Source organism: Plodia interpunctella, chromosome 27, assembly GCF_027563975.2.
Source record: "Plodia interpunctella isolate USDA-ARS_2022_Savannah chromosome 27, ilPloInte3.2, whole genome shotgun sequence".
Classification (NCBI taxonomy): Eukaryota; Metazoa; Arthropoda; class Insecta; order Lepidoptera; family Pyralidae; genus Plodia; species Plodia interpunctella.
The window spans coordinates 2,766,775-2,867,978 of NC_071320.1; the positions used below are offsets into that span (position 1 = coordinate 2,766,775).

At 32.9% G+C, this 101,204-nt stretch overlaps 2 protein-coding genes across 3 annotated transcripts; one reads left to right on the forward strand and one right to left on the reverse strand.

The window, feature by feature from the left end:
• Nucleotides 1-1,512: 1,512 nt before the first annotated feature.
• On the reverse strand, nucleotides 1,513-96,014 carry LOC128681500 (homeotic protein distal-less-like). 2 transcript variants are annotated; one of them, XM_053765442.2, is made up of 8 exons: nucleotides 95,558-96,014; nucleotides 79,063-79,554; nucleotides 65,883-66,070; nucleotides 7,322-7,451; nucleotides 6,529-6,716; nucleotides 5,452-5,535; nucleotides 4,184-4,323; nucleotides 1,513-2,869 (listed from the first exon to the last, which is right to left on the reverse strand). In XM_053765442.2, exons 2-8 carry the CDS (start codon nucleotides 79,394-79,396, stop codon nucleotides 2,851-2,853), a joined length of 1,083 nt encoding a protein of 360 aa, XP_053621417.1. In that variant the 5' UTR covers nucleotides 79,397-79,554; nucleotides 95,558-96,014; the 3' UTR covers nucleotides 1,513-2,850. The 2 variants fall into 2 exon arrangements, with proteins under 2 accessions (XP_053621417.1, XP_053621418.1); XM_053765443.2 differs by having other exon boundaries at nucleotides 2,709-2,869; nucleotides 6,538-6,716.
• On the forward strand, nucleotides 33,561-37,132 carry LOC128681499 (uncharacterized). The gene is made up of 2 exons (XM_053765441.2): nucleotides 33,561-33,612; nucleotides 34,506-37,132. Exon 2 carries the CDS (start codon nucleotides 34,510-34,512, stop codon nucleotides 36,982-36,984), a length of 2,475 nt encoding a protein of 824 aa, XP_053621416.1. The 5' UTR covers nucleotides 33,561-33,612; nucleotides 34,506-34,509; the 3' UTR covers nucleotides 36,985-37,132.
• Nucleotides 96,015-101,204: the final 5,190 nt, after the last annotated feature.

The window sequence follows — 101,204 nt, forward strand, 5'->3', positions numbered from 1 at the left end:
CGGATATTGTAAAACCAAACTGTATATTTTCAATGGTAGCAGGCAGAGCTTTCTTGGTTTTGTTTCACTTTGGACACACATTATGGCAAGCTCTTTCCACTATATTTTGGGGTACATCAGATCTCGTTGTTTTTCTCTTATATTCTCATTTTCTGTAACAAAATAAAACATACAAAATCAACACATCGTGAATTTGTTATTGTTAGGTATATAGGGGTTGGTTGACTTATTAGTCTACCAGCCCCAAAGAAAACTAGTCAATCAGCCCCAGACGCCATTTTAGATTTTGATCGCATATATATTCTAAACAAACATGCTTAACAGAAAATAAATCTGTGTATCGGAAAGAGATATCCTTAAAACTATCTGTGAAATAGGAACAATAAACTTCACAACGTATTTATACACGTGACAACAAAAAGTGTATAGTAGGAAAATAATACTTACGTAGGTCAAAATTCGTTATCTCAGCACCAAACAAAAACGACGCGCGTCGGCTACACGGCACTTCGTACGAATGAGCGGGGCACAGGGCTCGTTCCTTGCGCCTGATTGAAGGTCACGAAACACGTGATGCCGGAGTGTTTTCGACGATTAGTCTACCTACCCCTATAGTCAACCATCCCCGGTCTCCCCTATATTAACGTTTCCTACGTAATTTTCATCAAACTTGGGCGTTCGGTTACAGCGAACATGAGTTTCTAACGTGTACACAGATACAAATATTGTATCGGGCGCTCCAAGTCGACTTAAATATTATATTTGTGTTAAAGTTAAGAAATTAAAATTTCTATCTTTTCCGAATAAAAAACTAATATTTTTGACCACTGTTGAACTAAGTGGACTCCACTCTCAGTTCAAATGAATCAATTAAGATTTAATTTTTAATCAAAGGTTAGATTTTTTTAAATCATATTAAACTTTAAGTTTTGTATTGTATTTGCTATTAGGTATTTCAACAATTTTAGGAAGTCAATAATTTTGGTCGATTTCTTTATCATGTAATATCATATAACGATTCAAATCAGAAAAAAATGCAATCAGAACACATTGGAAAATAAAGCTGTAAACCAAAGAGCCGCTGTCTGAATCTTATATATATTTTAAATTCTGCGTAGTAACTATAGTCATGTTATTTTCAGGAAATTGAAAAAAAAAACACATAAACGAGTTTTTCTCTTTTTTATTTGACAAAAGAAATTAATTCACTTTTTTTTCTTATTCCACATTCCTTATTATACATTGTTTTAATAAAGTAATTATGCTATCTACCTATATTTATATGTATATTTATATAACTATATATTACAAAAACATATTTACAATACATTAGTCATCCCGTAAAGTCCCACTCTAGATTAAATTCTTTATATAAGTACTATCGTCTATTTATGATAAAAAATATATCTTGAATGTTGTATATTCGTATGAAGTTGACGCAGTTAAAAATAAAATATGGTTACCGCCATTTAAAGGTGTTTTGAAGAAACGGAAATTAAAAATTCTTTTAGATTTTTTTCATAATTAGCAATACTATTCTCTGATTAACAGAAAATAATCAATACATTTTGATAACATTTATTTTTCAAATTGACCTGTTGGAAATGTAGTAGGTACCTATATTTCATTAAAACTTTTAAAGATGTCATTTTAATTGATTAGATTTATTCATTTTGAATATTGAGTATATTTACATATATGATAATATATATGACAATGAAAAAAATAACGTTGAAATATTTCTATTCTAAACTTTAATGTTCGGAGCGTTATTTAACAAAAATGTTAATTTTTGCTTTTTTATTGTAAATAGACAATAATATTTACGGATATAGGTAATGTGAAGATTACACAAGACATGATAATAGCTAAAAAATTGCGACCGAACATTTTTGCACAAAATAAATACTTTTTTTTTTATTTAAAAATGATTCTAAACTTAAAATTAACTATCACAACAGACTGGTTTTTTGTTCCCGTGTGTAAAATGATTATTCTAAATAAATAAAATTTAATTGAATTAAAGCTTATGTTACGAATTTAAACTGGAAATAATGAAAAATCTACAATAACTTCTGTATTACAATTTAATTGTATTACATTTTGTTATTGATTTATACATTATTTAAATTGTCGAAAGTATTTTAAAAAAACCAAAATATGGATATTAAATACCTAACTGGGTACGGGAATCTTTATTCTTTAAAGTGCTTTAAATAAAAATATATTCTAAAAATTATTTCGTGTTTAAATTGCTACTGCCAAAATCCATTTCTTTTTCTAAAATTCAAATAAATCACAAAATAAGTTTCAGAATATTTTGCACAAAAAAAAAAACAAATCAAAACGTTGTGCTTCATGTGAAAAAGTGTCATTTTTACAGTAAGTATATATTCTTGTTAAAGTATTATATTTACATAAATTGTCATGTAAAATCAAATTTAAATGTAACTTTGTACACTATAATTCATTGCTAAATATACGAAAATAGGAATGTCAAATATGTTAAAATAAACAAATCATTTATTCAAACAGTCTTTTTAACTATAATGTGCACATAAAAATTAAAAAAAAAATTGGAACATCATTCAATTGGCTCAATAGAAATCTTGAACACTGTCTCACATAATCATACTTATAACCTTTACATCGATACCATTATAAACAAATATAACCTATTTAAAATTACTTATGAGAAATGTACAATGCGTTTAATATCTATTAAATAATTTCTTACAGATAGAGTTGGTTGTGCCGAAAGTTTGGGCGCCATTTTGAAATCGGCGCCATCTTGTGTCCGCCATTTCGTGAATTCAATTTATATCAAATATTTTTCTTGAAAGCTGTGTGTTAGACTGCTGGCCATACCCTGTTGACAAAATAATATTTATTAAATACGGATTTCATATATCTATATTTCATTATTCTGTTGATCGTAGATTTATTATAGGGTCGATATCGATATGATTGTTGATAGTGTCTATAATTATGAAAAAGATCAATAGTATCGATACCTATTATTGAGTATCGATAGTATTGAAAACGATTGACAGTATCGGTAGATAGATAGTAAAAACAACCATCTAGGGATATTTAAGGAGTTTCTATAGTATTGACTATAGATGTTATCGGTCGGTCGATATTTTCACTTGTCGATAAAATCGATAGTCCACTATTACCCGACTATCGATAGACTTTCTATCGATCGACATGCATCACTATACACCATGGATACCATACATACTGGAATATAGTCAAATATTTATATATTTATATATCAGCGGTAAAATTGTAGATAAATACCGCTGATATTTATATATCAGCGGTATTTATCTACAATTTTACCTTTCTTTGAATATACCATTAAATGTTATGTAATTAGTATTAGTGGACACATGAACTGACAGACAAAATACATGTTTGCTTTGTTTCAAGTTATACTCATTACACTGGTTAATTATTACTGTATCGACAGGCTTTATATATTATAAAAGCCACACACAGCAGTTAAGTAGGTACAGTTGCCCAACACATGCCGTGAACCAAGGAACGTAACTACTTACTAGACTAAAACATACACTAATAAAACAATTTAACCTATTATAAAAAAATGACAACATTAAGATGAGCAAGCGAGGCTTTAACGACGCAGCGCAGTTGGTCGGCGACTTCGTTTTGCCTTTGGTAAATAGTCTTGAGTACCGTTGTACTCAAGACCAATTATGCGACTATTTATTTACATATCTATATATTATTTTATATCTATATATTATTTTGTGTAACTTGATATTAAACTATCACTTTACGTTAAAGTGATAGTTTAATATCGAGTTACACAAACATATTTAAAAAGTAACTGATAATTAATGTTAAAATAGAATATTCTACTCAGTTATTAGCATGGAATCACGGAAATGTTGACATTAATTGGCTCAAAGGTCGTCCGCGCGAATATAGCTCACTCTCACATATTTCAGCCGTCGAACAGCAGCGCTTGCATTGTTGAGCTCCGGTGTGAGGGGTGAGAGAGACTGTGTGAGTACAGGGCCAAGATCCTAGGACACGAAGTCGGCAAAGCGCGTGTGTCATCTCTTGTTTGCAACATAAACGGTGAATACGTTCCTTCTGCTTGCACAAGCCTGTGTGATTGCTATGTACCTAGTGTAAAAAAATATATGCTCACGTCAGTAATCCAGGATTGGTGTCGGTCTGGTACCAGGAGTACTGGGGCACGTAGGGGGGGTGGGGCTGTGGTGCCCCCTGGTGGTGGAGCGGGTGCGCCCCGTGCGCGCCCTTCATGTCCCAAGGGCCGGGCGGCGCGCCCTGTGCCAAAAAAAATTATACGTTTTTATTTTACATCAGTCTATTTATCTATACAGTGTCTTAGGCTAAATCATGTTGTGTAATCAGAAATTACGTTTTTCCATGAATCAGAAATGGCCTCGTTCAAAGGGAATCATTGTGCCTATTTGCAGATAGAATTTCAGGCATAAGGCAAGCAAAAAATAGTAGTAGTTTTAGCTTTCAGATAAATTTTATATAAATAATTTTTTTAAGTGGAATAGTGTGTCCGTGAAGGCTTAATTTCAGAACAAATCCATTGACTTCGACTTAAATACGTCACGACACCCCATTACCCATAAAAATGACGAAGCCCATACTGAGTGATATTAATCAAGTTAGGTGTGGCCGGCTCGCCCTCTAATATCCTAAAAGGAATATATTGTATTTATATTGCTCCAGCACGCACATCAGTAATGCTATTTGGATACTATATTTATCAATACATCCAACAAAATGTGTGTTACGAACTCGTATTTTTAAAATTATTTATACCTGTACTAGCGGCCCATACCGGCTTGTCTCGGATAAAACCATAATATGCCTCTGAACCGAGAGGTCCCGGGTTCGATCCCCGGTCATGTCATGATGGAAAATGATCTTTTTCTGATTGGCCCAGGTCTTGGATGGATATATGTATTTGTTATAAAATATAGTATCGTCGAGTTAGGATCCCATAACACAAGTCTCGAACTTACTTTGGGGCTAGCTCAATCTGTGTGATTTGTCCTAATATATATAAATATATTTATATTATAATATCTTGGTAACCATAAAAACTCAGGAATCACACTATCTATTAAAAAACCCGCATCAAAATCCATCGCGTGGTTTTAAAGATCTAAGCATACAGAGGGACAGACAGACAGCGGGAAGCGACTTTGTTTTATACTATGTGTATATATATGACAACACTAGAGAATACATTATTTGTTATTTTTAATCTGGATTTTTGCACGCTTCGTATATTGCCTTTGATAAAATTATGTTTCTCAATTAGTATTTGCTGATGAGAATTGAACAAACTTGAAGACATTCTTGTAAGGGGTCCTTCTGTCTTTAATCAATGAAAAAGTTGGTATGGTGTATTAAAATAAGATAAAAGCTTACATATCCGACCCTAGGGTCCCACGACTGCTGGTGTGGAGGTTTGACGTCGCATGACGTGCCGTCCGGAGACCGGCCTGCCGTCGGCTGCAACAAACACATGCTTATTATCTATCTGTCCTACCAATATTATATTATAAATCATCAGTAATGTGTCTTCAATACATTTTCACGCCAAATCTACTGGACGGATTATTATGAAATTTGGTGCACGGGTAGAATATAAATTGGAATAACACATAGGATACTTTTTATCCCGAAATTCCTACGGGAGCGAAGCCCCGGAGCGCAGATAGTTGTATAAACCTAATAGAACATTTAAACTGTAGGAAGTAGATTAAAACTTGCAAGATTTGATCACTGGATCACTTTTCCAACGTGTTACTTTAAATATTTCGATAGAATAAAATAACGTTTACAATTTGAAATGTCTACAATTTCGGTAGGTACTTCAATTGTTTACGTTATACTATAAAGACTTCTTGATAGATCTGAGGTATAAATATCAAAATTTTCACCTGCGTTTTTACAAAAATATCATAAAGTATTTAAAAACTTGAATATAAACATAGTAGCGTAAAATATCTAAAGAACATAAAAAATCACTAATAATGTTAATTATTTTGCTTGTAAATTGTAAAAAACGACCGAATAAGGCTTGTAAAATTGACAAAGTTTTCTTACATATCATATTGTATAAACCTAATAGAACATTTAAACTGTAGGAAGTAGATTAAAACTTGCAAGATTTGATCACTGGATCACTTTTCCAACGTGTTACTTTAAATATTTCGATAGAATAAAATAACGTTTACAATTTGAAATGTCTACAATTTCGGTAGGTACTTCAATTGTTTACGTTATACTATAAAGACTTCTTGATAGATCTGAGGTATAAATATCAAAATTTTCACCTGCGTTTTTACAAAAATATCATAAAGTATTTAAAAACTTGAATATAAACATAGTAGCGTAAAATATCTAAAGAACATAAAAAATCACTAATAATGTTAATTATTTTGCTTGTAAATTGTAAAAAACGACCGAATAAGGCTTGTAAAATTGACAAAGTTTTCTTACATATCCGACCTTGACATCCCAAGCAGGTTGTGGGGGCTGCTTCACGTCCCAGGGGGTCCCGGTGGGGGACAGCCCTGGGGACAGCTCGGACACGGGCGTCGAGCTGGGCGTCGGCGAGTGCGCCTGCGCAGGCCCGCCTTGGTACGCCGATGGGGAGTGCTGCGAACCGCTTGAGCTGCCGCCGCCTCCTGGTTGGGAAAGAAGGAATTAAAAAAAAATATTTTTTAACATAAATTGCAGTTAAAATATGAAAATGTATGAATGATGAGCTGGGTCGATGAAATTGCCGGCAATCATATATCGAGTGTGTTACTGCTAACATGGTGTCAGATTTTATTCAAGTCGCTTTACTTTTTACGACTACTTACCGCCACCTAGTGGCAGGTAGTCACATACACACTAGTGAACTAAACTGTCCACTAGTGTGCAGGTTTCCTCACGATGTTTTTTGTGGTGGTCTGTGAAAACTACTATATATGAGTCAGATAGGTTTACAAACTCATATGGCATGAGTAGGATACGACCTTTCGATCGACAAGCGGGCGTCTTAACCATTACACCACCACTGCTTCAACAATTAGATAAGGATGGCCCAGGACAGAGATGGTTGGCGTAGAAGGAGGTCTTAAACTCAGCAGTGGGCAAACAGACGCGCTACGTCAACGCGACGGAGCATTGGGCTTTAAGCGGAGTCTTGTAATTAGCATAGTTTTTATATATTGAAATATATGTAAGTTTACTCTATATTACGCTGTAAGACCCCTGAAAATAAAATCAATAAATAAATACTTACCATGTAAAAGCTGGTTGTTGGTCGGGGGGCTCCCAGGAGGCAGGCCGAGGCTCGGAGGCTGCGCCCCCACCTGCGCCGCCTTCATCATCTTCTTGTATTTGCTGCGCCGGTTCTGGAACCAGATCTTGACCTGCAACAATATAGGTTATGTAGCTGTTGGTGTTCACACGCGCCTGGGCATGGCGGCCATCTTGGAAAAGAAAATACTATCGCGGTAAATGTGAGCGCTTGCTTACTTCCATGAAATGTTTGGCTGCGAAAGGACAATATTGAAGGTGCCAGTTTCTTCTCCTGCGATTTGAAGAGAAGAGATTTTGAACAGAAGATTTTTCTCATATAGGCGATAGGTTAGCCACATAGCACTCTCTCTCATCTGAGCGTTTTCTAGGTTTCTTCCTCAGCCTTTCAGGGTCGGAGCCCAGGGTCAGCGCCGTTAACAACCTATCATTATTTAATATAAATTTCAATATTAAACCCATCATACAGCTAAATGTGGCCTTATGCATCTACGAAGCCCTAAAAATTATACACTATATGAAGGTACAACAATCTAATAAATTAATAAAAATGGTGAGCATTCTGTCAAACGAAACATTACACTTCATAAAAATAAAAGAATCAACTTTAGGTCACGTAGGTGGCGTCCCACGCAACGCCCGGTGTGAGTATATGTATGTATATGTAGGGTGGAAATGGGAGGGGCCAAAGGGTGACTTGGCCGTTACTACACCGTTATGGAAGTAGTGCGGGTGAGTATCGATACTTTTTTCTATCGATAGTTTTTCGGACAATTTTTATTTATTAAATGATGTCTTCGTAAAAATTTTTAGTCTCGTTAAAAGATTATTTTAAATAGAATTTCGAAAATGTATTTTAGATTGTTCATGTTATTTTATTTGCTAAAATTTAAATCAGTTTGACAAAAATGTAGCAAAAAACTGATCGGATACGGCGACAAATTTCAAGGACGGATGAACAATTACTTATTTCTTAACACCAATGGAGCTATCCAAAAGGGAATACGCTATTACATGTCCAAAACAATGAGAAATGCCAATAAACATTGCACGATCGCTATCACAGTCGTTGAGGACGAATAAGTAGCACGAAAGCATTTCTTGTCAAGTAATTGACACCAGAAATAAATTTATAACGAAATGTCAAGGTTAAACGAAATATTCGAGCCATTGATAATAGCGTATAAAATACATCACGTATGTTCAAATAATTTACTTTTTCTGATGGCTATGAGCCTTTGCTCGGGATAATAAAATTTAGAAGTGTATGCTGAGCCAGGAAAAAATAAAGACAATTGAATAACAATAGGATCGCAGTGCGAGAGGTATATTATAATGGCCGATATAGGCATAACTGTATTTTATGCTATACTATATCGCATTGGTGTTCAACTTTACGAAATGAATTATGAAGAATGGTATGATCAGTCAAATATAGAAATATTTTACCAATAAGTACCTACTCCTTTTCTAAATTTTACAATGTTAGTAGTATTTAATTTTAAGTTTTAAGATATGTTTAACTTTTTTGATGTTTTTTGAATTAATGTACGTAGAGAATTTAGTACGATGTAATGAAAACTTCACCAACTATATTTAAAAAATCTAGAAATTCACTCGAGTTTAAATGTAAAACAGTACTTTTTAATGAAGTTTGTGCTTCAGTCCGATCCAGATAAAACCAGTTTCCGCACAGTGGACTGTAGTTTAATGATCACCAAAAGTGACATATTGTAAGGCAAGATTGACAGGTTATTTAATAAGGCCATAACGACACCATTTGTAGTCAATTAATGTACAAAGTGAATGAGATTTAATGTAATTTGTAAGCTCGGCGAGGTGCGGCCTTGAGCAATCTTACATACTCGAAAAGCTGTTAATTTTACTTTATGATACCCGGTCAATTAAGATGTGCTATAATAAGTTACTTTTGTTTATAAATACATCCATTTTTTGCTAATATGTTTACACAGAGATAAGAAGAGCACATGTCTTTGTTTTTAATTAAAATTTTCATGAAGCGTTTAAAATTTACCTAACAAAAATGATTTCTCTTACTTGATATTGAATTTATAAATGTTGTGATAGAAGTACATGAATTACCTGTCTATTGTAACGTATACATATCTTTTTTTTTTCACAAAATAATACGAACCTCCGTTGCTTGACAGAGTTTTCCTATAAGATGACAAATAAAAAAAAATCAATCACAGTGACCATTAGGTGAATTTAATGACAGATGTAATGGCACAGCGTTATAATACAACCTAATTGACGACATTATCGATAAGTGTCCGGTATTATGGCTATGATCAGAAACTGGTTGTCGAAACGCCTGCTATTAAACTTCAGCAATGCAGTCGTGGTGTTGATATCTTGTATCTACATGGTCGATTAAGTCAAAATGTTGTATTCCACTTTTTTCTCACATTTTGCCTGTCAGTTGCAATTAGTAGCCACAAAAATCTTAGCGTTCGTTTCGTAAAGCCATCTCGTTTTAACAAATGTTTCTACTTTAAACCATAATTGGATAAGATTTTTATAAGAATACTAGCTACATCCCAGGGCTTCATCCCGTATTTTGCGGATTATGTATTATGATTATGTAATATTCTATGTTTGATATTCTGTGTGCCAAATTTGATCGAAATATATTCATTACAATTTGCATAATTAAGCAACAAACAGCCTCACACACTTACACAGTATGATTATTAGAAAATAAGCAGGATTAAATATTATATAGTAACATAATTAACACCGACAATTTCGGCGAAGTGAATACTTTTGCCCAGCAGTACTTATGAGTATAGGAAAGAACTTAAAAGATTTTACACAAAAATCTACAGATACAAAAATAAATATATTTTTGTAACAAAATTATCAACAAAAACAACAACCTAAGAAAATTATCGATATCGATAAAAAAATATTAATAGCCGAAACTATTCCCCCACCCCCGCGCGCCCCACTCCGATTAGCCGGGTCATAGGACACCATAACTTAACCCGTCGTATCTATACTTAATTCACTTAGCTTAAGTAAGATAATAATGTTTGTAGCAGCTCCCATTGTAATTGTTTTAATGTTTTGTTTTTGTTTGTTACTGGCTGTTTTACTTTTCTTTTTTACATTTTCGTCGACGAAAATAGCTGAAGAAATTTAAATAAAGAATCAAAACGGCGAGGTTTGAATTGTGTAGTGATTCGATCGACGCATTTTATTATTTTTTTCTTTTTTGTCGATCGATGGTCATATGATATATAAAAAAATATATTCTCGAAAATAATATAATTGTAAATTGTAAAAAAAGTTTTTAAAGTCAAGAAGACCTTTTTAAATTGCAAAATATCCATGCATTTTTAATTTAGGTAATTGAGATTGAAATTGTCATTATGCCAGTTTTTTTATCAGATACTTATCAACTAAAAATTACATTTCAACAAATAAAATACAATTTGACGTTAGCAAATATATGTAGTTCGCATGATTATCAAAATAACAATAAAAATTTGACCTGCAGCGGAATTGACCAAAAAAATATTCTTTTGTATGTATGTATGTGACGATCTACGGTCTGTCGGTTCGTATGATTGGTTGGAAGTGTAATTATGGATTTGTACCTTGAATATTTTGGTGACAATTTATTATTTCTCCATTGTGATAAAATTTTTGGGATGTTACAACATAGTTGTTAGGTTACGTAATCATATTTTTACTTGCTAAAATAATGATTCGTTATAATTAGAATTTAGCACACATGAAAATGATTTGAAAAATTCTAATTATAATGAAACCAAGAAAGCTGACTTATTTCTTGCTGTCAGCTTTCTTGGTTTTTTCATCAGCCATAAAGCGTTGGAGCCCAAGGGCTACTTTTACTACATCATTGTGTTGTCATTGGTGAAGTGGAATATCAAGGCCTGTTTTCATTCCGTGTCTTCTCATCTCACAGACTTACTAGTTTTCTTACAATATCGACCATATTGCATGAAAATGAGTAAAAAATATTAGATATTTAATAAAAATTAATCAATAACAAAAGTTGTTGCATAACGTGAAACAGTTGTGAAAATAAAGGAAGTCGGCATATGGTGTTGACCGCATTGAAATTGTTCCCCCTGTGAGCACGCAGGAGCACATGTATTTTGGTATTGGTAAAATTTGTCAATTTAATAATGTACACGTGAATTATTTTAAAATTTTGCACATTAAGGAAATAGTAAAAAAAATACCGGTCCATACCAAATTGTGTTACATTGTTGAATATTAATTAAACCGAGATTTTTCACGTAATTGTAAAATTTGTATAAGTCACAGTTAAACAAATTCGAAATTTAAATAATGATTACAATTAAACGAATATATGTCGCACAAACACATCACTATTTAACTACTAAATAAAAAATCGAAATCTTCGTCTGCTTAGAACAAATTGGTATTATATTCCATATTTGAAACGGTTACTGGCATAAAACATTTTATGAATTGATTTAAATTTCGAGTCACTTCTTTTTTGCTGGCATAAAAACATTCAGTTTTTTTTTTAAATTGACGGCAAAGGAACCTTCTAAGTAACATCCTCACTGCGTCATTCGTCAAGCTGCAAGTATGCAGGCCAGTGCATGCGGTATGCAAGTATGCGCTGCGGCTGCACAAAGAGAACGTGTGTGTTTAAAAAAACAACTAAAAAATTTTATATAGTGCAATAGTTTTTATTCATTGTAAATGAAGATTACCTATGAAGCTCGAAATGTATTTTTAAAAATTTATAACTAGAGAAAGTGTTAAAATAAAACGACTTTTTATGAAACAAACTTTTTAAAGGTTTTATTACGAAAATTCTGTTTGAATTGTGTGAAAATATCGTTTTAAAAGTATATAATGATCTATGGTCGATCATACGTAATCTAAAACAGAGAGGTAGTCAGTCGGTTTAGACATTACACAAGGGTTGGCCAAGTCTTATGTTTCTCAAAAAATGTAATATCAAAGCGATTATTCATTAATATAATGCAATAACATTGCTTAATGTAGTCCTTTCTTTTATTTTTACTTAGTCACATTTTACTAAATCGAAAACCGCGGCCACTCTATTCCTTTTAGTCTACTGTGACTCCATTGTAATAATACATAAAATTAAAATATTTTCTACTGAAATTTTTTATGTAGTCTGGTACAATCGATTAAAATATATATATTTTTATTTTCGCTAAATAATAGTGCGCTACGCGGCGCTAGTGTGCAGGGAGTAATCGCATTAACATCGAGCGTCACTCTTAACCAACAAAAACGGTCAAAAATGAACCAAAAAAAAAATATAAAAAAGAAGTGCGCAAAGCTATATTATTGCTACATGACGTAAAGCCCTAGTGCACAAACGTCATCCGTCAAGGCAAAACTATGCAGCACATGCAAGTCCAGTGTGCGCGGTATGCACGCGGCTTTATAAAGGGATGGCGCGAATAAGCCGCATATCACCAAGAAACGACGTCGTGTATTTCGCAATGCTGGACGGCATTATGCCGTATGTCGCCATTAGGACAGGTAAAGTTGAACATTATTTAGGTACAATAGCAATTGATGTAGGCAAAGTTTTGATTTTGGCCAACATTTTTTTTTATTTCTTTGTTTAAGTTGCGATATCTTTTACTAGCTTTTGTCTGCGGCTTCGCTTGTGTTAATTTTCCAGGATGAAAGGTCTAAATGTCCTTCTAACTACATGCATGCAAAATGTCATCAAGATTAGCTGAATAGATAATGCGTGGAGAAGTAACAAACAAATTTACTTTCGTATTTATATATATTAGTTAGGATTAGGATACCTATGTTAACATATGAATATATGTCATAGAATATCTCTAGAATATATGTAATAGTCTCGTTGAGTTAGTATCCCATAAGATAAGTCTCGAACTTACTTTGGGGCGAACTAAGTTTGTGTGATTTGTTCCTATATCCATTAAAAAAGAGTTACGCACATACACTCCTTAAATTATCTACTATATCGCAGGCGTGAAGGCTACCGCGTATGCTTCGTCCTCACGCGACCTCAGCTTTCTCGGCGTCACAGCCTCGAATGTAACTTAGAATATGCAGTGATAAGAGAGAAAAGGATAAATCTTATTATGGATTTATTACACGGTTTAATATGTTTCTTTCAGCTTGGCCGGCAATTTTGTCACCGATGTAACCGGACGATGGATGGATGGAAAATTGTAAAATCATTTCTAATTCCTAACATTCATACGTTACTTATTCATACCATACTGAAACTTGATCTAAATACAGTTATTTGAAATCATGACGGAGTAAAATAATTAATAACCATAGTAATCAATAAAAAATAGTCTTTCAAGCCTCATTGGACATGCGTCTATAATTTCGATAAAGTTAAACACATACTAGTCGTTAATGTTGTGTTGACTTCTAAAAAAACATGTCGGGCGTATGCAAATTTGAGAAAATAAAAACAGTCTTTTGCTTTGTATGTTGTTGATTCTATTCTATATCGACAAATGAAGTATCATGTCTTTATTTCTTACGGGATAAAAAGAGGCAAAACTCGAAGGCTACGTTAATCTGTATGTGGACTTATTTATGGAATTTAGATTAAATAGTCGCAAGATGTCAGTTTCTTGCCTATCAGATGAATCATGAGTTTATAGGCCTTTTCCTTTACAGACTTCAGCTGACACATTTTATGTTGTATCCAAATTCGTATATTAATTATATAGATATAGAACTGAATCTATCCTTACATATTACAAGGCAAAGTCCTCTGCCGCGTCATGTATAGCGAACAGACAGACATGTGACAAACTCAAAAACTACTGCGCGGTTTTCATCAATAGATTGTGTGGTTCCTGAGGAAAGTTCAGGTGTATAACTTATTATGTTTTCGCCCGAGCGAAGCCGGGACGGGCCGCTAGTTTTGCACCTATTGAATGATACGCCATACGATACAATACATTATATTGATTATCTTTTGGAGGCATACCAGCACCACCCTGGTGACCAGTCCTCTAATATTGGGACAGAAGTACACCCATTGAAGCTACCATAGAAATTTTATCATAACTTTAAAATAGAACTATCTAATAATGTTATATTACGTTGATTAAGTTGTATTAAGTTGATGATTGTCTCGCTCTGTGATATACAACATTTTGTTTACTTTACGACGACACTGATGACTATTATAATTGATAATAAAATTGGTTATGACACTATTAATATGTAAATTAGTATTGTAAAGTTACGTAATGATGCAAAAAGTATGTATCGTTTTATGATTATTAAATAAAACTATTAGTTCCCCATAAATACAGCGGAATCTACGAGGAAAACCTTATTTTTAAATATTATAATATATCTCACATGCAATAAGGTTTCTCAATCAATACAGCATAATATATTTTGTAAATTGCAATAACATACAAGCCAATATGAATAATAAAATCTAAATTAAAAATTTACGAAAACCCCGACTCCGAAGTTGCTGGAATCCTCTCATCTGCTAGAAAAGAGCTGTTAGAATCCAAATGGATGAACACATGTTCCGCAAAAATAACTAAGAACACTCTAGATTAAATTCTGTGTTGGGCTGCTACGTCGCCACGCATAGACATACATACACCGACACATATAACTTCCCTCCTATCATTGGGGGTTAAAAATCAGTATCATAACAAAACATTGCCTGAACAGTGTACAATCAATCGAACGGCTCAATCTGTGAATGGCAAAGTAAAATATAAATAATTAAAAGCTAATTAATATTAATGATTGCTCGGTAGCGCATGACGCCGATCGTTTCAAAAAACGGTAGCCTTTAGACGGCATGTTTTGTTTGGACACTGACTGATGTGGAGTGGGTTACTTTTTATTTTATTTTTTAAGCACTCCACACAGCACAATGTTGCAATATTTATAATTTTTTTTAACATTGAACTCTAATTTCCATGTAAAATGCAAAATAGAAATGTAAATAGAATTATTATATTTGTAACTTATTTTATACAGGTTTTGCTAAAAAAAATGAATTATATTTAAATAACATTTACGTATCTTATTATGGATTATAATATAAAACTATCATGTAAATATTTTATTATATTTAAGACTGGCAGCTAACATTTCCCTAGAGGATATATTATTGCATTCGCGATTAGTCCGCCTATGCACACATTTTAGAGTATATTTTTGTTAGAACATTATGTGTGTTGTTTTAAACGATGTCATAAAGAATTAATATTTACATTTATCGGGACGGGATCGAGAAAAACGTTATATTTAAAAAATAATAAAATACAAAAAGTATGTCGTTGCTAGCGAATTAAATAAGATTTAAATAGCTAATGGAGTTAATTAACTTGCACGTTATTATCAATCCCATAAAAAAAACCACTTGTCAGTAATTAAAAAAAAATCTAACAATCTCTACATATTTCTCTGTCCAATACTGCACATGCGTCTTGAGCCTTGGTTGGAAGTCTCGAATTTGCTCGAAACTTGTGTTTTTACATCAAAAGAATTCTTCAATACCAGTAATATATTCGGAGAAACAATATGATAGATAGGTAGATACATAAAAAGTTTGTTTGCATCAAGTGATAGTCTGATACACATACAAAAGATTAAATTTGTAAAATATATACATAAGAGATATATATAAATACGAGATTCCCACGTGAGCGAAGCCCCGGGGCGTAGCTATTTAATAAACAGCTTTAATAAACAGCAAGTTAAAATTTTTATTACAAAACTGCAACAAACAATCACATATGCACTATTACTCACAGATAAAACCCGACTGTATATTTCTTAGAATCACAAGCGAATTCCAGCAACGTTCACAAGTATACATTAACGTACAGTCGACAGCACACCAACCTACCCAAATTCGTTGCAAACTCGCCGCTATTACCGCGCAATAGACGTTCATGCAGGGTAACTTGATGTGCTGTTGACTGTACATCGAATATCGATATTTCATTTTCATCGAGTTCTAACGTCACTGTGAATTTCATTACTTGATAAATGATTCTGAAACCAAAATTTAAGAAATCGAAAGATTTTTCTTAGTATGTTTCCAATCAACGTAAAGTGAGACCGCGAAAAGTGGAAAGCGAACACTGGCTCTGATGTTCAAATTAAATTCAAATTAATTTCGATATATATATTTTTTTCCTTTTTGTCGTGCAATGTTTTTGTTTGTTAAATGTAACGATTTGTACTCGATGCGCACGACACAGGCCTGGCCTAGTGTGGGTCGCTTGTTATTTTATATGCATGTAATTCTTTTCGATAAATAATTCTTAAAATAATTCTTACTAATACAAGGAAAACGCAGAGTTTTTTTGTTAGACGTATGTTTACAGCTGTGATAAATAGGGTTGCAGCCAAACCCGTATGTGTGACTGCACATAGGCTTGACAATGGTTAAACTTAGGTCTAACTGAACATAACCAAGCTATCTTCTTCATAGTCGTATTCCTCATGGCTGAGGGTCGTGGTCATTACGTGGAATTAAACACACACAACAACTTTCTTGGCATTAGTAATGGAGTGGTTTGCCATTGCCTTCTCCATTTAACACACAAATTAATAATCAACCAGCGTACTGGTTTCCTCACGATGTTTACCTTCAAGAAGAAGCAAGATGAAAACTACTATACATGAGTCAGATTGGGATACAAACTCATGTGGCATGAGTAGGATTCGAACCTGGGACCTTTCGATCCATAGGCGGGCGTTTTAACCATTACACCACTACCGCTTCCAAGCTATACTTATGTCTAAATTGTCTAATCAACTGAGACCGGCTTCAACTTGGTTTAGTTGGAAATACCGCATAAAATAGTTGGAATGGGTATTGTACGAGGCGACTAAGGGACAAAGAGTTTAGGCAGCTGATAAGCAACATAGCATTCCCAAGGAGAGTTGACGTCATGATGTAAAATGGCCGTAAACTAACAGCCGAATCTTCAACACTTGAGCGCTGAGCACGGGCTTCGTGTGCAAAATATAGTATCGTTGAGTTACTATCCCGTAACACAAGTTTCGAACTTACTTTGGGGCTAGCTCAATCTGTGTGATTTGTACGTATTATTTATTTTAAACAATAATACCTACTTGCTATATACTTGGAAAATAAACGATTTTTATAATTTCATTACGTTTTAAAAAAGGAAACAAAGCGACGACCTAAAAACGCAGCAAAAAATATGACAGGATTGTCATCGTTTTCTTTACAAAATGGATAATGTTATTGGATAATAACATTATCCATGTTGTAATGAAAACGATGGAATTATACGAAAGTATACAAAACGCGAATGGTTTTTGTGGAAAAGACACGGTTGTTCTGTGGCGCTGCATTATTCAAGGGGCCGACACCTTGACAGAGTTTTTATTATGAATTGATTCGCTACTTATAGTGACGTGGACGGACCTGTTTGGGTTTAGGCGATGTTCAACTTTTTTACCATAAACTGGAAAAATATGTAGGGAACTAATGTCTGGGCACATCAGTACACCTGGTCTCGGTAGAGCAGGCAAACATAATATATTTTTGCCTCCAGAAAATATTCTATCTGATTGAGGCAGTCGCTACTCAACAGCTCATATTACGAATGAGTTTAATAGATCAAAAGGTCAGAAAAGTTTAAAAAATATGTATGCCGATAACAGAGATATTGTGATAATTGATAAACTGTAACAATGCTGGATAACTTGGTTGGTAAGTCCATTTCCAAAAATTATAAAATAAAACTCGACCATCATAATAAACCTTCGCCATAAACGCAATATTAAACTACCTCAAGATAGGTAGCTGTCGAAAAAACATAGCTTTTTTAGCTAAGATTTTACTCAATCGTGACGTCACGTTAGAGTATCATTTAGTATGGAGCATTTGGACGAGACCAAAAATGTGTGACTTTATTTTTGTCATATCTTTGAGAGCATTGTCATTATCACAGTATTTTTTCACTGGCGTTTCTAATGATATAAGAGCCTTCGAATAGACATCGAAAAAAAATTTTCATTCTCTTCAACAAATTTTAATTGGATAACATTGTGTGCAGTGCGACTTAGCTATTTACATCTCAACGTCGATTCTCAATGAGATGCATCTAACAAATCACAGTGCGCCGTTGTGACGCAACGACAACCACACCGCAATGTGATTGGTTAGCTGCATCTCACTGCGAATTGATTCGATAGTGAGAATATTGCAAACCCACAGTTCGTCCTCTGGTTATGAAAGCCAAGGATAGAGTTGTGTGGTGGAACGACAAGAGCATAGCTCTTATATAATACCAGCTCCACACTGTCATCGAACAGTTCGGTAGGTATACATTGCTGGTTTTTCGTTGCGATAAATAAAAGCTCTCATACAAATTACGCAATGTTCACGCATTCGCGTCGGCGTATAACAAAAATAAGTCCATAAACCACCGACACGTTTTCGCTCGAGATCTCACCGACAGTCCGCTATGCAGAGCAAGGAAGCATGCAACTGCAAGCCTACTTTTGGAATACTTTTTGAATGTTGCAATAACAAGAGCACAGTTCCTGGAAAATCAACATATCTCACTAATCAACATTAATCGCGATGTAATCGCGTCTAGTCCTCATCATATAGCTATGAAAATATATAATCACATACCCAATAATATTAAAAAATGTTAAAAAAAGCTAATTTATTTAATAAGCATCTTAAAGCTTTCCTTTTAGGCAAATGTTATTATAGTATCTCCCGAGTTTTTTGATGAAAAAATTGATCAGTAAAACCTTGGATTCCCTTACTTAGATAACACGAATCATATATTTAAGTTAATGGCATACAGCCCTTACGTTTGCTGTGCCCTTGCAGGGCATCACTTGTATTTTTGTTTATGTGACATCAATAAAAAATCTGAATCTGAAAACTCAGGGATCATGAGCGAAGCCTCTACACTATCGGCAGTGCTCCACTCCCTGAAGGAGTTGTGCTGGCGAGAGTAGACAGCTGTCCAGACTCTTCACGCAAAAATGGCCCAAATCAAGAGGTCTGGGTTCTCGTAGGAAAGTAAAAATTGCTTGCATATCATGTCGTTTATTGATGATTATGTATGCCGATGGTTGAAGGCTGGCGAAGATAATGCGATGTGGAACATTTCATTAATTCATACCACAGAACACAAATCTCCAAATCGCCTAAAGGTATCTGACATGATGTATGTAACCTGGTTTCTGCTCTGCGGCTGACGACGAAAGCGGGGATAATATATGATAAATTTTCTTTGCGTTTTATCAAAAAAATCGTCAAGAAATCGAGAAATCAATCCATCGATATATTTGTCCACAAAATCACAATCGAACCGCGTCGGCTCGCATAAAGACATTTCGCGAGTTCTCAGCAGTTTTCACCGACTGCAAAAACGGTTGGGTGCGGTTTTTACCCGTCATTCGGGGAACGACACGGTTAGTGGGTATGTTCGCCACGCGATACGTTCGATTTGTATTTTGTAATGAGAACACTTTTACTCTTAAATTTTATCTAATGTGTCATTATCGAGTAATTCGGCGATTCCAAATTCAAAACCGTAAATAAATCAATTACTATGTAAGCATTTTCGAGCACTATATAATATTCTTAATTTTTTTATTTATTTAAATTTTTTATTATAGGTATGTACTAATTAGGTGCTTAGCAATATCTACCTAGTAGACTGCGGGATATTGTTGCAACGTCCTATCTTTAATATAATTATAATAAAATAATTGAAAACCCTATGAATTGAAGATAATTTGATCACGGAGACACCCTCAATCGTCTAATAACAAGGGTTGCGGAAACAAAACTGCTAATTGAAATTACTGGCTTACGACAACCCTGGGGCGTAGTCATGGCGACCAGAGATAGCTACCCAATTTAATTTTGACATATGGCAAGCTTATTTTGATTTTCGAACATTCTATTTGACAGGTGGGGGCATAACTTTTTTCTTTTCAATAGACTTTGTTAGCACGGCAAGGGTTATTCATTATTTAAAAATAAAATGAATTTTGATTTCCGAACAAGTCCCAATCTGATTCTGCCGATGGTTTTTTTATATATTTTACCTGTGCATTTAGAACGACATAACATTTTTAAATAATCCTGCGTTTAATTTTTTTTTCTTGCGTTCCGAATGTTTTATGTCAAAGTCTTATCATTTAATTAGAAATTAGACTTTCATAGGCAATTTTTCACATCAAATATTATTTGTAATTGCTAAAAATTCACAAACTACCTACTGGATAATTTTGGAACTTGAGAATTTGAGATATGATAATTTACCGTTAAATAATTTGAAAAATCATACAGTTTTAAAGGAAAATTAGCTAATTACTAGTACTGTGACCCCACTTGCGGCTCTATTCAGGATAATTGCAATAAAATAGAATCGCTAATAGCCTCGACTCGAATGTTGATCGTGTGTCGAGCGTTATATTGCAAAGATCATTATTTTGAAACCGGAGCAATACTAACGACCTTTGAAGGGTTCGTTGTATGTTTATTTGTAAACCCGAATGGAAAATATGTTTCTTCTGTGTCGATTCGGCGAATCATATTTGTGAATACCAATAAGATGCCACCGATTGAGTTTATCTCTTTGTTATGTATATCTAAATATGTTTGCTTAAAATATATATGTCTGATATCTATATAAAGTTAGGTCTGAATGTGTTATAATCAAAATTGTCATAAAAAATTAGACTATTACAATGTTTATTATGGTACAAAGCTGTCATTTTTTATAATTAGGTTTTATTGTTACTTGTCGCGCCCGATTACATTTAATAAATTTTCAGCATTTTTTTAAGTTTTACTGGTTACATAGGTTAGGTTTGATGGTATGCATTCACAGAAAATCACAATAAGTAGAAAAAGTTTCATCGAATGCATCGAAAAATCAAAATTTCCGTCTATAAAACTTAAAAAAATGGAAAACTGAAGAAACGAACTTTGATTGCGTGAGAATCGGTATCCTGTAGAAGAAGACACAGATTGACTTAACAAATATGACTCTTCACAAGTCAAACACGTTTATAATTTTATAATAAACGCATACCTCAATGCAGTAAACGGGTAACTAGCCACCTACGTCGATCTGTCATGTTTGTCACGATGACAGGCAAAGATATAAATCTCTATGCGGATTATCTGTTTGAAAACTACAACGATCATAATTTTCCAAGAAAATATCTATTTCAATGGCCTTCTATGCATCTAACAACCGCTACCAGTTTCCTCCGGAGACCCGTACAATTACAGTAACGAAATATCAGGAAATGCAATCTTAATCCCTATCCCCTTCAAAATAAGGTTCACATAGAATAAAAACAGTATGAATTGATGGATAAAATAAGTTTGTCGTCTATGTAATACGTACATTGTATTTTTTATTTTATTTTTTTTTCCGCAGCATTGTTTCTATGTGGCACGCAACGCCGCAATTGTGGTTTTTCTTGAGACGGAAGTCGGCCATAATTATTTTCGAATTAGTCACAAACGTTAGATTTCGGCTGTCTCGTTTTTTGAGCCGTGAGAAAAGCCGGCGCCCGAAATTACAGGTGGCCAGTGACACTTTTTATTGTCTATGCCTATTCTCTCCTGTCAAAATGTTGTAACGTGTGATACGGCCTTAATTACGAATTTTCGAATTTTCGGTGGGAATTCCTTTTTCGAAACACAATTTCTGTTTCATCTTCATTGTTGTCCTCTGTTTTCTTTCGACATTTGATGGCTGCCAGATTACTTTTCAAATATTTGTATTGGACAAATTACGTAAATAATTATTAAATATATAGGGACGGGACAAACCACACAGTTTGAACAAATCACACAGATTGAGCTAGCCCCAAAGTAAGTTTGAGACTTGTGTTATGTGATTATTAACACAACGGTAGGTACTTTATCCTATAACATATATACGTAGATAAACATCCAGAAATCATCAAATTGGGCAGATAAGTATAGCGGGTACGAAGCTGCGTGTAACAGTTATTTAAGTAGTTTATATTAAACTTAAATTAGTTTTTTGAATACCATTACCTAGGACCAATTTAGAATTTACCACTGCTTGTCAGAAATCGATCTAGAAATACTTTTAGATCTGTATCAATAAATTATTTCAAAAACATTAGCATAACCTATAAGGCAGCTGAAGCATTTTATTTTACTATTACCATACAAAAGATACACATGTTTGATGTTTATGTTATGTATTATTATGTCTTGTAGGTATATTGTAATTGTGACATTAACTTGGGCAAGTGGAGCATAATATAACAGTGAAATGATGTTTAAGTGTAATTCAATATTATTTTATTACAAACTGCTTTGCAATTCATTCAATTAATATTTATATAAGTAAGTAGTGAATTTGTAGACGAAGACATTTTAGTTGTACGACTGTAGCTTCAATATGTTTTTATACTGGCCAGTAAAATAAAATAGCTTTAAGTTAATTTTAAAAGTGTTCCATTTGTCTGTCATTCCAATAATATTGACAGTTTCAGTTTTTGGATGGCCAGTAGTAAAAGGTTTTAAATAAAAAAATGGAGCATAAATAATTGATTTATTTTTAAACTAAAAAAAATATCATTAATAATTCTTATTCATAAAAGTACGTATGTTATTTTAATAATTCAAATATTGTAAAGGGAGATAGTTACAAGTTTATATACAGAATAATATAGTTGTCACATTTTATTCCTTTTCCGATATTACCTAGCGTTGCATTAATAAATTAACTTATAGCGACCGGTTTTATGAACCATAGACAATTTGCTGAGCTATGCGTTGTACCCTTGAGATGCCACAGATGACCACACTGACCTAGTCAGTCATATCATCACTTGGCATGAATCAATTGATTATGATAATATCAATTCAATATTAATCCCATTTGCCTGATTTTATTGACTTTAAATGGACTAAAGACAAACCTAACAAATTCATAATCGAACATTTTTGCTTCGTTTTATTTAAGTTCGTTCACCTGCGATCCACACTTTTCATTTAGATAACCTAAAAAACTTTGATTTTGATTTACATTCAGTTAAGCACAAACATGGAAAGTATTTACAAACAGACACAGGCACCTAACTGACATTTTCTTGCGCTCTATTTAAAGGAGATATATTACTCCTGTTAAAGTAAATCCAAAACTCTCCATACTTCAACTAGATGGCAGTAGCCGTCCAACTATCAATGCATATTTAACATCCAATTAACAAGACCTTTATAAACTTACGCGGAACCCCTTTGAAGTTCTAAAATTGAGGCGCGTAGACGGGGCAGGGGTCTCTCATTAGAGTGGTCAACAAGAGGTAATTTATAATGCCATGATTCACAAGGCCGCGTGGAAAATGATTACCATCTAAAAAACCTCTCCATACTCCATGGGCGCCTGGTACTTTAAGTGATTGATGAAGAGTATTAGATAACGTTTGAATTAGAATTTGTATGTATGTTTTGTATGAAACGTATGACTTACACAGATTTATGGTCTGGAAAATGAAATGGTGAAACAAAATATGTAAATTTTTTTGAACGTATAAACAAAATAGGATGTAAAGCGAAGCTTAGGGAAACGGGTTATGCAGCCAAGTAACATTTACTAAAGGTTAATGAGCTAAGATACAAACTATAATTCATATCGATCTAATTAATCTCTTTTATAGATCAAAAGTGGTTTTTCTGGAAATAATCTCTCGGCAATATGCAGTTTTATTAAGTCTAGGTCTAGAATTGATGTGTTGGTGGTCGAATGGTTAGATTATATTATTTATGTTTGAAATGTTTCAGGTTTTAATAATAAATAGTCCACATGTCTGTTGGATACCTAATATCTGTTTGTATATTTTTATTTAATTTACGCCCTTTGCAATAGATAAAATGATTTAAAAAATAATTCCTTGGTAATATAGGTTCATGGCAAAATTACAACGTAGGTACCGTAAAAATTAAAAAGAAAACTCATTCTTTTTTCCAAATTACCGCCAACGCATGGCCCGCTAGGCCGGTTCTGTCAACGATTAACACAATTTTCCCGCCTTTTCGATATAATCCCTTGCAAATTAGGTCGAAAATGGCTGATGTGGATATATGAATGTCACTAGAGTGGTATTTGCTTGCGGTATTTTTGCCGCACGTACCGTGGTCTCGACTCGGCCTAAGATCAGTCATTATTCTGATAATACTCTCTGGCTACGTGAGGGGAAACGTCCAGTCGTGTTTTAGTGATGTAGCAACAATATTATATCGACTTTCTAATAATATTCTTCATACCTCTTCTGGGTAACCTATTCCATCTCTTTTTAAGCTTCTTTCTCAAAAAAATATTTTCTTTTCTTTAAAACAACACTTTTAATAAAATAAATATTTTTCTCAACGTCAGAATCAAGGTCATTGGCATTATTGAATACTAATAATAAGACTAATAAGATGAATTTAGTACGTAAATTCCCGCGAGTAATTTATGTAAAAATAATTAAGTACCTACATGTTTTAAGTCATCATTGAATGTGATTTTGTGAATACTGAGCGCATTATTTTATTTATTGACTGTTCATTATGCGTGAATCATCGTTCATCATATTCAGTTTGTAATAAAATAAAAATGGTTTTTCAACTAATACTAATTATCAAGAATCACGTCACGATTACTGTGTACTTTATCGACTTTCTGCAGACTTTTCTCTCGATACAAACCATCGACAATTACCCATCACTATTTCCACCTACCTACATACAGCCGACGTTTGTAAACATATAATTACTTGGTAGGTCGATGCATATCAAGACACTGCTGTGCGTACCAACGTAGTACTTATAACACTATATTTTGTCACTGTTACTCGTATCTGTTATGTTCTTTTTGTCACAACAACACAACCGTTTGACAGAGGGAAACCGGAAATAATGAAAATTCTGTATTTGAAAAAGTCTATATTATCAATATCCTTATCCCTTGCGATAAACTCAAAAACAACTGCACGGATTTTCACCAATAGATAGTATTATTCCGCGAAGCCTGGATGAGCCGCTAAGATAAAAATAGTTACAATAACAATTTATTTTAATGCCAAGAATACTCTATACTAAGTACAATTTTTGCCATTTATTATTTCAACTGTAGATTTTGTAAAATCCGGCTCGAAGGACCACGCTTTGTTCATGGTTTCTACTTTACTAGTATACGGAACAGTCCTAAATAAAAAAATCATCAACAATCTATTATCACATATTTCTGTAAGGAACTCTATAGTCAGTCAGCTCTGTGTGTATGTGCGAAACCCGTTTCTATCGAGAATGACTGATTGTTGCATTAATACCACTGACCACACAAACACATGATAGCTTAATTAATTTATATTTATTGTAATTCTCTATGAATGGGTTCGGATTCATTTCATTCAGTTATGTTTGGTTTTTAAATGGTGTAAATGGTGATGATCTTTCAAATTCAAATCATTTATTTAGAAATTAGACCTTCAGAAGCACTTTTTCATGTCACAATATTGTAATTACTTAAAAACCTAAAAATGACTGACATTTCGGAAAAGAAATGCCGAAAGGAACTCATTTAAATAGTGTTGTCTCATGGCTTATTTCTTATCGATTATGTTATTGCTATCACTGGTGTTAGAATTAATTCAAGTCGCCTAAAGGTATCAGACATTACTTTTATAAAATGCGATAAATAGACAAAAAGACTATTGTCTTTTTATTAAAAACATATTATGTTTTACAAAGAGAAGGAGGAAACACCAAAAACAAAAATTACAATATTTCAAGGTCAAAAATAATCATCTTCTTTGAAAAGAAAAAAATGACTTAATTGCATTCGAGTTCATGCAAGCGAAATTACATAACTGCATCAACAATAAAAACACGTATCAATTAAAAAGTAAAAAAAAAAACTCGAGCGAACATTTCAAATTAAGAATAAGATTTATGACTTAGCCGCCGCGTTACTGAAAGTGCCAGATTATTGTAATTTGAACAAGTGACGAAACAATTTGTCTTTTTAAAATATTCCAACAGTTATTATTAGATTTTTTTAGATTGTAATCAGCTTTTAGTCGGTTTATAGTGCCTAATTGCGCTAGTTTTGTGTTACGCGAAATTTTGCATAGTCAACGAACCATTTTAATGACGTTTAAACATTCGTTATTGTTTGTGAAAATTGATTCTCTAATTAAGATAAATAATGTTTATTTAACGTTTCTTGCTCAGAAGGTGCTAGTTTATTTAATGTTTTTATGCTTACAAGACAAATCATGACTATTTAAAATTATCTTCATAAAGGGTAATTTTGCGTTTTTGACCTAATGCGGCTGTTAGCAAGTCTTCTCTTCGGTAGTGTGTATCAGTACTCTATATCATGCAGTATAAGTAAGATGTAAAACATAACTGTACCTTTAACTCTCATAAAAAAATATATAGATATATATCGCAAAGCATTAAATGAAAGTAGTAACTAGTACCTAATACTGGAAAATTATTGAAATGATAATTCAAACAAGGAACGTCAATCCACGGTTAAACGAGCGCATGACCTCGACAAAACGGACACAAGTCAAAAACTACAGAAACTGAGTTTTTGAAAATGGAACGCGACGCGCCGCTTCCAAGACTTGACCTCCGAATGTTCGCTTGTAGCGGACGTGGTTCCGCGCGGTGCCTTTATAATTGATGTGCATAAACACGCCGGCCAATACAGGCTGGTTATTATTTCGTATAAGAATAATTTATTCAAAAATTAAAAAAAAAAAGTTTTAGCCGACATTAAGCAGCTGAAAAGTCACTGTAATAGGTACTCAACAATATTTATGACATAGGATTTTATTAGGTATAAAGAAAGCGGTAATAAGTAACTTTTTTTTATTGCTTGTTATTATATTTTTTTATCCCTGTAGATTAGTCCCACTGCTGGACAAAGGTCTACCCTTTCTTTAATAATATAAACTAGTGAATTGTAATGTACTTAATAGATTTATGAAGACATATTAGCGGAACTCACAGTTCAAAATAAGGAAACGAAATAATAAACTAACGAAAAGTTTTAGTTCTTATTTTAAAGTTAAGTAACAAAAAAAATAAACTAAAGTACAAAAAAGTAACAATCAAAATTAAAATGGCGTGTCAAAAATCTTGATATCACAAGTAAGATTGTTCATTTCATTACGTCTCTCCCACGATACTTTGGCCTATCCTCTACAATTGTCTATGGCCGTCCGTGTTCAGTTGTCTTTACGTCATTTATGTCTAATGCTCAGATGTCATTAGTTGACAATCGTACTCACATCGGCTGATATCTCGCAATCTTTAATGCAATTACAATTACCACATAGTTTTGCGGAAAAAACTTTGTTTATGTCTTTCTTTGCTCGAGTGAAGCCATTATAAAATGTTTTTGATATTACAGAGCCTTTATATTTTCTTTTTACTGTTATTATAAACACGTTAAACACTATATATGTGTATATTTTCATAAATATTCATTCAAATGTCAAATCGTTGTTTCGTATGAACTACATCCACAGGTATTAAGTATATATAATAAATCATAGACAGGATCTGAACTGGTATTCTTATTCTTAGGTTTTCTTTTAAAAATAACGGTTATGATAGAAAACTGAAACATCCTCTATCACCAGTCGTAGAAAGCACAAAAATGCTTGTAATTAATCAAACATTCACGAACATCCTATACATACAAACGCACACAGACACACATGCGCCCGCGACGGCGACGGTGCTCACCCAACCGTAAATATATTTTGTACGTACAAAACTGTTATTTTAAAAATAATAATTGATGTGCGCATAGGCATATTGTGAATGCGGCCGCATCTAACAATTGTCAATGGTCTGTTATTTTTTTTCCTTTTGTGCTCTGTCATTATCTTCAACAGTAATGTGGGGGACGAATTTAATTTTTCCATATTTTTCAAGGTTGTGTTCGAGGTATTGTTTGCAGAATGATTTTCCCGGATCCCTGTAATTATATTGACTTGTAGATAGACCCTGTTTGACGCTGCGAGTAAACAAAAGACATATTCCGTAGGCATACGCTAATGCAAACGCTAGTCTGTGGTAATTGTGATCGTGACGAATGTATATAGTTCCTATTGATAATAAAATCTTACTACTCAAGGCTATTTTTAGATAACTTAAAAGATATTTTAATTTTTTTCGGGTAAGGATCCTTAAAAATGAATTCATAGTTTCTTGCGGAAAAATATCAGCGATATTTTTCTATCTTTCTTCATACGGAAAGTTTAAAAGTAATTAAAAACTTCCCTTCGTGGATTTTTTTCGTAATTCCCTTTTATAGTCCAAGCTGACGATAAATTAATTAAATTTGCACGCTTTTTTCTGTTTAAAATGTTTGTTTGTATGTAATCTACCCAACTAGTAGCAAGATTAAGCGAGCTTACACTACTTCCTTGATTTCGAATGAGATAAAATTTTGCATGAACGTAATAGAAATGTATGAATAATGATGACAGTGAGGGATTAAGCACTTCACTCTAAAACTTAAAACGTAAATCGAATGTTACTTTGTAAGAAATCAATTAAAAAAGCCTTCATCGAACCTCTCTATAAACAGTGCTAATAATTTTATGTAAATTAAAACAAAAAAGTCGAATAAAAGAGTTACAACGTTTCTACTTATGGCGCAATCCACATTTTTACGTACATTTTCAAGACAAAGCTATGCCGATGTAATCTTTTTTCGACCTAATTTTAATTTCCCCTCATTTAAAAAACATAAGAGGCAGATGCGAAATTCTCCAAAACCACAAACAAACACAAATTGGAAATTAAAAATGAATATAAAATGTATTTTTACAATGTATTTTTATAACTATTTACCCTTTACCGTCGGTTCATTCAATATAAAGACACTTACACACTGTTTCTTCAGTATTTTTTTACTTATATTTTTTTACAAAACTTATATGTTAGTCATTATTTTTGTCGTATTACTTTTTCAACAATAATTTTAATCGCAAAACGTATGGCTTTTCAAAAATAGAAGTATGCGTCGTCCTTAGCGTGATGTTTATTTTGTGTACCAACGAAAACCCGACGAAAAAATAAATTTGTTAAATAACGGCCATTATATTTGAAGATTTTAATACATTTGAAAATTGTTTCTGATAAAGTAAACAAAAAAGTGGCCAGTATTTGTAATAATATTTCTTCATTCGTAAGACGTTTCGGTATAGCCAAAAACAAATTGCATTATTATTAAATGACGTATTATTAATACCTATGTAATTTTTAATTGAGTTTGTTTATTTTTTCTGTGACCATTCCACCTATTACTTATTTTTTACATTTTACCAATAATGAGTTTTGTAACTATCCGGTTCCCGCCACGACAAGGGCGAGTCATTAAAATCTCATAAATAAAGTCCAGAGTGCACTGTCGACATCTGTTGCGTTCGATGGTAGGCCTAAGGCTGCGTTCACATCGCACGGAAATATTGTGAAATAAATAATTGCCATCTTAAAAAAATCATCAGTTTATTTTGAAAGATTAGTCTAACATTTCTGATAATAAAGTTATTATGATCCTGGGTAAGTGTTTTTTAATTTGCGTTTGTTTTTGCTTTTAATAAATTTCCCCTTATTATCATCACAGTACCTATCCATGCCAATTAGTAGAAAAAAAATTAAGCTAGCAACAGATATAATGATGTAAGTTGCAATTTGAACGATCGACTCGACGAAGACAGTACGAGTATCTATGCTGGCAGGATAACACACAAAAGATGTAACTTCTTTCGTTACAGATTTAGAAGTTGTTATAAATACTTATAGCAAGCTAGCAAATGTATGGAAACTCGTATTAGTATTACAAACCTTCGTGGTTTTATCATTAAATTATTTATATTTTTTGGAACTGTCTTGTCATATGATGAAAAAAGTACTAGTTCTGAATTTATTTCGATCAATTGGTAGTAAGTTATAAATACATATAACCCATATTTATGAAAGAAAAAGCCTTGTCAAACTACGAATACTTGTAATAAAAACAATTTCTATAATATGGAGCGACCCTATTATGGACACGATTCGATTCAGAGCCGACAAAATTAAATTTAATTGAACCATAACATTTTTATTTCGAAATTCTTTCTTTTTTGTGCCTTTGATATTATTCCGCGGGCTTATTTTAAAGATTTCGCGGCATATTTGTTTGACAAGTGCCTTCAACCACTACTACAATTCAAATTATCTGATGCCGAGGACCGTGAGAAGTGGAGGAGAAACAGTAGGAAAGGAGTCTCTGGGCTTAGACGTTCTAAGGTGGTGGAAGAAACCGGGTAAACGCTTATATGAGAGGGAGAATTATTTTACTAAATTGGATCATTAATTTTATAAATGTTTTTATTTTTGTGAAAATGAAACAAATAATGTAAAAACATTGTTAAGTGACAACCAACAAATGTTCCTTCCAACTACGTAGTTATAATAATAAAATGTCTAACACATGCCTAAGTCTACATAAGTATTCATTAATTGGAACACTAGGTACTCATGCAAGGTGTAGAACCAGTTCTGTTACACGTGCAAAATGAAAAATAAACAGGTTGGAAAAAAAAAGTTAATTTGGAAAAAAGCGAAAAATGAAGTTATGCCCTTTCTCAGTCTGCCGCTGGAGATTGAAAAAAAAAATGTCAACAGCCATATTGGATGTGTGAGACAGATAAATTAGCATTTTTATTTAAGTGTAATTACCTAATTTAGCTGTTGTTGTCAATAAAAATGCTCGTATTTGTGGGACAATGCTCATTTAATTTGTATTAATGTAGTCGGAGTAAGAATCGAAGTTTTTGTCCGTATTGTTGTTGAAAACGAATTAAATTGAGGTTAAATGTTTCTTAAAAAGTGATAAATACAATTATTTGGTATTCGTAAGAAGTAAAAGCCAAAAAATTGTTTTTTTTTTACCTTTTGAATGCTATTGATTAACAAAACCTAGGAAAAAGACTAAGAAATATTTGTTAAAATGAAGAAATGCCATTTATTTAAAAATAGTAAAATAAAAAATAAAACCAAAAACAACATCTCCAGTTCTAAGAAATTTAATTAAAAAGAAAATTCAATTTAAATCACGAATGACATCTTCATGATCATAAAAAAATCATAGACAAGGATGATTATAAAGACTACAATTATAATAATAAAGGTGAGTTCGTACGGATGTGCATAAGGCCGATGGCACACTCAAGATAAAGTCGCCATTACCGTGTGTGTCGCCCATGACGAACTATTAACTACTGGGAAAACTATGACAAATAAAAATTGGTTTTATGTTTTGACGTTTCAACTTTTTTTTTGTTACGCGACGATGCCCGCGATAAGGCTGTGTTGAAATAGTTTAGTTGTAATGTTTTGTATAGTTCAGTGTTACCTGGCGATTTGTTCCGTGATAGAGGAAATACATACCTGGAAATAAAAAAAGAAAGCAAATTAGTAAAAACATTATTGATTAAAAGTTAAATGTTATGAACCTACGATTTAACGGATATTCATACTTCATAGTCGTAATCCTCATGGCTGAAGTTCGTGGTCATTACGTGTAATTAAACACACATAACAACTTTCTTGGCATTAGTAACGGAGTGGTTTGCCATTGCCTTCTCCATTTCACACACAAGTTAATAATCAACCAGTGTGCAGGTTTCCCCACGATATTAAAAACAGATGATTTCAAAGTTCCATGTTTAAATTTCAAACCCAAAAGCAGACATTTTAGTCAATCCAATGGATTCGCTTGTATCTTACGAATAAAAATAAAATACCGATTCCAAATTCAAAGTGACATTTGGCGCTAAAACAAACGCCAGAGCAATAAATTCACGTCCAATAAAAAAGCAATTTAAACATTCAAATTCGAAAAGAGAACTCGGTACTCGAAATGCTTTAGTAACCAATTTACGTTGACCTGCCATGCAGTTATACTACCGTTATTTTAAAAAGGAATTTAAAAAAACTTCTTTCGTCTATCGAATTTTTAAAATTATGAATATGGCAATTAAATTGGCACTGGTTACATTTTTTTTAATGCCGACATTATTTATAATGGCGGATAAATAAATAAATGGAAATAGTTTAAAACACGAATTAACACATTTTTATTCAGCAATGTTTTATCATGTTCAAGCTAAACACGCGATTAATTTGCAAGTTGGCGAAAGATATGTATAAAAAAGACGCCGAATTTTTAAACAGACTGTGGCTTAAGGCGGCAATACAAAAAAAAATACTGTTAAAATTATAATATCAATAAATATAGTTAAAACCAAATAAAAATAATGGAACTACTTTTTCTGTAAGTCGGTTATAAGTATACCTACTTAGTCGGCAGGCAAGAAAAGAAAGGGGTCAGGTAAAATTTGTTTTTCGTAAGCACGCGACCGTGACGTCACTGCTTCGGTGGCCACGGCCAGACCGTAGACTATAAAACCTAAGTACCACATTATTGATACGGATTTAGTCGCGTAACGGAAGAAAGATGTTGTTACCAATTTTATGATCAAACTAGGCATGCGTTGACAAGCAAGCATTATGGTATAGAGCAAAATGTTGCCATGTTTTTCGTATTTTTGTCTAGAAATTGGCGAGGATTTTGGAAAAAATGTTGATTTTGTATACCTACTTATAATAAAAAATATATATTAGTATCTATCTAAATATATATCACACAATAACCGAAATTACATAATGTATTTATTTAAAGATTCGCTTCACTTCAAGCAGTTTAGTTTTCACTCACATACTTATTTTAATATTTCCGGCAGCATACTCTCAATTTCTTTATCACAAATTTCGTTACTTATAAAAGAATATAATTATGTATAATTTACAACTCACATAAAAACAAATTGAAAATTTTAATTTTCAACTATACAGATTTCTAATACCTATAAAAATAACACCTGCTTCGAAAATAAATATAACGTAAAAGCTCCTATTAACGACCCCCTAAAATGTGTACTCTATTAACGATCTAATTTTTAAATCACTCATATTAGACATAATATAGGGTTCCAGAAAAGTCATACCTTAAAAATTAGTAACGTATTTTTGTTGGACAACAAAAAGAGTAAAGTTTGTGTGTTTAAATAGCCAGTGAAAAAAGTAATTTGACAGTAAGTGGGACGCGCCCGAAGCGGACGCACGTTTCATAGTGTCGCGTCTCCAGCCACGTAAGTACACCTAAATATTACTTAAGGAAAATAACACACTAAAAATGGATTTGCCTTCTTGCTATCACATTACAACTGTAACGTATATATTCGTTATCTAAACTAACTCTTAATAATAATACTTTTTATTGGTTTTTGTGTTATAAAATCATGTTTTAATTTAAGGTGGTAATAGAATCCAAATTTCAAAACTTGATTCTAATAACGACCCATGGCGTTGTTAAATTTTGAGAACATTAAAGTTTTTAAAAAAATTATCTATTATAAACTACCTCATTTGATTTGATTTTTTTCTTGTTCAATTCTTAAAATTATTTTACTTCTTTAGATCTATTAACGACAAAGCTATTTCTTAAAGTTTTTGTGTAAAACTCGATTCAACGTTAGACAATATCCCTATTATTATAATGATATTATACTAAAATAACTGATATTATCTGAATTAAAGACTAACTGACATTAAAAGAAATAATATAGCAATGAGATCGAATTTAACAGTATTCCATAAAGCGGATATTTTATCTGTTTATTATTAATTTTATTGGTCGCTAATAGAATATTGTAACCTTCATACTTGATTCTATTACCGACTCACAGTTGTAGCGATATTTTTGGTAATATTACAGTACACAAAAACAAAATGTATATTTTTGAACAAATTGGCTTATTTTTTGCATACGTGACGTTTTGAGAGATTTTGTCACAGGACATATTATTAAGATAAATAATATTTGCTATCCAGTTTCATTCACGGCTTCATGGCATTGGCTGTATTTCATATGTTTTCAAATCAAATAAAAAAGGCGGGACGGAATGGGGCTATGTAACTTTTTAAAGCTTCTTTCGAAGAATTAAATTCTATATCTCTTTAAAAATATTGTGTTCTTTTATAGAATCATGGAGCCGCAGAAGCGCAAGCAGTACGCCTCTGCTCAACTAGAAGCTGCGCTTCTAGCTATAAATGAAGGTACCAGCATATACGAAGCTTCAAAAACCTATGGCATACCGAGGACAACTCTGCGTGACAAGAGAAATAATAAATATATAAATGAACATTGTGGAAAACAAACAGTTTTAACGAAGGAGGAAGAAAAAAGACTGGTAGACTGGATTTTTTATCTCGGGAAGTCAGGTTTTCCTGTAACTAAGGATCAATTGTTGGAAACAGTAGCAAAATTGGTGGAAAACTTAAATCGCTCTAATCCTTTTAAAGATGGTGTTCCCGGAAAAGGATGGTTTCTTAAGTTTATGGCGAGGCATCCTACCATTTCAAGGCGAATTACTCAGAATTTGCCTACAAGCCGTTCACATATTACAGAGGAAGCTGTAAGAGCATGGTTCAATCGAGTACATAGTTATTTTGAACAAAATAACCTTCTTGATGTTTTGGAAGATCCTAGTCGGATTTTTAATTGTGATGAGACCGGATTCTTTTTGTGTCCGAAAGGAAAACAAGTTCTTGTCCGAAGAGGCAGCAAGAAAGTATATAGTAGAGTGGCCAATGACGAAAAGGAGTGTTTAACAGTGCTAGTAAATGTGTCTGCAGATGCTGCAATAGCACCTCCCATGGTCTTATATCCATACAAGCGTTTACCAAAAAACATTGTTCCAACTGTACCATCTGGATGGGGTATCGGTCACACTGAGTCAGGATGGATGAATATGGCCGCATTTTATGAGTACGTTGCCAATTGCTTTTATCCCTGGCTGATTCAGCATAACATACAATTTCCTGTAGCTTTATTTCTCGACGGTCACACTTCTCATATATCACTCCCTCTGACAGTTTTTTGCAAAGAAAAGGGAATAATCCTAATAGCATTATTACCTAATGCAACGCATGTTCTTCAACCCTTAGACGTTTCTGTATTCAGACCCGTGAAAGGAACTTGGAGAACCGTTGTTCATGATTTTAGAGTTCAAAACAACTTTGCAAAATTAAGACGAATAGATTTTGCACCTCAAGTGGATATTTGCTTAAAAAAGACTCTTGTATCACAAACAATTAAGAATGGATTCCAATGTTGTGGATTATATCCCTTTGGACCTGATAATGTAAATTATGATAAACTTTTGACAAAAAACGCTAATGCAACAAGTGAAGAAAGTGGAGACAATGCAGATGATATTAGTAGCCATGGATCGAGTACTGTTACAGGCAATGAGAAATCTGTCGACGATACAGAAAAGTTTAAACAGCAGTTTGAACGTCGCTTATCACCTGAAGTTCTCCTAATGTTCCAAAAATCGGGATCGGTATGGAATGGCGATGAGACTTACAAAAAATTATTTGAGTTTTGGAGGGATATTAATCCTATCGACAATACACCTTTACAACAAACTTTCGATAACAATTTAGAATTGGGTGATACCACGCTTGTCAACAATATTGGTGAAGAAGAGACGTTGACTTATGAAGTCAGTGCAAGTGGATGTCTTGTTCCAAACCGTTTTAATACCGTTTCTAATAATGTTTTAATGTTTCCCATGGACGAATTGCTATCTCCAATTATATCTAAAGAATCGGATACCATATCTTTATTGAGCACTCAGCCTGAATCGAATCTTTTGGAATATGTTAATGAGATACCCCCCAAAACAATTACTACTTCAACTGATTGCGTCAAAGAGTTAAACAGTGAAGATCACAATGCAAGAACATCAACTCCTAAACAATCCAATAAAAACTTTAGTGATGAACCTATGCTACTACTGAATAAAAGTCATAGTGACGACACATTGTTCACTACAGTTAATAATGAAACGCCATGTAAGTCAATCCAAAATTCTAGTCATTCAAGGTTTATACCAAAAGAGCTCAATCTTACAACTCCTTTTAAAAATGCTCTATTCTTTCCTAAAGTTGACACTAAATCAAATAAAAGAGTTTCCAAAAAAATTACACCAACTGTTGCAATATCAGATGAGTTCATGGAATACCAGAAAAAAGCAGAAGAGAAAAAAGCACAGGAAGAAGAAAAGAAAAAAATACGGAAAGAAAAATTACAAAGAAATAAAATAGAAAGAGTAAAGAAACAAGCAGATCTTAGGAAGGCAAAAGAAAGGAAAAATATGGGAGCTGTGTCTAAACCAACAAGTGTGAGAAAACATAATACATCAAAAGCGTTGGAAATACGTCGTAATACGACGTCAAGTTCAGAATCTGAATCTGACTCAGTATTAATCCCACGACAAAATAATTACAAAGTGAAAACTAAAAATGCAATACATTCAGGTTATGCTTCAACATCAGCTAGAGTTCTTCCAAATACATCATCATCTGATAATGATGAGTTACATGTACCAAAAACTGTTTCGTATAAACGACATATTATTTTTCCATCTGACTCTGAATCTGATAATATTTTTTAAAACTACTTTATTTGAATTTGCAAACGTTGATTACTGTCTCTCTCTCTTCTCTCTTCTCCTAGCCTTATTAATCCCAAGCATCTTGGGGTCGGCTTCTGTATTGAGCGAATTATAAATGTGTGTACCTATTATAAAGGTATTTTGTGATTGTATTACAGGTAAAAATATTTTTGTTACTGATTTATAATATTTAATTAGTATGTAGGTAATTAAAAAGTAAGCATTTAATTATATGAAGACTGTTTTCTGAGGCTGATTATATTTTTTATTAATTAAAATAACAAAAAATAAGTGCTCTAAGCGTTGCAATAAATAATTATGTTCATATTGTAATAATGTTGATCTCATAACTATTGTTATTATATAATAAATACCTTAAAAACGTTTTTTTATTTTATTTAATAGTATAGAAGAAGTGACAACTTCGTAGCGGTCGGTAAAAGAAGTAGAAAAATCGGTAATAGAATCTTGCCGCATTCTATGGGTCGGTAATAGAATCAACTACTCTTTTGGATTAAATAATTATTTAGTAACTATTGTGTTATTGAATATTGAATTTAAGTACTGAATTGCAAAGAATACTTCGTTGAGATTAATTATAAATTATAACATCTTTCCTAACATAACAGTTTATATCAATTTTTTAAAAGTGAATCATAAGACAGCTAAAACTGGCGGTAATAGGAGCATTTACGTTACTCGAATATTTGAACCTTCAAAATATCACGGGAACGTTGAAAAAAAACCAACGTTTTGACATTTCCGGTTCCTCAGACTGACGTTCCAAAAGCAAATTTAAAAACCATAGACTCAAAAGTCGATGTAACCTTATTAGATGGCGCTAAAGACTAAATTCCAATTATGATTTTTTTCAAACTAACGTTGCGCCATAAAGCGCCGTCTTATTTTGATTTGGGTCCTGTTAGAACAGCAAAAAGAAATTAAAAACTGACGGGTAACAGTTGTTTAGAAGTATGTTTTAATAACTTGATGGAAGCTATGAGTTTCAACATTATTTTTAATGCGTTGTGGTATGACTTTAATTTAAGGTAAACAACCTTCATTTCGTACATCATAAAGTAGATAAGTTCTGTCTTTTCTGTTTGTAACAACATTTTTAAATTAATAAAATGTAGGTAAAGGTAAAAAACTTCGCTCATATTCACAAATAAATGTGAGACAAACCAATTTGGCGTCTTTTCACTGCAATAAAATAGAAGACAAAAGCCCATGACCCCGCGGTATTCAAATTTCGAATTATGAATGGTTTGTAGCGTTTCGGGTGAGTCGGTTTTTTTTTACTCATTTACAATTCTTTTTTCAAATAGAGAATGATTGATAGTTCACTTGATGTCTTTTTTGTCCGTTGCGTCATTAGTAGTTAATAAGTTGTGAACTAGTTCATTTGAGAGTCGATAGAATCGAGAATCGAGTTAGGAAGTACTGGAGGTGGCATTTTTTACATCTGATAAAAGAAATTGGGTGTTGAAAAAATGAGGGGTGATCTTTGGCGGTGCTTTTGTTTTTTTTTTTATGTAGATTTGTTGTGGCTTAGTACTGTTGTTATTCAAATAAGGCGAGATTTTTTCTATTGTCATCAAATCGTATTAAAACTGGGCGTGTGTTTACTCTATAATAAATAAATATATACGTATATTAACTAAATCTGTCTAAAACTTAAGTATATTCACCGATGTATTTTGTAGTAATGAATATAAATCGCACAATTTCGCAATTGATATTATATCATAAATACGAGAGATAAAACGAACGACTAATTAAAGTAAATCGCAAAACACAAGTTAGTAAATTTTATTAAATTAGAACAGAAAACGTTATTATTTAATAATGTCTGGTCAATAAATAACAGATTCGACTGGTAATTGTATACTGGTAAAAAAATCTATAAATTGGCGCGCGCTATCCAAACGCTACGATATACGTTTAATTTAAAAAAATGCTTTTCCACACAATATTTTTATTGCTTTCATACGTAAGTTAGTTAAAGTTCAAATAATTTTAATTGGCTCATCGAGTCGTAAAAATAAATTTGCTTTGCGCCGTATACCGCCCGAACTCGCAGGTGTTTAGCTGTTAATACTCGATTTTGATTTATGGCAACACCAAAACAAATCGATATGTCTAATTGGACCGACTCAAATCCGATACTGAACATTTCACAACACTAAGATCTGTTTCACTGGCCGTAAATATGGTGCCAAGGAAAAAGAAAAAATCCATAGAAAATGATTTGAATATAGTAAAATTTGAAAAATATAATCACAGAGTTGGAATAATATGCAGTACAGTTTTTAAAATTCCCAATTAAGGCCAAACATGATAAAACCAGACTTACATATCCTTATCAATTTTATTGAAAGGTTGAGGTCGGTTAACTTCGACACGTGTTTTGTTCCTGATATGTCACGGACCTTCATTAACACCTTTATATTCAAATTTTAAAAGGATACGATCGATTGATTAAAAAAAAGATTCTCCATCGATTCACCACTGTTCGCGCACATTATAATCTCTTTTTTTAAAAACAAGTGTTAATGGCCAGTACCGATTGCAATGTTCTTATTTTTTTAAGCTGTCTCAAAGCACTGAATTCAAAATCAAATCAATTAATTAATTTAGACCTTCACATGCACTATTTCATGACTAGTTTTATGGTACTTACAGAAATTTCTCAAAAAGCTACAAACTACTCTCTTATGAGTACCAGAAACTGTATCAACTAGAAGTACGGCACCGTCTTGGGCAAGCATCCTGTGGACCAATCGAGCCAATATACTAACCACTGTAATCTGATCCCTGATAGACCACGAAGTTTCCCCTTTAATGTCTATTATACTAAGATACTAGAGAAGGGGAAGGGGTCAAAATAAAGCGGTTGGTTAAACGAACAAACGTCACTTGAGCACATTACCAGCTAATAGGGACTTCCTACTTACGGACCTGCGCGCGCACCGCACTGAGATTTGTTCCAATTTCAAATTTGATTTTGGAACTCGAGCGTTCCGGAATGCGAGGAAAATTCCAGCTGGGTAAACTTAAAAATGTAAAAATAAAAATATTGTTTTTTTTTTATGGTTAAATCACAGGGTTAAATATTTCAATGCTGTAATGCGGCTATTTAATTCGCCTAACATTGGTATCTTCGTTACATTGGTATTCTATTTGGGGTAATAAATCATACATAGACACAACGCAATGTAAATTAATTGCACATTACAGACTATATATAGTCTGCATTCGGTGGCAGTGTGTAAGAGCCCTAATGATTATATGAGCTATGATTCTATGTCGCGTTCCAATTTCAAACTCCTACTTGATTTTTTTTTTACAAAAAACCAAGCAGCCAGTATTATATTTTTCGTTTTCGTTTTAAATGCAATACCGAACCAAGAGCAATTAAAAAAAAAAAGAATCATGACCCGGCCAGTTCCAAAAATTTCAAAATGCGATATTAACCTCAATTAAAATGGCAAAGGTTACTGTTTTCTGCAATACGCAAAAGGTCGGTCACTTTAAAAGTAGTGCTATTTTTTTTAATCGTCACAAGGAATTAAAAAAAGACAAGATTTTTGTTTACATTCTTAATTCGTAGTTATTTTTATACATTTCGTGAAAAAATATCTACTTACGAACTTCTAGCTTTTGTGACAATTTAGTATTTTAATTATGTAATTGAAATGGCGGTTACTTCTAAAATTAAATCTTTTGACATTGGTGTTTTAAATTAGTAAATAACATGCATAAATAAAAGTGATAGATCATCGCGACAAATATGAGAAACTTCATTTGTTAAGTCGATTTAAAAACAATCTGAAATTTATCTATCAGGCGAAAATATACGATAATATGCAAAATTATTATTCATAAAATGGTAGCAAAGTCAATAAAATTAAGGACCTCACACGTGGATCTTTAAAAAGGCACATTATAATTATATGTGGAGAAATAAAAAATGCATTAATGTAAGTATCTAGTTCGACCGATAGTGATTCTATATTTAGCCGGGCTACCATCCTACATCTATACAAAGTTTATCTAGTACGTGGGAACGGGAATGGTCGTTAAGGCCGACTATCAAGGATGCCGAGGATTTGTGGCGTGTGGTCCCGCCCTAGAATAAGACCACTCCATATCCTCCTGTGGATGTCGTACTAGGTGATGGGACACAGCGTTGGCAGCTGGCAGTATTCCCGAGGAGAGTTGATGGCAGCCGAATCTTCAATGATTTAAGCTTCAAGGCGTCACAGCCTCATAGCTAAGAATGTAACATGGAACACGGTATGATTAGAGAGAGATATGTTAATACAACGCCACGATAAGTCATTTATTATTATTTTTTTTTTATTTTTGCACTTTCTACGTACTAGGTAATATTGTATATGCGAAAGTTTTTGAGGAAGTATTTTGTTATACTTTCAAGCAAAATCTACTAAATTTCATAACAATTAAATTTGGTACCACGGGTAGCATATAACCTGGACATAACACATAGAGTATTTTTTATCCCGAAATTCTAACGGGAGCGAAGCCTCGGGCCAAAGTAGGTACAGGTACTTCATTTAAGTTAATTTCGCTTGACAGCAACAAGACAAGTTATTTGAAAACGTTACGAACAAAGTACACGTGCACGACTTCACATGTATAAAGAGTACAGAAAAAACACTTAGTGTCGACATGCTAGTAGTTTGTAGCTTGGAGAACATTAGAAAATTTATTTTATTAATTTTGCCTACAATAACATAAAATTATTATTGTATAAAAATATAGTGGTACTTAATGGTAACTTACTGTTATTAGAAAAAAAAATGTACCTATATTAGATATAAAAAAATAAAGGTCTAATTTTATTTTACTTTAATTTCATGGTTTCATTTATGCCTAATTAAAATTTGCACTTTCGCAGACATAACTGTATATACTCCGAATAAAATAAAATAATAATTCTGATAATTTCTGAAAATTGACAAACATTTTTTTTTTACACAATTAAGTTTTTTAAACTAGCAGCTTGTTGTGTCCCACTGCTGGCCAAAGGGCCTGCTCTTCCATCTTCCAAAAATCTCCAATGATAGCAGTATGCTGCCAACCTTTCAGAAAATCATCTAAGAAACACATACCTAAGAATTTCTAGAAAGAAAAAAATAGCACCACTCGCGATGTAAATATTCTGTTGCGTTTCAAGACGCAATATGTCCTTAATCCCTAATGACACAACACAACATCATTAAGTGCTGTCCTTTCAAACAACCGACTCCATAAAAAAACAGCCAATTAATGAGAAACGGGTAAAAAATATGACCTATCTATAAAGAGCCTCTTTTGCTTCCCACCGACCGCAATATGAGGTGGACGAGGTGGATTTTGAATATTTATAATGTGTCTAGCTATAATGGTTCAATATACGCGGTTAGTAGAAACTGCAGGATATGTAGAGCGCATTTCCATTGTATTAATGCAAAATTTGTAATACGACTGTTTTAAAATATCATTTAGCATCATCACTTAGGCCAAAAATCTGTTGTAGGTGCACAAACTTGAACTATATTAAATGGAGTTGGCGAAGAATTTATTTTAATATAGATATATGTATATATATATATATATCATTCTCTCGTTATTAGGATTATAGCCAAGAACGGAACTGTTCTATACTTTGGACTTTGGGTATGACGATAGCCATAGTCATGGTATATACTGTCTCTGTATATAAAGGCTGCGGTGAAGTTTGTTGTGCCGCTTCTTCTTCACCTGCGCTTTGGAAGCCGGCAGTAGACTTAGTTTAAGTAATTTTTTGACGTCAATAAGTGATGTATATCATCCTAAATTGAATAAAGAATTTTGAATTTGAATTATTCAAAGAAATAAATGTAGTGTAATTGCTAGGATGACTGGCAAAACTTTACGATAGAGTAAAATGTGAATCAGGTGCCATCACTCTATGAATAAATAAAAAATACTTAAATATTTATAAAAATGTAGGTCTAATTTTGATTTCAAAACGGGGCTTTCGGCGGGGTCAAATCTTTTTTCAAATGTCTCAGAAAAAATAACTAAGAACGGCCAAAGAATACCCAATTTGAAAAATGTAAATTCTAAATTCAAAAGTCGACAGTCATAGAGAAAAAAGATCATGCAACACTGGAAACAGCCAGTGACATAGCCACGTGTATGCGGGTTTCCTAGTACTCATGTTTTTATATAAACCCACCACCGGCGCATTTTTTTGTACATTGTATTTTAATTCGTCATGACATTGTGTACACATTGCATTACATAATGCAACTGTTCATCCAGTTTTGAGTAGATCAAATAAAATAAAAAAAATATCTGTCAATGATATACTTTTTCTTCATTTAAATAAAAAAGTAACTGAATAGGTACATTTATCACCTAACGAGTTGATGATAAATTTTATCAAAGCATATAGTGCGTGCGGCTGTGGTGCTGTCCAGTCCATGGTTCACCTGCTATGGTGCTCTAACCGTCCCACAACTTGTACCTTGGAGGACCTGTACAAGGCCAAAGATAGAACAATAAAACTGGCCATATACTGGTCTCATCCATACTAGTATTATAAACGCGAAAGTCTGTGTCTATCCGTTTGTTCCGTTTTCACGGCAAAACCGCTGGGCCAATTTTGATGAAATTTGGTATGCATATAGTTAAAGATCCCCGTTCAAACATAGGCTACATTTTTTCCCAAAAAATCAACCCTCAAATGACTATAACGGGGGGTGAAAGTTTGTATGAAAATCGACTGTTCCGCTTTCGCAGATAAATTCAGATTAATTCAAAGCTAGTATCTTATAAAGCTGAGTTCCTGTCTACATTAAGAAATAAAGACATGATGTGTCCAAATAGGTATTTAGACTAGACATATATACGACAAACTACTAGCAAATGCGAATACCATGCCGTATAAATATTCGTAGTATGATATGAACATAAATATGTATAGCATGTATCCTTATGAATGGAGCAGGCGGGTCTTATGCCCTCGATTCTGTCACAAATTAAAGCAGAAAGAGATATTTTCTATCTCTATTTATCAATTTTTATTTTAATAACTAGCGGCCCGTCCCGGCTTCTCTCGAGTAAAAACATAATAAAATACCCTTAATACTTCCTCAGGAATCACTCAATCTATTGGTGAAATCCGCATGAAAATTGGTGCAGTAGTTTTTTAATTTATCGCGAACAAACAAAATTGATGGAATAATTACAAATATTACGAGTACTGTTTCAAGACATTTTACTTGACCCGGGACTACGCTCTCGTGGGAATTTCGGGACAAAAAGAACTCTATTTGTTATCCCAGGTTATATTCTACTCGTGTACCAAATTTCATTACAATCCGTCCTTTAGATTTTGCGTGAAAGAGTAACAAACATACACACACACATCCTCACAAACTTTCGCATTTATAATATTAGTAGGAGTATTAGTTAATAATCGTACTAATCCTACAAAGTACAGAAATTTTGTTGTTGTTTTCTGCGCTCCAGAAAATCTGTACAGAAACAATATTTTTATGTTCTATACGTTTTTAAGCTACATATGGTATCTAGGTATATTTTGTCTCTATCGCACGTAATAATATTTGACAATAACAGAACGAGACAAAACCCACTTTAGCTTAAAGTATGCTTATAAGTGGTGACGACACGTCAATCTGCTGATGATATTTGTAATATATTTAATTTGTGCAATACTGGCGACGAAACAAGTTATTTGATTTATTAGCTGCATTTTATCTGTTAAAAATTAAAATCAATTCATTAGCAGACTTGGATCAAATGGACTGTAATTTTCTAACTCCTTCATTTCATTTAATTGTGATAATTTTTATGTGTGTATGAAATTAATTAAACTACATTGTATTGTAGCTTTTAAAATGTTTATGTTTAATTTGTATTTTTCATTTAGTGTAGGTAATTACCAAAGTTACATTATTTTTACGGCTAGTTGTTTTCGCTAAAATTTTGACAGACAATTTTTGGCAGACATGTTTTAAATTAACAAATCAAAAAACCGAAGTGCACGACAGTACTGACATTGTCAATAAAAAGACAACGTAACAGGTTGAGCGGCCCGTCAAAATATGTACCACTTTCCCCGCATTAATGCAATGCACTTTATCGCAAACTTACAATGTTGTTTTAATGAATTTCGCTGGCCGTCATATGAATGGCCAGCGAAATTCATTAAAACAACATTTTGTTCCAAATTCGAAAATTAAATTGAAATTTGTCTCTGATTAGAATAATTTATTGTCGGCGATGCTCTAATTTCAAATTTATACGCGTGGCCAGCATTAGTCAAATCAGAATTTGTTCTTATTTTAAAAAACGTAACAGGAACACATGGCTATTTCAATTTTAAACTCGAAATAATTCAACGTAATTTATTTGCAAGACGATAATAAATAAATAAATACACTATACTTTTTAAAAATAATTAAATAGAATTAGTAGTTAACACCAACTTAAGAAAATAGTAATGACTGAATAAAAAAAATACCGTGACCATAGACAATTTGTCAATGTGCGCCTAAAAATAAATATATCATCACATTTACTTGTTGTATAACTAGTGCCGTTACTTTTTCAACTTGGCCGTATCAGTAAAATCATGAGGTTTTTTTACCGGTCTGCTAACGCAACGTGTTTCGCGGACCGTGGAGTTTTGTTTTTGCCTACTCACAAATATTAATTACTTCATTTCGGTTAATTTAGTTCGCCAATTAACATTACGAGATTCAAATTGATCGGATTAGGTTTATAACTAATCTAATTAGGAAGACACGCGCACGTATGTATATTTGCTTTTGCTTAACTCATAAGTAGGTTGCTAAGAATAAGTAAAATGTAAATTATCTATTCCAACTTAAAAACTTCAGTTAGGTATGCCCACTGCAAAATCACGTTCCGTGCTCTGTGGTTATGCCAAATATTAAAAAAAAGAAAACTGAAAGAAAAACTGTCAATCATCAATGTTATTTCTTTTTTTTTTCAGTTCATGGTTCTATTTTCAAAAATGTTGACTGCCATTTCATTGTGTAAATTACCTACCAACGTCATCCAATAAAATTAAAACGATCATAACACTAAAAACAAATCAAGAACAATCTTCATATAGAATTGTTTTCATTTTTTAATTTATGTATTTATTCACATTTGAGCAGTTAACAAATGAATTAAAAATGAAAAACAAGTAATTTATTAAAATTATGTAATCGGCTATCGCTTTTTATACGAATATTGGCTGTTATTAAATTAAAACAGAAAAAATTAAAATATCAATCTATGACGTCATTTGGCGATAGAGATTTTCAGTTTATACTAAGCAATTTTCCTTTATGGACTTTTACGATTTTGGCGATAGAAGCATCTAGCAAATTGTAATGGTTTTCTTTCGATCTTAGATCAGCATGATATACTTTTTAAAACACAGTCTTTGAAACCAAGTTTTGGACAATTCGCACCAAAAATAACTTTAAATTGCTAACCTCCACCTTTTAAAAAATACGTTAAAAACAGAGTTCTCTTGAAAAAGCAGTTTGTCTGTGAAAGTAATGTCAGCTGGTGAACTGTGAACTTTCTTGCAAGGCTGTATCAAAACGCTGACGTGGCCTGATAAGATTAAATTTAAAAAGTTTCGGACGGCCACATATAAAGAAAGTTTTTTTTTTTCTTTCGAATGAAGAGATTTTAATAAATATGCTGGCCACACCCAGCCTTGGTGCGTACTGTGGTTTGCATTTATTCCGTAAGCGAATATTTTTTTCGATATTATTCATTCGGTCGTCGACTGTGTCTGAGCGTAGACTTTTGTCAAATTCAAATATAATTATGTTAATAAATTCGTCTTGGGAATTAATGGAAACACAATCCTCATTTACATAGGAAAATAATTTTTCCTTGATATAAGAGAAATCTCTTTTATGAAAAAAAAAATTTTTTTTTAGACTTCCTGAGTTATGTATCTAACCTGAGCGATGCTCTGTGGTTATGCCAAATATTAAAAAAAAGAAAACTGAAAGAAAAACTGTCAATCATCAATGTTATTTCTTTTTTTTTTTCAGTTCATGGTTCTATTTTCAAAAATGTTGACTGCCATTTCATTGTGTAAATTACCTACCAACGTCATCCAATAAAATTAAAACGATCATAACACTAAAAACAAATCAAGAACAATCTTCATATAGAATTGTTTTCATTTTTTAATTTATGCATTTATTCACATTTGAGCAGTTAACAAATGAATTAAAAATGAAAAACAAGTAATTTATTAAAATTATGTAATCGGCTATCGCTTTTTATACGAATATTGGCTGTTATTAAATTAAAACAGAAAAAATTAAAATATCAATCTATGACGTCATTTGGCGATAGAGATTTTCAGTTTATACTTAGCAATTTTCCTTTATGGACTTTTACGATTTTGGCGATAGAAGCATCTAGCAAATTGTAATGGTTTTCTTTCGATCTTAGATCAGCATGATATACTTTTTAAAACACAGTCTTTGAAACCAAGTTTTGGACAATTCGCACCAAAAATAACTTTAAATTGCTAACCTCCACCTTTTAAAAAATACGTTAAAAACAGAGTTCTCTTGAAAAAGCAGTTTGTCTGTGAAAGTAATGTCAGCTGGTGAACTGTGAACTTTCTTGCAAGGCTGTATCAAAACGCTGACGTGGCCTGATAAGATTAAATTTAAAAAGTTTCGGACGGCCACATATAAAGAAAGTTTTTTTTTTTCTTTCGAATGAAGAGATTTTAATAAATATGCTGGCCACACCCAGCCTTGGTGCGTACTGTGGTTTGCATTTATTCCGTAAGCGAATATTTTTTTCGATATTATTCATTCGGTCGTCGACTGTGTCTGAGCGTAGACTTTTGTCAAATTCAAATATAATTATGTTAATAAATTCGTCTTGGGAATTAATGGAAACACAATCCTCATTTACATAGGAAAATAATTTTTCCTTGATATAAGAGAAATCTCTTTTATGAAAAAAAAAATTTTTTTTTAGACTTCCTGAGTTATGTATCTAACCTGAGCGATGCTCTGTGGTTATGCCAAATATTAAAAAAAAGAAAACTGAAAGAAAAACTGTCAATCATCAATGTTATTTCTTTTTTTTTTCAGTTCATGGTTCTATTTTCAAAAATGTTGACTGCCATTTCATTGTGTAAATTACCTACCAACGTCATCCAATAAAATTAAAACGATCATAACACTAAAAACAAATCAAGAACAATCTTCATATAGAATTGTTTTCATTTTTTAATTTATGTATTTATTCACATTTGAGCAGTTAACAAATGAATTAAAAATGAAAAACAAGTAATTTATTAAAATTATGTAATCGGCTATCGCTTTTTATACGAATATTGGCTGTTATTAAATTAAAACAGAAAAAATTAAAATATCAATCTATGACGTCATTTGGCGATAGAGATTTTCAGTTTATACTAAGCAATTTTCCTTTATGGACTTTTACGATTTTGGCGATAGAAGCATCTAGCAAATTGTAATGGTTTTCTTTCGATCTTAGATCAGCATGATATACTTTTTAAAACACAGTCTTTGAAACCAAGTTTTGGACAATTCGCACCAAAAATAACTTTAAATTGCTAACCTCCACCTTTTAAAAAATACGTTAAAAACAGAGTTCTCTTGAAAAAGCAGTTTGTCTGTGAAAGTAATGTCAGCTGGTGAACTGTGAACTTTCTTGCAAGGCTGTATCAAAACGCTGACGTGGCCTGATAAGATTAAATTTAAAAAGTTTCGGACGGCCACATATAAAGAAAGTTTTTTTTTTTCTTTCGAATGAAGAGATTTTAATAAATATGCTGGCCACACCCAGCCTTGGTGCGTACTGTGGTTTGCATTTATTCCGTAAGCGAATATTTTTTTCGATATTATTCATTCGGTCGTCGACTGTGTCTGAGCGTAGACTTTTGTCAAATTCAAATATAATTATGTTAATAAATTCGTCTTGGGAATTAATGGAAACACAATCCTCATTTACATAGGAAAATAATTTTTCCTTGATATAAGAGAAATCTCTTTTATGAAAAAAAAAATTTTTTTTTAGACTTCCTGAGTTATGTATCTAACCTGAGCGATGCTCTGTGGTTATGCCAAATATTAAAAAAAAGAAAACTGAAAGAAAAACTGTCAATCATCAATGTTATTTCTTTTTTTTTTTCAGTTCATGGTTCTATTTTCAAAAATGTTGACTGCCATTTCATTGTGTAAATTACCTACCAACGTCATCCAATAAAATTAAAACGATCATAACACTAAAAACAAATCAAGAACAATCTTCATATAGAATTGTTTTCATTTTTTAATTTATGCATTTATTCACATTTGAGCAGTTAACAAATGAATTAAAAATGAAAAACAAGTAATTTATTAAAATTATGTAATCGGCTATCGCTTTTTATACGAATATTGGCTGTTATTAAATTAAAACAGAAAAAATTAAAATATCAATCTATGACGTCATTTGGCGATAGAGATTTTCAGTTTATACTTAGCAATTTTCCTTTATGGACTTTTACGATTTTGGCGATAGAAGCATCTAGCAAATTGTAATGGTTTTCTTTCGATCTTAGATCAGCATGATATACTTTTTAAAACACAGTCTTTGAAACCAAGTTTTGGACAATTCGCACCAAAAATAACTTTAAATTGCTAACCTCCACCTTTTAAAAAATACGTTAAAAACAGAGTTCTCTTGAAAAAGCAGTTTGTCTGTGAAAGTAATGTCAGCTGGTGAACTGTGAACTTTCTTGCAAGGCTGTATCAAAACGCTGACGTGGCCTGATAAGATTAAATTTAAAAAGTTTCGGACGGCCACATATAAAGAAAGTTTTTTTTTTTTTCTTTCGAATGAAGAGATTTTAATAAATATGCTGGCCACACCCAGCCTTGGTGCGTACTGTGGTTTGCATTTATTCCGTAAGCGAATATTTTTTTCGATATTATTCATTCGGTCGTCGACTGTGTCTGAGCGTAGACTTTTGTCAAATTCAAATATAATTATGTTAATAAATTCGTCTTGGGAATTAATGGAAACACAATCCTCATTTACATAGGAAAATAATTTTTCCTTGATATAAGAGAAATCTCTTTTATGAAAAAAAAAATTTTTTTTTAGACTTCCTGAGTTATGTATCTAACCTGAGCGATGTGCGCTTCTCTGTTTTCTCCCTGGAAAATTTTCGCGTATTTCCAAAATAAATTCTCATCGGAAATTTTATGGCAATGATATGAAGAAAATTCTCGGGAGTTAATGACAATATTTTTCTGGGGTTTCCGTGTATTCTTGACAATTTCGAGAAAGGCACATCACTCAGTCATGAAAACTCGAAACCACTGGATATAATAGGATATAATAATCATTCTCCTGGATCGAACAACGTAAGCCTGCGGCTTAATTGATACGCTTCGGTGTAAATGCAGTTGCGAGTGTGAATACGTGTGTACTCTTCCAAGAGGTTCGTAAATTAATAAATTAAAAATGCTACGCCCCTACTGATAGCGCGGTCTTAATGATTTTGTTTGATTAAATTCCTGATTAATATAGTGCTGTTAAAGGCATTGAAAGGCTTCAATATATTTGGATTAATATTACCTTAATGTGTAATTGAGTCAATTTATTTAAAAGTTTAAATGTTATTCGAATGTTTTCAATTAAAATCGGTTGACAACATTTTCACATCTACCCAAGCTATTTACGTGAAAACCATAATTACGTTTGATATATAAGTACAACATTTTGGAACATTTTTTCTCATTACTGTTTACTGATTGATAAATATTTATTTTCGCTTTATAAAATCGAAATTTTTTTCATAAATTACTAATACAATTCTTTCCGATGTTGTAAGCCTTAGGTGATGTTCCAAATTAGTAACATTGTTGTTCGCAACAAAAAGAAAACCTCATTACATTTTGTCTTACATCCGGTTTTACAAAATCACAATATTAGAAAACGCTTCATCAATCTTAAAACACGTTCTAGCATTCTTTAAAAGCCTTGTCTTTTGCGTAACATCTAAAAAGAGATGGAGATATGTCGGCGCGTTGGAGTGAACGAGACGGAATGCGTTCGGCGAGCTTCAAGGTAATCAACGTTTACTCGCTATCCGTTTTCCTACTGCGTTACCGTGCGCTATTTTTACTAAGGATTTCTTATACTGTGACGATTTTTTAATCATCGAATCGGAAAAGGAATGGCCAGTGTTTTCTGGTTTCCAAGTAACTCCACGGTTGTCATAAAGGCCTGGTACTTCGTTTGCGGTTCTGTCCTTTTGAAGAAGAAAAATTTCATTGTCTTTTTTTTATCCGACTGCGCGACTCAAAAGAGGGTAATGTTTCTCTGCTGGAATCTTGTTTTATTGATGTTACGAGAAATATCGTCATACATATTTTTATTATCAAATTCATAAAAAAGATAAGTACGTATGTACCTACAATTTTCACATTATATCCCGATAAACATCTTTCATCTGACTCAACTTTATGCCTGGCATCTAGCATAGTCTAGTAGCTAAAGAGCCAAGATTTTTTTCTTGGTTTTTTAATCTATATAAGAAATATAAATAAACATCGTAAAACTAGAAACCTGGCTAGGTAAACTCGTATATTATAAGGCGTATTTAATCACAGGAAACAACTACACTGACACACAGACACACACACATAGCGGCGATAAGTCACTGTCGGTTGTGAGTACAGTTAACAAAAAGAAAATTATGGGAAATAAAGAGAATAAGTAATGTTATTCAAAGAGAATGCTCAAAAAAAACCCAGTGCTGACAAAAAATGGAAATATATCAGAATTTTCTTAGAATATATCCTACCTATCTTAAGCTGAAGATTTAAAAAAGTAATATGGCAAAAACAGTATAATTTTTGTTCGTCTTTAAAATGACGAGATGACAACATTTAGAAAATATGTTTGACACAATTTTGTAACCTAAACTTTTTCGTTTTTATCAGTTATTATTATAAGTATTGAAAATATGCATTTTGTTGAAGTAAATCTATACATATTAAAACCAACTCATACACAATCCATCCATCATACATCAAAGTGAAGTGTACAAAAATAAAATATTACTTATTTTACAAATCTAGCTCGGTAATCATCTGAATAAATTTCACATGATTATTAACAACAAGTTTTAATTGATTAAAATTATTTCTAATTATTATTATAAATTGATGAATTGTTAAATTCATTGCTGTCGCTACTGGCATGTTTTCCTCTCAATAAAATGCATCTAGATCCCAGCTTGATGCGAAATGACTAGACTTGTGATAAAGTCATAAAATGTAGGTACATCTGACGAATCACAAGTACTTTATGTACTTACTTACAAGCAGACATAGCTATATATATTACGCTTAGTATTAATTCGCGTATTTATCAGAATTGTACTCGCTTATCGACTTAAGATTCGAAATATAATTTAATAATTTATGTTCAATTGTTATTTAAAATTTTAAATGTATGTTTGTGCAAAGTTTTGAGAGACAGAATTACTTTCGCATGTATAATATTTAATTAGTATGGATATATGTATCTTTATATCCATACTAATATTGTGTATAATGTATCACTTAAACTACTTACGGGGTGGATAGAGCCGGGGCACGAACTCAAGGTATTTTATTGGTGGATGTGATATACTGAAATAGCGACAGGTTATACCCATCGCCTATGAAAATAAATAACTCTTTGTCTTAATCTATTTTACGAATCCTTTTTGGGAAGAGAAGAATCTGGTGATTACATATTTTTCGATTTAAAGCTCTTTCCCTTAATTGTCATTTACATACCTATTTGAGAGGAGGAGTGACTCGTGGTAGAGACGAGCATGGAAGCGGGGAACATTTTCGAAAAATCAAAAGTAACTGTTCACTGTACAAGTAATGTTATCTTATCAAGTGGTCAGAATGAACTCTGTTTTGACTCGCGCGCAGCGGAGCGGGACAGTTTTTGTACCAAGTCACGCCGACGTCACACGGTGTCCGATCGAAAGACGAGTGTGAAGATATAGGTACCTAGTTAATTTTGCACAATCCTACTTAATATAAAAATAAGTACCATGTCACGTCTGTCTGTTGTGAACGCGATGAACTAAGTACCAGAGGGATTGGTATACGGTCTTCACTAATAGATAGTGTGATTCGGGAAAGTTTAGGAGTATAGGGTGACTTGACAATATTTCTTTGCAAATACCCGACATATTGTGCCTATTATTATGTACAATATGAATGGCAATAAACGATTTGTATTTTCAGTCTACACGCTCAGTCCATGATTCTGAACAATTTATAGTCTTCTCTGTTCATGTTGTACGTCATTACTCTGACCAGCCTGTTACTGTATACACGTCCTCTCAACCTGTCGCCGGTTGACTGTAAGAGATCCCTACATGGGACAAGTCCGCCGTTGTACAATGTATCTTTCTTGTAATAATTTTGATTAATGTACTTGTTTTCGTGCAATAAAGTTATTACAAACAAACAAACTTTTAGTATGGGGGTAATTTGGAAATCGCGAAATAAAAATCAGCTGCGTTCATACAAAATTAAAAGGTAGGTAGGTACCTAACTTTTGGAAAATGTATGGATCAGCTGATTTTGTTTTTCGCGATTTCAATTTGTTGCTTCCATACGAAAAGTTGTTCAGTACCATCGACTGAGCGTGTAGATAAAATAATGCCAATGTATAAGAAATCACCCTGTATATTAAGATTATATCCGAGCGAAACAGATACAGATATAAATATTGAAAAAGTACACAGTAGATTGAGCATCAGTTTCTTGGTGACCAAAGGTAGGTAGTTTGTAACACGACCCAAATCTGTCTGACATATAAAATGGTACGTGCGCGTGTAATACATGTACGATTTATGTGTGTCATTTGCGGGAAATATTTAAAATTTTCAACATCATCTGTGTGCTATGTATTATTTTATTAATAAATATAAAAGGATATTATATAGAAGTCAACAAACTTTTCAAAAATATGTTGGTTTTAATCTTCGCTTTAAACAAAAGAAAAATCTCGAAACAAAATCTATGTGTGCACCGTTAATTCTTAATTCAAACGTGAGTAGTCAATCAATATGCAACCTTATTACAGCGACATAAGGACGCGTTCACACAATGAAGTAAGTTTTAGATATACACAGATAAAAAAAGCATTTAGGGCAAACTCACACGTGATATGCATCTCAAAAGAATTGGATCAGATTTCTTCATGAGTTAATAAAAATTGCAATGATTTAATTTTAATTTAAAGTGTTTTCCCTGCGTAAATTTCATTGCAAAAGGTCTTTAATTTATTCCCTTAGTCCATATTTATTATTTATTAAAATAAGCAAAAAAACCTACAACATTTTTGTAAAATATAATAGGTATATATATAGCTCTAGTGAAAAAAGTTCGTGGTAAAAAGTACGCTAAGTGTTATTTCAAGTTATATTCTACCCATGTACAAATGTGTACAAATTTCATAATAATGTCCAGTAGATTTTGTAAGATGTTTTTAAATCAACACTGGCACAAAAAAAATAGAAATATTTAAATAAAATTACAAAAATAGAAACTCTTGCTCTCCGGCTAGAGAAAAATATTATTTATTAAAAAATATAAACACTGACAGAAAAAAAAAATTAAGAAAAATACAATTTTAAAAATAGAAGCATTTGGGAAGATGACACGCACCAGCGTTTCATTTCATGCTTGCTCCGAGACTAGAAAAAACTAATAATACCATAGACAAAAGTTTGTACGACAAATGTATGCATGCATACACTTTCACATCACTGTCTCCCGTGGTCTGCAATATGCAATTATCCATTGTCAATATGTATCAATTTCCATAGAATCTATTTATCTAGTTCCAATCTATTTCCGACTCTATCTCATTAACTTTAAAGTCCATTTTCTTTTGAAAATTACATGCACTGGTGTATGACTAGTTTCATTTTTTACTTATCAAAATTTAAACCCTATTACGTAAAGTTAAGGTACAATTTTAATTGCAAATAAATAACTAATTTATCTTTCATGTTGAGCAAAAAGGTGCGTTTTTTTTTGCTGTAACGATTATGATCGATTTTTTTTAGTTAAACTGATTAGCTAACTTATAAGGCAATAATGACATTATGATAGTAGGAACGGCTTCTTATTAAATACAAATACAATGATTAGTGACAACTAAGATTTTTCAAAAATGTCGTTTTTGACACAAGCTTGTGACGCATTCTATGTGTGACAAAAAATCATGTCCGGGCAGAAAACCTTTGAAGAGTTCCCACGTCTGGAGCTGTTCCTAGGTGCAACATCTGGACATGCTTATCATAATAATGCATTGTCATCCAAACTAAACGTAACATTTCAGCTCGATCGGTTGATGATGTCTGCTTCAAAATTGAGTCGCAACATTCCACCTGAGACATATTAGGTAAGCATACCTAAATACTTTGCAAGTTACATTAAAGCTTGTAAACATGATAGAAATTAATAATGTACCCAAAAATTATGCAAAAATTATTATTATTTATATATATAGTAAGTATATCTCAAAGAACTACAAACCACTGGCATTTCGGAGCGACCCACTGCTGTGAAGATACAACCTTGTGTACTCGTATATATGTATAGCTGTCTCTGTCTACGGATACAAAAGTCGTACGTCAGGAACACGTCACACGTATACTTTCTACGTGTACCATCTCACGTTAGACGCAATGTTTTAATGCATTTTCCTTGGCCCCACTATTGGGTTTTTTTTTACAAGATTTTCTACTTGCTAATTCATGCATTGAAACTATTGTCACCATTGCTTAGAGATAAAATGGGACTTTTTCTCACCTTGGCACATTAACTTTGATATGTCACGATTTTGACATTAAAGTGCTTATGCACTGGTGTGAAAAATATTGATTTGTAATGACTGTAAAATGACGAATGGTTATGTGTTCGTTAGATCATTCAATGATTATTAATTAATGTTAATAAGAGTAAGTACACGAAGGTCTCGCTGTAACCTTTTATTTTGAATAAATACTTTTTTTATATTGAACATGGAAATAAAAACATATTGAGAAAAGTAGCTTCAAAATTGGATAAAAGCTTTGGGGCTAGCTCAATCTGTGTGATTTGATCTTGTATATTTATTTATTTATTATTTATTTATAAAAATAAAAATAAATAAACAAAAACAGTTTATTAATTTCCATACAATAATAATCATATTTGGGGCTCTTATGCGACGAACTCGGAGTCATCTTCAATTTCACATTTAAATATTTGGCAGTGATTTTACTGACCGTCTGCCTAACCTCAGCCCTCCTTAGAAATGCTATTGTTACCTATCAGCTGCCAAGTTTATATTCTTGAGTCAAAAACACTTAAACTATGTAAACCAAACTCTAAAATACTATCAATTTTTTTTGATTTAAATTAAATATGTATTTAAAATTCTACTTAAAAGGCCGCCCAGAACAAAATGAACAAAGGTCGGAAGATTTAGATGCGAAGGACGAAAACTGGAGGAGGTACGCAACGGACAGGGATGGACGGCGAAGTAGAAAGAGACGTTTGCCCAGCAGTGAGACACTACATACTTAAAAAACAATTCCCATTATTCCTTCCAACCCATGGTCACCGCACAGATTACCATACAATGCTCCATCTCACGTCCTTGACGTTTTATCATTTATCGTGCCTACTGGTCAACATGAATACGATTACTAAGCTCTTAGACTAAGAACGATTGCATATTGCAGTGTATAATTGGTTGTTTTATTTAACTTTTTTAACTTTTACTAGCAGTCCGTCCCGGCTTCGCTCGGGTAATCACATAATCCGTAGTAATATCCTAGAGTGAAAAGATTTGCATTTATACGTTTTTTTTGTTTGTGATGAATAAACTCAAAAACTACTGAATTTTGATTTTGATGAAATTTGGCACAGTGATAGGCGAAACCTTGGAGTGACATAGGGTGCTTTTTATCATGTTTTTAACCGAGCGAGGCCGGGGCGAGCGGCTAGTAAAATATAAAGCGGAATCTCTCACTATTGGTGAGAACTGTATGAAAGTCCGTGCAGTAACGTGTTTTTGAGTTCATCGCGAACCGACAGAGCCCAGTGTCCGCTTCCCTACTGTTTCGTCTCCACTTGGCACGGTCGTCGGCATCCCTAGTTGTCAGACCATTGTCACGCATATCATCCTTGACGACATCAAGCCAGCACTTCTTGGGTTTTTGAAATTGCGTATACACTTTTAACTTAACGACTTAAGTGAAATAAAACTGTACCCATACATAGCTTATCTGTCAGATAACAGTATCCAATATCCTTTAGTTAATGATGGCAGTAACTCAGAGACACTCGATTTCCATTCGATTTTTGATCGATTATTGCGATACGGGAACTCGTTTCATCGCGCCGTTTTTCATTTTTTATATATATATTGTTTTTATATAAAAGTTTTTATTAAGTTTTACATGTCGCCGTGTAATGCGTAGGTAATTTGATAATTACTATGATTTAAAAAATATATATTAGTACAGTCGACATCACATCGACCTACCCAAATTCATTGCAAACTCGCCGCTATTACGAGTACCACGTCACAGAGGTACCTACAGCAGGGTAACTTGATGTTATGTTGACTTGAAAATGTAATAAAAGAAAAAAGTTGTTAAGCAATTATCAACAATATTTGAGATAAGCAAAAATATGATTTCTTCTAGTATATTCAATCCATTTTCAGCTATGCTTTGCAGCAGCTAATAGTCAATAAATAACATTCCCAAAGAGGGTTGACATCAGACAGGCCGCTGGTTGTAAAATCATAGCACATAAGATAAGAGTAGTACTAATTTCTTCCTTCCTTTTCGGGTGTGTTGTCCAGGTGTCGAATACCTACTCACGATGTTTTCCTTCACCGGGAGCAAGTGGTGGTCTATGAAAACTACTATACCTACCCTACATGAGTCAGCTCGGTATAAAAGCTCATATGACACGAGGAGGAACGAACCTAGGACTTTTTTAAGCTTAAGGAGTGGACTACTCTTTAAGCTTAAAAAAGCTTGCGATCGAAAAGTCCTAGAAATCGTTAATTAAACTAAATTTACAAAACGTATTGAGCTTGGTAGCTAACTTTGTAAGGTCAGTTTAGTTAAAGATAAACTATTAATTTCAACTGGAACAAGGATAATACACCAGGCGTAATTAAAAGTTGTACTTAATAGCCGCAGCTTAATTAAGTTTTGACTTGGAACTCAAGTTTTCGAACTTTAAACCAACTTTGCGGGAATTCCCGGAATAACTGTATATTTTGTAGTTACTGAGAATTTAAGAGCTACATTTAGAAATGATGTTGCGAATCTATTATCTTTTAAATATTATTATTATTAACTATATACTATTATTATAAAGACGTAAGCGTTTGTGAGTTTGTATGTTTGAGGAGGGTAATCTCCGAAACTATCGAACAGATTTCAAAAATTCTTTCACCATTAAAAAGTTACGTTATATAAAGTATAGATATGCTATAAACTAAATTTTATCTCAAAATTCCCACGGTAGCGAAGCCCCGGGCAACATCTATATATCATATAATAAAACTACAAGTGGACTATGTTCGTTCGCGCAAAATGTAAAAAGTACTGGATGGAATTTGATGCGGTTTCTCAGTTGTATAGCGGATGATCTAACTTGAAATCTTGTATTGGTTTCATCACAACACGTTGCTTAGAACGCGAGATACTGGTGATACGCGAGTGACAAGGAAAGGACGCACGAATTAAGAGCGGGAATATTAATCTATATCGATAGATGAAAACTAGTATACATGAGTCAAATAAAATAGGTATACATGAGTATATACCAAGGTTTGAATTAATATGAGTATGTTAATTCAAACCTTTCGTTCTTAACTACTAGGCCACGACCGCTTCTTTTTGGGCAGCGTTTATACCACCAAAACGACTGAACATTTCTAGATAAAACCACAAATAAAATAAATAATCTCTCGCATGTCTAAAGATCGCAAGCCCACGTCACCTACATTCTAAATTAGTTCAATTCAAAACAATTGGCGACAGATGGCGTCTTTATCCCGCTATCGTAACATCCGATCAAGGGCTCGAATTGAAAGCAATCTTTCAATTGATTCCCCATTTGAATTGACCTTCTCCCCTTTGAGCTTTTTTATAGCTTTTTAATTGTTTCTATTTATTTTTAAAACGAATGAAACAATAAACGAACTGTATTTTTAAATTTGTATGAATTAATTTCGACCTCTGTAGCTTCAGTGTTCGTCCTGTCCTGCAACACTGGAGGTACCGGATTCGATTTCGGATTTAGTTAAGATAGAGAATGATCTATTTCAGATTGACCTAGTTCTTAGATATTCATTCATCTATACTTTACGTTACATGTACGTACGTAGTAGTCAGTATCGTTGAGTTAATCCTAACTAATATTATAAATGCGAAAGTAAGTTTGTTTGTTACCTCTTCACGCTCTATATACTCAACTAATCTTTTTGAAATTTTGCACACATGTAGTTTGAAGTGTGGAGAAGGACATAGCGACATACCTTTCATCCCGGAAAATTAACGCGGGCGAAACCGCGGGCAAAAGCTAGTATTCCATAAGTCTCGAACTTACTTCTGTGATGAGTGATGTCTGAATCTGTGAGAACAACTCAAAAACTCAAAAATTCTTACACTTCCGTCACTTTACATACTTGAGGTAGCAACATTAATTTGTGAAAACCAATGCTCATTTATTCCCTCGTCTAGCTGATGTTGTATTGAGGAATCATCGAGATATCTATCGATTATGCATGCACCCATCAAAAACTGCTTTACTCGGTAATAGCATAGTATGTATGGCACCGAAAATTTACAACAAAATTCCAAAACAATATAAAAGCTTAAATTTAAATCCATTTAAAAAGCACCTCAAGTCTTTAATAACCGATAAATGTTATACTACTTAATACTTTAAATGATTTCTTGGATAGAATTTAGTTCTAGTATACATTATAATTCTTTTTTGTTTTGGATTTGTAGTGGATAGCATGCTCCTCTTTATTTATTTATATTTGCATTCCTATATTCGGTAAAACGTGTAGGTTTAATTCATTTTAATATCAATTTGTATACATGTACTCATGTTTTTTGGCAAATAAATGTTTTCTTTCTTTCTTTAAAATTCTTGCAATAGCTTTAGTTAAATTAAAAATTAATGCCTTAAACACCAGTAAAGTTGATCAGTTGTTCATTTTGTTGATAGAAATTATTATGTTGTCTCTTTGAAAGTTAACAGTAGAGGTCATGTGAGATGTTTGTTCTAAACGGTAGGTAGTACTTATAGGGCACGGTCCGAAACATATAATATTAGGACAAATCACACAGATTGAGCTAGCCCCAAAGTAAGTTCGAGACTTGTGTTATGGGATACTAACTCAACGATACTATATTTTTTTATAACAAATACATATATAGATAAACATTCAAGACCCGGGCCAATAAGGAAATGATCATTTTCCATCATGACCTGATCGGGGATCGAACCTGGGACCTCTCGGTTCAGAGGCAAGCACTTTACCACCGAGTCGTCAAATATTATTATTACCCTATTTAAAGCAAATAAATGATTTTGATTTGATTATTATAAATGCATCTATACTTATATGTAATTTCACATCATACAACCGGTAGCAACGTGCCTCTTACATATTTACTCTATCGATAGTATATAAAGTCCCACTAACCAATAATACTGGCCAAAGACAACGGAAAACGCTGGTCACCGTCTCAAATGTTAAGAAAGATGACTTTCGAATTTAGAACTGACTACTCCGATTGGCTGTCAAACCGGACCAATGAGGGCTCGTCAAATGTCATGACTTGCGGGTTTAGAGACAATTGTTCAAAAAAAGAACGCAAGAGATGATAAAAAACGCCGGCTTCCGTTAAAGTGGCAGCTCCCGAGTTTTTGTCTGTCCGTTCGCTTTGTGCTCGTGAATCATTGACGGTCGGTATTCTTTTGTCACGTCTGATGACTTCATTTTTTGAAGTCACTAGTGCTGTTGAGTGGTTAACCGGCTCGGAAGAACATTACCCTAGGTTCAAATCCAGAACTTGGCTTAAACTGGTTTTAGATCACATGGTATTTAACTAAAACCAGTTGAATACATAGATACGTAACTTTAATGCACTACGTAACATTTGATGAAGTATAATGTTAATAATAAAGATAAATAAAGTAGAGAGAGTACTTCTATACATTGGTGTTAAAAAAAAAACAAAAACGGGTTGCACTCCGGGAGTGCCGACAGAAGTGAAAACTTGAATATTAACGTTGTGCATTTGTGACGTCTTACGAATTTTCGATCAGGGTCACGTGTCCTGACGCAAGTTTAACATTTTTTACTCATCACAATAAGTGCACAACTAAAGAAGTTTTCACTTCAAAAGTTCAATTTCATCGACTATACGTACAATTTTGTCATGAAATCAAAATGATATATTTATGTTATTATAATTTTAGAGCCAAAAAATGTTTAAGTAATGTTACTACGACTTTACAACATGTACATTACAGGGAGAACAATAACAAATTACAAAATACAAGCGTAACCAACGAAAATTATTCATCTCACATCTGATAACCAACAAATCAAAATGTAATATAATTTTTAAACCCAGTAGCCTTCCCATACATAATATATTTATTTCATTCGTCACAGCGCAAAGTAATTCGAATTACGTTTCGCCGAGTATCATCAATCATCATTCGTTCGAGTCAAGCAGTTTTTCAAGCCGTATGTTTCGCGTTTTCTTTTTAATTTTACCTATTATTTTGTCTATGGTTCTCGTACTTACTGGCTGGTGTGAATGCTCTGGAATAACGGGAGTTCGATATTTAAAATATCTGTTCAATTATTCGAAATTGATATATAGTTTTTTCTTGAAATTAGAAACAATGAAGTCCACAAAAAAAAAACGATGTTACCATGACAAAAAATCGTCAACTTGCTTATTTGATCATTAATGAATGGACGGATGCAGGATTGCTATAGAACAATTACATTTCTTTTAAATCTCGTTGAGTGTTTTCCAACGGTCACATTTTCTTACATTATAGGCAATATTTTCATTTCATATATATTTGAATCTATACAGGACAGGACAGACGGACAACTTTTAGAAAAAAAAACCTAATTAAACCTAATTTGGTACAAAATCATAATAAAGTTACATACCATTTTCATTCTAAATTTAAGCGTAGGTAATAAAATAATGAGAAAAGCGAAAATAGAATCGAAAATGCTGATGAAAAAATACATTCAAAATTAGAACTTCACTAATTAATGTTAGGGCGTAACCCATAATATTTCCAGAAACATTCGATTATTCGATGTTAAAAACTTCTCGATTATCCGTGTCGTTGATTCCCACAGACCTCGAAACATCAGTTACGCCTCTTTCTTTTAATTAAACGAAACCTAATCAACGGTATTCAAATTATATTTACCGTAAAATATTTTACATGTCTACATTAGCTTGAATGTAAAAGAAAAAAAAAACATTGCATAAAAAGGATTCTAATTTTAATGATTCTTGCTGACCACAAACTTTAAAAAAAACTTAGATTGTCTATGATGAGTATAATATGTGTAGTATTATGTATATTCCTTTAACAATGAAATTAACATAACATAATTGTAGACAAACGTTGTATTTCACTGGATTACTTTTTTCAAATCGAACATCATTAAAATACATGGGCCAATTAACAACGCAAGGCCGCAAAAACAATACAATCGATCGACTCTGATCACTGAAGTACTTCACATCACTAACGGTAAAAAATGGCGACCTTATAAGCTTAATCCTAAAGGTGCAAAAAGTGGGAAAACGCAACGCAAGGTAATGTTATGAAATGGTTGCTTCCTCCTGTCGCTATTGATTTTCGTTGCGCCAAAATCAAATCAAATTTGTTTTTTTTTAAGAAACAGAAAAAGCAGCTAGCTACGACGGATTTAAGTTTACACAAATTTGATTAATTATTTTGTTAACTAGATAAAATAAAAAGAGATCTAGAATGATTGAAATGGAGTCAATATACTAATAATATAATAATATAGGATATGTTACACTGAAGCTAGTTGAGTATTTTATTGCTTATTAGTAAATTGAAACCTTTGGAAGCCGGCAGTAGATTTAGTTTAAGTAATTTTTTGACGTCAATAAGTGATGTATATCATCCTAAATTGAATAAAGAATTTTGAATTTGAATTTGAAAATGTTAAAAGCTAAAATGTACTACCTATATTGATTTGTCAAAATAATATTAATTAATATCTACATCTACATCTAATAAAAAAACAGTAATCTATCAAAATGCAATTGTGTTTTTTGTTATAGGAACCTAGTTTAGTAGAAGATGTGAGTTTTACGAATATAACAATCGAAACAACAAGAATACGAGGTACAAACAAAACACGGAAACAATAGGTCGTAAGCAGCACGTTAAGACAAATGCTTTGATTTATTATCTGTCGCAAAAACTATTAACAATCTGCCATTTGATATTAGACCTTAATAATTAACTCATAAGTCACTTAATTGAAGGGTGGTGCTAATGAAGTTCTAGCTTTGAAGTTTGTGCCTTTTTGTTGTGAATGTGGAGTTGTATTCCGCTTTTTTTTAGTTTGATTGTGGAATCGAATCAAGTCGTAGTACTCGACGAAATAGTGAAGGTAAGATAGAACTATCGATAGATTCGAATTATAAAAAATCTAATAACTTGTGACATGGAGAAGTAATTATTTCATAAGACATTATTTTTTCTGTACTGTACGGGTAGGTCTACGAGTATGTTACCCATATTTAGGACTAAGATTTAGAAGAAAAGAAGTATTTGGATAATTATAAATCCCACGTCAAAGACTCATATTAAAATAATATTTATTTTTTAGAATTATTTCCGAAATTGTCACGTCGATCACGTGGGACACTGCAAAACAATTGTTCTATGAAAATATGTTTTTTTTTTAAATTATCTAAGCGTCTATGATACTGACTCATCGATACAAACCCATCACATCACTACCGAATATCGACGCGGGTCCATCAAAGTGCATCCCGCAGACTATAAATGAGAAATATTAAATTATAATAAAATTAAATCTGGCCAGCTTTTTATCCGGTACCCGCTTGAATTAAGAACATTTAGATACGTACCTAGTCTATTTTTTATAATTAAAAATCTTTCAAACACTAAATAATTTCAGAATGCGGAGTAATTCATTTGTTAAACTTGAGTAAAAAAAGAAATACATATTTTCATTTGCCAAATGACAAATTATGATATATAAATATCATTAATTAATATTTGTGTTTATTTTCTTTTTTCTTTACTATCAGTCGAAAATCGGTTATTATGCAAAATCTATGTGTACCTACAGGTAAGTAAGTATCTAGATACTTACTTACTTAGTAGTTGAGGCCTAGGCCTCAACTACTACTTACAATATTTGTCTATTAAACACCATAAAAACAGACATAAAAATTCAACAATTAAAAACATTTCACGGTGTGATTTTGAGCGCACAAAATATTAGCGTGCGTAAGTATTTCAACATAGTCATGTCTACGCCCTCTATAAATCTATGGTCCCATCCCACAGATGCAATACGTATATGACGATTATTCATTCTGCACGGTGACACATAACGAATCAATCTGATACGAATCGAATCGAATCTATGCATCGTTTCCGAACGCACTGGCCGGTTAGAAAAACATAGTCATAGACAAGGCAATGGAATGTTTTGGCGGGTTTTTATTATTTTGTCTCTGTCATATTGTGGCGATTGGTTTTAAAATATAAACTAGTTATATTCGCTGTAATTTTAATAATAGAATTATTAAAATATTTTTTTAATAACTATAAAACTTTAGCTATTTTTGAAGCAAAAAATTGTCGAAAACTTTGACGTTTGTGCAATGAACAGTCAGTAATTCGTAGCGCAATATTCCACAATTATTATTAAATCTATACCACCATATAAGTATTCACAATAAAAATAATTGATAGGTACGAAAAAGCAGGGTGTATCTGCGACAGATATTTAAAAAAAGTCTTGTGTTTTAATTACACGTTAGAATCCACGTCTGCCTAACCACAGACAACATTTCAATTTAATTTATCACTTATTTTTAAAGTAGTAAAGTCTATTTTAAATAAGAAACAGATTTGACGATAAAAAGTGGCCTAACGTACACATACGGCTCGTAATTATATGGTTTGTGACATAATTACTACGTGGCGATAAGTGTTGTCTATGGTTTTTTTTATTCTTATGAAGAAAGGAAACGCCGGTTTTTTTTAATGATAAGAAAAGTTTAACCTAAATTAGAACAGGAAAATGTATTTTTCGTTTTAGAGAAATGCCAAATAACAATCTGATATTTTAAATGAATAAGTAACAATAAAGTTTGAGACAGCGCACTCCTCATTCTGGTGTAAGATTTTGGTCGGTGCTGTTAAACAGCTTGACTTGACTAATTCGCGGTAATTATTTACTAAGAAAGTTAAGTATTAAGCCAAATTGTCACTAATGTATTGAAATAAGAAAACAAAAGAATTCAGTACATAAATTGTAACTCATTTAACAATAAAATATGACATTATATAAAATCAGTAGTTATGTCAGATGCATCCGAAAGAGAGTATCTGTCTTGCATGTAGAGTATTCAATTGGTTCGTAATAAAAATGGCTAATAAACCTGATCTTCCACTTACCTGAGTCTGCGTTAGCCCCAAGCTGGCAGCCAACTCGGCTCTCTCCGGCAAGGCGAGGTACTGCGTCCTCTGAAACCGCCTGTTCAGCTGCTGGAGCTGCAGGCTGGAGTATATCGTCCGTGGCTTCCTCATCTTCTTGCCTTTGCCGTTCACTCGGAGGCCGGGGTCGTCGGACAACCCGCATTTTTCTACGGGAGAAACTGACCGTTAATAAATTTGAAAAAAGAAGGAAGATGATGGAATAGAATTTTTTCTTTGAAGATTGACGTTGGGAATTTTGAAAATAGAACCAATTAAATAAGAGAACATATTAGATTGCTATAAAGTAGTTTTTATGTTTGGTCACACCCAATCCCAAAGTTTGATTGGCAGAGATTGCCTTATTGAATATTGTACCTTATGAAGTCCACCTATTGTTTACTTTTTGAGTTGTGCACTAAAGTTTAAATAAATTATGTTAGGGATTTTGGAAACAGAATAATAAAAGAGATTTTCAGAGATCCATGATAGCACCAACAATTTCCTAGTACAGTTTTACATAGATTAATGTTCTTAGATTATGATAATATTTTAATGATTTTTTTTATTATCCACCGCTCGTGTCAACTTTCCAAATTCGAATCCGAAAACACCCATACATAAATCAGCTCGCACAAAGCGGCCCATAAATCCACAATATAAATATTCAAGCCACACGATGCCAGAATGTTCGCCATCCATTTTGTAAAATATATGAAAGCCGCTACTTGATAATAGTCAGTGGTAAGTTGTAATTACCGGGTTTGTATCGCTCCATCGCATCGGTAAGACCAACAGCCCGACTTTTGGCGGTTACGATGTCTGCATTTTTTCGAACTTCGAACGCGTTTTATTTTTAATCATCATGTTTTTAAATTTCGTTCCAATATTTTTAAGGTTGGTGCCGTTCTTTTGTTTGTCTATGATGTAATTTCACGTCGTGTATATTTTTTAAAAAAGAAGAGGAATTTGAAAATTGATTGTGTGGGATTTTAATGATTATTCTTTATATTTTCTTTAATGATCGAGATCCGAATCAAAATAGAATAAAAATATTAAGAATGTCAATGTCATGATTATTATGTACAACACAAACATTATCTTTTATTTAAATTGTTTATGGTCACAAAAAAAAACATTTCAATCTTCAACATTTCAAACTTTGCCACCAAGCTAGTTGCATGTAAATTCATTCATAGAGAATTAAATCCTCTACCTAGTTTATGATGCAGCCAGTTTATAGTATTAATGTCTCTGTGTGTATGATAAAGTGGCTATTGCAAACAATTTTGCATATCTGTACGGATCGAAACACACGCCGCTATGTTTCCATTTCTTGGCTCTGTTCCCGTTTTCCCAGGATTATCTTTTTAATCTATGCCTCATGTTATTTTTTTAATTTATTTGTGTTGCAGGGATTTTGGCTCTAAAAGAAAAATCTCCGCTACTGTTAAAAACAGTTTATAATGAAACTATTTTATTTTTATCAAAAATAAATTAATTTATTTGTGAACTGAAAACATATTTCTAAGATTTTTTTATTTCAAAAAATTGAATTTAAATTAAAATTTGTACAATTTATCCACTTTATTTCAGAGAATATTTAATATTTTTAACCTGACTTCAAAAATGATTTTGATACGGGTTTTTTTTATTTGATAGTGTGATTCAAGACGAAGGTTCATGTGTATAATTTGTTATGGTGTTACTCGAGCGAAGCCGGTACGGGCCTCTAGTATATTTAATATATTTCCTCATTAACCACTTTCAATGCCGATTCCCATGTCCCATACATGTGTGTATGTATATGTCGGCATTCGTCAAGAACAATGCTGGCCCGGGGCATAGACACACCCACTAGGGATGTGCGTGTTGTCGATAATAGGGATGGGACGGTCGATATTAATCTGTTAATCGACTTCTGAATTTGAATTTGATAAATCGAGTTTATGCAATGGTCCTGCTTGCACATTTTTTTAAGCTGTAACTTGACATGGCAAATTGTTTTGTTTTGTTTATAGCTATATATTGTGTGTCTCTGTGCTGAAAATTATCATCGAGACGTTATAGGTTCCAATACTATTTGAATAAGTATATATTTATTTGCTTAAAAATTCAATCTTTTCTCTTCTTGTTGTAATTTTACATTGAAATCGTTACGAATAGATTTTATACAGATTGTAAGGCAGTTTATTTTACAAAAAGATATTTTTTAAATTGTTGTGGTAAAATAAGTATATTTTATTTTACTATAATTTATTTTCGTTAAGGTGGATTTTTTATTTGGGTAATATTAGAAGTAAATTTTCTTATACGATTATTTCCCGTGGATTAACTACATTAATTCCACTGAATTTAATTCCATTACCATTTTATTTTTCTTTAATCAGTCAAGATTCGTCTTTCGGAATGCCAAAAATTATTCCAGCCAGCATTTTTAAATTTAATATTATTTTATTGAAAACGGCGCATCACTCCGCGCATGCCCCAAACGCGTCCCGCCCACCCGACCGCCTACCGAAAGCCTCAGAAACGAGCCAACTAAAACAATAAAAGATTTAAAAAAAGAAACAAAAAAAAAATAAAAACCCTTTCCAACTTCAACAAAAACGCTCTTTAAAAGTGAGGGAGGGTAGACGGGCGACTTTCAGTCTTTCTTTAGTCGGTATGTTTAAGTGTTTTATCATTGTGTTTTTGTTTATATTAGTAATAAACAGATTTTGTTGGGAAAATAGAATATAATCGAAGTTAGTTCATAAATAAAAGTGAATAAAAACATTATTAAAACAACATCAAATTCAATTAAATTATTCAAAATCATTTTATTTTAAGTAAAATAAATTTCATATTGACAGTTGAAAAAATAAAAACAAATTGCAGTTCAGAAGGCACGTTTCCTAATCACATTCGCAAATCTACATAAAATAGTTTTAAATTCATATATAGGTTAATCATTTTAATGAGAATAAACAGTTGCGTCATGAAAAACTGAAGTAATTATACCTACCTACCAGTCTTAATTCAATGGAGACATCTAATAATAGGCTTTGACATAACCTTATAATAACAGGTCTAGATAGTACTATAATATGTACGTCCATTGTCTAGATCTGATCATTTTTCTATATCCTGCTCAAGATGATATGTTATCTTCGTGAACAAGGTTCAACAATACATAGAAAATAAAAAAAATGCATTTTCAGTGTTCTGTTAAAAATTATGTATGTACCATGTACTAAAAAAATCTAAAGAGGAGAGAAAACAATTTTTAGTTATGACAATGAGGAGAGTTTTAATCTCGCTCAGTGTTTACGTTTTTCCAAAAGTTCAATTTCCATCATAACACAATTTACTATTTATATAAACATTTAACTTATTTATTTTGTTTTTTATATAAAATTATAGTTTTTACATCGTACGTATTTTTTATCTGTCAAAATCCTTATTTTTTAAAATGACAATCTAATCTTGCAATCTTGTCTAAATCTTAGCCAAATATAATATCCATTTTGAATATGAAACGGCCAGTCTACATCTTCATGTGTAAGCAAAACTGGCTGGTTGCATCTTCGAAATAAAAAAAAAAACAGTGATACACTCCCAACGCTGTTTTCACGAAATAGTCGTATGAGAATCAAATTATAATTTTTAATAACTTTCTATACTTATTTAAGAATTCAAATGAACTTTCGCTTCAGTAAGACTTGTTGAACAATATCTAAGTACCTAATTGAAGCAAAAAATTGGTAAAAAAAGCCGGGAGTGCCGGCAGAAGTGAAAACTTGAATATTAACGTTGTGCGTTTTTGACGTGTTACGAATTTTCGCTCAGATCACGTGTCCTGACGCGAGTTTAACATTTTTTACCCTATCACAAAATGTGCACAACGCCGCTAAAGAAGTTTTCACTTCGAAATCTATATTTAAAATCTAGACTAAAAATAGTCTTAGAGCCTAAAATATCGCTTACAATGCGCTGTAAAAGAATTCTTCCGCGTATTTTGATAATGTAGAATGAGCTGTAGAGGTTTTCCCCAGAGACTACAACAAGAAGTTCTTCCTAAAAGGCACGGAAAGCTTTATTCATTGCCGGCAACGCGCGTGTTGCAGGCGTCCATAGGCTGCGGTGACCACTTACCATCAAGTGGGCCGCATGCCTATTTGCTTGTTCAGTAGTATAAAAATGTCAAATTCCAAAATATAAATAGGCTTAAAACATTAATATAAATAATAAATATTAAACATATAAATGTTTACATGAATGTACATGAAAAATATTATGACTATAAACGTCATAATATTTTTCATGTTGACCTGACCGGGGATCGAATCCGGGACCTCCAGTGTACCATTCCGGCATGATGACCACTAAGCCACGGAGGTCGTAATAAATCTATATCTTAGTCCGTTATCACTTATCTAAAAATCCGAGCGCAAAGGGCTGGCCGATAAAAGGGGGGAGTGACCACGGGTCTCTGAGACCCTTAGGAGATTTCTCATTTGGGACAGTCAAGCACAAAAATGATTATAATAAACCAGATAAGGTAATTCAAATTCAAATAATTTATTCAAAAATTAGACCTTCACAGGCACATTCTCACGTCAATTTTTATACTAAATAGTTATTTCTCACATGCTACAAACTACTGGCATTTCGGAACGACCACAACTTCACAACTGAGAAGAAATGGCGAAAGAAACTCATTTGAACAGCATCTGTGTCCCTATCACGCCAGATCGGCTTACCATTCTTGTTTCTTACAATGTTTTTTTCTCTCTAATAATATATAAAAGTATACAACGTACATAGTCAAAGAATATAAGGTATAAGATTTGTCAAAAATATGCAATGATATGATATAATTTCTATTATCATCATCATAATCATCTAGATACATTTCAGTCTGAGATTACACTTCTGAGTTGATTTATTAGCGATCAAACTTTGTGGGATATTATTTTTATTGCCGATAGACATAAGGAGGTACAATTAGTATGTGGCAAGTCCAAAATTCGTCCAAAAAATTGAACCGATTTTGTAATATATCTAGGAAAATACTTATCATATTAAAGTGTTGCTTCACTGACGATGAGGGAGCGAGGTAATTTTTCAAATTTTTTAATGATCAAACGGTAAGTACCTTAAGTGAAGTTCGATCTTAATTATCAGCTGTCCTTGTCGTTTATTTTTTTATATAACTGTAGTACCTAGTCGTAGTAGAATATAAAGATGCACATAATTGAAATAATTATATATACACAAATATGTATTTTATTCTCTGCAATACATACCTACCTACATTTAAAAAGCTTTTATATTCGATTCTGCAAAAGCATTCCCCGTTGACAGCTTAATTTCCATGTAAATATTAATACATGATAATAAGAAAGCAAATTATTTGAACGGAAAAACTGAATCACCTGCTTAAACCAGTTTTAGCTACTTATAACCAGTTTGCTTCCAGTTAGACTAAATAAAAATGGCGCATTAAATGTCACGATATAATTAATGATTATTATTTATATCTCTATAAACAGTGGACTTAAATGATATTTAGATTTTGGATCTTATGGCAAATAAAGGTAAAAATCAGTTTATTTGATATTTTTCATAAAGTATTTTACGCATATTGGGTCCAGTGTACACCGACTGCGTGACAAGTACGCCTGTTTTTTTTTGTAGAAATATATATATTAGACGATGTTAGAGAATTAGATAACATAAACAATACTTTATCCTAATCCTAACTAATATTATAAATGCATTAAGTGCTTAGTTCGTTACCTCTTCACGTTTAATCTACTCAATTAATCGTACTGAAATTTCGCATACATGTAGTTTGAAGTACAAGGAAGGACATAGGATACCTCTCGGAAAAACAATCCTGTTCCCGCGGGAAATTCACGCGTGCGAAGCCGCGGGAATAAGCGAGCAATCAATATAAAATAGAAGGTATATCAGATCAATTAAGACCAAGACATTACACTGGATCAATTTACGAATTGCATTTTTAATCATAGACACTCGAATTTCAAATAACCGTGTGTTTTTCTCAAACACTTTTCTACTCAGCCGTCCGTTGCTTCTAACATTTTACGAAAAACGTCAAATTTCGTCTTAAGTAGTAATTAACCAAGCTTACAGTGTGTTATTAAATATTTTTTATCTGTCCCCTCGGGCAAATAGGACAGTTGTCTTAGAAAAAGGGGAGTAACGTCGTACATAATACATGGTAATATTTTTTTATTGATTATTTCTACGATAAAATACTACTGAGCTGCATTAAAAGTACTTATTCAAGATACAGGGCGTAGACATTGAGTGTCAATGTAATTTAAATATATTTCAAATAAAAATTATGTTTTTCAACATACAAAACTCAAACTTGTCTATGGCATGAAAGCAACGTTCAAATCATAAAGGTAGAAGAAAAAAAAACTGTTTTTTTTTTGCCACAGATATAAGAACAATGCTCTTATATCTGTGGTTTTTGCGACGTCCCCCGTTATGTTTACATCAGTCAACGGATCAACGCAAAAGAACGTAGAAATTGTATGGAGATTCGACGTACGTCAACGCCATGTCAGTAACAAAACCATATAGAAAACAACTGAGTACCACGAAAGTAGTCCATCAGTCGTGGCGCTACTGTCGCTGTAGACAACGATGTGGCCTATGTGTTATTGATAGTTCCTGACATTGTCACGCGCAGACTTATCAGGCGCGCACTTTACTTTTAACGTACTAATCTCAACCTTGGCAAAATCATCGATGGAGTTCCGGGAGCCGGACTCTGACACCACGGGAGTAACGGAAGATGTGAAAACCTGAATATTAAAGTTGTGCATTTTTGATGTCTTACGAATTCATCAGGTCACGTGTCCTGACGAGAGTTTAAGATTTTTTTACCCATCACAAAAAGTGCACAACGCCGCTAAAGATGTTTTCGCTTCAAAAACATACCGCGTCGTCGCAACGGAGCACAAATTGAGCAATGGGAACGGGCTTTACATCTGTCTAACTTATATAACAATCGTACAAATAACTTAATTATCATTGGCGTTGTTAAGTTGATTAATATTAAGTGCTAACGATTTATTATATTATTATTGTTGTTACAAATGGGGGTACTTTTTTATATACCATAATGTGTTTGGATTTTTTTTATTAATATTTTGAATGTGTTTGACCTCCGTCTAGCCTGATGGGAAGCGAAGACGCGGTCTAGGGTGTTACGCGCAAGCTCAAAAAATACAATAAGTATATTAACTTTATTGCCCCAAAAATAACAACAGTACAAATGCATGTATTATGATAAATTGTAAAAATATTTAAAGTGAAATATCTTAGCACAAAAAAAAGAAAGAATTAATTCCATTTTTAAAATAATCTCAAAATATGATCTTTTCGAACTCGAATTGAATTTCGAACATATCTTTGAATGATGTCTATCAAATGTGTTCTGATTTATCTATGTATTTATAAATTACAGTATTCTGCGAACATCCAAATAAAAGAAAAATCGAACACAGCCGATAGACAATCAAACACAAGGCCTTTCCCCTCACAAATACAAAGTAAAAAAAAACAGCGTAACTTGTATTTCGCGTGACGAGAGTTGCAACACAAGGTGACCTATTTTGTTGCTTGAATTAGATATTTATGACTATAGAAATAAAGATTAAAATCGTGTGATGGATGTCGCAGTAAGGATCTTTTCGTGTGGAGGTCGAATATGATATAAATATATAGGGATATTTGCTTACTGTTTCTAAATATAGCAAGGAAAAATTTGTGTTGGTATTATTTATTACAGAAATAAAAAAAAGTCAGTTGAATAACTTTAAAAGGAAAAAGTCATAAAGCTATCCGATATGAGCGCGTCCAATGCTGTTTTGTCATTGGTCAATCATTTAGAACAATCACGTGATACATCCGGTTAGTTGTCAAAGTCACGTCTCACGACAGTGGTACATATTTGGCGATCAGCTAGGCCGAAGGAATTTATATGTTATCTGGAATAATTACGAATAACAAGTATCACAATAATAACATTGAAAACTAGAACTATTTGCGTTGTTGTAAAGATTAAATTTCCCCAATGTCCACGTGCCAACAGTTGTTGGCGAACGAACATTTTAAACACACACAGCTGTGTGTGTTTAAAATGTTCGTTCGTGTGTTCTTCAAATTTGCAAAGCCGTCAATGTAAAAAAAAGAAAACAAAATTAAATCTAAACAAATATACAATAATAATGAATTTAAATGCGATATATTATTTGAAGTAGGTAGAGTTGTTACTTTAGAAATTACTAATCAATTACTACCAACCCAATAAAAATAAATTAGTAAAATTTATCCAGTATCATTATCATAGAGGTTAGAATAGAAGCAAATAAATAAAAAACATCAACTCATTTACAAAAAAGGATTATTTAGAATAAAGAACAGAGCACACACGTATGCTCCAGCAAAAGCATTCATCACTATCGCGTAGGACCACAATTAAACTATTTATTTACAAACAACAGTTTAATGGAGTCCCCTCGTTGTTAGATTTATTAGCTGGAGTTCTGTTACCGCTCTTTGATCCTTTAAAATAAGGCTGGCCACACGTTCAACTGTTTAGATGCGGTAGAACAGAAAAAACGTTAAAAACAGTTACTGCAATAAAGATACAAGTATTTGAGTTTGAGTTTGAAAAAAATAATTGTTTTTTGTGACTTATTTTATAATAATAATAAATTTATTTATTTCAGATTGTCATCTATTCCGTTAGTTGGTAACAATGTTCTTAGCCTAGTGTTAGTAATAAAACAAATAATGAAAATAAAACAGTAAGTGTCAGTATTTATGTGTACCTATCTCTCTTAAATTTAAATAAAAATCACGCCAGATTGTGTTTAAACAAAAATAACTACGAAGTTACTCAACTAATATGTAACTAGAAATTAATTTATAGCTAAAAACTTGTTATCCCAAACAACTGACTTTTTTAGAACCCCCCCCCCCAAATGCATTGCGATGTACTCGTATTTATTATTCAGCGTCGAGTTGTAGAATAGATTCATTGTAATTTCGAACGCTTTAAAACATCGCAGTGTAAGAGCAGCCTTAATGGAGCGCCATAGTATGAATGAAGCAATTATACGACAACCAAAATTAATTTGATCTTGTTAGAGTGCAACAAATAGATTACGACTTTGATGTTCACAATTTATTGGTCCAGATGGGTATATAGAACATATTGTTTTATGTGGCTGTGAAACGATATATTAATTTAACTGTACAGTCAACAGCATATAAATCTACCCGAGATCATTGCAAATTCGCCCCTATCACCAATCATAGACTTGACCACACACAGGTTCAGGTTAGGGTGTAGATGAAACTAATTCTCTACCAAGCTTATTAACGTAGATCGATCTGGTTGATATGCCGTTGACTGTACACGTGTTTTGTAGTCATTTTATTATCAATATTTTTCCTTAAAAAATAAATTTATTTTAATTAATAAATTTATTTAGCATGGTGTTAGGTGATAATAGGTGAAATTCTAGTGAAAAAAAAAATTGTTTATACCTACCAGATATTTCAATTTAAATATTTTTGTTTAAAAAAAAATTGATGGAAAAAGACAGAAGAAAGAAAAAAGAAAGATTTGAAAAAATCTGACACTACAAGTATGAAATTATATGTAGTTGAAAACTGGAAATTTGATGTATATACAAATTCAGAATTCTGTATTTATGTATAACTAAGTAGATATCAAAATAAATTTAAACCAGTCCACTGTAACAAAAATCTTTTCTGCGTGAAACGAATCGCAGATTAACACGGCATGGCCTCCAAATGCCGGGCGCGTTAGAAATCAAGACAAATTTGGAAAACTCACAGCGACCTTCGCTCGTGGAAAACGGAACGTCTAATTAAGACATAACATCCTTTTTGGCGCGCAAAAATCTTTTTTCAGTTCCTTCCTACGTTTCAATTGTCATATTTCGACGGAAAATAGAGCATGATTCATGATTTGAGCTGTCAAAATAGATTGGCTGTGGAGTTTTGTTTCACGCGATGATATTCTCTGATAATAATAATAACCTTAATACAAAATTCACTTGTCTAAATATATTAAAAGACGACTATGAGAAAGTGAGGTTAATCGGCGAGGAAATAAGTAAATAATATTACTGAGGAAATAAGTTATTAATATTATTGATTTTATATTAATTAAAATGACACAAACAACAAGAACCGTAGCTCTATATATATCAATAGCATTATATAGGTACATATATCACTTATCACAGTGCTTTATTATAGTATACAATGTAATTGAAAACAAGTACCTAGCGACTTAATAAGAATCTCAATTATAAAATGTAATTAAACTTGTCAAAGAAGCTATAAATGGGATGTCATAATCAAACAAGTTTTTGACTTTATTGACATGTCAATTTCTTTACCTTACAAAAAAAGCAATAATTAAAACAATACTAGTTCAATTTTCAAATCAAATAATCTACACTCTAAAAAACAAGGAAAAGTAAAATCTGGCCAGTTCTATAAAACAGAATCAAATATTTCCTTCATAAAAAAAAAGAAAATGCTGGTTTGAATACTGCCATCAAATTTTCAAACGTGGAACAGGTGTAAAAAATTCACGCTGCGGCTAAATTGTACGGCAAAAGAGACATGTTCAAATATTAAGCGGCCAGTCACTCGTGTAAGTTTCTGGACTTTGTTTTGACGTCCGTCGATATTAGGCCCGTTTACAGGTTACGATTTATGAATTAACTTTTGAATTTAGAAACTTGCAAAAAATGTTTTTGGCGCACGCTGTATGAAAACAGACAAGGGTTTGGCCTGGACATCAAAATAAAAATAGTTTCAAAAGTCGTTTTGAAAGATTATTTTCTGGTCAAATTTTATAGACAGTAGCGACTCTGTTACCGTGACATTAAAAAGTTGATTTTAAATTAAAATTTCCTTTTACTTAGGAATATTATTGACGACTAAAATTAAATAAAAAATATTTTTTTATGTGTAATTTTCTAAAAGCTTCTCAAGTAAAATACTTTATTTTAAATTTAAAAAAATGTTTGATCTAGCTTTATAACTGTCTTTATTTATTTAAAACTTCATTGTACTTTACAAAATTCCAAAAAAAAAGTACAAATGATGGAATTATCGCCATATGACATGTCTTTCTGTCAAGAAAATACCATAGATTCGTACCGTATAAACGCACCTTCAAACATTAATAAATTAAAAAAGCATTTTTCCTACAACTCGCCCTCACGCCTCCGCTATAAGTATGGAGTAATAATATCAGATCACATAGCACCTCTTTAACAGGTTAAAAAAGCAATTTAGCCAGTAACTATAACTTATTATGTGTAAGTAAATACTGGCGTTGGTAATTGCACGTTTGAAAATATCAAAATAAAATTGTAGCCGTTAAGTGGAAAAGTATATTTTTCGAGGCGTTATTACATGACTATTAGTTTGGTAATAGATTTAAATGTCCAAAAAAAAAGAAGTTGAGAATTTGGAATAAACGTCGGGAATTATAAAATAATACGGAAAAAAAATATAGACGTGACCAAGACGTTAGGAAGCTTAATAAGTATTTTTTTTTGTGAAAAGTGAAAATAACCGTTCAGAAAGCTGAAGTTTATATCAATTTATAAGGGATATTATAAATATATAGGAAAAGTAAGGCCCCATTCGGACGAGCGGAATAGTTACCGTCGCGTTTTTGCTTTTTTTTCGGCATTATTTATTGATATAATGAGGAAGAAGGAAAACATCGTGAGGAAACCTGCACACTGGTTGATTCTTATTAACTTGTCTGTGGAATGGAGAAGGCAATGGCAAACAACTCCATTAATAACGCCAAGAAAGTTGTTCCGTGTGTGTTTCATTCCACGTAGTAACCACGACCCTCAGCCATGAGGAATACGACTATGAAGAAGATTAATGAGGCTAAAGTTGAAATTCGCCAACACGGTATTCTAACTCTTTCTCTTGTTCCCCAGTTGGTGCAATTAAGGTACGAATGGATGGAGAATTGGAGACCGTAGACATTTGCAGTAATTAAATCCTTATCCTTACTAATATTATAAATGCGAAAGTGAGTTTGTTAGTTACCTCTTCACGCTCTATCTGCTCTATCAATCTTCTGGAAAATTTGCGTACATATAGTTTGACGTATGGAGAAGGACATAGGGTACCTTTTATCCCGGAAAAATAACTGTTCCCGTGGGAAAATTAAGTCGCGGGCAAAAGCTATTAAAATATATACTTATGTCCCTTCGGGTTTATGTAAAAATATATTTACCCACTATTTCATAAAAGGTTCACGAAAGGTTAAGTAACACTTATTTCAGTTACAATCTCAGAATGAAAATTTTCTAAGCTTAAATTGAAATATGGTTTGGTAACAAAAAACTTGAAACTACTTAATAAAATAGGTTTTGTTCATGAATAAGGAGGCTGTAATAAATAAAAAAATAAATATATTAGGACAAATCATACAGATTGAGCTAGCCCCAAAGTAAGTTCGTGACTTGTGTTATGGGATACTAACTCAACGATACTATATTTTATAACAAATACATATATAGATAAACATCCAAGACCCGGGCCAATCAGGAAAAGATCATTTTCCATCATAACCAGATCGGGTATCGAACCCGGGACCTCTCGGTTCAGTGGCGAGAACTTTACCATTGCGCCACCGAGGTCGTCAAATGAAATGAAAAAAACCTTGCAAAAGCAAAATATATTTTACAAACTTAAAAAATAGTGGTCAAGTGCGAGTTGGACTCAGCACCGAAAGTTCCGTAAATTACGTCTGACTTTATTATAATTGTATGGTTTTCCGATCTATTCCCTGATGTGTCAAACTGTGGTCTTGCTAAAATAATTATTTAGGTCAATGGGAAGTATAGGTTTGGATTTCCTTGTTATATCGCAACATATGCGACATAAATTGACATATATTATTGCGATCGTGATGACTTACAAGTATTATTTTATTACCGATTAAAGAAATAGTTAAAACCGATCATTAGATATTATTTAGGTACTTATTACTAAATACATTTTTAAGTGAAGAACCCTAAAAATTACGTTAATATAAAAAAAAAAAACTTACCATCTTTAGGCGGACTGGCACATTGAGGAGCGTACGAACTTAAATGATAGCCATAGGTGTTCTGGTGCATAGGAGGGAAAGGGTAACCCAGGGACCTAGGGCTCGGGAACCCCGACGCCTCGTGAGGGTTCTGCTGGCCCCCAGGGCTCCCAAAATGATGAGGGTGTTGGTACCCCCCCTTGAAGGGGCCGTAGCCATGTTGTTGTAACTCAATGAATGCAGATTTTGAAGACACATTTGTTGGTGTTGAATTTGTTGAGTTCGATATATCATGAGGTGTTTGGGACCCCCCTAAATGATGATGTTGGTGGTCTAGCGCGTCTTGGGTCGTCATGGCGGGCTGGGGGGTAGACGGGCCCCCCCCGTCCGTGGACTGGGGAGGCCCGAAGGGATCTGTGAAACTCAGGGTGTTGGGTTTGCTGTTAGGGGATTGAATTCGGGTAATTTTGAGGGATTTCGTCTCCTGGTTATATATTTCGCCGCTTGTGTAGCCTGAAACAAAAATGTATTATTGTATTGAGCACATAGAGATTGAAGTTTGAAGGAAGCCCCTCTACGACTGTCCAAACTCTTTTCAATGATGCAAATTAAATAAAAAAATATACATTTTGTCTGTGGCTTGAAAATACGATAAAAGAAGCTAGTGGGGAAATGGCTTTAGCATTTTGAAATAAGAACCGATCATAATTTATTTTATAAACAAAAATATCTAGAGTTTTCAAATATGGAACAGTAGAATTTATTTAAAACGTAACCCTTATCTGGCAATCTTGGACATTTATTTGTCGTATATCCTCTTTATTGGATCAATTGACCGTGTCGACGTCAAATTGTTTTACAGAAACTCGTATGACCTCCGTTGACCCCGTGGGAGATGGACGCGCTTCATTGGTGAGCCATTGTGTGTGTTTCTGAAGAGTTTTCGATTTTTAAATTACTTTTGTGTAAGAAAGGAACGGAGTCGAGGTAAATTAATATTTAAAAAAGATCGATTCTTTCTTGTTGATTAAATTTAATATACAAAAATAAGTTTTGAAACGATTTTGTGAATTCACAAACATATTATTTTGATAGAATATTTTTCTCCTTTATCTGAACACTCACACAGTCATGTCATGAGGTGTCGGAACCTAGAGTTCGCTATTCTTTAGAACTTCGCTCGTTCTTCGACATCGTTTATTGATTTAATTGTTACTATATATTGATTAATATAAATTATTTCCATGAAGTAGCTTAACTGAATTTATAGATACCATAAACAAATTCCCAGTAAGGCTACATCTTTCCTTATAGACCACCATGGTCTATTCGAAATCTTTAAAAAACCAATCTGACACAACCAATTTACATTTACAACCCCGTTTCTCACAATGTGTTTGACCGTCAAAACAAATGATTCGTTTAGAAATTTGTGGTCAAGCGTGAGCGGTGTTAAGGTTGAGAGTTCAACGCAAAGTTTGCAAGGTAAAAGTTCTCTCATGTTTTTGACATATGTAACACATCGTCCGTATAACATGTTTACGAAATGTGGTGAAATTTAATATGTTTATGTGATAAAATGCACGCCCATAAATTTCTGCTATTTTCCCATATTTTAACTAATATTATGATCTTAGTTGGGTATTTTTAGTTCATAAATATTTTTTTTCGGATGCAGAAAAAAATCTGAGGTTCCAAATTTATCTATATTGAGGTTTTTAACCCTAAAGATGCCCTTTTCGGCACGCTCTTTGTGTTAATTACTACATCTCCCATCTCTTTTTCTCCTCTTGTCTTATGAATATGTCCATCCTTGTCTTTTATTTTTTTTCTTGCGCTCTTCCCGGCGCCTCGAAAGGTCGGGTCAGATCGTTTTGTTTTTTCTTCTTTTACTTTTTTTTATTTGTTCGTGCTGATTGTTCATGTTCGTAATAATAATGTTTAGGAACAACTAATGAGTTTAAATTTTTATTGAAAATTATTGCCGTTAAATAATTGTAGTGCAGATGACTTAATTCTTAATCCATGATATTTCAAATTTCAAAGTGTGTTGAAAATTAAACAAAGTTTCACGTCAAAACAGGGGATTAGTTTATTATGTTTTTGATGTAGGCTACTTCTGACAACGGGAGAAGCAACAGCTAATGTTCAGATATACTATTATATACGTCTATTCTTTTACTTCTCTAAATATGTGACATCCATCCTATTTTCTGAGACTTATCTTCGATTAATTATGTCTCTTAAAAAAAACAAACTATTGGGTATATTAGTCCAGGTTGTGCTTTTGCGTTGTTAAAAAGTTGTTGATTTTTAAATTTGACATGAGTTAGTATGGCCACTTATAAACTAAAATTAAGAAAAAATCAAGGCATTCTTCTTTTAATTGATTCTAATGTTGAAATAAATTTTTTTCATCGTCAATATTAAAAACTATGTTTGATAGAACGTCATTAAGTTTAATGCAGAAATTAACTGCATATTTAGCCAGCTATCTTAGTTATACTTAGTCCAGATTTGAAGTCTAGATAATATGTCAGCCTAGAACTGGTTGTGCGACTAGTTACGTACAGTTATGCAAATATTTATTTATAAATATCAAGATTATTGCCGGTTACTAAGATTTAGATTGGCACATCTCAGGGCAGTGTTCTAGGACCAATATTATTTTTTCTTTCGTTTAAAAAACATATTGTTACATTATCTATTACATTAAGTTCTAGGTTCTGCGTTGACTATATATTTCCTTGTGCATTGGGCTATCATACGCAGCTATCACAATATCTTAAATGTTTGGTAGTACTGTTTCATTTCACAGGATGATATGCGTGTCATTGGTCTGACAATTGAAGATGCCATTCAAAGTAGAAGTTGGATCTTTGGCTCAGATGCAAGCAACCGGGACAAATATTCAGAAAAAAACGAAATTCTCCTTTTTACATTAAATACGCAACTAATAGTTTACATAGAAGATCTTAATGAAGGACAAGAACGAAAGACTTGTAAGTATTGCTTTAGCAATGGTGCTACAGCAATACTTACAAGTCAAAATTTATATAATATGACTGCTATTGAGTCTCTAAACGAAGAAATAAAAACATGTGATGTTAATTTTGCATTGCAGTAAATTGAAACCTGTTAATACTGTCTCTGTCCCTCAGAAACTTGACGATGCCCAGTGAAGCATCATCTACTAATGAATACTTAAGGATATTTTATGGGCTACCAATTATTTATGGGCCCCCATAGGTTCCCATGGTACGTCGCGGATCACTGCTCTTACTAGTTTAATAGTAGGAGGTTATTAAGTATGCTATCTTGGTCGGATCTAGCATTCATGAAACGCTAGTAGTTTGTAGATTTGTATTATCTTTTGTCAAGTACAAAAAGTCTTTGAATAAATAAATAAATAAATATATTAGGACAAATCACACAGATTGAGCTAGCCCCAAAGTAAGTTCGAGACTTGTGTTATGGGATACTAACTCAACGATACTATATTTTATAAATAGATACATATATAAATAGACATCCAAGACCCGGGCCAATCAGAAAAAGATCATTTTCCATCATGACCCGACCGGGGATCGAACCCGGGACCTCTCGGTTCAGTGGCAAGAACTTTACCACTGCGCCACCGAGGTCGTCAGTTTGATGAAACAATTATGTTTTTTAACGTTAGTATAACGGATTTAATGGCTCTTTCTTACGAAGGGCTTGCTTCAACGCTTGCTGATAAAATATCTGATAGTAAGTATATATCGATCAGATAGCGTTCAAAATTGAGTTTCACAAGTGTTAGATAAGGCTAACTGGTCAATCACTTCAGGCAGATTAATGTAACTAATAGATTACAAATGATATTACTTATATCAGAGAGTGGTGAATCAGGCCCTAATAGAATTAGCAGTGGGAAATTCCGGTAGCCAGTTTACTGATGGACATAGATAATAGTCCATTTTGTGATTTACTATTTGGTCCAAAGATGTCGGATTTTTATATACTAAATAACAGGTGTTAAACGCGCACATATCGGAATAAGGACACTGTCAGTGTGTTTTGTGACGGTACTTGGAGGAGAATTAATATGGCGCTAGAATAAGATTCTACCGGACAGACGTCGCCGCCGTAGCTTGCTGAGTCAGTCGCCCAGTGACCACGGACCTTTGTAACTAGGTCCGAAACGTCTGGGAAATAGAAAAGGTATATGCGCGTTTAATACCTGTTATTTAGTATATAATTATGCAACGCGAAAGTTCAAAAGTATGTCGGATCTTTGCTGAGAATGAAACTGCCCCTGCGTCTTAAGCCCTAACGTAGGCATTAACGCAGACTCGGATCTGGGAAACGTCACGGGTTTAATCTATCTATTGTTCATTTGTTTTAGTGCTATAACGTTTAAATAAATAAAGATCATGAGTATAATTATAACGTGATTTTTTTTTGGAGATGCTATATATTCCGGTATAGTTGGCAATTCGAGCGAAACTTTAGAAATGGCATTTTTATAACACTACTTTTAGTTTAAATAACTAGTTACTTTTAAAATAAATAATTGAATTAAGAATTTTCGCCATAAAAACATAATACACGTCCCCAGGTATCAAAAGGTGAACGCGGATTATATCAACTTAAGCCAAAGTTGAAAAAAAATCGCTATTGTCTATGGAAATGTCAAAGTGATAGCTACAAATGTCAAATAATGGCGCGCAAAACACGGAGGGAACGTTGTACCGTTTTTGCGCCATTGATCAATTTCCAATGCTCTATAAAACTTAGGTCTGTGTTGTCACGTGTACGACAGTTGCTATTAATCTAATTAGTTATACAATATGGGGTTATTGTCGTATTATAATCACATTTTTCACGTGATTCCATCACTTACAATGTTAATCTTATGATTTAGAATAGGTATAAATCATTTTTTCGCTACGTTAGTGCAGCAAAATAAATACCGGTAAGCACTACTGGATTTTTTTAATTCTATTTTTATGATATTTTAAGTTTTATATAAGTCTGGAACATTTGAGTTTGTGTCGCCTTAGTGAATTAAAAATTCAATCACAATAAAATGCGATTAGGAAAAACCACACCTCATAACTTTTGTATCCACGATAGTGGCATAAAAACTTTAATTATCAGAGACAAATAGTACTTGCGTGTTTTACAATCAAAAATAACCGATCAGTCACGCACGGATCATACAAATTTTTATAGAACCGCTAGCTAAGCCGGTTCTTTTCAAGTTTTCAACCCACAAGCTTAAATCATTGGAAAATGTTAACAGTTATTGTCTATTTCGTATGGAAATCGTTTGGAGAACTTAAAACTTCGCCCACGTTTAAATAGATTTGTAACTGGCACAAATTATAAATTTTGGCGCCATTATTTTTAGTATAGACTGCCTGATAGTAGGTAAGTCCATGGATATTTAAGAATTGAAATAATTTTTTAAATCTTGATTGGAATGTAATCGAAATTTGAAATTTAGTTTTGAATAATGGAAAAAGATTTTAAAAAGTCTTGTGGCCAGTGTTAATAAGAATAATTTTTCAAACTGCCATGCCAAAAAAGAACGCATTCGTTTTACAATGTTCATATTTCTAAAAGAATTGGCACCAAAAAGGAAAGGTTGGTTTTATTTTTCTTCCAATTTACAAACATTAGATTATAGTACCTCGCAATAATCGTACCGGAGTTAAAACCGTTCCATTCCAGCTAAGTACTGCATGTTAATACAGCTCGTTTCTCCGTGCAATCTATTCGGTTCAAGGCGAGTCGATGCGTCATAGACAAGGTAGATAGGTACACAGTTTTTACGCGAATGCTTACAATCCATTGTGCCATGTTTTAGAACGAATTTTCACCATAGACATTATTAGATTAAATCATCAATAATAAATTTTATAGTGTTGGCATAATAATTGTGACAATTTATTATAATTTATTAAAAGCGTGATTCTTTATAATAAATCGTAGAAATTGTCTGTAAGTCGTCATGCGACGAGAACAATTATTAGTGAAATGATTTATGCCATCTTATTTTTTTTATTTAAAATTATTTTTTTATATTTATTTTAGTGAAATATCTAATAATTTGGACAAGTACCTAAAAATATCAATAACATAATTCTTTTGAGATCCTGCAATATGTACATAAATTTGCACGCGAACGAATTCGCCGCTAGGTATAATAAAGTAAGCCTTAGGTCATCAAGAGGTATCTGTTTGATTGCTCAGTAGTATATAAAAAATCTTTCTTTTTTTCCTTATAAAAAGGGGAACAAGAAAAAATCTCCTAAAAGCTTAGATTTTTTAAAATGATGATGATAAAAATACATCCTGATAGAAGTGAATGCAGTCTGCACTCCTAGCCTATTCTGAATTTCTGATAGAAGAGTTTTAGTGCAGCTAATTATTAAAAACTGCAAATATTAATAGTTAATATATTTGCAAATAACCAATTTAACAAAAAATCCTTTTTAACAAAATGGTGTTAAGTTATGGGCATCCATTAAAAAAAAAAGGTTATTGAAAGATCGATAAAATGCAGTTAAATCATTTGATAGCGTCTTACACGAAATAAAAATAACTTGGAGCCATCAAGAAGCATCATGGGCTCACTTGTTGAATAGTAATCCATAGACTAATTTGTCTCTGCGCAGACATTACGGATCGATTACGTATGTATAAGCAATTTACTTTTTTTTATTGGTTCATCGCACGCACAGATCGACACTTTGGCGTGTTTAATTTCTTAATATTTCTTCGTGCAAATTTTTTTCAAATGTTGACATACATAAATATATTTTACATCCAAAATTTTGATATAACACTGGCCACTAAGTGTCATTTTCACAATATTTTAATATTTTAATAAATATCCTTAAAGTATGTACCTAGTTACTTGATTCTACATTTGAATTTAAAAACAAAAGTAGCAATTGTTTGAAATTCTATGAAATTCCTTTGTATGTTTTTTTACTATAAATTTTTCATTATATTGCTATCAAGCCGGTACTAAATCGTACTGACTATTTTGCCGGTTGTAATTTTTTTTATCACAGCGATCGTCAACTCTCTATGGATGTAATTAGTTGGCAGACACTGAAGATATTAATCTTCAGTACTGTCAGTCTCAATGTACACAGAAAAAATGTAAGCTTGCTATCAAATGTTTGATATTTGGGAAAATTTCAACGAATAAAACATTTTAACTCAAAGCAATCTAAAAATCTGCTGAACATTTTCTAGAAATCATTTTAGAAATGGCCGTAAAGAAAAAGAAATAATTTCATCGATTTAAAAAAATCTAGCTTCAAAAAATAATTGCATTCTTCTTTTGAAAAGTTCCGTTTTATTTTTTCAACTCGCAAATCTCTTTTTTGCTTGAACTTGGATTTTCTTGAAGATGTCACATTGACAGCGGGATTTTCTCGAAGATGTCACGGTGACGTAACAGCGCTATTCTATGATGACATATATATTTTTTTAAATAATTTATCCATCCGACTATACTTGCGTGCGTAGATTCGCGTGAGATAACCGCCGTCCTGGACGGACAAAAACACGTTTCTTCGGAGTCATTCGTGGTGGAAAACTCAGTTTCTAATCTATTACGCAATTCGTTTGTAGCTGGCAACCCTGGCTTGGTGGTCACAGGGAAACTTTTAAACCCAGGGTGGGTTTTTAAATCTCACTAGTTATTGCTACTCGAATAAGAGACTTTTCGAAGATATTTGATAAAGTTTTGTTTTTTTTTTTTTTGTCTAATGGCTCTAAATCCCATCCCGTCCCATCCCACGAATATTATAAATGCGAAAGTTTGTTACTTATTGACGCTCAAATGGCTGAGACAATTTTTATGAAATTTGGTATTGAGGTAGCTGATATTTCGGATTAATAAATAGGGTACTTTTTATGCCGAAAGTACGCGACTCTCGCAGGATTTGGTCAAAAAGGTTGATAGTCAACGGCGCTATGTAAAGAAGATGGCTGGCACTACTGAGTATAAAGTCGTATTTTTTTAAATAATTACGCGGGTAACACCGCTTAATGCAGCCAGTAGATAAATAAAATAAAAAATATTTTCATTTAATATAGTTTGAATGAAATCAAACAAACAAACAAACGAGGAAAGAACGAGACCGAAGACACACATTCTACACTCAGCTTCGGATGACAATGGGCCGAAAAACGTGGATTTCAATTTATATTTTAAGTGTACACAATATAATAAGTTTTTTTTTTACAAAAATGATGTTTTTGACATATGTCAAATATTTTATTGTCATAATATCATGCCCGTGCAGTTTCTGCCGTTTCTGTGTGCACCATCAGGTCATGCTTATCTTATGATAATAGGATGATAACGTCTTATTATTATACGTTATTATCCAATCTAAACGTGTGTACAAAATTTCAGCTCAATCGGTTGATGATATCTGCTTCAAAATTGAGTTACATTATTCTACATACATATTACAAGATAAATAAAATGTAAAAATATCATGGAGAACGAGAGAATGAATAAACATGAAATTGTGCCGAGGCGAGAATCGAATCTTCATCGTTTGACAACAAATGACTTTACAAGTGTTAACATATTATTGGTCATGACAGCAGATATTTTATTTCCATGAAACAGTGCGGCAATAATGTCAAATTTTCAACAATATCTTTAATAAAATGGGTTATTAATGTCATACTTAATTAAATACCCAATAATTTATTAATTTAAACTAATCCTAAAGCTTTAATATTGTATGCTTAATAATATTATGATTGAATTAATTTCGTATTTAATTGCCGCGGCTTCGCCCGTGTGAATTTCATAGCAAAATCTCAGTAATTTTTCTATCGCGTACTCTGTAAGACTGGTGTATGATTCAAATTCGCATTTTTTCTCATTTTCTGTCTCCCGCTGCGTGTCTCATTCCGCAAACTTGTCCAATCCCGCTTCCTGCTATGTAAGGTAGATATCCCGTATAAATTATCTATAACCTAATTGTGAAAAACGCCATCACTCATTCACCAATCGTATACACTAATAGACATACAGCTGACATATTAACCATATAAGGTAGCTTGTTAATCGATCATTGTTACGTACCTTCTTTCAGAATTAATGGCTTCGTTAGCATCGTAAAAACAAAATGGCGGCGGTAATTTTTACGCTTGCAAATGTGTTTCTATTGAAGTAATTTTGATACTGGAGACAGTTGGGCCAAGTGCCTTCTCAAAATTTGTTGGGTGTCTTAAAATGGCGAAAGGGATAAACCCAAGAAGTGCTGGCTTGATGCCGTCAAGGATGATATGCGTGACAATGGTCTGAAAACTAGGGATGCCGAACTGTGCGTAGTGGGAGAGAAAAATAGAGAAATCCAGGCTCCGACGCTCTGTGTCTGTGGAAGAAACCAAGAAAACTCTTACATGAGATAAATGTGGATTTGGGAATCACTTCCTTACAACAAAATGGCCTTTCGCCTCTGTGTTTCTGAGCTTTCCTCTTTTAAACCGCGCGCAACGGATTTTAATGCAGTTTTCACTGTTATTTAGACAATTTGTTTCTGAAATCTTAGAAGTACTTAGAAGACTCAATGCGTGGCCGGGTCGGTTCGCTAGTAATAAGTCCTTCGTCAATTTGAAAGTCCCTGGCCTCTGAGTTGCGCAACCGGGTTTGTTTACCCCGCGTAATGATAAAGACGTGTTATTTGTATGTGTGTCTGTATAATGAAAGAGCAAACAAGATATTGTAATATATATCATAAATATCATTAACAAATTGGAAAAAAATGTTATGTTGTAAAATTAAGGTGATCCAAGTCTAATTCTTTACCAAAATTATATTCCTTTAAAACCTATCTATCAAATGTCGTCGAACAATAGGTACTAAATCAATGACAAATTAACTTCTAATACTGAAGATACGATCTATGACAGACATATGTCAGCGGCCCATTGAAGATGTCGAGTGGCCACTTGTATTGTGACATGTCAATATTTGTCATACTCCGATATTGTTTGGTATTGTACGACTCTATTGGGCTTTATATCAATACATGGTGAGATATTTTTATTTTGTCCGTTTTCTTAACAGTTTTTCGGACAAAAAAAGAAAATTTCATTCACTGTTTCAGGACTAAAATATACTACCTAAGTAAAGTAGTTAAGACTACCTAAGTACTACTCTAATGAAAATACTGTACGTCGGCGTAAGACGTAAAGAGATGAAGAATAGTCTCGATAGCTCAGTGGTCAAGAGCACTGCCCCGGATAGACATAGGCGCGGGTTCAATTTCCGCTTGATTCCAGATTTCTTTCATCTCAATATTATTTTCAAAAATAAGTTAAAAAAACATGTGTGACATGTATAACTCTTGTTCTTGACTTTATCCCACTCATGTGGGCTCGGCACAGTATGTAAGTTCCTTCCATTTCGTTCTGTCATTTGCCATATCCATTGATATTCACTATCCTTCCTTGACACACTCTATCCATTTCTTCTTAGGTCTTCATCTATTCCTGGAATCTTTTACTTCCATCTGTATAACAAATCCAAATCCAATATACAAATCCAATATTATACGAGTAAATGCGAAAGTTTGTGAGGATGTCGGTCTGTATGTGTGATGTTTCTTACTATTTCACGCAAAATCTATTGGATGGATTGTTATGAAATTTGTTACACTGGTAGAATATAACCTGGTATTACACATAGGGTTGGCATTTGACGACCTCAGTGGCGCAGTGGTAAAGTGCTTGCCTCTGAATCGAGAGATCCCGGATAGATCCCCCGTTGGGTCATGATGAAAAATTATCTTTTTCTGATTGGCCCGGGTCTTGGATGTTTATCTATATATGTATTTGTTATAAAATATAGTATCATTGAGTTAGTATCCCATAACACAAGTCTCGAACTTACTTTAGGTCTAGCTCAATCTGTGTGATTCGTCCTAATATATTATTATTATATTATCATAGGGTACTTTTTATCCCGTAATTCCCAAGGGAGCGAAGACGCGGGGCGCAATTGGTTATTCATAAATAAATAAATAAATAAATATATTAGGACAAATCACACAGATTGAGATAGCCCCAAAGTAAGTTCGAGAATTGTGTTATGGGATACTAACTCAACGATACTATATTTTATAACATATACATATATAGATAAACATCCAAGACCCGGGCCAATCAGAAAAATATCATTTTCCATCATGACCCGACCGGGGACCGAACCCGGGATCTCTCGGTTCAGAGGCAAGCACTTTACCACTGCGCCATCGAGGTCGTCATAAATTGCTGATTCATAATTAGATGTCAAAGATAGTTTGCCAAAATTTGCGGATTCTGTATACATAAATTGCTGATTTTAATGAAAGCTCTTATACAAACTACCCAATGATCAATATGATCATGCATTCGCGTAGATTTTTGTTAAAAATTGTGCAGTGAATTAAAAAAATTACCATGAACCGAGTTCATTCACTCAATACCATTAACAATCGTTCTAATATATATCTTTAAGCCAACAGACTATTAAAACCAAAGTTATCGACTGAAAACAACCATTAGTACTATTTAATTCAAGATGGCGGGTCACCGGTTTAAATCATTGATTTGATGAGAAAACTCACTTGTTTGTAATTTATTTATAACGTATAATATTGTCTACCTGATTTAACAATAGGTTTATATAGAGGCTATTGGAATTATTTTATGGTTTCACTACAAAGTATTTTGTTGTGAACTAGGCTTTCATCATCTGAATTTGTTGTTAGGTACCTGTGTACCTATGTACGAGTGGGTAGGTATGTATATTTATGTATCACCCTAGATATCTATATATTTATTGATCTATACACATAATAAAAGTGTAAGTGGACTATGTCTGTCATTGGAGATATAAAAGAAAAATAATTATTGGGACTAATAGAAGCTAAAACTGTTTGTTTTTAGAATTTTTGTCTCTATCTTTCCGTCGGTACGTTTGTTCGTACATCACGCAAAAACAACTGGATGGAATTGGATATGGCTTTCACAGTTTTGTAGCGGACAGTCTAACTTAAAATCTGGTATAAGTTTCATCTCGATACGTTGCTGAAAACCGTATATATTGACAATAATAAGTTATTAACGGACACACGATACAAACGTGGGTGAAGCCGCGGGCACAAGCTAGTCATCGATATACTTAAGTGTATATTGATGACTTTTGACTTTTTACGACAACTCACTTTGGAAATTCTGTTGTCTCTCAATTAAAGGTTTTTATTCTCATACGATAACCTGGGCAAGAAATTAAATAGTCCTATTTTACGGCGGGAACCACACGACGTAGTGAGTTGTTTCAACTGCCACAGTATTGTCGAAACAGGCAGTGATTTCCAATCCAAAGCACCGGAAGAATTCAACTGTGTAAAATGATTTCCAGGAAATTTCAGAATCGAAATGATTTAGTTAAGACGTCTGCCTGTAAACTGAAAGGTTCCAGATTCGAATCCTAGCCCCTAATAGCGCTAATAATCGCTGTACTCGTATAGCAGTTGAAACTCGATCGTTTCGTAATTTTTTTTACCGTTTCAGTATCGCAGTTATAGTTTAAGTTTAACAGATTCAGATACATGGAAACTGAAATCTAAACCAATGATAGCGTTATCAAGACAACTAGTTTCGAAGAAACTACTACACCGATTTTGATGATATTTTGATGTGCATATAGTTAAAGATACAAGTTAGAACTTATACTAATTTTTCTCAAATTTCTACGTCCAAAGACCAGAAGTGGAGTTTGTATACAAACTCACCCGATACATTATGATTCGAGGAGAACCATTGGAAAGAGTTAGTTCTTTATCTATTGAACAAGTTAGAGCTACGCCCCATTGCTCAGTCGCGCTCCGTCGTTTTGAGGTCCCTCGACAGACAACGAAGAAATTTTATGATGTTTCGATGTGTCAGTGTCAAAACCCATATAGAAAAAAACGTAACAATGTTCTGGAATGGCATGGCTCGGGTTTCCGACAAGGTGACAGGTACAGTCACGTGCGTTGATATGTATACACATCAATTCATATTTCAATTTGACAAGTCTACAATTTGAATGCATTCGTATACGTGACTGTACAATGTTAATATTAAAGCCATATTGATTCCTTTTGTCCTTTCCGTTCCTTTGTGACTTTAGGACGACAGTCCACTAAGTGCCTAGTAGTAAATTATAATGTACCTAATGTTTTTGATTTCGATTCATCGATTATGCGCAGTGTAAATGAGTCATTAGATTTATTTAGTCTGTCAAGGAAATGAAGAAAATCAATGTGGGATTTTTATTAAGGATATTTTCTTTTTTAATTCATGGCGCTTTTCGCGCCTTTTCTTATTGTCTATTTTCATTACCTGCCTTTACTACTGGTCAATAATAAAAATCCTCTTTTTATTTATAAATAGAATTGTATTATGTATTATTCTTTCTACATGAGTGGAAAATAGTCTAATAATTAAGTGGGAAAACAGATCCTTGACTGAAACGCGGGAAAACGTTCAAATGAGATATCATTTTCTATCAAGGAAGATTCCAATGTCTTTACAACAAAAAACGTAATTATAATCGTGCTAGAAAGTTAGTATATAACTTTCTAGCACATTATTATTATATACTAAGTACTAATATTATAAATGCGAAAGTTTGTTGAATGTTAGGTACATTCAACAAACTTTGTGAGGTCTACTTAATTTTGGAAATTTTACAAATTTCTACGACTGTACACGGAACCTAACTAATATTAAAAATGCGAAAGTAAGTCTGTTTCTTACCTAATTCACGTTCTATCTACTCAACCTTCTTGAAATTTAGCATAGGATGTAATATGTATAATATTTTCTTTCATCCCGGAAAAATAACTGTTCCCTGTGGGAAAATTGCGCGGGCGAAGCCGCGGGCAAAAGCTAGTAGAATATAAACTGGAATAGTAAGTACTAAATAATGTACTTTTTACACAGAAATTGCTAGCAAATAAAGACCCATGGCGCAACTAGTGAAAAAGTCTGTAGAGGTCTTTTAAGGTGTAGTAGGGAGAAAAGAAACCGAATTTTCCATTCGATACGAGTCGGAACAGTGGAACGTTATGAATCATTTTGGCTTTTGATTTTTGGGAATCATTATTTCTGGGAATAATATGGAAACTAGCCACGATTTAAACACCTTCACACTGAGCCTTTATTCTAAACACAAACAAACAAGAATTTATTCTAAACACTTCTGGTTTAGAATAAATTGTTTTCGCACTATCATTTTGTTAAACACTATCGGCCCGACCTATAGTATGCTCATGTTAAGAGAAGGGAGGAAAATAACGTTGTGAGAAGGATTATGGATTTTAAATCTAATGGTAAAAGAAGTAGGGCTAGGAAAGGTGAAGTGGATTGAGTGCGTCAGGCAGGCATATGGCTAAAAAGGGAGTAACAGATCGGTCAACATCAGATAGGGAGAAGTGGAGGAGACTGACATGCTGTACCGACCACACATAAAGTGGGATAAGGGTAGGCTGATGATGATAAACTATCGGCCCGGCCCGGTCCGGCTTCGCTCAGGTAAAAATCATAAATTATATATCTACTAGATGTTGCCCGGGGCTTCGCTCCCGTGGGAATTTTGAGATAGAATATAGCCTATAGCAATCTCGGATAATGTACCTTTCTGGTAGTGAAAGATTTTTTTTAATCGGTTAGGTAGTTTCGGAGATTACCCGCCTCAAACATACAAACTCACAAATATATAACCTCTTTATAACAATAGTATAGATAGAGCCTTCTAGGAAATCATAGTGACAATCAAAAAACCCGCAACAAATCGTTGCGTGGTTTTGAAGATTTCGGCATACATAGGGACAGACAGCGTGAAGAGACTCTGTTTTATACTATGTAGTGATAATAATAATAGCTTATTCTCAGTCCATCCAAATACTCATTCCATAAACCAGTACTTCTATCCATCATTCTGCAATAGTTCACACTCCCGCCGAGACTGCTCATGGGCATATCATATCATTGGTATATCCGCGAGCGGGTTTTGGCGGGAGACCTACACAACATCAAAACTCTCCAAAGGGCCTACGTGTTGGATCCATATCCCCACGCAAGCCTCTCAAAAGACAGGACTTAGTGTCGTGAATTATTACAAGGAGAAACATAATAATGAATATCGTTTATTTCCTCAAAACAAAGATTTTAATAAATAGCCTAGAGAATAGTTCCTTAAATATGTTCGAATGAACCTGCGCTACAGATAGCTAGGCCATCCTCTTGTATAAGTCTAAGTTATGATAGTAAAGCTATCCAAATAGTGCAAATATAGTTTCAAGTTCCGATTAGATTGCGATCCTATTGTTGTTCAATTGTTTTTATTGTCTCCAGGGGTTTGGTAGTGAATTTTTATAATTTTTAATTTAGTTTTAATTAGTTTTAGCAGTTACAAACTTAAATTTTGTTGTAATTGTCATTTTATACTGAATAAATAAGTCAGTTGCGTACTAGTATTGATTTTAATTGTTTTTGAGACTGTGACTGTTACTTCCGGGGGGTTAATAAAATTTGTATATTCAGGATAATATACCTCAAGTTGAACCAAGTAAATAGTGTGCAAAATTTCATACAAAACCATTTTTTTTTTATTTTATAATGCTTTTATTATTATTTATTATAATAAATAATTATAATTGTAAAATATACAATTATGATAATATTAATATATACAAAATTACGATTCATATTAATATAACTTTTTATTTCGGTTTCGATTTTATTTTTTGTTTTGAAATAAAAACATATCGACAAACATATCACACACTTAGGTACTTAGTTCAAATTCAATTAGTTTTTAATTTTTAATATGATTTCTATTTAGATATGTATAACATGCCACGAGAAAAATAAAGTAATGACTATTGTTTATAAAAAAATTGATTTATTTACATGTGCAATATCTCTCAGACAAATTGCTATTTAATTTTTTTGTTTCGAATAAGTAATACACTATTCCCTATATAATTTGAATAAATCTAGACTTTTGTGTACGCAGACAATTGAATACAATATTATATAGCTTTAGCTGGAGCTGAGCACGAAATAAGTTATTCCTATAAGACTCTTATTAGGCCTATAAGAGCATTGGGATTAATTTGTTATAGAGACCATTTAACACCATTATGTAAAGTTTTATTATTATTATAAATTTGTTATTATTAATTGTTGTTAAAATACATTACAAGGTGTAATGTCTAATAGTCTATTTTATGAGTTGGTATTAAAATAAAACATATATTTTTTAAATTAGTTGTAATTTTTTATGATATTGTTCTTTGTGGTTTAAACTGAGTGTATAAATAAGTAATGTTATCAAATTCTTTTATTGCAATTTTAGAAACATTATAGTATCTTGTCATGTCTTAAGGTTAGCTCAATATATTATAGAGTAAGTAAATTAATTGGAAAATAATAAAAACAAAACACTTACGGTAAATTGTGAAATCAAACGGCCAAGAACTGCATCACTTGTCACAAATTATTCACAAACTCAAGTTTTGTCACACTATAAATTATCTTGCTATCGCACAGTCGTTGACGTGGAATTCGGAATTTGAAATTCGAAATTTAATTTCGAATTTTTAACTTTTAGTACACTAGAGGATGAGCGAATCGGCCAATCGAAATTATCGTAGCAATTAGAAAGAACGGGACAGATATAATTGCCTATCAATTAGCAGTCCATGCATTACGGTTCCACAATTATAGCGCACGTGGCATCATTTTCCGATTTTACTTCGCGTTTTCGTCACGATTTTCGAATTTCCCCGCGAATGTCGTACTTTCGTCACGTCACTGATGTCATTTTTGCGAATCCGTCACTCCGTTCGATCAATCGATTAACTCGATAGCCACTTGTACGAGCGAAATCACACACGATCAAACACTAAACTCGAGTGATAACAGTCATCAAGTTTCGAAAAAACAGCGTCACTGGTTGGGGATTGAAAAAAAAACAGCGCATCGACGCACACAAGCACAAAATTCTGTCCAATTAAAGATAATGTTTGTGGATATTTTAATAGCGTTCCCCTCCGACGAAACTCGACACAACCAACTCCCGTAGAATTTAAACACTTAATGATCGGTTGGGGGAAATTGTCCGAGAAACGAACGGCCCAGCGTATCGCCTTCTCACTCTTTTTAGTACCGATCTACGCCACTTGTATGGAACTCGTGGCGCTAGTGCGCATCCGTGGGCGTTGACGATTGGTGGGTGGAATGATCAAAAGGCGGGGCGTTGATGTGATTGGTCGGGAGTTGTGGCGCGATTTTTTTCGTTTGTACGTGAGGAGACCGCGGGTTGGCACTGAACCATCGATCGCGAGAGCCAGGGTTACTATTATATGTTTTTTATGGGTATTTTTTGGCGGTACCCTGTGCTGTAGTAACCTGTTATATGAAGCCACGCCCAGATGGGTCAGTACGTGCCAGGAGACGAGTGCGGCTATCAATCCAGACTCAGGCCGTAGGCTTCACGATTTTTTTACGAGTGCATTTTTTTTTTTTAATTTTTCGTGATCCGTGTCTTTGATTTGTGTGTGGTGTCAGTTACGTGGTTCCGATATAACAAAGAGCTGGGGTCGTTGAACCCGGTTTTGTCATTGTGTTTCGTAACCTACGTTTGACCTGTTGATGTGTACAGTCGAGTGCAAAACGTATGATATTTTTTGTTCAGGAATTCATGTATGTGACTGTACTTGGTTAAGTATTTCTTGTAATGGTTTTTTTATGTGATTTTGAATAGTCAGAATGTTTGTCGTGTCACAGATTAATTAATAATATATAAATAATAATAAATATATTAGGACAAATCACACAGATTGAGCTAGCCCCAAAGTAAGTTCTAGACTTGTGTTATGGGATACTAACTCAACGATACTACATTTTATAACATATACATATATAGATATATATAATTAAGGTCTAAAAGTGTATTATATTATAAGTAATTAGTAAAAACACTTGTCTCTACTCAACGACATATGCGCAGAAAATCGAGACACAAAATATTTTTTTAGTTTTATTTAGTTTCACCTGTCCCGATGTTTGCTTGTCTGTCTGTAATCAAATCTCTCAAGTCAGATTTCTCATACTTCCAATTATTGTCCCACATAGTTAAAATTTCCCACATCGCATCAGTTTCCATGACATTGCATTATTATGATAAGCATGACCTGATGGTGCAGCCAGGATCGGCTCCCAATGAGGGCACTCCTCAATGGTTTACAGCAAAGAAATAAAAGCTTATGACAAAAATTACATTTTTGTATCTGCTAAATTACACAAGACTTGTACCAACATGTAATTATTCGATCGAACATTACTAATATATTTTTAGATCGAATATGTAACTTCAAATTTATTTAAAAAAATATTTCTGATGAGAATGATATTATATAACACTAGCGACCCGCCCCGACTTCGCTCGGGTGTATATAGTATACATGTTTATAGGTGCATATAAATTTTCCTCTTGAAAAAAATATTATTTAAAAAAAAAAACATTAAAATCCGTTGCGTAGTATAGAAGATCCAAGCATAGGTACTCGTTCCTACAGAAGGACAGACTGAAGGAAGCGACTTGTATACTAATGTGCTGGTATTTTCGAATAATATTTTTATTTGAAAATATCGGTTTTAGACTTGTATGTATAATACCTAAGTATAGATATACTAGTCTTAATATATTAGATAATTTAAGGGTTATAAAGTAGATCAACTTTTTGTCTGTTAGGTTAAATGTGCTGTATAAGTTGGTACACACACACCTGCCCCTACTCTAATGCACATTCTGAGTGCGTGAGAAGAACATTCAATTAATTTTCGAATCTTGATAATCACTAAATATCGTAACTTTGCGATAGCTACACATAAAATATTTTTAACATGCAAAAAATCACAATAAAAATTAATAAAAAAAAAAACCGAAGGCTAAAAAAACGGCCCCTTTACACTTGTGTTAAGTATAAAGATGGATAAGTCGAGAAAAGGTAGAATTTTGATGAAAAACAGAGAAAGAAAGAATTTTGATTAAAATAAGAACAGGGTCTAAATTTCATCAAAAAAGCGATAAAAACTTATCATTTTTCTGTCTTTCTCTTCTTTTCGAGTGTGTTAATTACTAACACTTTTGTCACATTTTATTCAAATCGCCTAAAGGCATCTGACATGACTTTTATATCTACCGCGTGTAGTGGCTAGTAATCTCGTACACAATAGAGAACTTACAGTGTGCAGTTTCCTCACAAAGATTTCCTTCACCGGACGCAAGTCAATGAAAACACGAGTCGAAATTCGTATACAAACTCATGTGGCACGAGTAGGATTCGAACCTGGGACCTTTCGTCCAAGGTCTTAACAATTACAGCACCACCGCTTAACAAGAAAACAAAAATATTTATGGTGTATTCACTATATAAAAGTGAATTAGTAATAAATGACTTACATTATATTATTGATAGATATCGCTTGTAAAATCGCACAATAATACTACAATAGATTGATATAATTTCTAAGTATACTCGTATAGCAGTACAAGAGTCTGTGTTTAGTAAAATGCGTTGATATAACGAGCGGAGCGGGACATTTCAAAACAACAATTTGTATTAATTGCTCGTCAATCAATTAATCAACAATTTTCTACTTCCACGAAACGATTACTGTTGACAGTTATAACATAATTGAAACACTAGCTCCCGGACTATGTTCCGCGTGTATAAATAAATATTAACATCTTATTTTTATACAAGTACATTCTTTTAATATCAATATTTAAAAAATGATCGTGAATTATTATTTTGAATATTGGAAACTTTCTTTTTTCTTTTTTTTTTTTTTAACTTAAGAATAATAAATTGACAATGTCATAGATCAGTAGGTTCTTACTTAATGTTCGTACTCTACTAGCCGTTGCCCGCGGCTTCTACCGCGGCAAAAAGAAGCCTATGTCTCTCCAGTCTCCAACTATCTCCACACAAAAAATCACCCCAATCCAATGCTACGTTTTGACGTAAAATAAGAACAAAAACACTTTCACATTTATATTAGGACTAGCGGTTTGTCCCGGCTTCGCTCGGGTAAAACCATAATAGATTATAGGTACACCTAAACCTTCCTTTACCTAAACACGTATATTGGTGAATTTGGTACTTTTTGAGTTTATTGCGTCCATACAGACAGAGAGTTGGACTTATTTTTATATTTATTGTAATTGTAATAAATAGTAGAAAAATATCGAACACCTAGCTAGATTTCAGAGATACTCTGACAGACAGCATTCATAGAAAGATAGCGGAAGAACATTACCTTTTTTATGATTCCGTTTGGTCGCTTAACATGCGGAACCCTAAAAATAATAACCTCTGTCTTTAAGGGTACAGTCAACAGCATATCAAGTTACCCTGCATGTACCTCTACAGTGCGGTACCTAATAACGGCTTTGCAATTAAATTTGAGTAGGTTGATTGTACCTAGATATTTATATAACTGGGTATTTTTATCACCTGAAATAAATTACATCTCTTGTAGAATCAATCGGTTCCTAGATTTCTTGTTAAATAATTTGATAAATTTGAAATATAAAAACGCTTAGATTCGATTTTCACATTGGTAGGCTCATTTTTCTACTTCATAAAATATTATACTTTTTGAAACACGCTTGCTCATTTGCCCACTAAACAATTTTAAAAAATCTAGTTAATCGAAAAAGCATTAATGTCTATTTATTACCTACGTGAGAATCACCAAATTTATTATCTGTTGTCCCAAACGGTAGTGCAATAAGGACCTGTTTTTGTTAATTTTATTTATCTGTGACATTTATTATTTGTTAGCCCATTGCTTTATCTTTATGAGGCGTGAACAAACCTATGGTTTGGGTTCTTTATGGTCTTTGTTTTTTTTTTCTCCGGGCTTATGGTGCCAGTGTGACTAATTATGAATAAACTAGGTGTGCAAATTAGCTTTACGCCCTTTGGGGAAATTCAGTTTTGGAACATCGCTATTTACTTTTTTTCTGGTTGCCAGTAGAAAAATTTAATGTTGATGTATTTTCTAATAAATATGCACAATATCCATAGAAAAGATTTATTTGTTTGTCTGTGAACGCATAATAAAGTTAAACCTTCATAGAAAGGCAGAAAAAAAGTTACTTGTAGTATTATTTGTAACGAATAATCACAAAACTGCTTAATTTCATCAAAACCGTTCCAATAGTGGACCGATTTGGATGTAATTGCACAGAGATAGAGTCGGGGAAGTAACATGCCGCAAAAGAAGTCACGGGCGGAGCGCTAGTCAAAAATATTTTTGTAGGTTTCAAATTCAATTTATGAGAAGCTTTATTTAATAATAAATACCGATACAACCAGTTATGGCATTCTTCTTGGAATCAATACTAGGTAGCAGTGCTTATGCTGTATCTAAGTAATGCAAGTAACCATTTTTTCAATGTAAGTGAATGAAAATATAGATATATTTTTATACAACAATCATTGGTATTCTGTAATCATATCAAGTACGCAGTTATGTACATGATATAATTATCATGTAACAAATTGCTTGTTTACTTATAACAATAGAAAGGTGCTTCTTTTTGTTGTAAACATAACTACCTAGTTCTTTTATTTTAATGTACCTATCTGCAAACGTTAATTATGGCTTGGATTATTTTGATTTTAAAAATATATGTTTCGTTAAAAAAATATTATATTTTCTTTTTTGACATACTGTTCCATATTTTTTAAGAAATACATTGTAAGTATGTTTTAGATTACGGACCTGGGATAAAACATAGGTTTGAGTCCGGCCCTGGTGTCTAATTTCTTATATTGCGAAGCTACGCACCAGACGGCTACGCCACAATTAAATTAGAATCAATTGCATCAACAATAAACAAATCATTTGATGAAATCTAGCGAAAAAGCGCGATACCAAGAATAAATAAACAATAAAAAATAAAACCCTATTACTGCTTCTAGGAACAATTCGAAATTCAAATTTGATTTTTGGAAAAGAAGCCGCGGCCAGTTCTTTATTGCGCTATAAAACGGCTTGAAGCGCCATTACTGATTATT

Coding starts and splice junctions, on each gene's coding strand:
- LOC128681500 (XM_053765442.2), bottom strand. CDS start 79,396: ATGACGACCCAAGACGCGCTAGACCACCAACATCATCATTTAGGGGGG. Junction 5,536..6,528: donor GGGATGTCAAGGTCGGATAT/GTAAGAAAACTT, acceptor TGTTTGTTGCAG/CCGACGGCAGGCCGGTCTCC. Junction 4,324..5,451: donor GGGACCCTAGGGTCGGATAT/GTAAGCTTTTAT, acceptor TTTTTGGCACAG/GGCGCGCCGCCCGGCCCTTG.
- LOC128681499 (XM_053765441.2), top strand. CDS start 34,510: ATGGAGCCGCAGAAGCGCAAGCAGTACGCCTCTGCTCAACTAGAAGCT.